Raw genomic sequence first — 119,329 nt, forward strand, 5'->3', positions numbered from 1 at the left:
GGCGGGAGGCCTCATTAGGGAAAGTGCGCCTCAGTTTAAGAACGGATTCGGTTTAAGAACAGACTTCCAGAACCAATTAAGTTCGTAAACCGAGGTACCACTGTACTATATCACACCCTCCAACCCCTTGAAGACAAAATCCAGGAAACCACCTTCCTGTTTTTTTATTATGAGAGGACAGTGGCCATTTGGGTTGCTGTGATCTCACATGATTTTGCACTGCAGTCCCCCCCCAAAAAAGTGCTTTCCCAGGCACCCCCAAAGTGCACACTTTGCAGCACTACGTGAGATCGCAGCCCCCTGAAAACATTTTTTTTCAAGTGCAAAATTGCACGAGATCATAGCAACCCAAATGGCTATTCTCTTGTGACAAAAAACAAGATGTCCCAGTTTTTCCAGGACACTTGCAGGGTATGCTATATCTGCCTCTGAGCAGATTAAGACGGGAAGTGTCTGGATCTCAATAGCACTGTGATAGATGTAGGGCCCAGCACAAAAGACCCAGGGCTCAGGCACCATGGGCTACCCTCTGACATTGCCCCTGAAGTTCAGCATCCTTAGCTATCCATCAAAATATCAGGCAATTTGGAGATGACACCTGCATTCAGATCTGCAGAGGCGAACAGGGGTTTCATTGCACAAACAATGTGTGACCATTCAGTTCTGAGACCTTCCAGCAACTCTAGGAATGTTCTGTTTTGTACACAGTGCCGTGTGTTCTCAATAATACGTATGAGAGTAAATGTGGTTAAAAACAAAATACTGTTGCAGTACATTCTGTCATCTTTCTTAATGCAGTTAGAGAAGGGCGCAGCTGGAAGGAAGCTTGACAGATTTCCAAGCTCCAGGGTTGCCAGGTCAAAATATCTAAGTTAAGGGAAACGGCAGTGCAGTTGTCTTTGTTCAGCACAGTTTTGCAGAGCCAGAATGTACTGAAACAAGAGTTGGCCATTCTGTCTGGTGCAAGGGATGTCTCTTGCAAATAGGCTCTTTTCTTGTGATCTCAAGCAGCCCCAGCTACAAAGTTGAAAGTAATGCTTCCTAACCATTTTGGTATGATGACTCACAAGTTTGTTGTCACATTGATTTTTATAAATTCAGTGACCCACTTGTGGGTTGCGACCTACAGATTGGGAACACACTGATCGGAAGCACAATTACTGCAGGATAAACAAAAGCTAACATATGAGGACCTACGTACACTCCCAAATTGCTCATGGAAACTCATACAATCTACCAATCACATGACACTCACTGAGAGTGACTTCACATGGAAAGCTTTCAGAGAACGACAGAAGCCAATGGCCAAAATCTCTGTGAACCCACCCACCCCACACCTTATTTGGAACACAATGTATACCTGTCACCCATTGCATCAAGGCTTTGTCGCTGAAATGTTATTGTTTGATTGCTGTTTTGTGGTTTGACATTTTAATGTATGTTTTATTAACTGCTTTGAGGGCCCGAGGTCAAAGATTTGGGATATAAATGAATCAATCAATCAATAGATAGATAAAATAACACTGTCGAGACACAGTGCATCACCTCCTTTGTTGCAATGTAAATAGCTAAATAACAATACCAAAGAGTAGCAAAGAGTAACATTCCAAAACCTAGAGAACTTTGCCCCCAATTTGACTTTTGTTATTCTTTCCTTCATGGCAGCTCCTACTTGTTTGGTAAATTATAGCTGAAAGCACTTTAGTAATTTATTAATTTTCATCTATTATTTATTGCTAGTGTTATTTTTCATTGGTGAGGAGAGATGCTCTTTCAGTAAAGATGTTTAGGTCAAGGCCCTTTAATTATTTCAAGATTAATGATGCTTTCTTATCCCAAACTGCCATTTGAATATTGGAGAAGAAGAAGAAGAAGAAGAAGAAGAAGAAGAAGAAGAAGAAGAAGAAGAAGAAGAAGAAGAAGAAGAAGAAGAAGAAGAAGAAGAAGAAGAAGAAGAGTCTCAAAGCGGCTAACAATCTCCTTTCCCCTCTCCCCCACAACAAACACTCTGTGAGAAGAGTGAGGCTGAGAGACTTCAGAGAAGTGTGACTAGCCCAAGGTCACCCAGCAGCTGCATGTGGAGGAGCGGAGACGCGAACCCGGTTCCCCAGATTACGAGTCTGCCGCTCTTATCCACTACACCACACTGGCTCTCTAGTGTGGCACATGCATCTGGAGAAGTAGTCTTTATTGCAAGCTAAAGTAAACAAAGCAGAATCCAGATAATCTGACTTGCAGTGAAAGTGTCTGACTGCTAGCTAAAGCCAGCACAGAATTATACTCACTAATTCTACATAGTCATGTGATGGTGGCATCTTAATCCTCTTCTCAGCTAAGAGGTTAACCTTCTTCAAACTCTTCTGAAAGTATTATAAGAAGCTAATTTATGTGATGTGCTTTCCGATCTTTGTGCCAAAGTATTATTGGGGAGAATGTTTTTTCCAGTCTGGAAGTGGGGCAAATTGTTATGTCTGTGAGAACTCATCATTGCATGTGAAAAGCCTGGTGTTGTGTGTGTGTGTGTGTGTGTGTGTGTGTGTGTGTGTGTGTGTGTAGGAAGGAAGGGTTACGTCAGCATGCCACTTCAACAACAACAACAACTAGACAACTAATCAACAACAACAACTAGTATTATACATGAAAGTACTTTAGGTTAGTCGAATAATCTACAATGAAGGATTAGAATTCAATTACTCTTCCCTTAATTTGGAATCCCACTGAACTGAAGGAAGGAGCCCTTGTACAGTTGAGAGCTCTGTGTGTACATTAGAATAATAACAACACCAAGTCAGAATAGCAAGATCTCAGCATCCCTGTTCTATAGCTTCCCATAATATCACAAATTCTGCCAGAAACTGGGGATGATGACAACAACAAACAACAACAGGGCAAAGTAAACCTTCAGTCACCTACCCATCTCCATTTCAGCCTGTCTAACCCATCTTAATTCTGTCACTGTAATCTGAGGTTCTGTGAGACGGTTTGGCAAAGTTTAGAAACTAAGATATTGTTTTAAACACAGTCATACGTAAGTAAGGCTGTGAGCTTACAATGTTGCTATCACATCTTTAAACTATTCCATTATCAGTACGATGCAAATGTTTTAAAATATCTTTGTTCATTAGCCAACCTGTTATTGTGCAATAAAAAAAAACCACATTCTGTAGCACCTTGAAGACATAAACAGATGAATGGATTTTTGTGGATCTAGAAACTGTGCTGGGAGAGAAAAAGAGAAAAGATAAGAAAAATAGAGAAGATGCAGTGCTCTGATCTAATCAGAGTTAGGTATGCCCCTAGACACTTGACATTGTGTAGGGTGCTCTTTCTGACGATATCTTAGAGATGCAGTGAAGGGGAAAGTGAATAATGTCAAAGCATTGCCATGCCCTTAAGTAAGCAAAAGAAGAAAAGAATCACATGACATGGTATCCTACCCTTCCTCTTGAAGGAGCCCAGGGTAGCTAACAATTACAACACAAACAAAATGAGCATAAAACAAAGATTTTCCTTTCCAAAATGCTAACATTTTTAGAATTTCAAAACTCAGTACATAATGACCTAGTTGCAAGGGATGGGGGTTGCTGGGGTATAAATAAATAAATAAATAAATAAATATTATTATTATTATTAACATATTTTAGCAGAGTGCAGCTGCCAGAGTGTGGTACTTGAGCATCCAACAGTGTTTTACATGAGTCAGTAGTGTCCTCAGCCTGTACCTATGCAGAGTACTACCAATAACTTTCCAAGTATCATATTGTTGTGGCTATATCCTGATGGTTTTGTGTCTACTGGTTTAAATGGATCACTACTGAGAATTAAAATACAGATTTTCAGCACTACTGAAGATGTTCACATGACACAATGAGAATTTTCAGCTCAGTCTTATTTAGAATTAATCATAGTATCTAAACTATGGAATTATGAATAGTAATATATGTAGGAATATGTACTGGAATTATAAGTAGCATATATAGTACCCTAGAAGAACTTGAAGTTCATTCTTTGCAGTATGCAAGAGAAATATTTATTAATATATGTTTCATAGCAGTTCTCCAAGTAAAGCATTCATTAGGTTAATGCTACATACTAGGAGCAGATTTCTTTCTTTCTTTTTGTAGGCTTAGTAATTACTAGGAGGGCTGCTATTTATGTTTGTATAGAAAACATGCCCTGACATCAGCTTCACTTGTTAGGAGAAAACACTGTTGGGACATATTAATGTGTTCCTTGCTTTGAATTATACATTTTAACAAAGAAACTTTCCTAAAATGAAAAATGGAAAGGTCACCCAAGAAGCCTATTCCTTTTCCTGATTTTGATCACAGGTTTGTGTTTGTATCTGTAGCTGGAAGCTATGATAGCTATTTGTAAGATGTAGGGATTTTCAGCAAGGGGTCAAAACACTGTGACACCAAGGAGCATGCTGATTTTAATTACCAGTGTTGGCTTTTTGTGGAATGATGTCAAATAAACTTGCAAGGTCATTGGCACTTCAGATATCCTTGCACAATTACTTCTAGATTAACCCTGTAACCTAAGCAAGCTAAATCTCTTCTACTGAGAACCAATGATACGACATGAATCGCATCAGCGTTTGATAACAGCTATATACCTTAGTGCCAGGTTTGTTCTAGGGTCATTGCTAGGTTCTTGAAAGTCTCTGGGCACAGGCGAATGGAGAAGCTGAAGGAAGAGGAGAGGACAGAGGGAGAAGAAAAGCTGTGAGTGGAGGGGAGCGCTTTCCCCATCCTTTGGACCTCCTGGGAAACTGAACAAACCTGCTATACCTGGAACTGGGCAAGGAAAGTGCAGCTGAATGGGACATAGCTATGGGCAGGCATCTAGGTCCCATCTACCTTGGGCCTGCCCATAAAAAGCAAGTCTAGAGTGAGAGACTAGGGTGATGTCCACTGTTTCCAGGAACTCTTCTTGTTGTGAGACTTTTATGAGTGAGCTGAGAGTTCGTTTGGACCCTGGGTGAGAACTCAGAAGCTAAGTGGGAAGGTGTGTCAGAAGGAAAATGAATTGAGAGTGATTTTTACATATTACCGGTAGTAACTTTGTATGTAACTGTGTGTTTTTGTAATATTTTGTTTAAGCTGTCTGTTGCTGCTTCAGTTTTTTGCATATTGCTTATTTTTAACATATTGAGTGGGATAGAAATTTAAATAATTACTGTAATCAGTAATCAACTAATGAACTTTGTGTATGCTAACTAATGTCTATAGATGACGCTGGGTCAAATCAAATCAAATCAAACTTTATTTGCCTAGCCGACAGGCCATAGCATCAATAGGACAAACACCAACAAAAATACATTACAAATATGGTTACCAATAAAACCTATTAAACCTATTTTAAAAACCCATGGTAAAAGCTGGGTTATCATTCAATCGATGTCCCTCTGTGATGACGCTGGGTAATTTAGATGGTGGCTTAATAAGATCTTATCAGCACTGTGTTTACAGTGCACCAGCCATTTAAAAAAGAGGGGAGGGGCAAGATATTTGTGGCTCACTACAACAGACCCAGGGCTCAGGTTCCCTGGGCAGGGATGAGGGATGGGGCGTAAACAGAACTATGTGTATGATGTAATACTGTAAAGCCCTGCAGTCCCTAAGCTGGTGCACTGGAGGTTGCTGTCTCAGAAAGAGTGTTGAAATAAGAATCAATTGCCAATCTGGTCAGATTTTGTACATGGAAAGGTACTTCAACCTGGGTGTCAAAGTGTCTTGGACTGGTTCTGCTCCTGGATCACTACCCAAAAATGCCCCAGGCTTTATTACCTTTGAACTAATCCTCCTTTCCACCATTGATCATTGCAGTGGCAAATGGAGATGAAATTCTCTCCACCATTTTGGCATGATGGTGTCATTGTGGTAGGGACACTGGAGAGGGTCTTCTCGGTGGCTGCTCCCAGACTTTGGAACTCCCTCCCTAGAGATGTTGAAGGTGAAGACCTTCTTGTTCCAACAGGGTCTCAGAAAGTCTCAAAAAGGCTATCACATTGAATTTTGGTAATGTGCAATTTATTTGAATATATCAAAAAATAATAATAATATCCTCCCTGGAAACTTCAATATTAATCTGCTTCCATTGACAGACCTGGTGCTCAGATGGGATTTTTAAGCAGACGACACTGGTCACTGAAACTGTGGACTGCCCCAATCTCATCCAATAAATGTATTCAATGTTTATACTGCATCACCTGTGTCTAGTCACCTCAGATTTATTCTAGCATTCAAAATCTCTGAACAGCTTCAGTGAAGATATCAAAGCCTTACATATTTTCTATATATCTTCCAAAAAGTATATTGATTTGATGCCAAGGAAGAATGAGATTGAATCTTGGGCAGCAACTATTTTGCAGCACATAAAATTGTTATGGCTTTGAACACAGGCACCTCACTGCTACAAACTGTTGTATTGCGACAAAACAAGTTTTCCTCGCCCCTTTTAGAACAGGAAACCGACAGTTTTTCTATAGAACCCATTTATCCCTTCTAACTTTGGGAATACTTTAGATAGCTCTACTTTAAAGAAGTTACAGGAAACCTTTTACAATATTTTCCAACTGGAGATATTCAAGTGTAGTACCGGTATTTCCTCCCCAAACCTGGCCAATATCCAAACAAAGAATTGCACAACTACTTTCATTCACCCAAAGTGGTCTGGACAACAGTTTCTACCATGTGGCAAACTGCTTTTTAACTTGAGGGGAACTTCACATATAAAAGGAGTTTATATATGAGGGTTTGATGCTGAAAGATATTTAAGGACACAGCTAAGTTAGTTGTTTAGGTCTGTAATAAAGCTACAAATTTACAGCATGAATCAGTTTCACCACCAAGACTATGCATTTCTATCAGGCTCAGTGGAGCATCTTTCTTCCTTCACCTTCCATATCAGGCCCTCATGTGATCAATGATCCTTATTCACAATAGGAGGAAATGTCTGTAATAGGGATCAATCCCTACTGCTCCTTCCCAGAGTTCCAATCTGAAAATCACTCCTGTCCTAAAATAATGTTTTCAATAAATATGATTAAACTGAGAGGTTGAGAGCCAGTGTGGTGTAGTGGTTAAGAGCGGTAGACTTGTAATCTGGTGAACTGGGTTCGCATCTCTGCCTCCTCCACATGCAGCTGCTGAGTGACCTTGGGCTAGTCACACTTCTTTGAAGTCTCTCAGCCCCACTCACCTCACAGAGTGTTTGTTGTGGGGGAGGAACGGAAAGGAGAATTTTAGCCGCTTTGAGACTCCTTCGGGTAGTGATAAAGCGGGATATCAAATCCAAACTCCTCCTCCTCCTCCTCTCCTCCTCCTCTTCCTCCTCCTCCTCGCCAACACATATGGGGGAAAAACCCCATTGACTTTCATGTTCTGCTGATAAACTTTATTTTTATTTATTGTATTTATTAATATAATTTCTAAACTGTTCTTCCTCAAAAGAGATCCTAGAAATTTCTGAAATAATAGGGGTACCAGGGCTTTTAGACCCCCAATTGTGTCTTGTATCAATTCTGGGAGTTGAATATGGACTTATTATGTAAACCACATATATGTTTTTTCTATTAGTAGCTACTCGTATAACCATATCACAGGACGGAATGAGTCATTGGGTTTTTCCTTAAACATTTGGTTCAATAAAATAAAGTTTATCCTTATTTCAGAAAAATTGTCACATAAATTAAGGTTATCTTGTGATGCAGCTAAATATGTCAAGTCGATCATAGAGATGACATGTCCCAATGGAATATGCTTTTATTCATAGCACTTGTTTTGTATTCTCTTTATATCAGATTGGTTTTTGTTGTAACATCTAATTTATTGTGTGGTCTCTTGAGAATGTACTTTATTTTATGTGGGAAAGGCATGTTTTTTGGTAGTTTTTCTTTCTTTTTTCATTCTCTCTCTCTATACTGTGTGTGTATGTATGTGTGTGTGTGTGTGTGTGTGTGTGTGTATATATATATATATATATATATATATATATATATATATATATATAGACACACACACACACACACCAAATTGTTATTTTAACTTTATAATAAAGTTTTTAAAAAGGAGATCTTATATTATATAATAAAATTAAAATAGCAAAATGTCATTCCATTTCAAGTAGTCCAATCATCTGAACAAAACTACAGCAGAAATCTTGCATCACAGAAAGTCAAGTAATGCCATTCTGACCTGGATGTCTGATTTAAAAGGTATGTCTTCACACCATACCAGAATCTCAAGAAGGAAGGAGAGACTGAATTGGGGTGGGAGGGAGCACCCCACAGATGGGGATCCACACTCAAGAAGCTCCAGTGTCATGAACAGCCACTGAGTTCATAATTGTTATGATGATAACTTGGACCATGGAGATCTGGGTTCAGGTCCTACCTGATCACAAGTGGCCTCTCCAGTTCCATTAGTAGCTAAGACTGATTTCCTTCAATAATTTAGAAAGTATGTGGTTAAACTATATCTGTTTCAGAGAATGAAAACACTGCATTTATCTGTTGCATTTATCCTTTATAAAAGGATAATATAGTTGCACTAAGCATAACACAATGCTCTCATCTCATGAAGCTACTTTGCTTGAAGCAACGATATTTATCAGAGAGAAGAAAGAAAAAAAAACTGGCAATTCATACTGTTCCATCACCTTAGAAGTATGTGAAGCCTAAAAGAACAAAATGTCTTCCCCAAGGCAAAATATTTACGCACACAGAAGAAAAAGAATTTTTAAGTTTACATGTCACTGTAACCAGATATAACACTATTATTTTAGCACCCACTTAAACAAGTTTATCCACAGGAGGGAATGTTTTAAGAGTTTGGGGTTTACAGGCCTCATATTAAATATAAGATGAAGGAAGATTAGAAAAAGAAATGAGAGATGAACCCACAAGGCTTGGTACTTAATGCAAAGCATGCACTTTATGGAAAAACTAAAATAAAGTAAAAAGAATGAATGAATGAAAGTTTACTTTTAAGATTGACTTACTGCATGCTGGAAATGTTATATGTTGTCTATTTGCTTCCTTAATATTTGTGCATTGAGCCTGAATGAGGAACAAGAGACATTGCTTCAAAATCTGATAACAAATATGCTGTAAGATATTTTCATAGTAATTTAATTACTGCGGAAAGTCTCTAGCCTAGTGGCAGACCATACATTTTGCATGTAGTGTAGAAGATTGCAAGTTGAATGGAAGGGCTTCAAAAGACTCCTGTCTGAAACTCTGAGGAGCTGCTGCCAAGTTAGCATAGACAGTGCTGAGCTAAATGGACCAGTGGAGTTATATAATATAAGAAAGCTTCCTATGATCATACCCCAAAATATTATTACAGGGCAACCCCCAGGGCTGGCCTGCCCACAAGGCACACTGAAGCAGCCACGTTGTGTGGCAGAATCCAATAGGGAGGTAGAAAAAAAGAAAATTAACTAACTACCGTATTTTTCCATGTATAACAGGCCCCCATGTATAAAACGCCTCCTATTTTTTGGGACTCCAAATAAAGAAATCCTCCATATGCACTATCCATGTATAAGATGACAACCCCCCCCCCATTTTAAACTTGAAAAAATTGGGGGGAAATATAGTCTTACACACGAAAAATACAGTCAATAAAATAAATAAAACAAACTTTCAGAGGAGTAACCTTATTAGTCTGTTTTAGCTTAGCAAAAATAGCAAAGTCTTATAACTTAGTTGCAGCATAAGCCTTTGTGCACTAGAGCAGAGGTCACTTGATATGTATAGTGTGTTTTATACACACACACACACACACACACACACACACACACACACACACAGAGAGAGAGAGAGAGAGAGAGAGAGACAAAGTTATACATTGTAAAGAGTTGGCCAAATAGCCATGAAATGCAAGATGTGCAGTCTGTGACAGTTTGATGTAAGATTAAGTGTATATCGGATTTTTAAGAAATGACTTTTCCTAACAGCAATAACAAATAATAATGTAATGTTCCTAACTTTGTCATGCTGTTTGAACACCTGCTACAAAAGAGGGGAAAAAAATAACTATCTCAATTAAGACCTAAGTAAAGTTGATCAAACATACTAATAAATTGTATTTCAGCAATTTCTAATTCAGAGAGTTAAGAGCTGGAGTTATAAAAGTAATTACAATGGCTTAAATCCGGCTGAAATGGTTGGAAAAAATATCCTTTTTTGTTTCATAAAATCACCTGAATGTGGGGTATAGGTTTTTAAAATTAGTAAAGCAGTTGAAACCTTTTTTTTTTTTTTGCATTTGGAGTAAACCAGTGACTATGCACAGGATTTTTTAAATGGAGAAATTACACAATCTGTAGAAAAGATAATTAGAAGTCGGTTACTGTATGACCCAGTTATCTTCATATTAACCTAAAGTGTACTATCATAGAAACAGGAATTAATTTCAGTATTATAACAGTTGCACAGCCTTGTAATGTTAGGTACATAAAAAAAACCCACCATCACTAGGTGAACGGAGCAACAAACTTTATAATGTTGCAGTAGCTGAACAATTTATAAGCTACACACAGTTACAGCAGGGCACCTTCCCCCAAGTGGTCAACATACATTAATTACTGAAGAGAGAAACCACATTCATCAAATATATTACTTATCTTTTTAATTTGTTGTGACGCTTACTAAGTGGGTAAGATATTTCTGTATTTGCTGGAAATTAGTTGGATTCAGGGCTGATAACGAGCTTAAATACAAGCTACTTTTTTACCCTGTATGTTTTTTATGTTTATATATATAAAAAATTAGCAAATGGAAAATGGATCACCATGGGAGCTGTCCTAGCTTGTACGGGAACTCATGGGATGGATAAACAGTGACGGACCAGACAAAACACCTTCAATGCCCCTTTGGTCCATGGGGGGGGGGGGGTAACAACTTTGGGAGGAGCTGCGTTTTAGTTTCTTGCAGAACAAATAACCCCAAGCAGCCTTGTGGCAGACCTTGTAGGCTGGCTCTTTGATTCATGAGCAGAGTCTACAAAAACGCAGCCTGGCTCCTGCCACACCAAGCGTGCGACGCCCTTTTCACATGCCACTGGACATCTTGTCTGTGTGCAATGTGCAGGGCCAGATTTAGGTTTGATGAGGCCCTAAGCTACTGAAGGTAATGGGGGCCTTTATATGTCCACCTGTCCTTTGTCAGCAACAAATTGTCGCTGTTTTTTGTGTTGAATATATGTTACATGGTAATTTATGGACCTAATAGGTATCTAAAGCCATATGCCACTGTTGCTGTATGTATAGGTTTTATTTTATTTGTTTTTTCTCTTATATTTTGGAAATGTACATCCAGGCTTTCCCCCCCCCCTCTTATTTTTTTGGGGGGGATCCCAAGAAAGTGGGGTCCTAAGCTTTAGCTTGTTTAGCTTATACATAAATCCAGCACTGTTTATGAGCAGTCTACAAAAACGCAGCCTGACTCCTGCCACACCAAGTGTGTGACGCCCTTTTCACATGCCACGGGACTTCTTGTCCGTGTGCACATGTGTGTGTGTGTGTGTGTGTGTGTGTGTGTGTGTGTGTTATGTGCGCACGCCCCCTCCTTTTCTCTTCGCGTAAACAGACTTGTGTCAAACCAAGTGATGTGTCCCTGCTCACTCACAAGTTCGAGACACGCATCGAGCTCCTCTGGAGGAGCTGGGTGGAGGGGAGGGGGCGGCGTTGTGTGAACCTGTAGGTGGGATATATGCACAATGTTGTTGGGGGGGGGGAGTAGAGAAAGAAAGAGTGTAATTGGGAGGTGCTGCTGAATGAGCTAAGTGAGCCCTGTGCTCCTGGTTGTGTGAGAGTCAGAAGGGGAGTGGGGCTCGTGGCAGAGATACTGGTACTGGACTGTGTGTGCATAGGAGGCAACTCCTAGGGACTGAGGGGGGATAATAAAATATTTGAGGGGGCTGGGTACCACCCCCACTCCCTTTTTTTTGATAGGCATTGCATTGTGTGTGCGCCCTGTCATGTGATCGATTAGGTAAGGCGGGGCTGCCCTGCCCTGCCCCCCCCAATATTTCATTCAAGTTGGAACCCCGTGTATGAGGGGAGAAGGGGTGTGTGTGCCGGGGTGTCAACTTGAGTGAAATATTGGGTGGGGAGGTAACCGCCACCTTACATACTGGATCACAATTAGGCGGCAATCAACTTTGAGGAGGTCAAAAGAAACCTCGGGCCCTAGGAGTTGGCACCTATGCCTCTGTGTGTGGGGGGGGGAGGGGAAGAAGATGCGTCGACTTAAATATATATATTTAAACACACCGGCGCCCCGCATTTGTTGACAGACGAAGAGGAGGAGGACGAGGACGAGGACCAGCTCCGGTTTGCAGGCAGGCTTCACCTCCTTCCACCAGGCCCAGCGGTTGCCATGGCGACGAGGCAAGCCCGCTCGAACGCCCTCCCTCGCTCCCTCCCTCCCTCGCCCGCCACCCCAACGGCTCTCGCTCCCCTCGCGCCGCCCAGTCAGCCGCAGACATGACAGCGGCCGCTCGGAGGTTCCGTGCTGCTGCTGCTGCTGCTGCTGCTGCAGCTGCGGTACTGGTGGCGGCCGGGACGGCCGCGAAGGAAGGTCACAGGTGAGGCGAGCGGGGCGGGGAAGAGAGGTGGCAAGGCAGCCCCGGCCAGGCCTTCTCCCCCTTCCTTCCTTCCCTCCCATCCTCTCCCCTCAACTCTCAAACAGCGGCGCCCTCTCAGGCTGAGGAGCTCCTACTACCGCCTCTCTTCCCCACCGGAGAGGAGGAAGGGGAGGCGTGGCCGTGGGGTTAGGACTCAGCGCCCCACACTCGGTGCCTCCTCCAAACCCCTCATTCCGGCATCGGGGCTCCCTCCGGACCTCGCCACGTAAAACGCGTTTTGTTTCGGGCTCTTTGGTTTCCCCCCCTGAGCACGTACAGAGTGCATCCCAATCCCCACCCCCACCCCCTGCCCACATCACAGACACATTGGAGAGGTTGCTGCACTTCTTGCTTGAGGGGATCAAACTTGGGCCCCCAGTATTTTTAAGGCAGGGGAAGTCTAATGGTGTGGGTGTTTTTTTAGTGGGGTGCATTGCCTGCACAGGGAAGGGGTTGTGTTCCCCCACTTTCTCGCACCTTGTAAGCCCGTTTGTTGCACCTGCCCATGTCTATCTCGCATTGGGATCCTCTTTCCTGGGCCATGTGTCTCTGTGAAAGCTCATTTTCTCTCAAGAAGGGCTTGTTGAGCTGAAGAGCAAAGTCATCTCCTTAAAAAAAAATAAGAAAAACAACCCTCTTTCTTTTCCTCTACTCTCTCAGGAATAAATAAGACCAGAGTCGCCTGTCCGCTACACCTCTTCCTCTTCCTCCTCCCCTCCCCTCCCCCTCCCCACACCCCTCTCTTCTTCTCGCCACCCTCTAATAATGTGGAAACTCAACAAGAGCGGCAAAGTTCTCCTGGATGATTCTCCGGAGGAAGAAGAGAGCCAGTCCCCACCTCCAGCGACACCAGCAGCTACCTTCTCAGCACAGGTAAAAGGCACCAGACTGCCGACTCTGTGCATCTTCGTATTTTTAGTACCTTTGCAGCCCTGGCGTCTGTCACCTTTCCTTCAGTTTTGTAGGACAGTCTATTATCTCTCCTCCTTCTGCCACCCCTTTTTACCCATGCCAGAATCTTGGCATTTTTATCTCTGATCTGGCATTATGAGTAATCACTTTCCATTCCCCTTGGATGCCTTAATAATGAGTCTTGTGGCCAGGAGGAACTGGTATGAACCACTGCTGTTTTGTACATACCCTCTGGGAAGCTGGTGTCAGTCTCTCCCTAAAACTTCATGCTCAGCAGTGTTAGGACTCCAGTGGCTTCATACTTCAGGCCACTCTCTTTCGTCTCTGTCTTCATCCTTAGGCATAGTCAGCGAAGGCACAAGCTCAGTTAAACATAGCAAAAAAGAGTAGTGCATTCTGGTCTGCTGAAAATTCTCATGATTCTGTTGAAAATCCTTATGATTATAACTAAAGCAAAGAGGCTTAAGATTTGAGATGGAATCTCCTTGCATTTTAACAGTTGTTTATGTTTGAAATATGTAAGTAGTTTTGTCTCAAGTTTCCTTTACGTTTAAAGTATCTTTTACCTTTTTGTAAAAATGCAAGTTCCGTATCAGCACTATAGTCTACTGAAAGCATTTATTGTTACAGTTTACCTTTTAAACAGAAGGGTGTGAAAGAGGAGGGAAATAAATTAAGAAATATGTAGAATTAAGAAATATTTATCCGACTCTGAATCCAACCATTTAGGTCTCAGTTCCAGCACTTCACATTTTGACCTGCTTTAAAAAGAAAAATCCTTGTAAAATACTCATACCGGTAATCAGGAAACAGGATAAAGACAAGTGAACAACTTGGAGACTGAATTGGTGGCCTGCACATTCTCACCCCAATTCAGATAAGAAGAGCCATCATGTGTAGACTTCTACTACATATCACTTGTTAGATCAGGAACTGTGGGTGCAAATAGGATATGAATCTAAATGCACATCCAAATTTAGATATTCTCTATCCAACTTCCACAATGTTTTACTTTTCCTCATATCTACAACTCCACCCACATTCTACATAGGACTAGAGGTGCGTCAGAATGCTTATTTGCTGCTGAGCAAATTCCCTTTACTAGGACTGCAGTCCTATGCACATTTACTTAGGAATTAGACTCACTGAACTCTGTGAGACTTATTTCTGAATAAACATGCAGAGGATCAACCTGCAGATAAACTGCAAAGAGAACTGCTGTCCTGGCTCTACAAGCCTGAGATGCCACAGAAGTTGTGAAATCAAGTACGCAAGGCATCCTAATGCACAGTTAGTTCACTAACAGCTAGTACTCGCTCTTTGTAATTCCAAGCTTCTTGTCTTAGACAGTTGTGACCACAATAATAATGTCCTGAATGTATGTTGTATGTAATTGTTCATGAAGAATATGATTTGGATTTGTTGATAAAAAGGTAATAAAGCAGCTTGCCTGTTTTGCTGGCTAATCCACAACTTGGTTACAGTAAAGTGCTTGGATTTAGGTTGATCAGAAGTTTATCTTAAATTGGGCTGTGTTGCAGTGTGGAGGAGGTAGAAATGGGAGAGTGCATGTTGCTCCCCTTCTCCTTGGATTCAGAGATGGGCAGAGTTGGGTGGGATTGGATTCTATTACAGTTGTACTTTCAAAATTGTTTGCTTTGGTCTGCTTCGGCATTTTTGTTAAAAAAGTTTTCCATTACTAGGTTCTATAATAAGTACATTTTTGAATAGCAGATTAATGTTCAAAACATTCAGTAACTAAGCCAGTAATAAGTGCTATAATAATGCCAATAACACGGAGAGCTGTCTGCTTGGCTTCCAAAGACCAACAGAGAGCTACTACTGTGAACGGTAACAAGGACTCAACCTGCCAACCTTAACCTCCTCATTGGATAGTAGGTACAAAAAAATGCAGCTTGAGACTCATTTGCTTCTGGAATCAATGGTTAACTGACTACTAGAAATGGCTGACTACTAATCCCAGCCAAAATATGTGGACCTTTCCCCTCTACTCAATCAGGAGATTTCTTCCTACCGTAATAGCAAACTAGCAACTAGTGAGACTCAGCTTTTTCATTTTTTGATGTGTAGCAGTCTTACTCCTCCAGCCCATGACATGGTTGCCATCTTCTATCACATGACATATCCTGATGCCAAACCTGACCAAATGTGTACAAACTTTGGACAAAGTTTACAGGTCACCCTAAAGCCTGTGTGAGACAAAGGAATGTCATGAAACCTACTGTGCATCGTAGCTCCAGAGGTCATCCTCTTTGCTAGTTGTGCATTAGTGAGCTATTTCTGAAAAAAATGGGAAAATGAAACTTTACCCAGTATCAATAACTTCTGTTTTATCAACTGATATTATGCTCTGCTTCCCCTCATAGGTGCTTGATGTGAAATCATACATGTTGCCAAATAATTTGAGGAAACATATTTCACAAACCTATCTAATATCTGGGATCTTGGGGTAGCAAGAAGGTTTTTAATGGTCTCCTCTACATCATGGCTGCACAGTTTTTCTTTTATGTATTCAGAATCTGCTTTACTCCATGATTTTCACCTGAAGCCATTGCCAAATCTTCTGTTACATAGAATCACAATCACTGGGGGATTTTGCCATATCATTTTAATATAACATCAACAATGAATGTCGTAGAAAAGCATTCTGATGGGGTAAAAGCAACTATTTACCGTGCCAAAATGGACACGTGAGGACTAAGGGTCAAACTAGTCAAGTTCCTGTCTCCTTAAATATGGTTAAAAAGCAGCTGAGAGTGTGTGTTGCAGGGGGGAAAGTGTAGTTAAAAGGCAGAGTTGATAAATTGGTATGGATTGTATTTTGGATTTGCAGTAGATCTCCTAATGCATCATTTTGGAGAGTATAAGCTGTTTTGATTGGTATAATAAAATAAAAAATGAAGGGTATACTCCTGCTGGCCCTGGATGCACAAAAGATCTTATGGAGACACCCCATAGAAGCTAATATAGCCTTCCTGGATCATTGCCAGTGCTGTTTCATATAGCATTGTAGCCACATTGTACTCCCCAAGTGAAGGTTTTTATCGCTTCTTCTGGGGCATTTTGAACTTCTTTGCTGTCCAGGCTACTCCTGGAAAAATGGGAACAGAGCCATATCTGGAGCCATGAAGAACATGATACTGGATATTCCCAAGGGAGGTGCATGATACCTTGTCCTGGAGTGTAGGAACTGGATGCTATATTGCATGCCCCAGTATTATGCTAGCTACTGGCTTCTATGGGGAAGCTCAGCACACTCTTCTGTGCATTCAGGGCCACAGGACTGCACCCTTCTTCTTTTCAGCTATTCACTTAATCAAAACAGTTAATGTTACAGACACAGCAATAAGAGAGCCAGCAGGATTGCAGCCCTTATTATTATGTTTGGTCCGAAATAAAACATCCCAGCTCCTTCATATTCAATCATATTAATGGAGTTCCTGTATAGTGTGTGTGTGTGTGTGTGTGTGTGTGTGTCTTCTAAAGCTGCTTATATATTACAGAGTGGGAGGCTGTGATTGTCCCTGCTAGTGTACTGCAGCCTGTGAAAGTTGTCAGTGATGTATCAAACTCTAATACTTGCATTGACAGGGTGTGTTTTTTAATTTAGTTAATATAATAAGTATTGAAAGTAGACTTTAATTTTGAACTTTGAGAATGAGCTGCCAGCTTGATTGTCCTACCCTGAAATTAAAGAAAGTGAAAAAGATAGAAAAAGAGTGAACTTTATTGATGTTTCCCTTTGACCTGTTTTCCTTTGATCTTGTATTATGTTGTACTTAAGCAGCAGAAGTGCAGAGACATGTTTCATATTAATTGCAGCTTATGGCTGCTCAGTGAATGTTTCATAAGTTGGCCATGCAATTTTATCTGTATATTAATTAATGACTTTAAAAGTCTTTTTTATACAATTTTGACAATTTATTTTAACTGAAGGAACTTCAAGAGGGTCCCTGAGGATATAGGAGGAGATCAGTAGCTTCTAGATGTACTTTAGAAAGATACATCAAATGAGAATAATGAAGTCAGATTTTTATACAGTATGCAACAAAGGAATATAGAGTAACTTGTTTGAACTGGGAAAGTAACATTTTGGGCAAAATCCAAATGAAATTACCAGTAAATAAATTCTCTTGAAATCAGAGAAACCCAAATGTGAACTACTGGTACATGCATTGGTAAAGGTAAAGGGGCCCCTGACCATCAGGTCCAGTCGTGTCCGACTCTGGGGTTGTGGCGCTCATCTCACTCTATAGGCCGAGGGAGCCAACGTTTGTCCGCAGACAGCTTCCGGGTCATGTGGCCAGCATGACAAACCTGCTTCTGGCGAACCCTATCTCAAGGCTGAATTCTGTCACTGTCATGTTTATCATAATCCTGAGGCTATGCCTTCTTAGTGTCCAAAATTCTAACTCTTAAGTGCATATCCCAAATTCTCCATCAGAATTAGCTATCCAAATACAATTCTTGACTTGATCTTTTTGCTTCATTTAATTCCTGTCAATCAGGCTTGTAATCTGAGAGTTGTTTTAATCTCTCAGACCTACACTTTTTTGTAAGCCCTCCCCTTTCTCCTGTCCCTATCAGTAAGTTTCTCATTTTTGCTGACCTTGTTGTTTCGTGAGCTGAAAGAATGAGATATTGTGCCCAAGATCAAATATTTCTGAGCACTGTGCTCTAGTAGTGGCCCATTGCTAAGATCTTAGGGAAGCCTGCATCTGGGAAGGAGATGCTTTATTAAGATGGATTAATTACTATCCCTTCCTCTTAACCACCCTTTTGTGAGTGGTAAAACTGTTTGTAAGAAATTTGTGGTCTAAGGCAGAGGCTTGTCCCTTAATATAGGCAATAAAAGATACTGTGGTCACATTTATTGACCAATGTGGCCACAGATCCCTTTTCAAGCTAGGGATGGTTGCTCAAAGATGGCTTTTGTTTTAAATACTTCCAGGCTGGGCAAAGCTTTCCTTGGAGACAGGAGCTCCAAAGTGTCATAAGCAAAAAATGGGAACTGATGCTGTATTCTTTCAGGAAATATACTTTATTCCTATGGCATGGCATAATATAAGGGTTTGAATTGCCTTACTCTTTTTCTTACAGATTCATAGTGTGACACTATATACTGGTATTACTTCAGCAAATACATTTGCTAGTACTGGGCCTGGGGTATCCAAAAGGAAGAATCAATGGTGGGAAAGGAGTATTTGAGTCTTCATTTGCCTGCATTTTTTCCCATGCAACTCCTACCACACAGGCTTTCTCTCTCTCTTAGAACTGGGGGGCAGGCGGGGGGGGGCAGTCCACTGGAGGGATTGCGGGTGAGAATTGTCAGGCGGAAACATGTTAAGTAATACTCTTCTGTCCACTGATTCTCCCCCTGCTAATAGGAATGCCCCTCCCCACTCCACTGTGCATAAGCATTATGAGACAGACATGGAGTTGTGAATTTTCTAAACCAAATTAAAAAAAATTAAAATGCTTAACCAGGTTTCCATTTATGATTATCCATTCTTTATTTTTACAACCAATAAATTTGTGCAAGAGAGAAAAGGTGCAGGAGAGAAACATACTGGAAAGGATATCAGTTATATCTTGATTAATGGTGTGCTTTTGAATTTTAACATCCAGACCTTGTTGTATGAGGGTCCACAGTTTGTTTTTCAGTGCAGACCCAACTATTAAAGTGAATGATCAAACAAGACTGGTTTATTATTTAACTACAAAAGAAGCAGAGGGAAAGTAGATCTAGAGTGTAATCTGTATACAAAAGAGATCTGTGTGCTTGTTGAATTAATCCCTCGAGCACCTTAGGGTTTGCAGAATACTCAAGAAAAGAGCATTTGCACATTCCTCTGGAAGCACGCTGAATGTGCTGGCACTATATTGCCAGAAGTGGAAGGTTGTTGCCAAGGCGTTAAATCAGGATTTCTTTACTGCATAGAAAGCAGCCATTAGTTACCTGTTCATTAACAAAAGAATGCTAAAATGTTCAGTACTGTAGTAAAAACACTGTTCAAAATAAAAGTAAGAGGCAATTTCAAGCTCTTGTCATAACCAAAACATACTAGCATAAGGGAAACTAAATCTTAGATACACAGATAAAAAACTAATATCTTCATAATATTTGGGGAAAGAAATACAACCTGTTAATAGATATGTGTTAACATTAGGGCACTAGCTAAAAATAGGCCATTGAAAACATAGCTGCAAAGCCCGAATGTTCCCCATCACATCCATTGGTGTGTGGGAGCTTTGTTGCATACCTGGGCCTTCCCTGTCTGCAATAATTTATAATGGAGGAATATACCATTTCTGTGGAAACACTGATCTGCTTCTTATGTTGGAAAGATTAGAATGGCTTCTGAGCAAGAGGCCCAAAAGTGCATCTGAGAATGCATGAATCTCTTGAATTGATGTAATTTGCAGAAAGTTCCTACAGGAAACATTCCATATTTAGCTGTGCTTGAAATTTCCTCACAGCCATTACATTTGCTACAGATTCATTACCCTGGTTTTCCTTCAAGGAAAGTAATATAGATTACTATTGCTCATAGGGAAGAACTCTGGGAACTTGGCTTGAATGCTGTGGACAGGATTGCTAATCGGTGGTAAGACTGTTCCCTAAACATAATGCCCCTGCCATTTTATTGTTGTCATATTCTGTGGCTTACCTCAGACTGAGATAAAGAATGCCACATATTGAATTGTTATTACTACTTCCTGCAGCGCTTTGTTTTTATTGGAAATATGCATTCAGTCTTAGAAGCAGGCACAGCCTGTTGAGCAGGCTTGATCCAGGCAACTAAATTTATGAGAGCTACATGGATTTTACTTGAGGAAATATACCCATTAGTGTGAAAAGGCAATCTGCAAAATATGGTGCTCAAAATAGTTACCCGTCCCCCGCCCTGAGGTAATTTATAACTACTTCTGTTGTAATTCTTAGAAAATATGTTACTATGCTTTACTTCTCAGCTAGGAACAAGAGAGAGAGAGAGAGAGAGAGAGAGAGAGAGAGAGAGAGAGAGAGAGAGAGAGAGAGGTCCTCCACCTTTTCCTTTCCTGGTAATTTTGCACTCAAAATCCCCAAGCTCCTCTTTCTGTCATCAATGGGAAAGATGCCCATGACCCCATGGAAAAGCCAGTAGCTTTGAGAGGGTTTTTGTTGTTTGCAGAAAAATAGTATTTGGGAGAAAGGGTTTAGGCAGCTTTTCTTCCCATAAAGGAGCAGTATAGGAAACAATATAGGGATGCTTAAATATATTCTCCTAAGCGCTGTGGTCTAAACCACTGAGCTTTGGGTTTGCCGATCAGAAGGTCGGTGGTTCGAATCCCCGCCGCGGGGTGAGTTCCCGTTGCTCAGTCCCAGCTCCTGCTAACCTAGCAGTTTGAAAGCACACCAAAAAGTGCAAATAGATTAAAAGGTACAGCTCTGGCAGGAAGGTAAACGGCGTTTCTGTGTGCTGCTCTGGTGTTGGTTTTCCGCTGCACCAGAAACGGCTTAGTCATGCTGGCCACATGACCCAGAAAAACTGTCTGTGGAGCAGACAAATGCCGGCTCCCTCGGCCTGTAAAACAAGATGAGCGCCGCAACCCCTGAGTCGTTTGCGACTGGACTTAACTGTCAAGGGTCCCTTTACCTTTACCAGTTTAAGCAATTAAAACATGCAATTCTCTATAGCTGCTTTACATTAAAAACAAAAACTGCCAGAAGACATGTCTCCTATACAGCATTTAGTTTTTTAACTGTGTTTATTTATCTGTGTTTATCCCAAAGTGAGGCTATAGAAAGGCACTGTAGATCAGAAGTATCCCTGAGATGTTTCTGCAAGCTTGGGAGGGTTTATCTGGATCAGTGGTAACAATTTGCTTTGTTTATTTTTTCTTAGGCATAATGTTGCTCTTCAGTAGTTCAACTGGGTGTGTACGGTGACTTTTTTTTTTGTTAAATAGCAGTCCTTCCAATGTTATTCAGAACATGAAGTTTACTGAGTGACTTTCAGCCTGTCATTTTCTCTCAGCCTAACCTGCCTCCCAGGATTGTTGTGAGCATGAGGTAGGAAAGGGAGATATTATTAAGCTCTGTAGTGAGTATATGTTTAGCAGTACGAGGTAAGCATGAGTGAAGGTTAGCACCTGAGATACCATCTACAACAACTGTAATTGGAGATGAAAAGTTTGATTTAGGAAATTTCCAAATTGCAAAAGAAAATGGATTGTTATCAGATCTGAACTGGATAAAAACATATGAGCAAGCTGCAGAAATGTTAGAGAAATCTACCCTTTTCAGTTTTTACAAATAGCCTCTTATTTAGATAAGATCAGGAAAAATGACCAGCTAGATAGAGAAAATACTTACATTGAAACTCTATTATAAAAATCTATCAAATGCTCATAAAAATATTGTTGGAGAACATTACAAAACATTTAACAGAAAAACCAATACAGTGAAGTGGAAAGCATTTTCTATTTTATGTACTATAACTGTCACTATATCTAAAGGCTGTCCAGCTTGTTTTGAAGGTTCATTTGGCTGCTCATATTTAGCTAATCAGCAAAATATCAAGGTATATTTTTATAGTGATATGAAGATACCAGTAGTTTTAAAAGGACTTGAAGTGCATTTCATGTTGTGCCAAGCCAGGAATAGAATGGAAAAGTTAGTTTTACAGTGCTGTACAATTTTGAGCCTCTGGCTACATTTTCTATGAATTACACACTTTTGTACCTGCATTAATTATAATAATGGGTTTAGCCAGAAAGGTGTGATGTTTCATCTTTGATACTGGATATGGTAGCATAAAGTTCATATACAAGGGAGTGTCTGCATTTTGTTTAAATCAGAATACTGCTCACTATTCCAAAGCTTGGTTCGTTAGTCTATAGATGTAGGGAGAAAGTGGTAGCTGATTGCAGCCCATTTATTACACATGTATTTAAACATGGATGAGATAATGAACAAGGAACAAATGGTACTACTTAAATGCCTACCAAAGGAGGCTGTGATCTGAAGCATATATATTTGGAAGCAACTTCCATCAATTATAATGCACTTCAAAACAGAAATGGTTAGAACTGGAATGCTAGTGTGTAATATATAGTGGTGCTTTAATTTAGCAGGTTAGGACTCCCCTAGGTGATTCAGAAAAGCTATGGCAGCATCTATTGCTTGCATACAAACTGTACTGACAGCAGACCTTTGTAAAACTGCTACCTGGGCATAGATCCACATATTTAGAAAACATTTTTCTTTGGCTCCTGTTCATATGCCAAATTTGGATAACAATTTTACAGTCGCCGTTTGCCTTGTACTCCTCAGTCACCATCTGGAGAGTATGCTGCTGTTTGATCCTCCATCTGCGCAACTATTAAGAGGTTGTCAATGAAAGGGAAAAATTGTTACTGATAACTGCTCTTTTAATGAGAGATACTCTGTATACCATTTCAGAACCTTCTAAGTTAAAGGTTGCTCAGTTTAAGACTGAGTTGAGATATGAAAGAACTGAGATACAGTGTAAGCACCCAACTCTTCCCTATATTTATTTGCTCTTACACATGTTTGAAGGTTCTAATGGATATTCTGAATTGGCTGTGGTTTCAATCTGCAGAAGAGTTGTTATGTTAGAAATTGTGATGACTATAAAGTCATTTTTGAAGACCAAGCATCATGTGGTAAGCACAATTGCTGCATAAACATCCAGAACTACTTATGGCTACTAGTCTTTACTTCACTGACCCTTCCCCATATTTCTTAGTGACCCACCCATTTAAAGTGATACATCCTGGCTGTCTGGATTATTGAATCTTAAGGGGAACTTCTGCTGGGGAATCTTTTTAGCATGTTAAGTGAAGGGGAATACTCCTTCATCACTTAACTATGGGACACTGGTGAACACAGATTTCGCTGGAAACTGGTTCCCCAGATGCTAGTGAGAAAGCTTTTGAGTTCCCCATAACTCTTTTTAAGTTGAATATTAAGCAAAACAGCAATAGTGGGGGGAGACGAGAACAGCTGGACGTGATGTAAATGATCCCAAGTCTGCAGTCTGTAACAGTCTTAGGACAAAGTGCAGGAAATGCTACAGAGACATAATAAGACCTAGGGGCAAAACAGATTTCAGGTTGCACCAAGGACAATTTTGATGAAGAAGCAACAATGGCTGTTCCACTATCTGTATGTGTAAAGACCAGCAGTTAGTTGGATCTAGTTCCAGCACCCAACTAGTTTTTGTGTGTATTGGAGAACACCGAAAATAGTTGACCAAAGCTACTACTTAAATATGGAATTTAGCTTTTGAGCGTTTAATGGCCTCTAACCATTAGATAGCACTACCCAATTTGGCTTGTAATGATTCTTTAGAAGGTACACTACCTAAAATTATTATCCAGCTCTACTGCTGCTTCAGAGAATCTCTGTATGCAGAAAAGGTGCCCAGCAAAGTGAAGTGTATGTTTAATTTAAATAGAAGAACAGGAGTTTCTAAGGAAGAAAGTAAACTATGGACATTTAATCTATGTATTTATAGAAATATCTGTGGTTCTAATTAGTGCTTAATCATCATAAAAGTTTCATGAACTCTCTGAAACTGAAAATTGATTAGAGTTTATAATTTTTATTTTTATTTTAACAATAAAGATCCATTTCTTCATAATGAAGTTACATCCTCTGTTTCACAACTTGCAACAAAGGTATAAGCTTAATATTGAGATATGAATTCATACTTGTTTCACACAGTAGTTCCTTTTCCTGGATATTTTACAGTGCACCAACTTTTTCTGGGTAGGCTGACAAACAACATTCCTTTATTACGTATTCATTGACTCCACTTAATTGTTTTGGTATTAGAGTCACAGGCATTTTGGTCTTTGGTATTTCATATGTTCATCACATGGTTTAACATTTGAAGAAAATATGAATAAATAAAGAATCCTAATAGGAGTTCATAAAAATAGTTGCAGCACTGATTTATTTTGCCCTTTGAATCTTAATTTTAATGCTTTGATGTTTAACCTTTGTGCTGAAAGAGCTAAGATTACTGTGACTAAAACTACATATGGATATGTAGTTAACAGGCTGATCTTAAACTTCGTATCCCAACTTCCAGCAGATTCGCATTTAGGAGGAAACACAACAGTAGCTATGATTTTACAAAACATTCTATTATGGCAGTAATAGATAAATATTTTGTTGGCACGGCAAGTCGACCTGCAAGATTGCAGGTACAAATATTTCAAGTCCATGTGTCAGTATAATTAAATAATACACAGTGAAAGGTCAAATTAAGTGTGTGCAAGTAAAAATTTGACATTTTCTAACTTTCAGAGATTAATCTTACAGTATATTTATTATTATTATTTTAAGTATAATTTTTCTTCTTTTCAAAATTAGAAATGATAGAATTGCAATGCTTTCTTTCCTCTCCACTCATGAGATTCATGAATCACCAGCTGGTCTCTTTTTTACAGTCTTAATTATAACATTTACTGCTTGAAAGTACTGAAATAATTAACACTCGGGACTGGGATTACATAACAAGGTTCTTATAATAATGTAACTTTTATATAATGTGTTGTTATATGAGCATGGCTACTGCCTTCCATTTCTGATTCTTCAAAGTGCTCTGTTCTAGTGTATCCCTCTGTGACACATCACCTGAACACCTGAATGCTCACTTTAGGCTGCAGATCATTTGCATGCCCAACAAAGTCTGACTGGGAGTGTATCTTTCCACCATAACCTCCCACTTCTGAAACCTTTACTTTTAAGCTTCCTCTTTTTTTCTTTTAAGTCATTTAGCATTTCACAATAAAAGTCACAAAAGGATATGGAATGTCTCCCATTCTTCCCTACTTCCTGTCTTCCATACGCATTCCTTTGAAATGGAACCAATTGTGTTATTCTTAGGTGTTCTCAAAGTAGTGCTTTTCCTTTTGTTCTGAAGTTTGAATGAGGCCTCTAGGTGTTTGTATTCTGTTATTATTCTGAAATGCTGCCAATTTCCCCCTTAGATTAAAACGACTCAGATTTTTATCAATTCATTATTCACAGGAATGTCTTGAGGACACATATTGTCATTTCCAGAGACCTTAAACCTAGCGAATTGTCAAACCTTCTCCTTGAAGCAGTTTTCTTAGGTGCCAGACATATGGACATGATTTTGTGAGAAGCATGATAGTCAGTGTGGAAACTGCAGTGTCAGAAATAGTCACCAAGGACCTTTAAAAAGAATATGTAAGTTCACGTTCTGTGCATGAGGATATGGGGCTCAGCAGCTATATCTGAGTCTCATTCTTACTCAAAAAAACCATGGTTTGTTTCTCTAGCACATGTTGTTTGCCTGTTCATTGTAAGAAGTGGTACTTGTGTGACTGAGATCTGACTAGAACATTTCTTAAGAAAAAAACTTTCTCAGAATCTCAAGGCAGACTTCAAAGCTATACATGAGCTGATCACTGTAAATCAAGTGTGACAATATGTTCAAACCCTGTCAAATGGTTTAATATTAATGAAGAGCTTAGGCCAATCAGTCTGATCTTGATGTCTGACACATAGGTGCTAGACCTCAGGACGCAGTCAGTGATCTAGAGTTTCCTCCATGAAGGACACCTCACTGCAAGGTGGAGTTCAAGTTGAGGTCTGAGATTCAGACACTGCAAGAATGAGCGAACAGGAGATATCTGGTCACATGTTACTCATTGGCTATCTGATGTAGGTGAATTAAGGTAGGCTAGCAATGGTTTTCAGTTGGTGGGTTGGGATTCATTCACAGCCTGATCTAAGGTGGGTCACAACAGCAGTACTGCCACCATACAAATAGATGGTAAATAAGAATAAGGATAATAATTTTACCCTGCCTATCTGACTGGGTTGCCCCAGCCACTTTGTGTGTCTTCCAACATATATAAAAACATAATAAAGCATTACACATTAAAAGTCCAAAAATGGGTCTATAAATATAAAAAAAATATAAATAAAAATGGGTCTATAAATATATGTTTAGGTTAGAGGCATAGCTGCCAAGTCTCCCATTTTTCGCGGGAAACCCCTGGATTTTAATCTGTTTCCCGCTGTTCTCCCGAATGGAAAAAAATCCCAGAAATCCCCCGGATTTCCTACCTGCCAGAGGCTCCATTTTGGGTGCTGGCGCCACCTGATTTCCGGTGCCCAGACATGGGTAGCGCGGCACCGGAAGTCGCTTCTATGCATGTCCGGACATGCGTAGAAGCGACCTCCGGTGCCGCGCTACCCATGTTTGGGCACTGGAAATCAGGTGGCGCCGGCACCGGAAGTCGCTTCTACGCATGTCCAGACATGTGTAGAAGCGACTTCCGGTGCTGCGCCGCTGCTGATCCCGCATTTTTCAGCGGGAGACTTGGCAGCTATGGTTAGAGGTGGGTCCCAGGTGAGGAAAGCTTGAATGGCTTATCCTAGTAAGAGCCCTTTCCCCCAGCCAGGAAGGCAATACTTTATCACCAGCAACATGTATGGAAGTCTGCCCATCCCCTTGTTTTGCATTACTTCTTTTTCCTTGTTGTTTTCTACAGAATGCTTTTGCTGGCATTTCAACATCAAATTCTACTAGCTTTCTTCTTGTTTTGCAGCTTGTAACTTATGACACTGAAAAAATATGACACCTTGTTGTGGCCCAGGACTTGTAAACATTTCCTCAGACAGGAAACAAGATAATCCACATACCTGCTCAATAGAAGAGGGCTTTTTTTGGGGGGGGGGGGTCACAGTAGGGATTGCTATAGAAGATATGCTAGACCCAAGGTAAAGAGTGTTGTAATTGAGGGGAGGAGTTTGTTAGTAACAGGTAAAACTACCTACAATAGAAGAGTTTTATATTCAGGAGAGAAATGAGCAGCATTGCAGTGCTTAGGCATCAGTGATTGCTGAATCCTAAGTATGCTGGTAAGAATTGATTTATTTAGGAATAGAACTTCAGTTGGAGACTAAGTATGAATGTCTCTCTGTCTCTGTCTCTGTCTCTGTCTCTGTCTCTGTCTCTGTCTCTGTCTGTCTGTCTGTCTGTCTGTCTGTCTCTCTCTCTCTCTCTCTCTTACTGGAATTCTACCAAAATAATGTATGCTTTCAAGGATCCTTGGGCTACAGTTCTATACTCACTTACCTGGGAGTGACCTCCATTGAACTCAGTGAGACTTACTTTTCTCTATGTGTGATTGCATTGTTAATCTGAGGTGAAATAGTTGAAATATCGGTTTCCTTTTGGGGCACAGAAAAAATGAATTCTGTATTTATCAGTGATGAAAGGAGGAAGGACAACTTCACTACACAAGAGTTTGGGAATCAGTTGAAAAGTAGAAGTTGCTTTTTCCATTCAGCCATTGCTAGGCTGATCCAGGTGCATAGTTGTGTTGAAAAGAAGGATTTGAGGCCAAAGCATTTTATGTTTGAGTATATCACTACTAGAATATATCTGGGAGAGCTACAACCCTAGGCAAAAAAGGGCACACATTCTATTATAAATCTGTGTGTTCCAGGGTCATACGAGTAACATCCTAAGACAGCAGAAGCACATCACAATTATAACACTTCAGAGCCTGTCCATATTGCATTTGTAGAGTTGACAGTCTTTAACTTCACTGTTACTAAGTCTTTGTTACCGTAGTTTGGTATTAAGGGAAAGAAATGCCTCTAGTTCCAGCTCTGCATTGTTATAGCCAAACTAAGCCTTGAAAAAAGAGGCCTAGTTCAATAATGACGGAGTCTCTTGTCAGCTGTGGTTTTTCTTTTCTCCATAGAACAAGATTCTTACTAGTATTTCCATAATTATTTATTTAATATTTGTTTTTCAAGTCCCAGGAACAATACTGAAAACTTATGCTCGAGTTACATAAAAGAATGGAGGCACGCTCTGGTACATGCCAAATGGCTATTGCAGAGGCAGTTCAGGATCCGTCCATTGTTTCCATTGGAGTTCTACCAAGCTAACCAAACATTAAACATTAGGCACTCCAACATGGCTATAGCACCCCTGGATAACACTAGCTTTTGTGGTCTTTATATTCACATGGCTTCAGTGAAGCTCCAATGGACATTGCTTGGGCTTGGAGGATAAATTTTTTTTAGAAATAGAGAGAGAATTGATCTAGGTTTCGTATGAACAAGAACTGTGCACAGCAGGGGCTCAAAACTGTTAAGGATTGTGAGGCCCATTGATTTCAATAGCAGTGACATAAGCATGCTTTAATTTTCTCATTAGCATCAGAGCAACTTAAAGCACTTCGGTTGAATCATGGAATAGAAGTTTTTGTATTAATAAACAACAATTTCACAGCATTATACTCACATTCATTAATCTGGAATAATTACGGTACCATATTATCTCTCCGTGGCAGAGAGTGCCTATCAGCAACTTCAGCTGGTACATCAACTGCACCCTTTCATAGACAGGGATAGCTAAGCCACGAGGATACCTGCATAATTAACCTCATGTTTCAACTAGTGTAACATGCTCTATGCAGGGCTTCCCTTAAAGTTAGTTTGGATGTTGCAGCTGGTTCAAAATGCCACAACCTGAGTGGTGGTTGGTATCCCTCTTGGGGCTCAGATCATACTCATAGGAAGGGATCTGCACAGGCTAATTTTAAGGTCTTGCTGCTTACATATAAATCCTTAAACAACTCTGGACTAGGTTACCTGAAAAACTAGTTCCCCTCCATTGCGCTATAGGGGCATTAATATAATTAAACAGAACCCAGTTTATCTTGCCTGATGATAACTGACTTGTGGTGATGTGGAGGCAACCTATTTGCTGGTGGTGCAAGTGTTATGGAATGCAGTCCCCACTGAAATATAGGAGGCCCCAAATGTATTTACATTCCACCAACTGTTAAAGATCCACCTGTTTAGATGGGCCTTCCCTTGATCTCCCAACTTGAGTCTTCCAATTTAATGACTAGGTTCTTTTAATGGGATTTTTATTGTGCATTTTAATTATGAATATTTATATGTTAATGCTTGCGTAATTGGTTTTTAAACAACTTTGAAGCCTATTTTGGCCCATGATGAGCAAAATTCATCTGTAAATACTTCCAAATATTGGTTATAAAGATGTTCATTCTTAACATACATAATCTGAAAGTGCTAGCTGGTCCATCTTTATAACGTCCATCTTTATAAGATAATCATTGCAGCATCACTGGCTGCATTGTTGCCCCTGTGTTTTGCAAGGCGACATTCCCAATTCTTGAAGAAAGGCAAGGCTCGGAGCAGCTCTGTACTAGGCTCACCTTGAAGTAATTGTGCCAGCCTCTCATGGCTGTCATATTGTATGGCTGCCACAAATCAGCTGTGTCAAGGGCAGAAGGGTGGGAGGGGGAAGCAGGCTTTCTAAATCAACACAGTTAAAACTTCTCTCCTTTTGCAAACTGAGGAGGGTAGGACAGGAGCAGGTGGCTCTTCCTTCAGCTGCTTCAACGCCAAGTGCAACAGTGTCCACCAAGCTCAGCTGGGAACTGCAGAGTAACTCTGCAAGAGATATGAGCCCTCTGCTAGACAACCTTTGAAAGAATGTCAGTGTGAAGCAATATTCTGGGAAGACAGTCATCTAACAGGTTCAGCCTATTCCCTACTTTGTTTGTTTCTACCCTCTCCTGGAAGCTGTAACCCTGGAAACTAGTAATTGTGAACTGGACTAAGTATTTTGTCATCCCTACCCAGAGGCTACGCTCAACCCAAGGACTAAACAAAAGCCTAATACCGCCCCTTTAAGGGGGGGGGCTTTGTAGAATCTAGTTCCAGGAGACTTTCTAGCTAATTTAAAACTGTAGTCAAGATTTTACCTAGGCCTGCAATGATAATAAATTAGCTGAAATCAATGGCAGTATATGATAATAAATCATTGAGAATTGTTACTTTTGCATTGTCTGTGATTTTACTATATTTACACAGTCAGGCCTATTAATTAACAGTATTTATAAACCATATTTCACCCAAAGGTCCCAGGGAAGTGTACACACACACATATTTATAGCCAAATAGTATGTCAGCTGAAATCAAAATAAACAAATCACTATACAATTTCAGAGAGAGAGAGAGTTAGTTAGTTGGCAGTAGGAACCAGAAACAACATATTTACAGGGATAACCATACTTCACCTTTCGTAAAGGCTGGGCAAAGAGATGCATCTTCATCTGATGCTGGAAGAATACTTTTAAAGCATGACACACCTCAGAGTGGCACATCTTAAAATATGATGAGGACAATAGGGGAAAAGGTGTTCATGCAGCTATTTGGGGCCTAAGATTTTTAGGATGTCATCATGAGTGCTTTGAATTCGGCCTGGCAACATGTTTAAAACAGCACAACCTATACACTAGAGTGAGGTATCAGCAAGCATGGGGGAACCTTGAAGTTTGCAGAAGTACAAAATATCTTTAGAACCCCCCCCCCCAAAAAAAATCAGACCAATAAAGGCTGACTGTACTTAGTGGACAAAGAATGCTGGTAGAATAGAGCTACTTAAATCCTGCACAGCAGCAATACCACACACAAGGTTTGGTTGCACACCCAATTGGTTGCCTCCTGTTAATAGTTCACAGCAAAGGAACCTCTTGGTATGCCCCATTTGCCTCAGTGTAGAAGGCAACCAAGCCTGAGGCAAATTTCAGTGTCCATTCAGTAACCGTAGCCGTAAAGGCAACAAATTGATATTTTATGTCATCAGCCAAGTAGGGGTGAACAGAACCAAGTGGTTCCCCTCCAGAAAATTCATGCCACAGCATGGAATGGGTTGCAGAATAGCTAGAATGGATTCTGTAGTTAATTTAAGGCATGCATCAAGAGGCCTAGCTGGCCTTGTTTTATATGAAATACTCTAGGTGGCTATGTTGCAAAGTAAGCCAAGTACGGTGAAAAGATGCTTTCATACTCCAGCCATAATCAGGGCAAGCAAGAAGGTCTCAGTGCTCCATACAGGATGGTAGCATTTTTGAAATGTACCACAATATTTCTCCAAATATCAGTGATTGCTGTGACTATTCATTGGCTATAAAGACTGAAATGTGGTAGCCAGCTGATTTCTTTCAAAATTCACGAGCATGTTAGGCCCATTTTGCTTTGTACCTTGGGTTCTACAAGGGCTGGAGACTTTCTATTTTTTTTAATTAAAAAAAAAGCTGGGAATCTGGAATGGCTATTCTCTCAGGCTCCTCTGTCATACTGTCTTCTAGACAAAACAAAAAAGGAACCTATCCCATTGTAAAAGCTTTCGTATTGTAAAATAACCTGGTAATTTCCACTACCTCAAGTGAGTACTCTTATCAGCAAAGGTGATCAGCTCTAAAGACAATTGAGAATTCCTTGGTTTCATTACAGTAGGCAGCAGTTTATAGCCTTCTTTTATAACAACACTTTCAACCTGATAATATTGGTGAACAGATTAGCAAATGAGTGGCAATAGGCTTTAACCCAGTAAGAAACTTTTAAACATTTGGTTAACAGGTGGATTTATTTATTTTTTTACTTTAAAAAATGGAGGAGCAGCTGATGTAATTTCTTCATTCCAGCAGTCATAGGTGCAACCTGAAACCTACATACCAACTAAAAAGGTAAAGGGACCCCTGACCATTAGGTCCAGTTGTGACCGACTCTGGGGTTGCGCGCTCATCTTGCATTATTGGCCGAGGGAGCCGGTGTACAGCTTCCAGGTCATGTGGCCAGCATGGCAAAGCCGCTTCTGGCAAACCAGAGCAGCACACGGAAACGGCGTTTACCTTCCTGCTGTAGCGGTGCCTATTCATCTACTTGCACTTTGATGTGCTTTTGAACTGCTAGGTTGGGAGGAGCTGGGACCGAGCAATGGGAGCTCACCCTGTCACAGGGATTCGAACCGCCGACCTTCTGATCAGCAAGCCCTAGGCTCTGTGGTTTAACCCACAGCTCCAACTGTGTCCCTACATACCAACTAGAAGAGCCTAATTTAAATGTCTCCTATCTCTCACCTTCAGGGCCGGCTCTAGGTAGACCCCCGGTGCTGCGCCCTGCGAGGGCGGGGGTGCCGGAGCGATCTCCGCCCCTCAGCGCCAGGGCGCACGACCTGCTCGAGACTGCCCTGCCCACCTTCCATTTTAAGATTGCAACTAAATGTAGCCTCCATGCTTTCAACACCAGAGGTTTTTTTCCTCCCCTGCCCTGCTTTATTTTGCCAGCTATCCTGATAAAGAGTTATCAAGAACTCATAAACTTCTACATTATTCTGTGACATTTTGGTTGGTCTGATGCATGTATTAACCTAATGTGGATTTTGGAACTGTGCATTTAAATATCCACTTTATGGATCAAAATAAAGGCATAATTCTTTAAGGCAAAGAAATGAATCAAAAATATTCATAGCTAACTCCTGATTAGTGTTAGAGGGTTAAACACGCATATTTAACATTTCAAACTCCCATCATTTGAGCTAGTAGCCAAGGCTCTCTTGCATTCTCCCTGGGTCACAATTGGCGGAGCAGAGAGAATAGACAAAAATCCCCTTTGAGAGCAGGAATCCTAATGATGGTTCATGTTTGGCAGTTGTTCAATTTTAATGCAAAGTTACTTTAGAGATCTAACATGCTGACATTATTGTTCTGCCAGGATTGTGGGAGAAACGAAGCAAAAACTTTTCAGCAGCACGTTCTAGTATACTGTACGTATGTATTAAACCATAATTTATTTTTAACTATGGTTTAATATGCCATTTTCTACAGCGGTGTTATATTTTGTAAATGGCATTTCCGTGCGCTCTGGCTTCCATCACAGTGTTCCATTGCGCCAGAAGTGGTTTAGTCATGCTGGCCACATAACCCAGAAAGCTGTCTGCAGACAAACGCCGGCTCCCTCAGCCTGAAGCAAGATCAGCACCACACCCCATAGTTGCCATTGACTGGACTTAACTGTCCAGGGGTCCTTTACCTACCTTATATTTTGCATACATTAAATGTTACCATTACCTACCTTATATTTTGCATACATTATATTAATTTGTAAAACTATCATTTTTAGGTTCAAGGAGCAGGTTTTCGAGGTTGGAAGGAAGTAACAACCATATTTAATAAGGATGATGAACAACAGTTACTAACAGGATGTAAATCTCCAAAATCTAAAGGGTATGTATATAGGGGAGTGGGAGGTGATATAAACATGGAGAAAATTATGCAAGTACCAAGGCTGCTAGAGGTGTTAAGGCTAGACTCAAGATAATCAGGTAAAAAAACAATTTAAATTCTAGAAGGCAAGACAGTTCTTACACCATATTTATATTATTTTTCAGCTTGTAAGATTCTGTTTTAAGTTAAGGATCCACATGGGGCAGAAAAAGCCGTTATTGTAGACAATCTACTGAAGTGCAGTGGGATTTTTTTAAAAATGGAAGCAAAGTACGTAATCTTCTTTGAGGGCCATTAGCACAGGTCAGCCTTTGTCTTTCAACCATCTGATACAAATTCTATAACTTTCAATTGAAACAATATGCTCATTATGGTATCAAATATTTAGATGAGCAGATAAGCCCCAAATTACAGACACATGTGCATTGCCTACCTTACCTTTCACACACAGATCATCGACGCTATTCCTTGTAAGACTTACGCTGGTTGCACATAGGAATCTATAGCTTCTCTTTCTCCTTTGGGAGAAAGGGTAGGATACAAGTTTAATACATAATAATTAATGTATTCCATTCTGATAAATTCTGTATTATTTTATTCTCTGTTTAGCCATTTTTCTAGAGTAGAAAAGTAAAATGTTTAAATAAAAATACATTTCTAGTGAGACTTGATCAGTTATACAAGGATAATGACAAAATTGTTCTGGTCTTCCTCTGTCTTAAAAGTAAACATGTCAAACTTTCTCCCTCCGAAATGTGTTCCGATAAGAAAATTTTTTTGTTGTTCCCTAGAACAAGCTTAAAATTAAAAGAGGATGTGAAATCTGAAAAGAAAGCTGGATTTTGGGACAGTTTGGTGATAAAACAGAACATCCAGTCCAGGAAGCCAGACGAAATTGAAGGATGGGAACCACCACAGATCCCTGCCAGTGATAACCTCAGCGACGCAGGAAGTACTCTGAGTGACTATCCATCTTGGTCAGGTTGGGAAGACGAAACCAAAGGCTCCACAAAATACACCAACCTGTCAAGCTCAGGAAATAGCTCAAGATGGAGCATCAGATCAGCTGGAAGGTTGGTTAGCATAAGGCGACAAAGCAAAGGCAACCTTACTGATAACTGGGAAGAACTAGAATGACATGCAAAATGTGAAATGTTCTATAAGTGATGATAAGTGACATGGCTATGTATATCTTCAAACCAAAATTGAAACTGCTTAATATTGCACCTTTACAGAAGAGTATTCAAATTGTCCAACCATCTGCTCACCTTATCCTAAGTTTCTTAGTTCTTCTGTTTCCCATATTGAATGAAGTCAAGCACCTACTTTGTGCCTATATTCCACACATATTCTATAGCACCTTGGCTCGCTTTTTAAATAAAAGAAAAACAAACCCCCCACAATTTTATGAATGTATACACTGGTTGAATATTTGACTGCCTTACATAAGAACTTCTCTAGTTTGAAGTTTTCTCTTTCTTAGTTTTCAGACATCAAAGATCTATATTTTGAATGCTGACCCTGTTGGACACTGCATTGTTTCAGCTTGATACATTGCTTTCCTTGTCCTGAACATGATCACATGATTCTCAGGCTGGAATGTCAAAGATCCTGCATTTCCCCTAAAGTCCTGAATTGCACATGACTTGTAGGAACCCCACACGTACGTGTTTCTTCTTCTGTTACAAAATCTTCGCTGATGAATTTCAGGCTCCCGTGTATTATGTTGATTAATCAATAGTACGGCTAAAACAGGTTTGCAATCACCCCAAACCACATAAACTCAGATGAATGTGCTGACTGCTAAGATCTGATTTATGTATTCCCTAAGTGCTGTAGCAGGCAACAAAAGTAGCTTTTATATGCTTGGGCTTCACATTGCAGTAACAACATACAAAAGGGCCCATTGCCTCAATAACCTGGGTCACACAGGAACTTTCTATACTAGTACAGTCTCAAATGGGTCTCTGTGTGCATTACCAATGCAGTAGGGAGCCTACCCTTATGACTATGAGTGTTGTCAGCAGCTACCTTGTCATTTAGGATATGTAGGAATCAGGCCCAATTGTCAGAAAACTATCTGTTTGAAGGGTTATCATTGCTTTTTTCCTTCTGTCCCCATTCCCTCAAACTACGATTCCATGTTGCTCTTTTGCAGGACGTGTTTGATGTTCTCTTGGCATTTATAGAATGACAGTAGTTAATGCTCTGTCTCTGCTATGTACAAGGGTTATTTAAGTACGGTATGTGTATTTGCTGTTGTGAGGTTTAGTCTTACTGGTTGCTGCTACTTTTTTTATTAATAACAAAGAGCTATGCATTATAGTGCACATGGGAAGTTGAAAATGTACTATAGATAAAGTTTAGGGTATCTCACCCCCCCCAAGAGTACTTTTACCTATCTTTTACCTATCCATTTTATTTAAAATTGTCCAATTTATGAGATTGGAGTGACATAAAGGCACTGTAATTCAGTGTACTCTCACCACTGTGACAAAAGAAGTCCAGTACATCAATTTAACATCTCCTTTCATTCATAACATAAGATATACACATATGTGTTACATGTGTGCCATTTTTGCATCTGTGTTAGCCAAATTCTAATATTTAGTTATATGATGCAAGTTAATCGTTGCAGCATAGAAGACAAATTGTTAATGGTCAGAATAACCGAGCACCACAACTTTAATTTCTTATGACTTGGCTCTGCGTACAACTTCCTTCAATGGCTGGAGATCTAACTGGCTCAGAATGATTTTGCCCAATTCTTCAGTTCTTGCAAAAGGAGGTCTTAACCCTGACACTACTTGGATGAAAGTAGCAAATTGTCATTAACAGAGGAAAAATAGTAGACAGGAGTCACCAGAGAGCCATCTGTTCGTCTAGCTGCCACTGTTACTGCTCTGAATATGAAAAAAACCATGTTAAAAGTGCCTTGTTCTATAATACTGCACCATAAATGCTCAGACCTTTTAATTACTTCCTTGTTCCTTGTGGACACTTGTTTAATACTGTGTAAAACGAATATCAATCCAAGATGCTAGACTTACTTATTTCTCCCAAATTATGAATCTTTACTTGACACTGATGCTGAGCCAATGTACCACAGTTTGTATAATACCTTATTCAGCAATATGGACACCTTTAAAAAAAAAAATCAAGATTTGCTTCCAGTGAGATCAGCAATTTTTAAACAAAATGAAATGTTTTAGAACTATGCAGACTATCCATTTTATGTTTTCATAATTTAATAGCCCATTCTACATAAAAAGTTGTCACCTAGTGACAACTGCTGATGGTAAAGTTTCTGTCAGCAGATGAAGGAGGGAAGGGATGGATTTTCAGCTATTCCCCGCCCCTATGCCACGCGTCTAAATCTGCTCTGGAGGGTGTCCCAAGCCTCTGAAACAGATTTAGGGTGTGGGGAAAGAGCTAGGGAAGAATTGCCATAATTGCTTCCTTCCCTATTGCACAGAAGGAATGTTTAATGGCAGGTGAGTGACACTGGTGGATACAACCCAAAGATTTTGCAGTACTCTTGTGCAGGTTGCAGGATTCTGTGGACTCGTCTGTCACAGCTAGAGAGTGTGTGTGGAACAAGAGCTATCCTCCTGTTCTGTTCAAGTAGCCTGCAGCTTGGAATTGCACTATTAGTCAAACTCTTCTTGCCCCCCCCCCCGCCCCGAAATGTATTTGAAGCCAATAGCATTTGTGCTATTTTGGCAGGAGGCCACAAACAGCTTGTATCTTTTCCAACACCAAAACTGTACCCGCTTGCTATGGCAACACAATATTGTACTTTGTAGGGTTGGGATTTTCAGCTGTCACACAACTGAACCTTTATTGAAAAATACAGATTTGTTTAGGCAAGTTAAAAGCAGACAATGCAAACCAGTCAAAGTTGATGCTTGTCTCATTCGGGTTGAATGGAAAAGTGAAATGCATGTTTAACTTTCACACGTAGAAATAAGTTAGACTTAACACTGCTTAACTTTGGCTAGACCATGTCCTGGATTTTATGTCTTAGATATAATTGCAGAATATAGCCATTTTCTTTATGCAAAGATTTATATAGTTTACAGTCCTTTGGAGGGCCTTCATACAGCAGGAGCTGAATTGTGGGACGTTGGCACTGAGCTCTGTCTTGCAAAACAACAACAACAACAACCAGGAACGATGGGGCAAAGGTGGCTCAATGTTCACCACCTGTGGAAGCTTCCTTATACTGTGATAGGTAGGGGTTATGCCTTGCACATTATACTGTCAAGTGCCTGTACTTTACCTTGATGACATGTCCGTGATGCTACGGCCTGATTCCACGTGAAAGAAATGTTCACACATTTGTGCTGCATTTAGATACCAATGAAGACAAAGAAGCATCCATCATTCTAGATCTTGTGTGTTGGCTTAAGCTGTTAAATAGTCTCATTTGTGCTGATGCAGTGCGAGCTTATGCACAGATTCTGACCCACTTCTCAGAAAACGGTTCCCATTGCTCCTCCTCAGTCACATGACAGGCAAGCCTTTGCTTTAGCGTCTACAAGGCCAGTGGACCGCAAGGTGTGCCTAGCCCTGCTTTTCTATTTTCCCTCCACAACCTATGCTGCCATGAACAGCAGGAGTTCTGAAGGAAGCACTAGTAGTCTGCTGCTGAGCTTGATCCTGTCCCAAGTACTGATGTGAGGGGAGATGTTTCCTTCTTCGTCTGTGTGCTCTGGAGGTGGGTGGCAGGCCCACAGGATCAGGCCTCAAGCGGGAATCTGAGATACATGAAGTATCGTCTGATTTTTAAGCTAGGGGAGAGGTTTGTAAAAATGGGACACAATCCAACAAAAGTTCTGCACTTTCATACCTCATTGATTTCCATGCTGTTTAATGTGTTTCTCTCTCATTGAAATCAGTGAGATGCAAGTGTCCTTCAGTTTGGCTGGATCATGCTCTTATTTTCCTAAAGCATCATTCTTTAATTTTAAGGGCAGTGGTTAATTTTAATGTAATTTATGGTTGTGCTTTTGTAGGATTATTTGTTTGAAATGAGATTACTCTTTTGTGGTATTTTACGCGTTGGGCAAATTTTTATTCTTTCAATTCTTTTAAAATACCCACAATGTAGATGTTTGTGGACCTTCCCTTTTTTAAAAAAGGCATATATCCTTCTTTGCTTTGTAAACATTTGATTTTACGTCCACTGGTTTTAAAGACACCATTACGATTGTATTCCAAGATTGCACATATGTAATGATTTAAATGTTTATATTGCCTTTTTGCTGCACATATGCATAAATCTTGGCTTGAACTCCATGAAGGTGAAAACGCTTTATGTGGCTGTAACAAGTCACAATGCTCACAGTTTCTCTGGTATTTTATTAGTTTCACTTCAAATATAGTATTTTCACAGATGAATTAAAAAAAATAGTTGAAACCAAGCTGTTGAATTATTTCATTTAAATCTATTTCTCATAAAACAGGAAAACCTGTCTGTATTAGTAACTGATGCTTCTAGCTTAAGATCCTGCCCACCCACCTGACTGCCATACTTCTCAAAGTGCCATTGGTCAATTTGTTTGATTTCACAGTAGAGCTATAGAAGTCAGTTTCATGGTCCTAGAGTTTCCATATCTGCAAAAAGAACAAAGGTCCAGGGTATTGCTTCCCCTGTGGTTACCATAGGTTTAGGTACTCCAATGTCAAATACTTGGCTGCAACAATGCGTAAGTGTTTGAGTAAGCCATAGGCTTTAAAATCACCTCTGGCAAATGCGGATTAGTTTAACAGAGCATTTTGGAAGAAAACTACAGATCACCTGCTGCTTATTTTCTACATTTATTCTTTGCCTTCAGCCTTTCAGTTACATGAAAAAAATGATACACATAACAAACACAATAAACCACACTAATTTGAAAATAGCTGTAAGACATGGTAGATAAAGACACAATAAAATACTCTACCCTCTTCCACTTACAAGATTAAAAAGACTGGGGGAAAAGGTATTTGTCTGATGTTGAAATCAGATCAAGAAAAGCACCGAACAAGGTCTCCCTAGCAAAAGCATTGCAGAAGGTGCCACCCTGAAAAATACTCTCTCCCCATTCACATTGGTACAAATAAGAGAACAGCCTCTGATTATGTGAACAGGAAGAGGTTCAGTACAAGGAGAAGTCCAACAGATACTGGGTTCCATAGCTGTACCCTGCTTATGACGCACAGTACTTTAAAAAGTCATGGCTCACAGCTCAAAAAAAATTGATTAAAAACATCAGTTCTGAAAGATGGCCTGCATAACTTTCTCTGGTATTGGTCTCTGTTCAAGAAGGGCGGAAAACCTTGCTGATGGTATTTCTTGTTTGGCTTTGATGGGAACTTACATAAATATTGGTCAAGGTGCAGTGTGGTTATGCCTCCTCTTTGCGCATAGCAGCAAGTGGCCATTTATCTCAGCCACCCATATTGTGAAGGGATTTGCTTCCCTTAGCGTTAGAAGTCAATAATCCCCACCAGGGAGCTGCGATGTTATCCCTGGCTACTTTGTTCTTTTGTACAATGCATTAGTTACCTGCTCTGGAGTCACCACTATGGGGGTTTGCATGAATATAGAAAATAAACCAGAGACTGATGGTTGCTTCATGACTATGTATGCAAATAGAGATCCGTGGCACCTTAAAGGTTGACAGATCCATTATCTCAAGGCAAGCATCTCCCAAACTTCCAGAGCAAATATTTGGGGACGGTGTACATGGGTTTGCAGATGAAGGAGAGAAAGGAAAAGTCCCATTGCCTCAATGGAACTCAAACATGGGCAGCAGTGAAATCCACCCAAAATGTTGACTCCCTGCCCATTCCAATATTTAATTAAAAGTTTAATGTTGTGCAGTTCCTGTCTGTTTTACTGCTTCCTTTTCGAGAAAAAGAGACTTTCCACAACAGACAAGCTGGTGCTACAATTGTTTGCAAAAGTATAATGTCCCGCCCGCCAAAAGAGTCAACATGAACAGGCCTGGAAAAAACACAGGATGACAAAAACACAGGACTGCGACAATTTCTTCATCGCCTGGACTTTATAAAAAAACAAGAAAATGAAAGACAGGTAGCTGGTGTGGCAGCCACTGAGGCCTTTACTAATAATGGAATTATTTGCCTTAAAATAAGCAATGCTGACTACTGCACCCATGTGCACAAAACTACAAACCAGAGCTGCATACACACATTCATAGCACATTCTTTCCCTCAAAGAGTTCTGGGCACTGTAGTTAACCCCTCAGAATTCCAATTCCAAGCAACCCTTAACAACCTACAAGACACAGATAATTATTTGAGGTGGGAAATGTCCTTCTAGCATACTTTAAAGGTATATCATGTGCACAACCTTTTGCCACCAGGTTTCTTTGCAGGAACATTCCCTTGGAGATGGCACTGAAGGAAGATGCCAATCACAAAGGTGCTACAATTGTTTCTGCTTGGGGTGTTGCTAAACCAAACAGCTCTTTGAACAACCATTATGGATTAAACTGCAGCCCTCGGCTATTCAGTGTATCTCAAGAGACACCAGAATGCCCTAAAAATGCTTCTTGAGAAAGAAACCCTCTTTAAATGATCTCCAGAAAGATTTCACAATGGTATTTTGTACTGTGTATGTTATAACCAACTTTATTTTTCCCTCCTTAGCGTGGAAAAACTCCTTTTTGAAACAAGTTGAAACAATTGGACCAGCACTTTTTAGAACTGTCTGATTCCCCCCCACAAAAAAACACAGCAGAATATAGCTTGGTGAGATGTGGGGAAATTCATTACATGATCATGTATACCCAGGGACAGTTTGCAGAGGGAAGGGAAATGACCATATAAACCCAGAGAGAAAACATTACCTTGTGACCCATTTTCTGTGAAGAACAACAAGAAAAGTTAAACAAAGACCATCTACTGATCTCTGATTTTCTTTACCGCCCCCCCGCCCCCCTCTGCTCAAGGACCTTGCCTGCTGTACACTCTGTTTAAGGTAAACAACAGACTCATGATAATGACTTGGCAGTACTGCATATGGCAGCTGTAAACAAAAAGGAAAACAAATCAGTTTTCGCTTCCCATTAGGAAGCAAGCTATTGTTTGATAAAGATCTATGGGTTGATTCCCTTCAGCTCGAAACAGCCCTACGGAAGATTTATTTTTTCCATTTCCCCACCCCAACAGCAGAGTTATTAGCATTCCTAATGTAAATAGATTTCATATAAAATAAATCAGTTGCCGCTCCTAAGAAATGTAAAAACTATTCAGATTCGCAGGATGACGTTATGGCATTGTCAAACATGCCCTGTTAAGGCTACTATTTTATTCTTACTGTTCCCAGCTGTGTATTGGGACTTGAGCCAGGGTCAATTCTAGGTGAGCATAAATACATCTTTTCCATTTGTTGGTGGGGTTTTTAAAAATGAGTTTGTCCTTGAGAACTTTGATTGGCTTCGCAGAGAGAAGAAATGCCAGGCTAGCCAGGCTGGCAGTCAACTGAGCTCAGCCTTCTGTTTCAGACTGAAGTCACCTCATTCAGATGCCCACAAGAAATTTCACCCACCTAAGGCCATCCTGTTTAACTAACCCCAGTCGTCTGACTCCTGCAGCACTGGGGTTTTCAGAAAAAGACTGAAGCCTAGTTCCCAGGACCAAAACGAGACAGTGGGTTGGCTCCAAGTAAGTCATTGTGCGAGTGGAATGATTTCTGTTTGTGCAGTGGAACATCCTCTCCTACGCCACCATGCATATGTGCCTGTGTGTGTGCGCGCACACACACACACACACACACACACACACACACACACAGAGCAAATATGCTCCAGAGTTTCCTTCACCACCCAAGAGCAAATTTGGGGGGCAGGGTGTTCAGGAGAAGTCATTCCACTCACATAATGACTTAAGAGTCAACCCTGTTAACTGAACTTAAGTCCAATTGATGTGAATGGCTCCCACTGATTTCAAAGACATGATATATTGGGACCCATTGAAATCAGTGGAACACATTTCAGCTAGGTTAATCTGCAGCCATTGGCTCATACATCCGAATCTGGTCTGCCAGAGAATCTCTATTTAAAGTGTGTTAGGTACTGATAGGAAGGTGCTCAAATCCCCCCTCCTTACCCAAACTGCTACTTTAAAATAGTTTACACCACCTTGTACACCACGTATGCAATCTTGAGATCATTGGAATATAAAGGTAGTATACAAATGTAGTAAATAATAAATGTAATAAATAATAAAAATAATGTAATAAATAAATTTTGTCTCCTGTGGGTGGTTCCAAGACTGGAATCAATCCCCATGTGAATAAGAGGGGCTTTAAAATAAAAGAAAAACTCAGGATGGAAGGGAGGTTTCAGCATCTTCCCATCTCATTGTAGGGAAATCTCCTTGGAAATGATGGAAATTCTCCAACATTAACTGATTGTGATCTGAGCAACTACAACATCCTACCAGAGCAGTTCAAGCCCAACTTTTAAGTGTTAATTACTCCCACACACTCCTCTGGTTAGTCCAAGGCCATTGGAAGAGCATCTCTTTCATTCTTTCTCTTCTTACCAAACATGGTAGGAAATGGACTTTATTGCTGCAGGAACTTTGGCACAATTGCTGGAAGTCATGTGCACATGAGACGTACAACTCTGCTCACTCATGCCTTCATTGTAGCAGGTCCAGAGGGCACACTTCTGAGGGCCTTTTTGTAATAATTTAAAAAAAAACACTAAGAAGGGTGCATTAATATCTTTACTGTGGAAAAAAATTGCTCCCATTTCTACCCTTCTCCACCCCACTGTCTTTCAACTACTGCTTCTACAAATGGTACAGACTAGCTGACTTCATGTGCAAGAAAAATGAGTATCACCCCTACTATTGGAAGGCCCACAGCTTTGTGATAGACCTAGCAGTTTGCATGCATATTATGTATACTGTAAGGTTCAAAACCGTCTGGCATATAGGAACCACAGCCAGTCTCAAGAAACAATACTGCACCAGATGCACCAATGTTCCAAGAGGTTAGATTTATATAGACACAACGTGACCACATTCATACACATTCATACATAGACACAACATGACCACATTCATACATCATGATAAACCATGGTTCTTAGCTTGTGCTTTACTTTTTGAGTGATACATGCTACCTGATCACTCTTACTATGCTCCTCCCCCTGGAACAATCAAGAGAAACAAACCAGGAAGGTGCAGTTAAGCTTTGCTTCCAGTTACAACCAAACTAGGGATCATGGTTTCTTGCTTCCCAATAAGCCATACTCCGTAAACCAACCATGGTTAAAAAAGGTGCCTAGCATTTGTGGCTCATTTCGGAGGAAAACCTATGTGACTTGTAAATGTGGCCACCAACTCAACAGCAGAAACACAGATGCAATGATGTAGGCTTTTGTTCCCATACCTTCAACATTCCACAGAAAGGAGGGAATATGCCATAAATAAATGAGCATCAAGAGGCTGCAAACAGTCACATGTACACTTTGTTGTCCAGGCTTGCCTTCTCTCAAGTTATCTTAAGCCATGCCAAAACTTTGCCCCAATGACCTTTTATTTTGTAAAGAGTACCTACACTCTAGGCTAACAAAGTAGTTTCTCCTAGATATATGAGAAACTATTGGTCCTCAGAGCCATTATTAGACACATCTCAACTTGGAGTTAATCAAAATCCATTTTTCAGGACCTTGCCAAAACAAGCAAGCAAACAAACAAACAAACAGGCAAGCAAGCAAGCAAACAAACAAACAAACAAACAAACAAGACTTTGCTGTGGTTAAGACCATGATAAGGCTTGCTTCTTCACTAGAGTATTCTCCAGATTTTGTTGGACAGCCATTCCCACCACCCATAGACACTGATTATGGAGATGCTGTCAAACTATGACTGCGGGTGGTGTGCACAGGCTTCCTATCCTAGCTCTATCTCAGGAGTAGCAAGCCTGTTGGCTTCTGGATGTTGTTGGGACTCCAGCTCCCATCATCCCTCACCACGGACAATGCTGGCTAGGACAGATGAGAGTTGGAGTTCAACAAAATCTGGACAGCACCACATAGACTCCCTTTGATTTAACTTCCACCTCCTTCCACTGCCCTTGATTGCTCCAGTTTGCAATCAGTTTGCACCTTGGATTATTCATATTTTAAGCCTGAAAATAAGACCAGCATTTTATACATTAAGGGATAGCACCTTGTTGATCTAAGGCAGTGTGGGTTGTGGGGAAACATCTTTTATTTCCTATCAGGCTGAAACCTAAAGACACTTCTTATGTGGGAAAGTTAAATCCACACATGGTAAAATTGCTTAGGCAATTGCTGTCATCACTTTTCTGTCACACAGGAAACTCAAGCTGTGCTTCGTTTCTTTATTCTGCTTCAAGCACTTCCCAGCATTCCCTACAGGCTTTTGTTTGCAGTTCACAAGATGGAGACATACATATAACTGTGACCAGAACATTAGAAACTGATTGCTCCAAAATACAATCTAATTGAACTCAAACACAATCCAAGTCAGCAGCACCCTTTGTGGCCTCCAGGGATAGGAAGACCATTAGCACGGAGGACAGATGACAACATTTTAGAAGATAAGCCCTAACACCACCTTCCAGGCATAACTGAAGGTTGCTATTTTTACTCTCAGCAGCACCCCAACTTTGGTATGTTTTCCCTTATGAGGGCAAACAAAGCCTGAATCCAGGTCTCTTGCAGGAATAATAAAATAACTCCTAAATCAGGCAAACAGCATTTATGTTGGGGATAAGCAACATGTTCACAGTACAAGTAGTTCCCGCTCGTCTTTAGACACTGGTAGGTCACACAACAGAATGCTAGATGCCCAGAGGCCTGGGTTAATATATACTTGTTTCCACCATCTTTTCCCTCAACCATACAGTCCTGCTCCCATGTTGCTATAGCCAAGTAGGACTGTAGTTGCTGGGAAACTGGAATGAGCCAGACAGAGGGGGCTAATGGGCAGTCAATCCCCTTCTTTCATCCTTTGAGAGATGTCAGCATTCATCAAGAAAAGTTGTATTAGGGTTGCCATTTTTTTTTTAGCTTTTTGAGTTCTGGAGCTTTTAAAGACATTTTTTGGCATGATTTAACCCCCGTTGCCAGTTTTCCAGGACATTTGCCCCACTTCTGAAAAATAATCCAGGACGCCATTTTCGGAGAGAAATCCAGGACATGTCCTGGAATATCAAGACATATGGCAGCCCTAGCTGTATGCTAGTATTACTGAGAAGAGATGCGTATTAGGGGGCACTCACAGGGTCTAACTACACAAATGCCTAACTACACAAATGCATACAGCAAGCATCCAAATACTGGTACTTTAAGATTGTTGTGAAAAAATGGGGAATCTAACTAGAGAAGCCGCCAGGGGTTTGGGGTTGGAGAGATAGGTTAAATCTCCCCCTGCCTGCTGCTTCTCCATTCTAAATCCACTTCTCTTTTGGCTATTAAAAAGCCAAAGACTTGTTTGAGCTCTTAGGCAAGCCACTCTCCTTCCACGCCTCATATGGGGATAATAGTGACATCTCACAAGTGAATGTGACATGCAATTATCAAGATGCAGAGGATTGTTATTACATGGCCAACTCAGCCACTTTCCTGTAGATCCAATAGCCACAATAAGCCAATATGATGATAGATGCATTTTTAAGCATTCGTGCTTGAAGAAAACCACATTGATCTCAATCAAATCAAATATCAAGAAGCACTGGGTGCCAAGACAAAGAATTCCAGACAGGAAATGATAGGCAAAAAACATGATTTATTTGTGTACAAAACTAGATTCAAAACACACTGTGGTATGCAATGTCAGGCCCGTACTCACATGTATACTACATTATATTGGAATGATTTTTTCAAGATTTTCAGAAGATGCTGCAAGTTGTTCTACATTTGCCCTTTCTGAACTACACTATTACATATCGAGGTGGGGTGGGGGAGTAGCATCCAAGAGAGTGCTAGCCAGTATTAGGCTATTTTCAGTTTCTCTGGAGTTAGCCAATATTTTCCACAGCAGTACCACGTAGCATTGCTGTATTTGTTACAAGAAAGCACCACCATATAAAAGGATGGGACTACCATCAGAAAACTTCATCGCGCTGCAGGAGCCAGCAATCAGCAGCTCACATTATTTAGGACACAATTAGGTTTGACATAATTAATAAAATATATTTTAAGAAAAATAAATATTCTGCATAATGTATTTACAAAATGGAGTTGGCTTCTTTCACAAGAGGATGCACAACAGGTACACAAAACTATGTTTTTTACTGATGTGCGGCACTCAATAGCTGACATGGTATGTACAAAGAAGCCTACAGAGAATCTCTTAACATTTATAGGATGTGCAAATTGTGTACAATTGAAATAGGATGTGAACGGGACGAAGACAAAGATCAAATAAGCAGGTTGTTTTTGGTCACCAAAAAGGAAACTGCCTACAGTTATCAACTAAAAAATTACTATAGACCAAACAAAAATGTTGTAAATCATCAATGTATTAAGAGTTCCAAAATTTGACTAAAACTCCAATGATTTCTTTTGTAGACACCTCCTCCTGCTTCCAGAGTACATCTTCCCTTGCAAAATGAAATATTCCTTCGGTTTGCCTACTACAAACTGAACATCTTACATGATGCTCTGGTCAATATTCTCTCCTTTTGACCCTATGACATCCCTTTATAACTACAAAGCACATGCCGGGAAATATTGCACAAAAAGCATTATACATATACTGCACGACTGTACAAAATATATATATATGAAGAAATCACCAAGAATTAATGGATTGCACTTAAAATTTGAAGAGGTCTATGAAGTGCTGAGGAGAAACTGGCATGAAGCAGCTGTTGGGATCATTGGCTGTGCAGGGATGTCCTGTATCCTAAAAAAAAAAAATGAAGGGCACAGTTATTCTCTTTTTGCATAGGCAGGTACACTATTACTGGCCGTGAAGCAGTATCTAAAGCCAACGGTATATACATAGTAGCTGCTACTATTTATAGATATCAAAATATTGCAAGAGCAGTGCTGTTTTGAGAGAAAGACACGTATCTTGTTCAAGGTCTCCTGCTTCTATCTTCAAATCATGTATGAGGAAAGGCCTGGAGCCTCTTGGGAGCTCCAACTGTACCCAGTGACCAATCCCATAGTTGCTCATGAAGGAAGTGCTTTTGTGACTGTAAGAACATAGTAAGCTGTCTCTTAAAGAGTCCAGACCCTTTAGGTCTGTCCAGTTTTGTATTGACTACATTGACTGGCAGGGTCTTGAAGCTTTGGGACATTAACATGCAAAGCACGAGCTCTTCCACTGAACTATGGTCTTCTTAAAGTGCACTTGTGCATTATACAGTACAGTGTAAAGAATCATGCATCCTTGCTTACTGAAGTATCATGATGAGGAAAAGGGTGCAAGTATAAAGGTAAAGGTAAAGGACCCCTGACAGTTAAGTCCAGTCACAGATGACACTGGGGTTGCGGTGCTCATCTCGCTTTACTGGCTGAGGGAGCCGGCGTTTTTCCACAGTCAGTTTTCCCGGGTCATGTGGCTAGCATGATTAAGCCGCTTCTGGTGCAACGGAACACTGAAACCAGAGCAGTGCACAGAAACGCCGTTTACCTTCCTGCCGGAGCGGTACCTATTTATCTACTTGCACTGGCGTGCTTTCGAACTGCTAGGTTGGCAGGAGCTGGGACTCAGCAACAGGAGCTCACCCCGTCGTGGGGATTCGAACTGCCGACCTTCTGATTGGCAAGCCCAAGAGGCTCAGTGGTTTAGACCACAGCGCCACCTGCATCCCGCGGTGCAAGTATAGGCAATGTATTTGCTCTACAGCTTGCTTGCTGGAGTGCAATGCACCCTGTTCTTCATCTGAAACACACAGTGGCTTTGACAGTGTAGGGTGAGGTGGAGGAGACCTGTGGTGGTAATGGTGGTCATCAAGATTAGCCCTTTTATGCAGGTGGTCATCAAGATTAGCCCTATTGTGCAGCAATCTGTCTTAAAACAGATGCAGAAAAAATTAAAGGGATTCCAGTAAAGGTTTGATAAGGTGTTACAATGTAATGCTTATATGTCCTTTTACTATTTATGCTGAACATTTCTTCTTCTTCATGTATTGTATCCACATTTGCTTTCTCTTGTATAGTACAGTGGTACCTCTACCTACGTTCACTTCTGGTTACGTATCCTTCAGGATACATGTGCGGCAAACCCGGAAGTATTTTTCTGGGTTACAGCGCATGGCAGAAATAGCACCTCCAAATAAGCACACATCAGGATCCGACCGGAGCTCCGGATTAGATTCCGTGCGCAACTGGAGGTACCACTGTAAATGCGCATGGATATAAACTTTGTAAATAAATATGAAACCATGCTAATTTTTGCATGTCTACTTAAACGTAAGACAGAATGAGTTCAATGGGACTTTCTTTCTCCTATATAAGTGCAATATGTAGGATTGCAGCCTAAATAAATGAAAGCATTCCTGGTCATTAAAGGTAAAGGGACCCCTGAACATTAGGTCCAGTCGTGACCGACTCTGGGGTTGCGGCACTCATCTCGCGTTATCGGCCGAAGGAGCCGGCGTACAGCTTCCAGGTCATGTGGCCAGCATGACAAAGCTGCTTCTGGCAAACCAGAACAGCACACGGAAGCGCCCTTTACCTTCCCACTGTAGCAGTACCTATTTATCTACTTGCACTTTGATGTGCAGGAGCTGGGACTGAGCAACGGGAGCTCACCCCGTTGCAGGGATTCAAACCACCGACCTTCTGATCAGCAAGCCCTAGGCTCTGTGGTTTAACCCACAGCACCACCCACGTCCCTATTAGCAACCTGAAAAACACGGCTTTTAAACATAATACAACTTCTCAGGAGAATTAGCTACATTCCTGTGGCAAAGTTTAAGAGAGGAGTTCATTGGAAGCTTCATTTGATTACATCAGACACTGAATCTTTTATATGTAAGATTTTAAAAGCAGCATTTTATAGCCAAGAAAAGAATTCTATAAATCTCAATTAAGTGAGAGAACAACATGTTCAGGGCTGTGGCATTACATTAACAAGGAAACATCTTATTTGCTTCAGCTATGTAACATGGATACAGAAGAAAGGCAGGATGAAAAGCACAGAAAGTACCTTGAGTAACAAAGCAAGGTGGTAGTCCTTTTGAGGAAGTCATGAAGGAAGAAACAGGTAGAGGGGCAGAGACGCAAAAGAGAGGAAGATTTTATTGGATAGAATGACAAGCAGTACAGTTCAGTACATGATATACAACATCTTTCCTATCTAGACAATTTTACTGGTTAGAAAAGTTACCCTGCTTATAAGAAATTAAAAATGGGGTGTGTGTGTGTCAGGAATTGGCATCAATCATGTGAAAGCAATTTTGTTGCACTGCATGTCTGTGATAATTAAAGTCCTTGATCAGGAAACTAAAAGGGAACATTTACTTTGCCACTCTGACCCCAGCAGATATTTAAAGAATTCAGCCACCTTCATTATCTCAAACACTAAAGATTTTCTCATGAGATGCCCATAGGCGGACATCATATCCTCAAAGCAGTACCTGGAAGCATGTTCTGCTGAAAGCAACAGAGCTTGAGTCCAAGAAAGCAGACATGAGATCTCATTGCAAGTATCTTAGAACACTATGAGTTAAACATCAGCAACTGCGAATGAATTATATCAAATACTTCTCCTCTCATATCTTTATCCTTTTCAGAGCTTGTATTGTATTATTTGTGTTAAAAGTCCAATAAGTGCCTGTGCAGATAGACGTAAGATTCTAGCAAATGCTCTTACTGCAAACATGATTCAAGCAAGAGCTGCTGTACGCCATATGTAAACACACTCTTTGGAGCAACTCCAGTTTCTAATGTAATGATTAAAGGGAAACTCACACTGGAGAAATCTATATGGTCCTGAGGCTTGTACAACTGGCACACCTTCCTTAAGAGTTTTAAAATTGCTATTTTGCTATTTGACACCTCTGAATAAGGATAGGTAAATGTCAATTTTTGTTTCTTGTTTTTCCAGTCTTAAGTTCTCCACATCAGGTTGTGATTTTTCTTTTTAAAAACTTCTGATGACAATCCACCTGCATTTTAGTGTTATTTTCTCCTAATATACATATTTTTTGCAAAATAAATTTCCTTGTTCTACTGCATTTTTTGTCTGTTACTTTCACTAATATATACTTTTCTATGCACTTTACCCTTGTATATGCATTTTTGTATAAATTACTTGGCTGGAGAACTGCATTGCACAATTCAGAAAAGTATAAATTTGGAAAATAGCCACATTTTTGTTTGTGTATTGTTTCATAACATTAAATAGATTTCCCTTCAAACTGAATTAAAATCTCTCCCTGCATCTCTTTATCTGACAAAAAAGAATCACAACCAGGCAACTGGAAACTTTTTGCAAATGCCCATTTGTCTTTTTAGACCACAAATTATTAAAAAGGAAGACATAGGAGCAGGCTGCCTAACAAGAGCTATGGAAAGACTAACTTTTTCAGACCTATCTATAAGTCAAGTTCCCCCACTGTAATCCCCCTTTTGGCTATTATGCACAAGCTCAGGAAGTGGAAGCTTCCATTTGCAAATATTTAAGTTGCTTTCAGTGTTGTCTTTGGCGAGCCCCTGATGTGCTCTCAAAATAAATTCCCCCAATACAGTATTTAATTGCTAAACATAGAACAAAGCTGAACTTTTACATTCTGAATTTGTTTTGAAAACTATTCATATTTCAGACCAGCAGACTATTCTAGTTTGTGAAACGGAAACACTATATATAAGACTGCTCCTCCCTCCGATTGTTTCCTCAGTTACTGAATAGTTTCCCACCTAATATTCTAGGTTTTTCATTTCTTACCTTCCAGAAGAGAATACTGCAATGGCGACAGAAATGCAAGGTATCTCCATATTGTTCCTTTATAGGGTAACATTTCTGAAGTGCAAAGTACATCAGCTTCCAGTCAATATGACCTTTTTCTGACAGAATAGGGTGCCTATAGAACTGAACAAAAAGGTAACATTTGAAGGCGATTGTACTGTTTTAATCAGCATCTGACTCAGATTTTTTTCAAAAAAACTATTTAGCTATGAAAAGTAATGGAAAGTCATATGTGAAATATTTAAAGAGACTGTGCAGATGTTGACCACTATTTCCCATCATTTTTGACCATTGCCCATGCCTGTTGGGGTGATGGGAGTTGTAGCTCAAATTCTGGAGGGCTATAGGCTATAGTTCCTGTGCTAAAAAAAAAAAAACCGTATCTTTCACTCCATAGGACACCCCTGACCATAGGATGCACCTAGTTTTTAGAGGAAAACAAGAATTTTTTTTTTGCTTTCTTGAATTGTCTGCCCACTCCTAGAGGCCTAGGTGCCTTTGCCCCCCCCATTAAATATTTGAGGAAGCTTCTTTTGCAAAGGGGGAAAGCCCCGTTTTGTGGGGGGGGGGGGAGGTCAGCTCAGAGTTGTGCATCTTTATTTGCAAAGGGGGAAAGCTCCATTTTTTAAGGATCAGCTCAAAGTTGCTGAGTTTCCTTGCAAAGGGAAAAAAATCCTGTTTTATGGGGTTCAACTCAAAGTTCTGCAGCTTCTCTAGAAAAGAAAGGGACCCATTTCTATAGTTTCCAGACATATAATCTAAATCAGCCAGTCACATGTCTCCCTCTGCAGACAACAATTGAGGCCTAGGCAAGGGGCTGGGAGGGGCTGGGAAGGGAGCTTGCTCTTTTATCTCCCTCCCCGATCTCTTGCAATCAGCTGCTGAGCAGTTCCTTTCAACATGCTCATTCCCTCTTGTAAGCCTTTAGCCCTTTCTTTTTTTTAAAAAAAAAAATCTGCCTTTGGCCCCTGGGCAATTTGGCTCCAGGGACCACACATTCACTCCATAAGGCGCACAGACATTTCCTCTTACTTTTTAGGAGGAAAAAAGTGTGTCTTATGGAACGAAAAATATGGTAGGTTATTATTTACAAATGGTTATACTCTATTTTATTTGATCAAAGCTTTGCCTATTACAGAGCAGGTCCAAATTTAGGAAGATTTACTGAGCAGTAAACATCAGACTGTGCCATGCATTTACACTCATATGCACTCTTAATTGGAAGCAGTTCCATTGAAACCAATGGGATTGATTTCCAAATTCATTTGCTTATAATGAACACATGAGAACATCCCCATGTGTTTTCTGTTGGTATACACATCCTCTCTCAACCCTAAAATAGCAAAGTTCCTCTAACCTGTTTTTCAGCAAAATGGTACAGGCAAAGCTTTTTCCATAACTGCCTGTCTTCACTGAGCATATACAATGTGGGAGACACTTGGCCCAAAGTGATAATGTCCCAGCAGTCTGAGAATCTATACAAAATGTTGTTCAGCATATGTAAAGGGAGATCGCAGAGTGTAAGTCCATTGGTGACTTGCTGAAAAACAAGTTAACTATAGTTAGTTATAAGTTCAAAAGTAAACTCACTATTTCAATTCGAACAGCCTTAGGTGTGTTCGTTTTCTCCCCACAAACACCCAAATCTAAACAGCTAAATTCATCTGAAGGTTAAAATCCTAATGCCACATAAAGGTAAGGTAAGGTAAGGTAAATGACCCCTGGACGGTTAAGTCCAGTCAAAGGCAACTATGGTGTGCGGTGCTCATCTCGCTTTCAGGCCGAGGGAGCCGGCGTTTGCCCACAGCTTTCCGGGTCATGTGGCCAGCATGACTAAACCACTTCTGGCGCAACAGGACAACATGACGAGTGCCAGAGTGCCTGGAAACATCATTTATCTTCCCGTCTCAGCTGTACCTATTTATCTACTTGCACTGGTATGCTTTCAAACTGCTAGGTTGGCAGAAGCTGGGACAGAGCAACGAGAGCCCAGTGTCATGAGGATTCAAACTGCTGACCTTCTGATCAGCAAGCCCAAGAGGCTCTGCACCACACGAGTCCCCTAATGCCACAAACCTGGAAACAAGCCCCATCAAACTCAATGGGACGTGCTTCTCAGTAGATATGGCTAGGATTGCACTGTAATTCATCATAAAACTTGCCGAGTATACGCTTTATTGTAAAAAATAAAGAAAGAAAAAGGCAACAGTTGTTAAAGCCGTCCCCAATTTTGGACCCATTTGCCTGGATCCAATGTAGTGCAGCTTCTCCTGCACCCACTCCGCTGCATCCAGATGTTGTGGAGGATGCTGTCCTGTCAACTGTCTGCCAGTCTGTGTGCAGAACGGGGAAGGGGCACCATATTGCACTTTGCCTCAGGTAGTTAAGTGTCTTTGGGGCTGGTCCTAAATGCCAACTATTAATGCATTTTTAATGGTTCTGACTTAACCTATGAAATATGAGGACCAAATGTATATTTTAATACAGCCACAGTACATTTTTGAAGGCTTAAATATCAGTAGATACCCAGTACTTTTTGGGAAGTAACTTGGTACAGGATGATGTCTTGAAATCAGCCACTGAAAACAAAATATTGCCTATTTCACCATCACAGTTAATTATCTTGTTGTTGGCTCTACTCAACAAATGTTTTTTTTAAAATAAAAAAACTGCTTTATGCCTTTTTATAATTCCATATCAGAGAGGAGGGGAAGGAGACAGAGAGGCAGACAGATGACACCCTGGTGACATCCACAGATAAAAGGATTTCACAGCTCAAACTTCACATTTAACACAGACATAAAAGCTGGGTATACCTTGGGTATCTGAAGATTATTGAGCTGCTGCTGCCACAGAAGGATGGTTTCCAACCGGCAAATCCAAATATTGATGTTTCCCACTAGCACCGATTTCCCCACGCCCCTTATTAATATGCACAGGGCAGAACTCAGCTCCTGAAGAAGGTCTTTGATTAGACGTGGGTTGTATTGGTCCTCCAGAACTTCAAGTGGGAATTTAGAAACACATGTGAGAATTCTTGCTTTCCTACTATACTTTACATTTATTTTAAAGAGCTGCAAAGCTGATCCACTGTTGTTTTATAATCTTAAAGGTAACAGCCAAAAACTGCTGCCCCAGCAAATAAATGCATATGGCAGGACCCAAGACCTGGGGTTTCCAGCATGATGGCCTTGTTCACACAACATGGCAAGCTGAACTATAGCTTAGCTGGACCAACTAGATGTGGGAGCTCTTGGAGAGGAGCATGCAAATGTGGTGATCTGCCGCTGTCTTTTTTATTCCCACACTGCACTAAACTAAGCTACTGCATTCCTCCTCCAACAACCCCGCTCACTGACTTGTATGCAGTTTCTTGTTATCCATGGCTACTAGGCAAGTGCTTTCTTAAAACCTAAACAGCAATTGATCAAAGTGTCATTTGCAGCTATGGAAATTTGCGTCCTTACCTTTTCGAACAATTTTGTCCAAGATATTGAAATAGTTCTTTTGAGCTGCACCGCTCAATGAAGTTAACTGGGATTTTGCTATTAATTGCAAAAGCTAAAAGATAATAATTGTGTATTAGAAGATGTGTAAAAAATATGCCACAATTAGTTATGTTCTTTAGATTCCTCAACATACAGCATTGGGGGGGGGTAGAGTCCCTTCCCTTACTCCATTTCTCCCATGTCAAGTTTTAGTTTGTTAGCTCCTTGGGGCAGGGAAATAGCAGCCAGGTGGCAGGGAGATGAGCTGCCCTCATGATATGGCAGGGTGGCAGCGAGATCAGTGCTGTGCAGATGTGACAGCATGTTTACTCATAAGTGAAGTATCACTGTGTTCAATGGGGCTTTTTATTACTCTTTCTAGGCTTCTATATTTAAGATAAACACATATAAACACACTTTCTCAGGCAACATTCACATTTAAGCATGAAGTTCAGAGTCAAAGTCATGCCAATGTCTTCTTATCCCTAACTATGATTACTGCCGCCGCCAGTGTAATAGTTGGCTTGTGGTCAAGCTCTAGAAGGGAGCTGCTTGAGTGGAGGAATGTACAACTTCTCTATTTGGCCTAGCTATGGTTGAGCAAATTATTATTATCAAATCTGTATACCACCCTTCATTCCAGGATCACAGGGTGGTTCACAACATACTTGTTCCTTAGCAGCAGTATGTCTGCATTAGCGTACAAATGTGAGCTAAGTTCAAAACAAAGCTGCTCCCAGGAGTCATCTTTGACAGGGAAATCTGACCACCACCATCCCCATGTCTATGGGAATATGAATAGACATTAAACAAAAAAAAATAAGATCACATTTGGTCACTTGAGGGCCCATTTTGTTTGTTGGCAGAAAGTGGCAGATAAATTATAGTAAAACAACATGAACAAAAATGCAGACCCCTAACCAAAGCTGTTTAATACATCAGTTTACAGAATGGAAATGAGTAAAATAAAGTCCAGTATCCAAAGAGATGCTTTAGGCAGGCTCAAAGGTTTGTGTACAACCGATTCTGGAAAAAAACCCATTTTTTAGATGTAGCTTGCCAGGTGACACATGGAGGATGTCACTGGAGAAACAAGTCTAAAGCCCTTGTAGGGAACACAGGTACAGCCAAGCAGTCCTTTGGTACTGGTCCATAATAGTTCAGAAGCACAAAGAGCATCATGGTAAGACTCTCAGAGATATCACACAAAGGACACCCGGAGAACTCTTTTCTGATTGCTTGAGACATTGTCACTTTACAATAAAACCCAATGTCAATTTTTAATCTGAGAAATGGAGGCAATTCCTTGGCTCTAGTTTAAGATGAACTCTCTAACGTTAGCAACCTTCTGGAATATATATATATATATATATATATATATATATATATATAGATAGATAGATAGATAGATATATATATATATATATATATATATATATATATAGATATATATATATTTACAGTAAGTTAAATTCAATCACAGAACTACATAGTACAAGAGCACCTTACTTTTACCACGTAATTGAACCTTCTGATGTCCTGAATTGCACTTGAAAAATCTAAGCGATTAAAAGCTTCTCCCAGCGTGCAATAGCCATGCCTCTTGAAAAGAAAAATGGGGGAGGGGGAGAAACATGTTAGAGTCACAAAAGAAGCCTTCCCGGAGAGGATAAATGTGCAAGCCTGGAATGTGCCACCCACACAAATCACATAGCTGCTAATGTCCCACAGTCACCCTAGCTACCCATTTCCCCAATACTCATGACATATGGGTTGGAAAGGAGAAGGCAAGAAATAAGTTGCTGCTTTGAGAGCCGTTGTTCATGCTGCCTCCTACATTCACCAGTGGCCATTCTCTCCATCTGTCTACATATGGAAAGTATTATGCAGTAGTATTGTGCTTTAGTATGTTCAAGCTAGCATATGGAAGGTATGAGGAAAAACCCACAACACTGAAGCCTTGAAATCTGAATTACTCTTCCCTATGCAACTGCTATCTGATGCTGACTCCCCTCCCAACCGACTAGCTAAATAAATAAGAGTGCAGCTAGCTAATAAATACATTAGCGTGTGTGGATTAATTACCGGTAAATGGATAATTACCAAAAGCACATAAATCATGCCCACCACTTACTTCTTTAGTACTTTCTTTATGAACATATATCCATTTTTCACGATAGAAGCCTGTAAGCAAGATAAGGAACACCTTTTTTAATATTCTGCTGCAGATGTATTGATTTATGAGTAAAGAAGACAAAGATTCCCCATCAAAAACTAGTAGGCAATCATATGCAAATTCTTTTGCAAAAAGGTTCTAACAATCTTTAATAATATGAGAGGGAAAGTTTTTTCACAAAATTTTTAAAAAACCAAAACTACTGTCCTTTCCACCTGTGGCACTATGCACATGAAAGCAGATTTCTCTGTGTGTCTCCCTGCCTAAAGCCATGGTTTAGACTGAGTTACAAAGACAAGTCAGTGATCTTTCTACCTCCTCTTCCAGTGCAGCTACAGAGGAGTTTGGAAGTTTCTACTTCTGACTACTTGCAGTTTGTCATGTAATAGACTTCACCTTAGCAGAAACAAGTCCATTTCAAACCAAAATTTTGATGCTAGTTGGTTTTCTTTAAGTATAGTTAAGATTAGCCACAATTTAGGGCTCAGACAAAACACTGAACTGTAGTTAATCAAGAATGGAAGTAAAAACATCCAATCTCAGCAATTTTGTGGGATAAGCATGGCCAACATCACATTAATAATCCCATCAGACACTGTTATGTGAATGATTGCTTAGAAGAATCATGAAAGCCACTGTGATACAAAGAATCATGGAAGAAATAAACCAAAATCTATCTGATTTAAGGGAAGCACACTTTCAAGTAAATTTCTGTAAGTCCTGGGTACATTTTAGAAATATTTGAAATGAGCTCGATTTTACCTCCCACCAGCAGGCTACATACACCCACAATCAAAATTGCACAGATGCTAAATTCCACTGTTGGGAAAAGTAAGTCTCCCTATTATTATGCTAAGAACAAAACCCTCAACCAAGATTATTTTTTCATTACCTTTCCTTGCCATTTTTACATGGAGTGTGTGCAAATGATTAGCATGTTACAGATATGTCGTTTCCACTCAAAAAATTCTTAGCTACTCTAGCATTCTCAAATTTATAAGTATTTGCATTATGTATACATAGCTGCCAAGTTATCCCTTTTTTAAAGGGATTTTCCCTCATGCTGAATAGGCTTCCTCGCGAGAAAAGGGAAAACTTGGCAGCTATGTGTATAGGTTCTGCTGAAATACACTGGAAAGCAAACTTACACTGTCAACTATTATCAGAACAAAAAAATAGTTTAGTCTTACACTGAGATTTTGCATTGTTCCTAAAATGATCCTTTTTCCTTTTCTTGCTTGCAAATTCACAATCATCAGCACAGTATATTTCTTCATCATTATCTAAGATGCTGAAAGAAAGAAAAAAAATCAATTTAAAGAATCAATCCCTCAGATACAATTGAACAAACCACAAGATGTGAAGGTAGAAATGGGTCATTTGCATTTCACTTTCATGCTGTTTCGATGGCTGTTGGTTTTACCAGTGCAACAACTCCATCCTATGCATGTATACTTCAAGGTAAATCCCACCATGTTTAGTTGTGCTTACTCTCAAGTGTTTGTGATTTCAGCCTAATGGTTTATGTACACTTATCTGAGCATAAGCCCCATTGAACATAGATGACACCTATGGGAAGCCTGCAAACAAGACATGAGCAAAATACCCTTGCCTCATTTCTGTTCCCAAGGAACTGGTACAGAGAATCATGCTGCCTCTGCAGGTACCACTGAAATCTGCCATCCTGAATAATTGCATGTCATCTGAAAACTGGACCACCACATACCAACTCCAGAAAAATAAAAATGAACACGTTAGGCAGTATAATATTAGTAGAGATTAAAATAGAGGAGAAAAGATGGGTAATCATAGGAAAAAATGCCCCAAATGAACAAAAATTATCTTTCTACAAAAAAAAAAAATTAGAAGAGAGTCTTTGAAGGCCCACACCATGTCTAGTCTATTGGAACTATTTTGATATCTTGAATGGAAAGTACAGACATGTTCTGTTAGGTTTTTTAATCTCCATAGATCTATTAACTCCATATTCCTTCCCTTCATTGGACCTTATCATTTGATTTGATTTATCTTATTCTGGGAATACTACCCCATTCAAGTCTCCAATTATTATTATTTTTCCATTGTACAATTCAAATAACCCCTCTTCTAACAAATTGGATGATTAAAAAGAGGTGGATCATGTGGAGTAGTAGAAAAGAAAAAGGAACCAGGGAAAGTGTGGAAGGACAGTCATATGGTATATGTAGAGATGGTGTATTTGGTATTGTGAGGGACAGGGGATATCGCGAAGTCCCTCCCCTCCTGAGTTCAAGCCCGTCCCCGAGCAAAGGGGAAAGCAGGGAGAGTTCCGATTCCAGTGGGGAAGCAGGAAGTCGTGTCCGAGGCTCAGGCAAGGTAGAGGAGCCAGGGTCCCAGGTGGGACAGGAAGGGGCAAGTAAGGGGGGAAGACCCATCCCCCCAACTCCAGAATTACGCAGGAAGAGGAGGGGCAAGAGGATGGGTCTGCCAAAGCTTTTGTGTTGGAGAAAGACGCGCCAAAAGCCATTAGGAGGTTCTGAAACCGACTGACAACATCGCTCCGTGTAAATAGCAATGACTTGAGCACTGTAAATACGCAGCACCAATAAAAGAATAAAATGCAGAGCTGCGTAGCGTCGTTACTCTGAAGTAGTCCACTCCGGCCACTGTGACAGCAACCTCCTAATCATTTTTGGGCTACTTTGGAGTTGCCGGGATGAGCGTGTCAGAGGCGGAGAAGTGGCGGCAGATCGCTGAGCAAGCCCAGCTAGAACTGCAACAGCTGTCGCTGCAGGCGCAGGGAGAATTGAAGGCAGCTAAAGAGGAGACTAAGAAGGTCCAGGACGACCGGCTACAACTTGCGGAACAGGTGAGAGAGCTCCAGGAAAAAGAGCAGCATTTAAGGGCGGTGGCGGTAGACCTCCAAAACAAGCTGGATGCAGAGAAAAACAAGGCGGGAGGGGCACCCCAAGTCCAAGTGCTGCCAGGAAGGAGAGCCGGGACCCTAGTAAGCAAGTTCAATGGAGACCCGAAGGAGTTTCAGGGCTTTGAGACTGAGATTGTGTATGCTCTTGAGCTGCACCACGATGAGTTCCCTGATGATGAGCACAGAGTAGCGTTTATTGTGGAGCACCTTACAGGGGCGGCCAGGGAGTGGCTAAGACCGTTAATTGCAACAAGGAATCCTTGCATGAAGAATGTCAAACTATTTCTAGAAGGTTTGAAAACGATGTATTCGTCCGATAGTCATATGGACCAGACTAAGGAGGAACTTCATAATTTACGCCAAGGAAATATGACAGTTCGCGCGTATTGGGCGAAATTCACCATGCTGGTGCACAGATTGGGGTGGGATCTGGAGTCTGCCCCAATGCAAGCGGCGTTTTACTTGGGGTTGCATGAGGAGGTGAAGGATGAGCTCTCGAGAGGTCCAAAGCCCAGTAATATGGATCAACTGAGCAAAGCGGCTCTGGCGGTGGGGGTGAGGCAGGAATCCAGATGGAGCGACAAGCAAGCAACGCGCGCAAAGCGGGCTTGGTTCCCACGGTCGCAGGAGAAGCCACTCCCTCAACAACCCTTTCAAGCCACGCCTGGGGCCAGTCAGGACCAGGAACCCATGCAGATTGATAGCGCGCGCGCGCGGGCTTTTCAAACCCCAGCGGCGCCAAGACGCAAGGAGGGAAGGGGTGGGAATTGCTTTCTCTGCAACTCCCCCCAGCATCTCGTCAGAGACTGCCCACATCGCAGGGAGTGGCAAGGAAAGGCGGGAACGGTTGTGCCCTCCCCCACTGACGCAGCACCACAGCAGGGAAACGGGAAAGCCTGGCTGCAGGAGACAAGGGGCGGCAGCCAGGCACAGTCAGCAGACAACAGCCCCAGCCCACCCACCCGCACAGAGAGGAGCAGAGCCAGCCCACCCCTCCCAGAGCAGGAGTGGTTCTAGAAGTGACGCTCACGCTCCCAAATGGCTATCCATTGACGGTCCTCGCCCTAATTGACAGTGGTGCCTCAGCCAACTTCTTCTCGAGAAACTTTGCAGAAGAGCACCAGATCCAGCTTCTGCAGCTGGATTTTCCTCTGCACGTGGCAACCATTGACGGCAGAGAGCTGCTGGGAGGGGCCATCACTCATCAAACCCCCCCCATGAGAATGACGGTTGGAAGGCACTCAGAGACACTGGCATTCAACGTCACCACCATCTCAGACCCCCCAATCGTTTTGGGCATGAGCTGGCTGGCGCGCCACGACCCCTCCATAAGTTGGCATCAGAGGTGCATCACTTTTGGATCGGACTTTTGCCTGGAACATTGCATGCAGCACCATCCAGGGGAGGGGCCTCCGATAGCCACGGTGGCCACCATGCACGTCAAAGGGGGTGAGGCGATACCCAAACCATACTGGGACCTGCAGGAGGTCTTCAGTGAAGCGGAGTCCGACCACCTGCCCCCACACAGGCCTTTTGACTGCCAGATCAACCTGGTGCCTGGGGCAACTATACCCCCAGCCAAGCTGTACGCCATGTCAGACCAGGAACTGGAGGATCTGCGCGCTTTTATCGACAAGAACCTCAAGCGGGGGTTCATCAGAGAAAGCAAGGCAGCAGGGGGCAGCCCGGTCTTCTGGGTGGACAAGAAAGACACGCAACAGCGCCGTCTTGTGGTGGATTTTAGACGGCTGAATTCGGTGACAGAGCCAGTGGCTTTCCCCATGCCCAGAGTGGATGATCTCCTGACAGCGGCACGCAGAGGCAAGATTTTCACCAAGCTAGACCTGAGGGGGGCGTACAACTTGATCAGGATCCGGGAAGGCGATGAGTGGAAAACCACGATGTTCACGCCTCTGGGCTCTTTTGAATATCTGGTGATGCCCTTCGGGTTGCAAGGGGGCTCAGCATGCTTCCAGGCCTTCATGCACCACGTCCTGGGGTCCCTACTCTTCAGGAAATGCTTGGTCTTTCTGGATGACATCCTTATTTACTCCAACGACCCAGTGCAGCACGTGAAGGACGTCAGGGAGGTGTTACAGCGCCTGAAGGAGAACCACCTGTATGTGAAGCTGGAGAAGTGCAAGTTTCACACCAAGGAGGTGGACTTCCTGGGCTACAAGCTGTCAGACAAGGGGCTGGCAATGGACAAGGACAAGGTGCAGACCATCCTGGACTGGCACAGCCCCAGGACGCGCAAAGATGCCCAACGCCTACTAGGCTTTGCCAACTTCTACAGGAAGTTCATCAAGAACTTCTCTCGAGTTACGGCTCCCATCACTGACTGCCTGAGAGGCAAGCAGAAGTTCAGGTGGACACCAGAGGCGCAAGCAGCGTTCGAAAGCCTCAAGAGGGTGTTCGCCTCAGACCAGAACCTGTTCCACGTGGTTCAGGACGCGCCCCTACGCATTGAAACCGATGCTTCTGATAAGGCTGTGGGCGCCATTTTGTTGCAACTGGACGCCAACAGAGAGTGGAGACCCTGTGCCTTCTTCTCCAGGAAGTTGACCCAGCCCGAGCGAAACTACACAGTTTTTGATCGGGAACTTCTTGCGATCCACGCGGCGTTCCAGCACTGGAGACACTTCCTGGTGGGCGCCAAGCACCCCATCCAGGTGTGCACAGACCACAAGAACCTGGAGTTCTGGAGAACTGCCAGGGTGCTCAACCAGCGGCAGATACGGTGGGCGGAGTTCTTCTCGAACTTCAACTTCTCCATACACTACATCCCAGGAGAGCAGAATGTCAGGGCGGATGCCCTCTCCCGCAAGCCAGAGTACATGGAGGAGGAGGCGCCACCAGCCCCAAGGCACATTTTCCCCCCGTCGGCATGGTCCTGCGGAGCAGCAGTGGTGAGCGAGGCAGAACTCACAGCACTGACGGCAGCGGATGAATTTGCCAACCGCATCTTCAGAGAACTGAGAGGGGGGAGGGAGCAGGCAAAAGACTTTGCAGAACGCAGAGGGCTGCTTTTCTACAAGGGTGCGCTGTACCTACCCACCACCCAGCTTCGACGTACGGTCCTCAAGCAGATGCACGACAACCCTACAGCGGGGCATTTTGGAAGGGACAAGACCACTCACCTAGTCATGAGACACTTCTGGTGGCCAGGGGTGAGGGAAGATGTTCGAGACTATGTAAGGGGCTGTACCACCTGCCAGCGGGCGAAGGTGGTCAGAGCAGCGCCACCAGGGTTGCTGGAGCCCTTAGCCACACCACACAGGCCGTGGGAAGTGGTGTCCATGGACTTCATCACAGATCTGCCTTCGTCCAGGGGTAAGACTGCAGTGTTGGTGGTGGTGGACCTCATGTCCAAAATGTGTCACTTTATACCGTGTGCCAGGGCAGTCTCGGCAGAAGAGACAGCCAAACTGTTTGTTGATCACATTTTCAGACTGCATGGATTACCTTTAAGGGTTATTTCGGATCGTGGCCGCCAATTTGTTTCCAGGTTCTGGCGGCGGCTCATGAACCTCCTGCAGGTGGAGGTCAGCTTGTCGACGGCTAGACACCCGCAGACCAACGGACAAGCGGAGAGGGTCAACGCCATTCTGCAGCAGTACCTGAGATGCTACGTCAGCCAGCGGCAAACGGACTGGGTGGATCGCTTGCCACTAGCAGAATTTGCCTACAACAATGCAGTGCACGTCTCCACAGGGGTGTCGCCCTTTAAGGCCAATTACGGGCGCGACCTCAGATCTTTCCCAGAGAGGGAGAGGGAGGAGGAGGAGGAGGGCCCACAGGCTGAGGATTGGGCAGAGGAACTGGAGACGGTGCACCAGCAGCTCAGAGAACACTTGGAGAGGGCCAAGGAAGCGTACAAAAAGGGGGCAGATCGCCACAGGCGACAAGGGGAGGTCATCAGGGTGGGGGACAAGGTGTGGTTGTCCTCGGAGGGCCTTCCCACCAGAGGGAGGTGCAAAAAGCTGGCACCCAAATGGCTGGGCCCCTTCACTGTCACGCAACAGGTCAACCCGGTGGCATACAGGCTGGCACTGCCAGAGGACATGAGGGTGCATCCAGTGTTTCATAGATCGCTGCTGTCGCCGTACAGGGAAAGCAGCAGGCTCAGAGACAGCGAACAAACCCCCGAGGGAGGGGGGGAGAGGGAAAGCAGGGAGCAACTCAATGAGGCCACGGCCATCCTGGATTCAAGGTGGGGGGTGGGGGGCCTGGAGTACCTCATGGCATGGGAGGATGCTCCACCGTCCCAGAATGAATGGGTTCCCGCCACTCAGATACAGGAGGAATTCTTGGTGGAAGAATTTCACGCCCTCTTTCCCCACAGACCCAAGCCCTGGCACATGGAAAGGGAGGGGGAGGAGGAGGAGGCACGGGAGAACAGCTCACCATGGCGCTGGGAAGCGGAGTTTGAGGAACCAGAGGATGAGGTATGGGTGTCGCCAAGATCCACCCAGTCAGAGGAAGGAGCAGATTGGCAAAACATTTTTACCCCCACCAGCTCTGACGCCACGGACTTTTTGGGATTCCCGTCCTCCCAGGCGGAAGGGGGGGGCTCGCAGGACTGGGGGGAGGTGTTCACACCAACGGGCTCGGAGAGCACCGAGTTTTTAGGCTTCCAGTCGTCACCGACACATGGGGGGGGCCTGGGGAGGGGTGAAGGAGAGCTTGGGAGGGGGGTGGATGTGAGGGACAGGGGATATCGCGAAGTCCCTCCCCTCCTGAGTTCAAGCCCGTCCCCGAGCAAAGGGGAAAGCAGGGAGAGTTCCGATTCCAGTGGGGAAGCAGGAAGTCGTGTCCGAGGCTCAGGCAAGGTAGAGGAGCCAGGGTCCCAGGTGGGACAGGAAGGGGCAAGTAAGGGGGGAAGACCCATCCCCCCAACTCCAGAATTACGCAGGAAGAGGAGGGGCAAGAGGATGGGTCTGCCAAAGCTTTTGTGTTGGAGAAAGACGCGCCAAAAGCCATTAGGAGGTTCTGAAACCGACTGACAACATCGCTCCGTGTAAATAGCAATGACTTGAGCACTGTAAATACGCAGCACCAATAAAAGAATAAAATGCAGAGCTGCGTAGCGTCGTTACTCTGAAGTAGTCCACTCCGGCCACTGTGACAGGTATGGTTGTAAGTGGGACAGGGAGAGGGTTAAATATGCTCTCTATTCCTGTTTTTGAAAATGCAAATAATTTTTTTTAAAAAAATGAACAAGTTAGAAAGCACCTGTCTCCATACAGATCCTGAAGAACCATACCTATTTACACGCCACAATTGTGAAATCTGCCTGTAGGTTTCTACTCTGCTTCCTTCTTCTTTAACCCAGTAGTCTTCAATCTTTTCAGACTCAGGACCCACTTTTAACCCGAACATGCATTGTGAGACCCTTTTCCTAACCTTTTACCATATATTTGCATGGTGGTAGTGCTCCTGTTGCGACCCACCTTGGATCAGGCCATGAAGACCAGTGCTTTAACCAATTACTATTCCAAAAGAGGACCCACCCTCTTATCCCATAATAGGATACTACCATGGAGTCTTGGGTGAGGAACTTGGTTTAAAAACATTGAAAGTCTAAGTACAGAAGGTCTCCTAGATCACCCTTGTCTACATGCTTGTGGACAAATGCATGTGTTTACTGTATTAACAAACTGCTTTTATGTAGCCTTGTGAATCAATTACCAAGGAAGCAATTTCATTTGTCATTCACATGCGTAAACCACAGAAAATATCTGTGGTAAATAATGCTAAAATAATTCATATTTTTCTGTTGTGAATTGTTTTGAATTATTTTAAGAGTGTTGTTATATTATTGTAAATCCTAGATATTCTTATAAATTCTACAACTACTCAGACTGATCCAGTCCTAGTGATCACTACTTTAAAAATCACCCACCACCCAAAAAATCCTCATATTCAATATGTTAGTTTTTTTGCAAGCTATGAAAGGGTTCCCTCCAGATGATCAGTATTTTGCCGGAGGGGTTCAAGGACATACCCACACCATGCTAAGCCTCTTCAGCACTCAAAATCAGGGGTTAGCATTACACTACCTGTAAAATGTCAAGTCCTCTGAAAGAGATGACAACCCAGGCATAATGTCCTAGAGGCTCAGTTTAAACAATCTTTTTGCAAGTTTAAAAAGAACCTAGGATATAAAAAATAAAATTGCTAAATATGAGTTTGATGTGGAAAGCGATTTAGAAGGTTTACAACAACCTGTAAATTACAACTTTTTATTTTCACACAGAAAACTGAAAGATGCAGTAGTTATATCAACACAAGACAAAGCACTCAGTTTTCCAAAACACTGATAACCCAAGATTGTTTCCTTTGCAAAGAAGTTAGCCTCACACAGATAAGCAAAACTGCTGAAGCTTTACAGCACAAAGTGTATAAAAGGAAAGTAAAATTACTTTATCTTCCCATCTTTACTCTGACAGGAAAATTGTATACATGCATTTTCCCCCCACTCACCAGTGTTCACTTTTATTAAAACAGCTGAGTTTGTCAAATGAAGGTATTTATCACTGTCATTTCAGAGTTCCAAAAAGCACCCACAGTATAGCCTGGATGTTGTAAAACACCAAGACAAGAAAAATAAAGATTGGGGGGGGGGGGAGAGAGACACAGGGCAGTCTCGAGCAGGTCGCACGCCCTGGCGCTGAGGGGCGGAGATCGCTCCAGCGCCCCCGCCCTCGCAGGGTGCAGCATGGCTTCGCCGCGCAGCGCCCTGCCTACCGGCCCAGCACCCTGGCGCCCCACGCCACCGGGACTCTACCTAGAGCCGGCCGTGGGGAGAGAGAAGGAGGAAAATCACACACTAATCTGGAGGATTAAACAGCAAATATTAAAATGGTATTGCACATCAAAGAATTTAACAAAGCATCTCACCAACTTTCCAAATGAATCAGAGTTCTACCATAGTACCCTGTTTCTCATATTTTAAGACATACCCATAAAATAAGCCATAGCAGGATTTTTAAGCATTCAAGGAATATAAGCCATACCCCGAAAATAAGACATAGTGATAGGCGCAGCAGCAATGCCGGCCGCAGCAGGAGGAGGAGGAAAAAAATAAGACATCCCTTGAAAATAAGCCATAGTGTGTTTTTTTGAGGAAAAAATAAATATAAGACATGTCTTATAATATGAGAAACACGGTATTGAATGACTTTTGAAGTCTCTTCTAGTTGGGCATGGGTCTTTCTTTACAGTGGACTAGCCACTATCTGATGAGCTGTCAGAGAACAGAGCTCAATTTAAAGGAGACCTCTATTTGAAAGACTGAATAATCAGAAGGGGGATTATGGTCCATGAAGTCAGCTACCAATAGTCAGCAGTTCCTGGACAGTAGACCGAGAAGGCACATAGGCCACCTGGTTCCCACAGACTTTCCAGTGATGGCGAGATGCATCTCCACTTATAAATTATGGGAAAAGTTTCTAAATCTGTATATTCTGTGCAATTTTTTCCAGCTAGAAGTAGCTACCCTTGTCCAATAGAAACAGCCTACAATCCACATCTGAACAAGTTTAACACAGCCTTGCACTGGCAAAAACTTGTATCAAAGTCAAATTTCCCTGATTTTCTAAGACAACTGAGGCAGAGCAATTCAATTCTACCCTGCTTGCCTTACACAAGTTATGTTGCCACAGCTGGAAGCTGTGAGCAGTATGCCTGTTCAAAAGTTGTTTCACTGCAAGTCACCCAGGCAAGAAACTGTTTCAGTGTAGGACCACAATCCCTTCTATAGGTCTAGGTCTGAGCAGCACCTGGCACACTGCTGACACCAAACAGATAAAAGGGCTTATCTTTTGGGGAAATAACAACACAAACTAAGGGGCAAGACAAAATACCAGCCCGTGATTAGAACTACCAGTTTATTATGAATACCACTTTACCATTAGAATTGTCTGACGGTTAACTATGTGGTTTATGTGAATGCATGAAGTGCTTGTTTAGATCATCAAATATCTGCATGCCACACAATATAAAAGCCATCCTAATATACACACTGCCTGATTTTTTTCCCTGAAAGAATGCTTGATTGGCCTGTTTGTTGCCACCAGCAAAACAGGTGCTTATGTTTTCAAACATCTGCATCCTTCATGCCCTTGTAGTGAAGATCACATAGCAAATCCCTCCAAGCCTGTAATTTCAAGCTTTTTACAATGACCTAGTTTTACCAAAATGGATCTAATAGCCCACCTTATATTTAAAACAGGCCAGTCTCCATGACAACACTGCATCAAATAATTAGGTTGTTATATTTCTTCTGAAAGCCATGATATTATTTTAAGTAACTAAAAAGCAGCTTTTAGTTACCCTGTTCTTAAATAAAAGGTGGTGTCCCTTCTCCACAGAATAATCAGTGCATGTACCACCACACACTATCCCTACTACATAGGCAAAAGAACAGGATATTATTTTGCAATATTCACAGCACTGTTACTTGTGTGATCCCACAAAATCTCACATAACCCAATGCAAAATCCAATAGCAAATTATTTTGTCAGTAACAGTAAGACACCTAGCACTCTTTGTAGCTAGATGTAAAATCCAAGTGATTTAACAATGCTGACAAATGTTTTACCTGGAAAAAAATTATACTGCCTACAGTCCTAAGGTTTGAAGTCCAAAAGCAACAGCTTTACTTCTAAAATGAATTTCATCTCAAATCCTTAAAACTATGCTTCGTTTCTAATTCTACAAACTACTGCATTTCAACTTTCTGGGCTTTATGTGGGCATAATAAGTTGTCTCTGCACTCTTCTCTTACCTCCCATTCCTTCAACAAAAGTTTTCAGTGCTACCGTATTTGTTTTGTATCCTGATGGCAATAATGGTTTTTGTTGTTGTTTTTTTGTAAATCTAGGTGCCAGCTATGCAACACTTTACATAAAGAGGGCATCAGAAACTGCACCTGCAGGCTGCATGGCTACTGTTCCTGACTGTACCTGTAACTTGAGCGTCAAACCACTACATGGATTTGAGGAAAAGGTTCCTGCCATGATTAAGGTAAGCAAATAAACAATCAAACAGACGGTTTCCTCTGTGTGCTAAATACAGCCCTGAGATACATGTCCACCTAGAGAAAAATAGGCATTGATTTATAGCAGTATTAAGATAATGAGAAGGGGGCTCTTCTTTTTCTTCTCTTACACATTATGACTGATGTTGTTAAGCTGATTGTTTTCATCCTCAAGTTCTGAGCTGCAGGGCTCACATCGCTTCCAACCATCTTCTGTCTTCATCCATCTCCACCCTGGAGATCGCCAATCCTGGCCCAGAAAAGGCATGGTTTCCTTAAAGGCAACAAATGATGAATGCAACTTTTAACAATGTTGTTATGTCAGCAGGGTGATATTTAGAAATTAACATCAAGAGAAACATTGTGGCAAAAGATGGCAACAAAATAAAAGACATAGCCATGAAGATGAGAATATAACCAATTTGGTCAGAGAATGCCTCCTTGTGTGCTGTATTACGCTAAACATTTCATTGCAAGAAGATGGGAGGCAACATGAAAGGAACAGAGGCCATGCCATTAATATCCTGAACTAGTGCACACTTTTACCAGCACTGATCTAAATGGGGCAATATGCTGAACACAGAATATTGTTATGTCAAAGTAATTTGTTTCACTTAACATTTTACTCAGTCACCTTGTAATACAGTTTTGCTAAATAAAACTGAATATAAATTTCATTAAATAAAACAAAACAAACAAATAATAGGCCGTTTCAGGAATTGCTGCATATGAGTAAAGCTGATATGAGTAATGCTATCTATTCTATGTTGTAACCCACCATGTCCATCACTCTGACATTCCTCTTCCACCACCTCACTTTTCTTTGAACATCAAAACACCTGCATATAGTCATAATAACTAGTAGCCATGGCGAGTCTTATCCTCCATGAAATCTCCTAAATAGCTTTTATAGCCATCTAAGTCAGTGGATTAGTGATCAGAATATTTTGCAATACTTACCAGCAAAATAAGTGTTGCAAAATATTTATTCTGACTAACCCCATACACATATTTAATGCCTTTCTTCCACCATGCTAAGTAATTTAATGATATTAATACACAGAGTCAATGGCACTGAACAGCAGAATATTCAGGCCGGTTGGATTTTACACAACACACATTTCATAAGATATAGAAATAAAATTCAACAATATTTTAGTTACACAAGCAACTACCTTGTCCTTAGTTCTGCCAACCACAACCGTGTTTTCCACACTTCTATAACCTCAGTGGATGCCAAAATAGATTCTTAGACTCACACCACTTCATTTCATCTCATATTCTTTATAGCTACTCCCTTCTCCTGACAACAAGCAAAGATGCAAAAACAATTCTGACAGTCCACACCCCTATCACCTGCTATCCAACTCTGGCCACAACTTGACAGCTTATTAACAGACACAGTCAATAAAATAAAAAAATTACTTCCAGTAGCACCTTAGAGACCAACTGTTTGTCATTGGTATGAGCTTTCGTGTGCATGCACACTTCTTCAGAAAGCTCATACCAATGACAAACTTAGTTGGTCTCTAATGTGCTACTGAAAGGAATTTTTTTATTTTGTTTCGACTACGGCAGACCAACATGGCTACCTACCTGTATTTGAAATGAGTTTAACTTATTTAAGATACGATGGGTTGTTTTTGTTTGCCTTCTAAAACTGAAGTAAATGAAAATGGCACTTTGGTTAAAGAAGGGAACTTAACACAGAACTCCATTAGAATCTCCTACATTTAGTTATTTGTGACTGGTAGGCCCTGGACTCCCAACACTGGGACCTACTTCCTCCCCTCTTACTCACCTTCATGGAAGAAGGGTTCCCAAACACCTGCTCCAGGCTTTTAAGGTACATATTTATTTTGCCAGGCCTTTTATGAACCATAAGACTGGATATCATTATTCGTATGAATGCTCTGAATCTGTTTCACTTGATTTTATATTTGTTCTTAGGTTATATTTCTGTTGATATTTTTATACTGAGCACAGTGTGCATCGCTTGGAGGCTTTTAAGAACATAAATCTGTTTAGAAATGTTCTTAAATAAATGAAGTTTCAATGACCTCTACTCCTGGCTATACACACACACCTATATACATTATATATACCGGTGTGTGTGTGTGTATACACACACACACACACACATTATACATATACACAGAAGAGAAGCAAGGAGAAGAGAAGGACTCTTAAGCTCTTAGGGGGGGAAAGTGGGAGAAACACTGTAAGGCAAAATACTCCATTCAAAACAGAATAAAAGGGAGAAGTGATGGGAGTTGCCGTGCACTTCGATGTCACCATTAAGGAAAACGCTACAGCCGCACACTTACACAAAAGTAAATGGGGTCCTGCTTCAGAGTAGAAACCCACCCCTAAGGACAGAACTGTAGAGGGGGACCCCCCACTGCTATGGGACATGTACCCTTACCCAAAACTTTTGAGGGGGCACCACATTAATTTGGGGGGGAGGGGGGCTATACTACAGGCAAGGGGCTTTGGGGGCCACTTAGTGGCAGTTTTTTTCCCTGAAGAGACCAGAGGATTTGTGTAAAACTTGGGGAGGGGAGGGAAGAGAGAGAGGAACAAACTGAAGCCCCCCACCCACTGGAAGGACTCTTGGCCAAAATAATGAAGACGCTAAAAGCAACAAACACACTCTCGGCAGCCCCTGCCAGACACAGCCTCCCCCCTGCCAGCCTCTTTCTCCCCTGACGGGACCCTCCTTTGACCGTTGGCCTTCCAAGGGCCGCCTCCCCTCCCCCTCCAAGGGCTCCCACACAACCTCCCTCCCCGCCCCCCACCTCGCCTTCCCGGCCTCCTCACCACAATCGCTCCCAGCCAAGGCTGATACTGTCGCTATTGACCGAAACGTCGACGACAACAAGGAACTTCGGTTTCTCCGCCCCACCCTTCTTCGCTTTTCCCCCATTGGTCCGCCTGAGCGGCGCTTGTTGCCACCCGGCATCCCGGCCGCCGGTTGGCTGCTTGGGGCGTTGTGACGTTCCAGGTTCCACCTCCCATACACGTCACGTGACGAGGAGAGACCGGAGCACGTGTCAATGTTTTGGTCAGGAGGAGGAGGCTGGGAGAAGGAGGCGTGTTGGGGGCGGGGTCAGGCTTTTCTCACCGCCCCCTGGGCGGGGCTAGGAGAACGCGACGTTCTGCCAAGAAGCAGGAGCGCGCGAGTCCAGTTGAACCGGCTCGGAGCGGCGCCGCTGCATTGCATCGGATTGCAATTCATACAACCCGCTTTAGGAACAACGTCCCGTAGAAGTAGCGCGTAGGATGGAGCTCCGCAGAACATTTGCACCAGCAAGTTCCAGAGGGTTGTGTGTGTGTTTCTCTGTAAGCCTACGTGTGTTTCTCTGTAACCTTTCAATATCCGGCCTTTCCCCCGGACAGGGACCATAGCTGCCAAGTTATCCCTTTTTTTAAGGGATTTTTCCTTACGCTGAATAGGCTTCCTCGTGAGAAAAGGGAAAACTTGGCAGCTATGACAGGGACTGAAGGCAGCTTGCGGATAAAATGTAGAGACAGAGAGAAAACAATCATTAAAAAGCAATTAAACATTAATAGAATATGTGTGTGTGTGTGTATACTGTATATACATACACATATATGTATGTTGTTGTTGTTCTTTAGTCGTTTAGTCGTGTCCGACTCTTTGTGACCCCATGGACCATAGCACGCCAGGCACTCCTGTCTTGCACTGCCTCCCGCAGTTTGGTCAAACTAATGTTCGTAGCTTCGAGAACACTGTCCAACCATCTTGTCCTCTGTCGTCCCCTTCTCCTAGTGCCCTCAATCTTTCCCAACATCAGGGTCTTTTCCAAGGATTCTTCTCTTCTCATGAGGTGGCCAAAGTATTGGAGCCTCAGCTTCACGATCTGTCCTTCCAGGGAGCACTCAGGGCTGATTTCCTTAAGAATGGATAGGTTTGATCTTCTTGCAGTCCATGGGACTCTCATATATGTATGCATATATGTGTAGGCCACCCACCCACCCACACACACAAAATCAGTTTTATCTTTTATGAACATATCAGAGTGCTCTGTAAATGATAGTCAAAGCCTTTATATATTTTGTGCTCTTCCACACCCACCCAGTGTTCCTGGCGCTTCATTTGGATTCTTTTAGGTAAAGGTAAGGTAAAGGGACCCCTGACCATTAGATCCAGTCGTGACCGACTCTGGGGTTGCGCGCTCATCTCGCATTATTGGCCGAGGGAGCCGGCGTATAGCTTCCAGGTCATGTGGCCAGCATGACAAAGCCGCTTCTGGTGAACCAGAGCAGCACACGGAAACACCATTTACCTTCCCGCTGTAGCGGTTCCTATTTATCTACTTGCATTTTGACGTGCTTTCAAACTGCTAGGTTGGCAGAAGCTGGGACCAAGCAACGGGAGCTCACCCCGTCACAGGGATTCGAACCGCCGACCTTCTGATCAGCAAGCCCTAGGCTCGGTGATTTAACCACAGCGCCACCTGGGTCCCTTTTAGCTTCTTTTAAATTCTTATAGGCTTTTATATTCACCTTGTGTTTTAATACCTTTTAGCTTTCTAAAGCACTTTTTAGATTTTAAATGCTGGTCTATGACCATAATAAAGATTTGTATTGTATATTGGGGGGGGGGGCGCGGCAGAACCAAGTTTTAGTTAAGTATTTTTTTATTTATTTACTTGATAGGGGGTGCAGCTGCCTCCCTGCACCCCCCCCCAGCTATGCATGTGTGTGTGTGTGTATCTATGTGGGAGCTTTTGTGTGCTTGTTTGATCATTTGTAAGTCACTTTGGGTCAAGACAAGGCAACTCACAAATTTAATAAATAAATAAAATAAATATATTAAAAACATACAGTAATAACAAAAACAGCACAGTGCCAGCCCCTCTCATTAAAATCTACATAGCAGGCAGGGATTCAGGAGCTATAGCACTTCTCATATTGAGGTGTGACAATAGGAAAATGAGCCTCATTGGCCATCATGCTGCAGTACAGAGTCTCTGGGTGTGTGTGTGGAAACATTGGCAATGCCAATATCCTGGCAAAGCGTAGTCAGATCCAGTTTGTATTTGGTCAGCAGTTTATTGGGATATATCCCTAATTTTGCAGCATCATATATCACCATGCCTGCCCACCTGTATAAACACAAGAAGCAATGTGAGAAGAGGGCACTATGCTTTGATTGGAATTCCAGGGAACTTTCAAACTGTCCCTTGCTTAAGGCTGCAGTTATTAATCCCTAACCATTGGTGGTGCTGGCTGGGGTTGATGGTACTTGGATTCCAACAACTTCTGAAGGGACTCAGGTTCCTCATCCTTACCATATTCACTTACATGGGAGTAAGCCCCATTGAATTCAAGAAGACTTCTGTGTACACATGGTTAGGATTACGCTGTTAGGCAATAATTTAATTCACAATTCTAAACTCATTTTACTTGGAAGTATATGATTTCCTTGGAAGATTCAGGGAAGCTTACCTCCAAATAGGTGTGATATCAGGATTTGCTTCCTGTTAATCCCCTTGCATTCCATTCTGCCCCAGAGAACCTTTGTTTTGGCAGAGAAATTTGCCCAGAGGACAACATGATTTATAAATGAACTTGAATGTCTTCTTTCTGTCGTGCATTTAAATCTCTGACTTTATAAAATGTATTATTCACTGACACTAGGTATTAATTATCACTGTTAACCTCTCCCATCAGATTAATTCTTTGGCTTTAGAAGGATGCTCCAATTACGTATTGATCGATAGATTCATCATGTCAGTGGACATCCACTCCAGGGATCAGTTTAAACAACACATAAGGCCAAGGATATTAAGCAAGGCAGCCAGATAGGTAACCCCTTTATTTACTGCTGCAGCAGGACAGCACCCCTAGAGTAAGGCTGAAGAAAACTGTCTCCAGAAAAGGGTTCTTACAGCCTTTATACATTTCCATAAATGGCAAAATAAATCAGAGCAAGGCACATCAGTTCCCTTTCCATTTGTTATAGGACATCTCTTTCCTGATGTTTGAGCTTCTCAACCTTTGTCATACGTCATCCTCAAGGCCTTCAGCTGGTACGTGGCACAAGGTACTTGACTGTGTACATGACAAGCAATAAACCTTCAGTCAGAAACGTTAAACAGAAAGTTAAAAATTAAACAGACAACCCCACAGGAAATTTTCTATTCTTCGCTTCACAATCACATCTTTTTGATTTGCACCTTGAAAAGATGTCATATGAATGAGCAGAAATGGGACAGAATGTCATATGAATGAGCAGAAATGGGACAGAATAGCTAATGCCAAATTAGAAACCAATGGCTTTCTTGAATTAATTCAAACACCAATGAAATATGCACCAGACCTGTTTAGTGTTTGATGTGTATTGTATGCATCTAATGCAGCTTTGCATCCCCACCAGCAACTGGCAGGACACTCGACCCTACTTGCAGCAGCCCTGCCCCCATGCCTCCCAAAAAACTGCTCCTGTGGGTTTGAGGATCTTGTGGAATAGTCAGGGATATGGCACAGAGAGTTGAAGAAGGTAGAATGGATTTGGGGGAAAACAGGTGCCCTCCGTATTGCAGTAGAAGCAGCTATAGAAAGGGAATAATAGTACCTGATTAAGCATTGTGCATGATATTATACATTAGTTTTTATATGCCTGACTGGATTGGTTTCTTGCCTTTCTTGTTTTATAGGCGTTAGGGGATCCAGGTGGCGCTGTGGTTAAACCACTGAGCCTAGGGCTTGCTGATCAGAAGGTCGGCAGTTCGAATCCCTGTGACGGGGTGAGCTCCCGTTGCTTGGTCCCAGCTCCTGCCAACCTAGCAGTTCGAAAGCACGTCAAAATGCAAGTAGATAAATAGGAACCGCTACAGCGGGAAGGTAAACGGCGTTTCCATGTGCTGCTCTGGTTTGCCAGAAGCAGCTTTGTCATGCTGGCCACATGACCTGGAAGCTATACGCCGGCTCCCTCGGCCAATAATGCGAGATGAGCGCGCAACCCCAGAGTCGGTCACGACTGGACCTAATGGTCAGGGGTCCCTTTACCTTTACCTTTAGTACCTTTGGTCGGGGACATATTGTGCTCCTTCTGGGGTAGTTTGCCCACCTTTGGTTCCCACCATGCACTCTGCTCTGACCTGTGGCTCCTAGAAGCTGTCAGCATGTGACAGCAGCCACACCCCAGGAATAATGGCTTCGACTGACCGGCTAAACCAGGTGAGGGTAGCCAATGGGTCTCAAACCCTCAGCAAATTATGGACTTCCCCTGCATGTAAAGACAGGCTCTGGTGGATTGAGTGGGTGAGACTAATAGTGGGTCCAATGGTCAAGAAGGAGGTTTCTGATTCTGCATGTGCTGTAGAGAGAAGTGAGGGACAGATGGAGCTCATCAACCTGGGAGGTAGTCCATCCAGGAGAAGGAAAACTCTGATCCTAAACCTCTGCTGCCTTGTGGGATATCTTTGGGAGGAGAAAAGACTAAGAAGTACACCTGGTTTGAGAGCAGTACATGTGAAAAGGATCTAGGAGTCTTGGTAGACCACAAACTTGACATGAGTCAGCAGTGTGATGCAGCAGCTAAAAAAGCCAATGCAATTCTGGGCTGCATCAATAGGAGTATAGCATCTAGATCAAGGGAAGTAATAGTACCACTGTATTCTGCTCTGGTCAGACCTCACCTGGAGTACTGTGTCCAGTTCTGGGCACCACAGTTCAAGAAGGATACTGACAAGCTGGAACGTGTCCAGAGGAGGGCAACCAAAATGGTCAAAGGCCTAGAAACGATGCCTTATGAGGAACGGCTTAGGGAGCTGGGCATGTTTAGCCTGGAGAATAGAAAATTAAGGGGTGATATGATAGCCATGTTCAAATATATTAAAGGATGCCATATAGAGGAGGGAGAAAGGTTGTTTTCTGCTGCTCCAGAGAAGCGGACAAGGAGCAATGGATTCAAACTACAAGAAAGAAGATTCCACCTAAACATTAGGAAGAACTTCCTGACAGTAAGAGCTGTTCGGCAGTGGAATTTGCTGCCAATGAGTGTGGTGGAGTCTCCTTCTTTGGAGGTCTTTAAGCAGAGGCTTGACAGGCATATGTCAAGAATGCTTTGATGGTGTTTCCTGCTTGGCAGGGGGTTGGACTGGATGGCCCTTGTGATCTCTTCCAACTCTATGATTCTATGAAGTAAAGCCTACAGAAAACTGGAGTGGAGTCCCTAAGATGGTTGGGTGGTGTCTTGTATGCCTCCTTCCAGTAACTCCTGCACCCAAGCTGGTGCCAAGCATATTGCTCTGCTTTCCTTTAGACCACACCAACAAAACCATGAGTGGGGTATTGTCGCTTGGGCAACCTAGAACCTCATACACTGCCCAGCCTTGCGCACCATGGAAAGTCACTTGATGTTGCTAAAGCAGCCCTTGATACTGGTCACTGACCGTAATAAAATGACTTGACTTGCTAAAGCAGCAGTTTGACTTCACTCCATTGTCTCTCAAGAAAGATGGATACCAGCAACATGCCCTGACCCTTAATAAAATTATCAGAGCAGCCTACAGAACACAAGAAAAAGAAACTAATATACAACCCCCCCCCCAGCAAAATCAGTAGGAGCTGTATAAAACATTTGAACCCTAACCAAGATCCTATGACTGGCTCAAGTGTTGTGTCTGTGTTTTGCATCTGTGTCCACTTAGCAGATCTTGGAGTTCTTAATAAAACACAAAGTGGATCTCACATGCTTGAAGTCAGCCCAACTGTGTCAAGGTTTTAAATGGGATGACAAGAACTGCCATGTTTGTTACAGCTGCAATGATGAGGAAATCCTCTTTCACTAAAGGCAAAAAAGCATTTTCATCCAAAGTAGTTAATAGGGGGAAATGTTTTCAGGTATATGACAGATTACTTCAAACAATAAAGCAGCAGAAACCAGACCAAGCTTGCATTGTAACCGCACAAGGCACCATTTTTTTACATAACAGTATCAACTGAGATCTTTCTTTGGTGTATTTAATGATGCATAATTTCAGCCAAACAAGTGTTCCACCAAGTGATTTACATTAATGCAGTATTCAGAAGCATGCTGTTAAGGGGGAGAGGGGAACCCGCAGAATCACATTGTACAACAATTGGAGACGGTTGTGAATTCTTCTGGCAGAAATGGGAAGTAGAGGTGGCAGCAATTTTGTGGATATAAATCTCTGAGACGGGAGGATGGATGAAAAGCATTACAAAAGTGGAACATGCAGTCATTCATTCATCCATCAATTGAGAATTGGCGTGGTACTTCTTTTCCTTTGACAAGACACTTTGCAAAACCACCAGCGTGGATTCTCTAGAAACAAGAGACTGAGATCAAGGTAGTGTTGTCCCATTTACAAATTGCATCAGTGAGAAGTGGACCTTCTCATTTGCTTTCTCAGCCAACGGGTTTTGTTTTGTTTATTTAAAAAAGGATTAATCATCAAGTAGGCACAACCGTTTTGCCATTGAGAAGTGCTACCTTAAAGAAATAAAAGCACATGGGAAAATCATAAGTTAATTGCCACCACTTTTGAGGAGTTCCATAAAGCACACATAGCTGAAGAAAGTTCGGTTGATGTTCATAATAGTGGGAGTATTAATGGAAGTGGGAGGAAGACCTTTCACTTCCTTCTATGACTGCCTGTCTTTGGACACCAGTTGTGCCCTAGGCTTTCAAGTGGGCAGCCAACACAGCTTTCATGTGCTGGAAACTGCAGGAGGGGAGAATGTTATTGTAATTGAATCCTGTTTACGTGCTTCACACTGGCATCTGATTGGTCGCTGTGAGAACAGGATCCTAGACTAGACTGGACATTAGCCTGATTCTGCAGGCTATTCTTACATTCTAACCCTGGACCAGGAGTGCTTTCTGGAAAGGAGAAGCAGGATTGGCATCTATTGTAGCTTACTTGTCCCTCTGCAGAGACCAAGCCAAACTTGCTTTTCTCAGTCTTAATACTGCCATGTAATTCTACTCAATAGTGATCCAGAGTAGATTTAAATGTATAATTAGCAGAACGAAAACTTAAACACGTTGTAGGATTCCCAAAAATTAGACCAGAGGCAATTGTATTTCATCCAGCAGAGCTTGTGGTCACAAATCCAATACATTCAGGTTTGGCACTGTCCATAAGAAATCCAGTTGCAGCAGACTTAACTTAAGCTTACAATACAGTAACTTATAATAAGTCTAAACCTTAATACTAAGCATTAATGTACAGAACACCATGCCAGAAGGGAAAGAGAAAGAGAAAGTGAAACCCAGGCTCCTTCTGGCCTTACTTTTATAGCCAGCATGACCTTGACAGAAGAGATAAGAGAACCAGGTTAAACCAGCTGTACTCAGCTTCTATGAAGGAATAACCCAAACATCACGAACCTTCTGCTTGTTTCTTTCACACAGAGAAGCTTCCAGAACCCTCTTGAATTAATTAGAATAGGAAAGATCTCTACACATCAGATCAATACTTTCTGCATTAAGAAATGCAAACTGACAACTACAACACTCAAACCACAACACTGTGCTGTAGTGGTGAGGGACCCTTTTAGCTCCACCAGCCAGATCCTCATCAGATCCTAGTCTTGTGGGCCAAATTTGAAAGGGGGGTGGAGTTGTCCACATGCCAGTTGCATGACGTCACACATGCCTTACTGGCTCACAAGTCTCTTCAGAATAATAATAATAATAATAATAATAATAATAATAATAATAATAATAATAATAAATTTATTATTTATACCCTGCCAATCTGGCTGGGTTCCCCAGCCACTCTGGGCAGCTTCCAGCAGAAAAATGAAATAAAATAATCTATTAAACATTAAAAGCCTCCCTAAACAGGGCTGCCTTCAGATGTCCTCTAAAAGTCTGGTAGTTGCTTTTGTCTTTGACATCTGGTGGGAGGGCGTTCCACAGGGCGGGTGCCACTATCGAGAAGGCCCTCTGCCTGGTTCCCTGCAACTTGGCTTCTCGCAGCGAGGGAACCGCCAGAAGGCCCTTGGCGCTGGACCTCAGTGTCTGGGTAGAACAATGGAGGTGGAGACATTCCTTCAGGTATACCGGTACTGGACCGAGGCCATTTAGGGCTTTAAAGGTCAGCACCAACACTTTGAATTGTGCTCGGAAACGTACTGGGAGCCAATGTAGGTCTTTCAAGACCGGTTTTATGTGGTCTCGGCAGCTGCCCCCAGTCACCAGTCTAGCTGCCACATTCTGGATTAATTGTAGTTTCTGGGTCACCTTCAAAGGTAGCCCCACATAGAGTGCATTGCAGTAGTCCAAGCGAGAGATAACTAGAGCATGCAGCACTCTGGCGAGACAGTCTGCAGGGAGGTAGGGTCTCAGCTTGCGTACCAGATGGGGCTGATAAACAGCTGCCCTGGATACAGAATTAACCTGTGCCTCCATGGACAGCTGTGAGTCCAAAATGACTCCCAGGCTGCACACCTGATCCTTCAGGGACACAGTTACCCCATTCAGGACCAGGGAGTCCTCACAGGTATCCTGCCTCGGTGTTCTGGACACACACAACAGGAACCTCAGCTCAACTCCTCTAACTGATGCTGCAGAAACAAAGCACACTGCACAGATAAGGGGAGGGGGGCCACGAGCCAGGTACGAAAAAGTAAATGACCAACGAGGAGCTGGCTGCAGTCATTGCATGAACAAAGAGGTTTATTACTGGACTCTTCTGTTATGCTAGCAGAAGAATGCAGCTAATACATTAGAAGAATGCAGCTAAATCTGTGACGATATAAACATACTATATAGAAATCATCTAATGTGCTAAGCACTGTACAGAAAATTGTGAGCAGGTGCACGATCTGTTACCCATGTCTCTGTGTCATTAATGATGCTCTTTTTGTGATCCGGCTTAACTCATTTGATGATAACCGTGGTGGGTAACCGTGGCTGTGCAGCTGCAGTTTTCTGTTACTAACTTGTCTTTCTTGAGCGATGGTGTGTTGGCACGGCCAACAGTGAGATCAGATTGCTGGTTGCGTAGTCTGAATTCGACCGCATCAAAACAATGGCTTTAAAAGGAGCGGTATGTACATAAAAGCGAGCAGAGTTAATGGAAGAAATGGAGAGTGCTAGCAAAGGTTTACAACCTCTCCTGACATAAGAAAGAAAGACAGAAAACCAGAAAGAAAGAACTGTTTCCAGAAGCATACAAAGTGTTCAACAGGCAGGTTTTCCACCCTAAAGAGATTGTATGCAGGCTTCAGTCAACAGTGCTAGGCCTTGAAAGAATTTCTGTTTTTGAAGTCATTTCGTGCCCCCTCAATTGTTCGTTGCAAAACAGAACTGCTCTGCATCTTATTGTAAAAACTAGAGAGAATCCATGAAATATTGGAAGGCTTCAGTCCATAAGTGCTTGTTCTGACAGAGGTTTTAGCACAGGTCACGGAAATACACTTTCCATTAGGGAAGGTAATAACTGCTAGGTCATTTTAAATTTGCAATGCAAGTACAGTGGTACCTCAGGTTACAAACGCTTCAGGTTTCAAACTCCACTAACCCAAAAATAGTACCTCAGGTTAAGAACTTTGCTTCAGGATGAGATCAGAAATCGTGCTCCGGCGGTGCGGCAGCAGCAGGAGGCCCCATTACCTAAAGTGGTGCTTCAGGTTAAGAACAGTTTCAGGTTAAGAATGGACATCCGGAATGAATTAAGTTCTTAACCAGAGGTACCACTGTATCACCAAATAGTGGTCATTGTTGCAACATACAGAAAACAAAACTTTAAGCAAATTGCATATACTTAACACTAGATGGCAACAGCACGCATTGAAAATAAGGGGTTATTTCCTTTGTTTGTTTGTTTTTAAGTATGCAAAAGATACCGGTAGGAGATACTATAAATCTTTTTATTGCTGGTTTGCGGTTGTTTTTCTCCAGGAATATGAAATCAAACCAAAGCCAAAGAAAATACATTTCTGCACTGCTCTTGTTGGGATTTCCAGTCAAACTTGTTAAAGCATATTTCTCAGCTATATTTATATTTCCCCTTGCTTCGACGCAACATCATCTAACCTCCCCACAAACAATTCAGAATGAACGCTAATAAAATATCCGGTGCCATCTGATCTCCCTTCAAACAAATCACAATGAATGTTCAATAAACCACTCATCTTGAAGCTACCCATGGAAGCTTGAAAGAGGGCGGGGGGCACAGGAACAAGAGCAGATTTGTGTGTGAGCTCCAGTTCTGGTATGGAAAATAAATTCCTGAGCTAAGCATGCATGCCTTCTTAAGTAGTTTTATCCCTACCTTCCTGAGATACTATTTTGCACCTTGCTCCAGATAGACTCCAGGTTTCTAGTGCAAAACAAAGTAGCATGTCTAAAATGTGTCCATTCCTGTGGTAACAAGTCCTTGAGGGCTACCTTTCATTTTATCATTTCTTGTTTTCTGTCTCCGTCGTCGTCGTCATCATCATATAACCCTTAAGATATATCCTAAGATCTTAATTCAACATTTACTTCCCTATCCAGGGCTGGCCTGCCCAGGAGGCAAGGTGGGGTGGTCACCTCTATGGCTGCCCACACCCACCTCCTCCTCACCCAGCCATACCCTTTGCCACCACTGCCACTTGCCTCCTCCTCTGCACATGCATGCCACCACAGCCACCTCTGCCACTGCAGTGCTCAGTGATAGAGGAGGCGGCGGGCACACATGGAGGATAAGGAGATGGCAAAGGGGGCAGCATTTTCAGTTTTGCCTGCCTGAAGTGGCAGGACATTCTGGGTCAGCCCTGTTCCCACTCCAAATACTTCTTTGTCTTGTCACAATGCCACCACATGTGAAGGAAATTTCCTTATTCTTTTTGGCACTTCCAGCATATATTTGGATAATTTTTATTCATTTATTATTTTTTTGTATCTGGGCTGAAGACCACTTGCTTGTCATCTTAAACCAATTCCCCTTTATTCCTGTATTGAAGGAAAACTTGTGAGCATCACCCCAAATATCTAAAGGCCTGTTTTCCCCCAATATTTTGATCCCATTTTATCATATAATTGCTTGCTTGCTCCAGTTCTTTATCATATTTGCTGAGCAACTGATATTGCTAGCACCTGTCTCTTGGTGTTTGCTATAAGATGCCATTTTTTAAAAAAAACATAAAGGATCACCAGTTCCTTCACAGCTAAAATATGCCAGTATCCAGTGGAAAGAAGGGTCAACGAGAAAAGAAAACTAACAATAATATTTAGCACTCATTTTGTAAATCCTTGAAAACCAAGTCTGATCAATTTGGGATCCCTTCGATTCTCCTCCAAGAGTTGCTGATGCATTAGATTCTGAAATCTGTTATTAAACCAAAGATTAGATTCCTGTAACTCTAATAATAATAATAATAATAATAATAATAATAATAATAATAATAATAATAATAATGTTATTGTAGGCCTGTCAGTAGTGGAGTTCTCCATCTGACACACAGAAATAAAATGTATTAGCAACATTCTCTTTATGCATCTTAGCAGGAGGCCCGTGGAAGTGCTACCAACAAATCACTAATGCAGATTCCTCTGCCACTCTCTGTTCATGCTTTCTTCTCAATCTGTCAGAGAGATAATAGCAGCTTTGCTCTGATGCTCCCCCAGATGTGCACAATGCGTAGTCCCTGAACGGCAAGTAACCAAAACGCACACATTCTCCACTTGCTTTCCTCCTGATTAAGAACCATAGCAGAAGATTCTGGGTGTGACTTGAGAGGTGGTACATTTCTCTGCACCAAGGCAGGCAAAGAATAAGCAGACTAGCATATAGAGATCCCTGTGATTACACAGAGCTGCGCACAGCAAGCCCCCTTTCTGTGCCAAACCAAAATCAAAAGGGGCGGGGGGGGGGGGAGGGAGCAGGGAGAAGGAAAGACTGGTTTCTGCCCACTCTAGCTATGATCCACAGCCGTTTCCAGCTTTCTGATGGGGATTCAGCTAAACATCCAGAATGCGCTAGGGAAACATTTAGGGAACGTGTCAGGGATGTGGTCTGTTGATTCAGCCACACAATTATCTGCATCTGATTGCACTGACGACCACTTGATAACCCATGAGAAGCCACATGTAACTAGACAAGCTGTACAATCATAGAATCAGAGAACTGTAGAATTGGAAAGGGACCCCAAGGGCCATCTAATCCAAACCGCTGCAATGCAGGAATGACAATCGGGAGTCCAACTAAACCTGCATCAAAGCCTGCACCCAATAGTTGATAACGACATAGAAAATTATTGGAATGTTGGTGCTGAAACTGAACCGGTATAAAGAAACCATGTGTCCTACTTTAAAGAGGACAGTCCTCTACTTGCAGGAATACTTACACCATGTGGTATGGCTTTAATCTTTCCCGAAATCATACTTGGGCCATCCTACATGGAAGCTCTTTTCCTGTCCACGGATGTGCAGAAAATGACTGATTTATTTTTTTTTATAAAAAAAGAGGACACAAAGGCATCCTGCACATGTTTCCTAAGTAAGTGCTGTACAAGTCCTATTTGCGATGAAAACAGGAAGGGTAGAAATTGCAGCCCTACCCTACCAAGTCAATATGTTACCAGCTGCCGTTGCAGGTGGGAAAAGCTTCCTAACTTTTGATGCATTGATAAGGGGAGATATGAAAGCAGCTCAGCCTATCAGAGGGGAGAAAAAGAAAGCGGAATTAATTTTTTTTAATGGTCAAAGATTCCAAGTCATATCTGTCAGACCAGAATTTTTGGCACGTGTTCTCATGATGTGGAGCAGGTGTGACATCTGATTGACTCTGGTTGTTTTGTGTATCTTGTACTGCAGAAAGCACTGAGGGCATAAAAACGATGGCCAATTGTACTACAGTGGTACCTCGGTTTATGAACACAATTGGTTCCGGAAGTCTGTTCATAAACTGAAGCGTTCATAAACTGAAGCGAACTTTCCCATTGAAAGTAATGGAAAGTGAATTAATCCGTTGCAGACGGTCCGCGGAGTAAGCGTTCATAAACTGAAACAAACTTTCCCATTGAAAGTAATGGAAAGTGGATTAATCCGTTCCAGACGGGTCCGTGGAGTACTTAAACTGAAGCGTTCATAAACTGAAGCATGGGTGTAATTGGTTCTGGAAGTCTGTTCATAAACTGAAGCGTTCATAAACTGAAGCAAACTTTCCCATTGAAAGTAATGGAAAATGAATTAATCTGTTCCAGATGGGTCCGCGGTGTTCATAAACCGAAAATTCATAAACCGAGGTGTTCATAAACCAGGGGTTCCCAAACTACGGCCCCCGGGCCGGATGCGGCCCAATCGGCCTCCCAATCCGGCCCGCGACGACTGCCGCCGCCCGCTCTTACGGCGCGCGGCGCGGCGACGATCAGAAAAATCGGCAAAAAATCGCCGAAAATCCTTTTTGTGCATGCGTATGGGCCTCTCCCGACCCAGAAGAGGTCATTTCCGATGCACTTCCGGGTCGGGGGAGGCCCATACGCATGCGCACAAGCGATTTTCGGCGATTTTTTCCCCGCCCGTGTGCGTGTGCGCATGCGCACGGGCGCGCACTCCCCCGCCCTCCGGCCCGCTGCGCGCGCACTCCCCTGCCCTCCGGCCCGCCGCGCGGTTGGCGCGGCAGGCACCGGCCCACTGCGCGGTAAGTCTGGGGACCCCTGTCATAAACCGAGGTTCCACTGTAAATATTTTAATATGCCTGGAGATTACATCAGCTGCTATTTAAAAAATTAATTTTAAGCATGCAATTTAGTTCATACCTCATTTCTTTCCAGTTTGGGAGATGCCATAGCCGATCTGAGGAGTTTCTTTGGATATTCATTATCTATAATGGGCAGCTCTGGATTGCAACAAAGAAAGTACCGTATTTTTCACTCAATAAGACACACTTTTTCTCTCCCAAAAAGGAAGGGGAAAAGTCTGTGTGTCCTATGGAGCGAATGTGAGAGCCAGAGCCCTACCAGAGCCAGAGCCCCGTGCAAAGCCAGAGCCCCCTGCAAAAGCCAGAGCCCTGCACAAAAGCAAGAGCCCGACCAGAGCCAGAGCCCCGTGCAAAAGCCAGAGCCCAACCAGAGCCAGAGCCTGTGCAAAGCCAGAGCCCGACCAGCGCCAGAGCCCATGTAAAGCCAGAGCCCGACCAGAGCCAGAGCCCCGTGCAAAAGCCAGAGCCAGAATTTGCCTAGGACAATTCAAGAAAGCAAAAAAAAAAAATAATTAAAAAAAATTCACCTCTGAAAACTAGGTGCGTCCTATGGTCAGGTGTGTCCTATGGAGCAAAAACTATGGTATACTAGAAAGAGCTGCAATCCCAGATATTGATTGGGGTGGACCTAAGTGTGCATGCCTGAGGTTATCTTGGAGTGCGGCCAGGGTGTTGCAAAAACAAGGAAGAGAATTTCTGGCTGGGATGTAACTTGCCTTTCAGGCTTGAACTAATGCAAACTTGTAGCCATAAAATATACAGTATAAAAATATGTTTGCCTGAAGACAGAACTGCTTAAATTGCATTATAAATGCAGTTGATTTGAACAAAAATGCCAACTCGGATTTTAACGAGTTTTTCAAATTGCTGGGCACAATATATCCCCCTTTGGTAAAATTGGCTAAACATAATTTAAGCAGCTCACAGCACAATCTAGTAGTATATGTCTGCTCAGAGAAAAGTCATTGTGCATTCAACAGAATACATATATTCACATAACTGGACGTCATGTTTGTAAATTCTCCATAACGTTAGGCAGGATGATACAGACAGACGGTTTGCAAATAGCAACATCCTATGCATCCCATGATTAGTTCATTAATTGGCAGTGACTGTATCAGTCTTTTGAGAACAGGTGTGCTACTTAGCAGTTTCTCCAGAAAAATGAAAGTTATGACTGGAGCCCACTGGATACAGAATGCAAAGAGGCTAACTTTGGGATAGATAGGTAATAGATAGCATGTTTCCTCTACTTATAGTTACATATGGGGAGGAGGGGATACCCTCAAATGTGTTTGTAGTGCTCTTGCCATTGGATTTCTCAAATACAGTCACTAAGGGATATTCACAGCCCCAGGACATCTGTTAGCAAGCAAGCACAACCTGTTATAAGCCTATAAGAGAGCCAATGGGGCCTAAAGTGTAGGCTTGTCATCTTTCCCAAAAAGATGAGCCAATGCTTATTTGTGAATCAGTTCATTTCACTGCTGATTGTAAATTGTCCATTGTCTAGCAGTGAGCCCAGTCTTTGGGGCTTTTTTTTAAAAAAGACATCCAGGCGATAACACTCCCTCCTGAGGCTGCTAAAATAGAACTGATCAGGTGGTGACCTTTGTAAAAAGAGGCCAGAATTTGTTTAAGCTAATGCTGGGAGGAGGGTAGTTGCCTGAAGCTGCTACAAATGTCAATGCGTCTCTCAGTCGATTGCAGGAAAGACCAGGGGATGGAGTAGCATAAGGCTATGTTGCAATGGTGAGAGGGTGACTGTGAGATTATGAAAATTGTTAAAAGTAAGAGGGATATAATGCATACTAATATTGAGATACAGGAGGTTTGCAATGAGAAACGATGGAGACTTTATAGAAAGATTCTGCAGAAAAATAGTGAGACATTTGCTGGGGCATTTCACAGCATGTGATAATGTATGGGACATTTAAAATGCTTTGTGATGTTGGCATTCTAAAAGTACACAATGGTTTGCCCCTTAAGTAGCTCAGGGCTTCTATTGGGTGTGGGTGAGGAGAATAATAATAAGAAAAATTAGCTGCATCGCATACTATGTGAGCACAGCAATCTGTAGCATAATTGACTGTGTGCGTGTATCTTCTCTGAGAATATGATTGATCTTGGTGCCATCTCAGCATTAGAACTTGAGTGGGCAGCCAGGGGGACGAGTACAGAAAAATGAGCTATTTAAAATTAAGCCATTTCAGAGATGGGACAACCAGAGGTGGCTGCTCTGTACATTTCAGTGGAGTAATGAAAAGTCTATCCTAGCTGTGCTTGGGAAGTTGATTAATCGATGCAGGTTTCTTTCAGTTTCTCAGTTTTCCAAACATAAATTCAGTTTTCCACATTTCCACAGCAATTTGTGATTTTAAAAAAAATTCTTGTGGGAATTAGTCAGGATTTGAGTGTGAAATCCTCCTAATATACACCTTCTGCATGCAGTTTTGATTAATATGCACATTTTCGAAAGCAATTTCCCCCAGTACAATGCATCTAGTTTTTCTGTAGTTTTTATGCATGCTTTGCCCTAACACATGCATTTTTGCACACAGTGGCTGGTTGAAGAACAGCACTGCAAAATTCAGGGGAGTGCGAGTTTCAAAGAACCATTGTGTTTTGGTTCACATATTGCTTCGAGAAGTGCAAATCAGGTCAGTTTCTCCCCCATCCCTAACTGCACAAGGCTGCTTTGGAAGGGTGTCCCAGTGCTGTGCAGAAATTCAAGCTGCTTTACTAGATTGTCCTCACATATTCTCTCCTCTGTATTCTCTGGGCATAGATTCCTTATCCCAAGAGAAGCTTGGGCCACCAAGTCAGTTGGAGACATTGACTGGCCTGGGGCAGTCACCCATTTTGAATCCTTGCTCCTCTGTTGCTGTGTGTTAGGAGGACTGATGTATGGTGGTTGTTTGCTGTTAAGTAGCTCACACATTGGTTTTCACTAGAAGATGGCAGACGGCTCACAGAAACAATTTGACTCGCCTCTTGCAAGATGAAAAGGTTCTGTCGAGTCCAAGAGACATTTATTATGATAGCTTGATGCTGAATGTGATGGAGAAATAGAGTTGAGATTGCGGCGATGAGGCAAAATAAAGACCCATTGAGATGTGGCATCTCCCCTGTGATTACATTGTCTCTGAAGCACCGTACACCAGGTGTTTCGGCCCGAGATGCCATCAAATGCTTAATACAAATTGGAGTTTTCATACACTTCACAGAAGACACCCTATATTTTTGGTTTAATACACCTATAATATTGTAAATTATCCAGGGCACTTCAGATACGCTGTAATGACAATCCACTTCAAACGCTCCTAATGGCATACTGTCATGTCATCTTTTTTTATTACAGGCACAATTTCACTGAATCAGAAAGACTAGGTGGCATGTCTGAGGAGGGAATGGGGGAAAAAACCACATGGTGCAAGCAGCTTATGTGGCAAAGCTTGCAGCTGCCCCTGGAGCGGCCGCTGTGTGGAATCCGTTTCAAGAAGCTTTCATGTTGGGGTTGCAACATGTAGATTGGGGGAGGAGACCTGCACTGCAAAATTAAGAGAAGTGTGGATTTCAAAGGATGTCTATGTCTTGGTTCACATATCATTTCTGCAATTAATCCAAAATGTGGCAGCCAGACTGGTGACTGGGAGCGGCCACCGGGACCACATAACACTGGTCCTGACAGATCTACATTGGCTCCCAGTACGTTTCCAAGCACAATTCAAAGTGTTGGTGCTGACCTTTAAAGCCCTAAACGGCCTTGGTCCTGTATACCTGAAGGAGCGACTCCACCCCCATCGTTCAGCCCAGACACTGAGATCCAGCACCGAGGGCCTTCTGGCGGTTCCCTCACTGCGAGGAGCAAAGCTACAGGGAACCAGGCAGAGGGCCTTCTCGGTAGTGCACCCTCCCTGTGGAACACCCTCCCATCAGAGGTCAGAGAGATAAACAACTACCTGACATTTAGAAAATACCTAAAGGCAGCCCTGTTTAGGGAAGTTTTTAGTCTGTGATATTTTAATGTATTTTGATGTATGTTGGAAGCCACCCAGAGTGGCGGGGGAGACCTGGCCAGATGGGCGGGGTATAAATAATAAATTATTATTATTATTATTATTATTATTATTATTATTATTATTATTTCAGAAAGCATGAGTTAATTATGCCCACCTTTAAATGCAAACTGAATCAACTTTCTTCCCCATCTCTATTCCCCACCTTGCAATTAAGTACTTGCCTGGTAGGCACAGGAAACAGGAAATTGCCTGCTGGTAAGAGGGCAAGTGGGCACTCCACCCCTCCTCAGCAGCCAGTATGAAAACCAAGGGGACAGCTAGGAGAAGGAAGCCTCTTCTTCCAGGCCAAGCACAGAAGGGCAGTAAGCAGGTTGCTGCTGCTGCTGCTGCTGGAGGAGGATTTGAGCTTTCAGTTCCTTCTCTGATTACCTCCAGACTGTCCGTATTTTGTGGGAGGGATATGATTGCAGGCTGGAAATGTTGGTTAGTGCAACTGAAGTGGATCACAGTTAGGAAAGTGAGGAGGGAAGGGACTATAAATGTGGGATAAACAATTGACAGGAAGGTGTATGACCACTTCTCAATAAATAAAGATGCATGTTTGCCTCCCTGCAAACAGATCAGAGCAAATGCTCAGTAAAGAATGAGCATCCTTTAACCTCAGTGAAAATTTTGTGCAAGCAAATTGGGATGAAAGACAGGTCGTCTGGAGGTAAGAAAGGTCAGCTTCCAGCATTCTACTTTTGTGGGGCGGGGGCAAGCTAGTGTGTTTTGCAGGCTTATTTGCTAAGCTGTGCAATCTTTCCAAAATATAGACAGGCACAGTACTCCTAAATCCACGGCATAAAAGTATCAAGAATAAAACAGCATACTACAACACAGAACCAATTTCAGAAAAGATATTCAGAAAACAGACATTGCGAAAGCTCGCTAGAATATCCAAGTCTTCACCGACTGGAAAACAAGCAGTGATGGAGCCAAGGGGCTCCCTGTGGTTCCAGATTTTTCACGATCCATGCATATTCTCTATTTTTTGGGTAATATTAAATAGATGAGTAAGCTCTGTGCTGAATGATTAGGTTGCAAGTGCAATCCTGTATGCCTTTTCTCAGAAGTAAATACTGTTGTGTTCTGTGAGGCTTCCTTACACAGAACGGTGGTTTTTCTAATCCTAATAGCCCCCTCAATCAGCTTTAACTTCAGCGGTGCAAGCAATCCATGGCAAAGTTAATATTTCATGAAACAACATTTTAATGTGGGTCTGGGGGACATATGATTGTGATGCTTGTGGTTCCTTTAGAGCTCAAGAATCAAGTCCATCATAGGTAAATTAAGACAGGTCTTATTTTTGTTACAGCTCTCACCTGCCAACTACCCTGCTGTTCTGAAGTCAGCAAAGGTAAGATTTGCCGGCTACACGCCGAATCAGATGCATATACTGTGGCATACGAGTGCTCCAGAGACATTTGCCAGCTGTTGCTGAATTGACCCCTGCAGGTAAATCCCGTACCAGGCACACACAATGAAAGCTATAAATTCAGAGAAGTATTTCATTCCTAAGAATGAGGAACACAGCATTACTGACTAGCTGAACAGCCCTGAAAATACAATGGATCCTGGAATTATTAGCCAGATGCAGATAGGTTCAGGCTTCCCATACCTTTGAAGTGCTGAGCAGTGGAATGAATATTGACACATGCAGGGATGGGAGAGGAACTAGACTTGCTGTTCTCCTTCATTTGAACAAGCACAGAATGAACAATCAGCACTGCAGTAGCATGACTAGCTGGGCAAATCATCACATTTTCCCAAGTGACAGAATATTGCAGACTGAACGTTTGGAAAATGCAATCTCCCTGCAATGCAAGCACCGAGTGTTGCCAATTAACAGCTCTCAGGTGGTGCTTGGTAAGAAGGACATGCTAATTCATGCTCAAGGTTATATTAAGTTGATTTTGCAGGCTTGGAAAGGTGCTGTTTTCACAGCTCTCTCCACCTGGGTGATGCAGGGCCGGCCCTACCCCTAAGCAGAGTCTGGTGGCTGTATTTGGGAGTCACTAAAGGGTTGCAAAGGTCTAATATTTTAATGTATTATCCTATCCTTGTATTTTTACTGGTGGGAATAGGGAGGGGTGTTTGTAGGATTTTCTGTTGCAATATACAGTTACTGACTTTCACTTGTGGACATGAAAGAGTTAACCTGAGCACCGAGCTCAGGTTGCAAGTGGGTGTGGCTTCATAGGCTCTCAGCAGCCTTTGTTCTCCTCTCCCCATTTCATCATACTTCCTGGAACAATTGAAGAAGGAGCCATATGGTTTGGCTCCCAACTCAGCAAATGGTGCAAGGGAACTGAATTTCTCCAAAAGGGAAATTTCAAAGCCTGCATCTATGCTAACCCAAAGATTGTATGTAGGTAAGGAAACAAGTACTTTTCTTTTAAAGTTGTTTGGAACCTTTTAAATTTTTGTTTTGGTACCAGTGGATGGAGACCTATTTGCTGTAATGTCTGGAAATTCTGTGAGTAAAACCATTTGTTTGCAAAGCTAAGTGTCTGTGATTTATTCTAGCCTAAGTATTTTGGTAGGGAACATTTGTTTAAAGGTGGGTAATAGCAGATGTAAATCTAACCAACTTTTAATGTGCTTGGAGCAATTGTCAGTGTGCTTGACTCTGCTATGAGAGAGTAGGAATATATTTTCCAAACTCCTCTCTCCTACAGTTTCTGCCTCTGATAGTAACATGGCTGGCCTTGGGCACCATGCAATTCAACTGTGTATCTGTGTGAGTGTGCCTGTGTGCACAAGGCTGGCCCAATGCATTTTGGCACTTGAGGCAAACCACAAAATGGCATCCTCTTCCCTTCCAGGGAAGAAGGGGGGCGGGAGTGAAGATCGACCCCAGGAACAAAGGGGGGAATAAAGATATACATCAGGATCCACTTCCCTGTGAATTTTGGCACCTGAAGTGGTCGTCTCACCTTGCCTCATGGGTGAGAAGGCCTAGTGTCTGCGCACGATTTGCTGTTCATGTATCTGGAGGATGTGACACTTTATCAAAAATGTGGTGGGGGAAGCTGGAAGCAAAGGGTAGGGGACAAGTTTGGTATCCAACACATTTTGGACCACTCAGGTTATTCATCAGGGAGTATAACATGGAGAAGTTAAATCTTTTCTTATCCTATCTGCTGGTAGAAGAAAGTACCCCATTACTTCCCAGTTTGCCTAGGGTTTCCTGCTTTTTCCTGCACTTTATCAAGAGCGGCCTGTTTCTTGGGTGTTTGGTATTATCCACTCCTTTCTCATTACAGCAGCAACCTACCTTAAGACTTTGAAGAAAGAGGATCAGCCTAAGAAAATGCATGAATCTGTGAAAAGGTGGGTGACTCATCAAGTGTTGCATGGTAGGCTAAACAGAAGCATGACATTTTATCAGGTTTGGTGACTAGACACCGATAGGCAGGCTGTGTTCTTCAATGACGTGAAATTATAGACCTTGTCTAGTAAAAATAGAAACTGAATGAATCAGTGACAGCTTTGGAGGGGAATTTCCTGTTCCAAATGTCAGTTAATAATACTTGATATGAAGTGTTTGATGGCAGCAGATTAAATGATTTCCAGAGTACTCTGTCGTTAGAAACCAGAAGGAGAAGGCCAACACTGAAATTGAGAACATAGAGGTAAAGAGTGATTTCTCTTAAAATGTATTCTTTCACTGACACTGGAAACAAGCAGCTATAAGTAAGTAAATAAGTAGTTGGGGCAGAAATGCAATTCATCTCACATCTGAAGGTGGATTTACTCAAATTGAAACAATATGAGAACCGAAACACAGCCATCTTTAGAAATTTGTTGTTCTCTAAATTTCAAAATGCCGTTTTCCAGCTGAGTAATATGCGTGGAAGTGCTTCTTTAGAGGAAAATGCATAAAAGGCACACATTCATAAAAGCAACACACACAAATGTGCCACATTGTGGAAAACTGCTTTGCAAAAATACTAGGAGAAATTTGCACTAATATGGTGGGTTTTCATATGGACTTTGAAAAAATAAAATAATAATACAAACTAATGTGGAAACATGGAGAACTGAACTTGAGACTGGAGAGAAACCCAAATCATAGAGCTTCTCCTTCTGCCAGCAGCAGCTGATGTTTGGAAAAGTAGACCCTAGTCTACCCTGGTGTGGTGAGTTTTGTGTACAGTTTTGGAAAGAGAGACATCCATGAAATGAATGTGTAATATGAGAATGTTTAATTTCTGTATGAATTATGTAAAACAATTATGTAATGAAAGCAAATAAGCAAGACTTGGGGGGGTTCTGCCTATAGAGTATGGCAGCCTTGGCCTGCATTTGCAGTAAAGAGACCAAAATAAATAAATAAAATGTGCTTTGGCTCCATTTGCTGCTTCTCGGCTCTATAATAATAACACAGGCGTGATTAGGGCCTGAGTTCTATGTTTACTTCTAGCAGGTTTACAGTAGGAAAGAGATGATTACGCCTCTTCAGGTTAATGTGGAAAATATTTACTTATGAATGTCCCCCCATGTAGGGATAGCTAACACTTGCCCTATAATAATAATAAGGCTTAGCGCTTTTTGAGAGCTCTGAACATGGTGCGTGCATTATCTCAATAACCCTGAGACTGGCATTACTATTATTACACCCATATTGCAAATGAGGAGCTGACTGGAAGCTTCCCTAAGGCTACTCAAGTGAGTTCATGCTGGAAGTGAAACTTGCATATCAAGGGTTCTGGCAATTCTCAAGTCTTTCCCCTGATGTGGTAAATGCTAGTTGAATTTCACCTCTTTCCCCCTGCCATTACCCTGCAAAAGATAGGAAAACTGTGGCAAGGTTCTGTTGTAGAGTAAATGTGAAGATTGGACCCGAGTCTTGATGCATATGGCCCTAGTCATGTTCCCTTGCAGTGCTTCAAATTGCTCTGCTTCTGCGTCTTGGCTTGTTACATGTAACATTTTATTGCTCTTTCACTACATTGTATGATATATGGTGTATTATATACAGTAGTGTATGGGGTGTTAGAGGACTGGATTGGTTTGTCTGCTTCCTTGTTTATTTTATGGGAGTCAGGGGAGGGGTAGTGCCTCTGGTGGGGGCAATGGTGTAGCATGGGGGCACAGGGACGGTTGCCCTGGGCGCAAAATTGTTAGGGGGCACAACATTTCAACACTGCCTCAATAAAGTGGGTGCTGCCTCAATAAAGTTGGGCGCTTCCGTTGTTGGGCTCTCCATACGAACCAGGAAGTGAGCTCTCCAGACAACAGAACAACTCTTCTTTTCTTATCTCTGTGGCTCCGATCTCCTGAGTGACATGGTCGCCATTAGGCAGTTGAATGTGCATGCTTACACAGTCCATTTCCCTCCTTTCCACCTCCTCTCTGTGCAGCCTCGGGCACTGGCAACCCATGCTACGCCATTGGGTGGGGGAAATGCTATGCTCCTTCTGGGGTAGTTTGCCCACCTTTGGTCCCCAACTTGCACTCGGCTCTCACCTGTGACTTCTAGACACTGCCAGCATATGACAGCAGCCACACCTTCAGAATGGCTTTGATGGGTTGACTAAACCAGGTGAGGGTAGCTGATGGGTCTCAAACCATCAGTGAGTTAGGGACTTCCCCTGCATGTGAAGACAGGCTCTGGCAGATTGAGCAGATGAGACCAATCGTGGTTCCAACGGTCAAGAAGGCGGTTTTTACACATGCTGTAGAGGGAAGAGGCATGTCAATAATTCATTTAGGAATGCTTCGTTGTTCTCATGTTTGTGATACATAGTCCAAGGCAACCCCACTTTTAAGTCTGAAATGGGCAATGGTGGTATATGCCAACTGAGAAGAGGAGGCTCAAATGAGCCTCAAGCTTCCAGGCTTCTCAGAGCTTTTGAAAAATCCCATTAGATCAGGAAACATGAATATGTATTCCTAATTGCAGAGTCAAGGTGGGTCTAATGGCTGGCCAATAGAGGAGTATCTTGTAAACCCAGATTTCAAGCTTGGTTCTCCACAAGGTCTCAAGATTCAGCATAGTCTTGGGACTCTGCCTACTGAATTAAACAAAAGATTGTTCAGGATTGGATTGAAACTCAGGGTGTTCAAGGCAAGTTTAGGGAGCAATAATTTAAAATCATGTGGCACCTTTCCCAGAGCTGTCTTGTAAGTTCAACAGTGAGGGACATTGAAAATATTCATTTCAAGATAACAGCTTGTGTCTTTTGAGAGCTTGGCTGGATGAAATAGCCACCAGCGCTTTCTGATCATGCAAATATGAGTACCGGTCACTGGAGGCAAAGTTTTTAAATGATGACTTTATCGTTCAATAATTCCCATCCCAGTTTTCTTAGCTACAGAGGCCCAAAGCACGAGAGTCCTTGCAAACCAGCAGCGTTGCAGACTTGTGTTTTCTGTGTTTCATGACTCCTTGAGATACGGTAATTCATTTGGGATTTAGACAGCAGGCAGGAGAATAATAGCTTTAGCTTTTCATTTAATGGGCTTCTTTTCCTTTTCATCATATCCAATGTCAGTAAAATTACATTCGAAGGAGCACATTTACATCAAACATGACTCACAATTTTTAATTAGAAATGCTGGCAAAAAATGATTGGGAACATGTCTTCTGGTAACGTTCATTTCACAAAGTACATTTCAATTGCTGCCTTTTTCTTTCTTTTTTATAGGTCACTCCAGTCAACTGCAAAGTCTCCTGTTGGAAATAGTCCTTTTGGTTTCCCACATGTTCAGGACCAGAGAGAAAGCCGAGACAGCAACACCTCATCCGTTAGCCTGGCTAGGACCATCTGCCATTCTGCTCCTTCCTCCCAAGAACAGCCATCATTGGCAGCCTTTGCACCTGGCTTCCTCAGAGGCCCCCTTCCATTGGCATCAGAAGATCAGGCATCAGAAGATCAAGAAATCCTCCACTGGTCTGTCTATGGCCAATGGCCATTTGGCTCTTTGTTGGTGGTTGAAGAAAGCCGTGCAGAGTCGAGTTGGATGTGACTTTGGTTTTAACAGCCACCTGTAGGGCCTTGGAGGTAGTGAGGCTATGTATATAATACTGAAAAAGAGGAAACGCTCCGCATACCCAGAAGGGACGCAGTTGGACACAGATTTCCATAAGATGTGCACACACTAATTTATATGTTTAGATGCAAATTCAGAAAGGATGCCACTCAGTTGGTTAGAACATGGTGCTTATAACACAAAGGTTGCAGGTTTGATCCCCATATGGGACAACTGCGTATCCTTGCGTTGCAGGGGGTTGAACTTAGATGTTCCTCAAGGTCCCTTCCAACTCTATGATTCTATGTATACTTAATTCAAATAGAAATACAATACGTACCACCACACTGGGGAAGACAATGATGACCTGTATGCCTGCTCAGTCTGCAATCCTGGTGTTGTTCACCATTAATGGGCAACTTTAAGGTCCCTCTTGCTGTTTCCCTTATCTTTTGGTAGACTTGGACGGGACAGACCTTCAAAGAGAGGTCTCTCTTCCATAAAGTTGGTCATATGGCCACCTTGTTTTAAAGTCAAAAAGTGGGGTAAATATTCTAAAAATGAATAATGTATGCATGCATCCCTTTGGGGGCTTATGACCTTTCCAATTGTATGATTCCATGGATCTTAACTACTGTCACCTGCTAAATGCAGGCTTTCGTAGATGTAAAGGACAGGGCAAAATGACAAATGGATTGAACCAGGAAGATGAATGCTTTGGCTGCAATATATTTGATGTGGAGTGGCATGGTACACAGGCCTGCAAAGGGAGAAAGCAATATGCTACATTAGTCAAAGCAGGATATAATGAAGACTATCAGCCTACAGGCTGGTAAGTAAAGGACAGGTATTGAACATGATGAAGAGTAAAAGACAGCAGAATTGGGCAACGTCCTCGATGTGTGAGTTATGGGCATGGGAAATGTCAAAATAACCTTGAGTCTGTGAGAATGATTGCTACAGAGGATGTCAATGGCATCAACAGATTTGTCAGAGGAAATTATGGAAATAAATTAAGATTGATGCAGGTATCAAATAAGCCATCAAGCCCCACTGTATTTAGTGTAGAAAATGACAGAAGCTAAATGAACGTTGTAGAAAGGTTTCTGAGGAGCTAGTGGCTCCAACAAATTCCAAGAAACCCTGCAAAAAAATGGAAAAAAGATTACAGCAATTAAAATTGCATGAGTCAATTTTTTTCATTATAACCTTAGAATAAATGAAGATTATACTCCTAAATGTAGTGGCAAAGAGCTATATATAGGCGAGGAGTATTAATTATATATCTCTTGGTTGGGGAGTAATAAATCTCAGTTGAGTTTATGTCATTAATTAACACAATTTGATAGGGGACGATATTGAGTTGTGCTGAAACCCTAGGAAAGGCCTTTAAATATCCTTTGCAATTCTGCATTTGCCTCTTTCAGTGATCGCTTTACCTTCAAATTGGGAAGCATGTTGATTCATTATGGTGTGAGGAAACTTTCAGAATCACAAGCAGTTGAGAGCATTTAGCAGAGGACTAGAATATATTTAACATTCTGCTATTGTGTACTGTATTCTATAATACTAGGGAGTTCCCCCTCTGTTTGCTCCACTTACCAACTCCATGGAGAAAGAAAAAGAGAAGTCCCTGGCGGGTCATGGTGGCACCTCCTCCTTCTCTTGAGGTGACCCATAGAGAAAAAGTCAATGAGTGACCATTAGTCATGATAGCCATTTGCAGGCCTCCAGTTGCTGGAGAAAAATAATGAGGGAGGATTATTGCCTCCATGCCTTGCTTTTGGGCTTCCAAGAGGCATGTGGTCAGATACTGTGGGAAACAGAATGTTGGACTTGGGCCCCTTCGCCTGATCTGAGACAGCTCTTCCGATGGTCTCACTTTCTAGGAAAACTAATTTAATGTAGATGAAGTATTTCTCAACTGGCCCAGTTGTCATAGATAGTTCTGTTCAGTGGTGGCTGGTGTCCATTAGCATACCCTCCAACATTTCTCTGATGGAAATAGGGATAACCTATTCAATAAAATAATAATAATAATAATAATAATAATATGCCACCTGAGCAGCTTCCAACATACAGTCACACCTCGGTTTAGGTACGCTTCGGTTTGAGTACTTTCAGTTTAAGTACTCCGTGGACCCGTCTGGAATGGATTAATCCACTTTCCATTACTTTCAATGGGAAAGTTTGCTTCAGGTTAAGTACGCTTCAGTTTAAGTACAGACTTCCGGGAACCAATTGTGTACTTAAACCAAGGTATCACTGTATATAAAAACATGAGAAAAATCAATTTATTTATTTTGCAAACTTCATTCTATAGGGCTGCCTGTCTTCTTAAAGTTGTATAGTTACTTATCTCCTTGGCTTGGGGGGGTTGCATAACTCCATACCCTCCAACATTTCTCTGATGAAAATAAGAGACACTTCCTGAGGAAGGGTGGGACATTCTGGGATCAAATCAGAAACCTGGGACAGCTTTTGTAAATCCAGGACTTTCCCAGGAAAATAGGGACACTTGGAGGGTGTGCATTGGGATTGGTAGGGCAGAATTCAGTGACATCAACAGTAGACAATGACAGAGCCAATGGCAGGCACTTCCTGCACCCTTCACTCCCTGACTTACTATAAGTAAGAAGCCTGGCAAGTAGGGGATTAGCGGAGGGCAGGCTGAGGTTGGTGGGTCAGTGAACCAGCCACCACTGGTTCCGTTCAGGAGGGTGCCTAAAGTGCAACAATACGAATCCCCCTCCCTCTCTCCCTCTCAGTTGTTCAGCACAACTTCCATTACTGATTCTGAGATACTGCTTCAAAGTTTGGAGAAAAGGCCACAGGGCATTTAAAGATACTGACACTCTTTGGATTTTATGATCCAATCTATTATTATATAAAAAGATAGTTTGTTCAGCTTTGTCTCCAATACTTCGCTGTGTCCTGGAGCAGGATATAATTCAGTTGTGGGAAAATGTCCTTATGATTCACTGACTGTTACTTTGCTCTGCACATATCTCGATAATTGCCATCTTCTGACCACACAGCTTTGGACAGAAAATATATCCCGTGCATTCATATTTCATTCACTTGAAGGCTGCAAGGGTTTCCCAAGCCTCACTCCCCACCCCACCCCCTTTGTGAAGAAAAGGAATACATGTCCTGATTAATTTTAATCTATCTGAAGCCTTTTGATTAGTAATTCTAATATCAATCAGAGTACAATTACCATCAGTTGAGAGTGTTAATATTGATCAAGCCATAACTTGTATCATCAAAAGCTTTCTTTATTTCAAACGGCAAACATGAAAAGTCACTGCCTTAGTCGATGTAAGCCATGTCGCTCCATTGTTGGTCGGAGATCAGTGCTTTGTGCTATTTGAACACATTTTAGACCATTGACTGAAAAGCCAGTCTAGACAAATTCTCCTGCAGACCAACGACCATCACCAACATTGGTAGATTCTGTTTCAGTGTATCTGACGAAGTGTGCATGCACACAAAAGCTCATACCAAAATAAAAACTTCGTTGGTCTTTAAGGTGCTACTGAAGGAATTTTTTTATTTTGTTTTGACTCAGACCAACACGGCTACCTACCTAAATATTATTATTTATTTAGAAAATTGCCTCTCAATTCTCTACCCATCAATGTTTGTATCCATAGGGGTGGGACCAGATCTGCACACACTGTGAACTCGTATGGTTGTAAGGTTCCTCTGGTGTTCATAGGGAAATCTAGGGCCATTTGAGCACCCAGGTTCGTACTTAACTAAATGCCAGTGTTTCCTAATAATAGCTCTGATCTGACTGGTATGGTCTTTGGCTGATTGACACCTGATGCCCTTTTAAAATGTCTTGTGGAAGCAGGGAATGTTGTGAGGTTTTTTTCTTATGTGTTTTCTGTTTTCTTATTGTGTTTTTATGTTGTGAATCACCCTGAGATCTATGGGTATAGGGCAGTGTACAAATTTAATAAACAAACAAATATGAAAAGTAAGATGGAGCCACCATTTTTTTGTTTTTTGTTTTCGTTTTTTATTTGCTGGTATTGTAATTATTTGTATGTTTTAAACCGATTTTTTATATGTGTATATAGTTCAAATTCTATTGATGTTTACTTATTTTTTAATGATGCTTTTTTCTGTGTTTTTAGTGATTCTTGTTTTTAATCTGTAAGCCGACTTGAGTCACGTCAGAGGAAAAGTAGGGTATAAAATCATCATCCATCCATCCATCCATCATCATCAACAACAGCAACAAGTTGTGTGTGCTATATCAGGTTTGGGTGGTTGATATTTTGTCAGTATACACTGTGTTTGTATTCTTTTGGTTTGGATATAAGTACATATATATTGCTTGTTTTTCATTGTTACTAGATTCCATCAAAAAATTATATACCATCATGCCAAGAAAGGTTGCCTGCAAACATATGCGGACCTTGGACAGAGAAAGGTTCCCCAGTGAAATTCATAGATTTTCTGGTGCATGAATTTGACTTTTCAAAATAAATTTGCTTCAACCTGTTTAAGGCACAATACTGTCTACTTAGATGGGAGAGACATGACATGTAAAGGTAACTGAGCAACACAGTCATGTGCTTCTTTAATGCTGACTCCAACCCAAAGTAACACATTGCTCTGTTTGCTTCTTTCCATCTTGGCTCTTGCCCCAAACAGCTTTCAAGCCAGGGTCAGAGCAGCAGTTCAGCATCACATTCCCAGGGGCACAACGCCATAGGAGAGAGCCTGGGTTATCTGAGCTTCATGATTAATGAGCATTGTAAAGACTGACAGGAGGGGTGGTAGGAGGTTGGATGTGGCTTAATTAACTCTGGCATTACCTGTAGAAATGCATACGGATGGAAGCAATGCTTGAAAATTACCACTTGGATTATGGGGTTGGATTGGGCCTGTGTCCTGGTTAGGATAACTAATGGTCAAGGCTGGGATGTGGGCAGAAGTTTGAGAGGTTCTTAGTGACCAGAACCAAATGCTGGGCAACAAAGCTAGAGTAAATCAAAACCAAAGGACAAGACATAGGAGGATGGATTGAGGAACAAACAAACAAGATTTTATGCCTTAAAAACCAGGACAGAAGGAGCAAACTGTAAGGCAGGATCATGAAGCAAGCTGGAAATCAGGACCAAAGAACAAAGGCTGCATAAGGGGTGAAGATTACCTCCAGTCCATGGACCTAATTTGGACCATTTTGGCCAAATCATGCCGGCATGCTGTATATGACATGTAAAAAAAGTACAACGGTGGCTGGACTGGGCCAAAAAGAGGCTTCTGAAGCACTGTTGATTGGCTGGTTGTCAGCACTTCATGTGCAGTGCTTCTGAAGCACCTTAGATCAGCTGATTGGTGGTGTTTCAGAACTGATGGTCTTCCGAAGTGCCGACGATCAACTGACTGACAGGACTTCAAAGCACCCTTTGCAAAGAACCTTGTGCTGTTCTTTGAAGTCCCCCTCACCAGCTGATAGTCAACACTTCACCTGATGGCATTGTGAAATCAGGTGATGGACTGGTAGGTGGTCAGATCCACTTCCCCACCCCTGGGCTACACAGTAAAGGAAGACCTTGTTGTTCAAGCAAGACCTATCTGAAATAGGAAGCCCTCTTTACTCTGTCCTGTCCAAGTGGATCAGTACAGTAGGTTGGTGGTGTCTGGCCAGGCATTGCAGATACAACTGCCAATAGTCCCAAAATGATTTGGATATAACAAAAAGAGGGCAACTGAAGAAGTGTAGAACCATTAAAACTATTAAGAGTGTGGAACCATTAAGTGTAGAGTCAGACCAATTAACCATGTCACAATGAGTCTCCGTGTCTATTGCCTGAAGATCCTGCAGGTGGGTGGCACTTTCCATGCTACAACCTCCACATGGAGCAATTGCCACATTAGGCAGCCAAATAGTGGCTGCCAACTTTAGATTATGTGCTACAAGGGTTAGATTGTTTGTGACCTGATAGTTTATGGATCCTCTCCCATCTACCTTTCTGTGATTTCCGCCACCTGCCGTTGCAATATAAGAAAATCACTTTTTCTTACATTAAGTTCAAGACTGTTTATATCATCCGTTGCTTCTCACAAACCACTGGAGAATGCCCTGCAAGGCTCAGCTGTCAAAAGGAAGTGGGCCCTAAAATGATAATCAGTTAATTGCTGCCAAAATGAAACCATTCCTATTCCCTTTGGGTGCTTTTTGATCGATTCACCAGTCACTTTTCAAAACATATGCAAAAAAGGAGAAAAGCGCCAGGAGAAAATAGAAACAATTCCCTTATGCCCTCTGATAAACGTGCCCCTCTGCCACCCCCAAAATCCATGCCAGATTCGCTTGGAAGGCTAAGGGGAAATGGGAATAGGCTGTTGTGTTGATTTTTGTTTCTGTGCACTGCTACTTCAGTTGCTTAATTAAGTCAGGCAGTGGAGGGCAAAGTTCAACTTTGTTCTTTTCTCTTTTCCTATTCCAGACTTTTTCTGGGATACGTTGCATTTTTATTTAGGATGCCATTGGGAAAAGCTGTTGCACAGCCATAACGATACTGAGTGTAATGAAAGGCAGAGTGACCCTTCTTTATTATAGCCATGTAGATCTTGAAAACCATTCTGGCAATATTAAATTATTGCATTTGTAGCCAGCGTGTCTTCTGTGAGGGAACTCAAGGTGGTTGGCAGGCAGCCTTCCACCCAGGCACTGAAGAGACCCAGACCTCCTTGACCACAGCAAGGTTGCCACATCATATGCCTTCAGATGATGTCCTGAGAATAACCCAATCTTCACCTTGAAGTTCTTGAGCACAGGATGTTGAAGGTCAGCATATATCAAGCTGCGGAGTTGCAACGGCATGTGTTTATGTGCAGAGCAGGACTGTAACCCAAGCCCTCTTTTCCTGCCAGTGGGGCTGCACAAAGTGATGTGCCCATTGCTACATCTACAGCCCTGCCACATCCCACAGCCTGGAGCTGGTGCAGCAGTTGGGCCCAGATCAAGCCCCATGCCATAACATGACAGTAGTGAAAGTGCTGTGGGGTACAATAGATTCGAGGCTAGCTCAGCCAATCCCTGCCCTCAGAATGCCCCATTTCATGGTGTTCCACTGGCTGCTGTGGAGATCCCTCAACATGCACATTCAGTGACTGACCGGAAGCCAGATTAGCCATGGGAGAGCTGGGTGGAGGGAAACCTAATGCAACACACCCACCCAGTCTGGTTTAGGAGGTTTCGATTGCTCCTGTTACCTATTTAGTAGATGAAGTTGAATAGTTGTGCATAGAAGACCAGAACCCTCCAAGTGTCCCTATTTTCCAGGGACAGTCCTGGATTTACAGAAGCTGCCCCAGTTTCTGATTTGATCCCAGAATATCCTGCTTTACTTAGGACAGCCCTATTTTCATCGGAGAAATGTTGGAGGATATGGAGTTATGCGACCCCTGAGCCAAAGAGATAAGTATACAATCTTTAGAAGACATCTGAAGGCAGCCCTGTATAGGGAAGGTTTTTTAATGTTCAATGTTTTATTATGTTTTTATATATGCTGGAAGCTGCTCAGAGTGGTTGCGGAAACCCAGACAGATGGGCAGGATGATGATGATGATGATGATAAATAATTGAATAAAGTAGGTCCAGTCATGACCGACTCTGGGGTTGCGGTGCTCATCTCACGTCATTGGCCGAGGAAGCCAGCATACAGCTTCCAGGTCATGTGGCCAGCATGACAAAGCCGCTTCTGGCGAACCAGAGCAGCACACGGAAACACAGTTTACCTTCCCGCTGTAGCGGTACCTATTTATCTACTTGCACTTTGACGTGCTTTTGAACTGCTAGGTTGGTAGGAGCTGGGACCGAGCAACGGGAGCTCACCCCGTCGCAGGGATTTGAACGGCCAACCTTCTGATCGGCAGGCCCTAGGCTCTGTGGTTTAACCCACAGCGCCAGCTGCATCCCTCTAAAATAATTGAATAGGGTCTCCCTATTTTCAGGGGAGAATTGTTGGAAGGTATGGAGGACTGCTTCAGTGGCTGGATCAGGGGGCATGTGTAGAGATAGGAAGACCCAGGAAAAAAAGCCAGGAAAACAGGGGGGGGGGAGGGATGGTTTTCCTCATGGCTTCAAAATTTCTGGAAATTTTACATCTCTAGGCATATGTGAAATTGTTCTCAAGCACTAGAATGATTTTTGCTTTGGGTTTTGGCACTCAAAGTTCCTTTCCATATAACCCTCATAAAATAAAAGTTTTGGTCACGTTCATGTTTTTCCGCTGTGCTCAGGGTGGAAGGAAACGATATTTCTACGTCCTATATCAAATTTCACCCTCAAGATAAGCGTAATGGCTGCGTCTTGCAGCCGGGCTACAGTACAAATGCCAATTCATTCACCACAGCGCTGATAAGGGCTGCAAGCTTTGCTGCTATTGACTGGCTTTCAAAAGTTCACTCATTTGTGGAATATCTTGAGGTGGCAAAGACATTCGGCAGAGATCTGAGGATCATTGCAGTAACAGGGCACTTCATTAAGAGAAGGTGTCACAAGAGTTCCCTTTCTGTGGGAGCAGAATACAAAGCGGGTTATCCCTTTGTTACAAGCACCAAACAGAAAATATTGGTTTGACATTTAAGATGTCCTCAGCAAGCTTCCATTGCTTTTTCTCTCCCTCACTTTTATCTATCTATCTATCTATCTATCTATCTATCTATCTATCTATCCTATCATCATCATTATTATTATCTATCTATCTATCTATCTATCTATCTATCATCTATCTCTATCATCTATCTATCTCTTCATAAACAGATATAAAACAACTGCAGGAATGGCCTTTCATGGTTTTTAGATAGATTTCACTTTCTCATTTGAAGTTTAGGAAGCTACACTTGCTTTCTTAATTTTAAAGCAGTGTGTTTTGAAATGAACATATATTGATTGTTCCATTTTCCGATTCTTATTTCTTGAGGGGTATGGAATTTCCAGGGGTCTCTCGGCTTCCCTTTGTGAGTGCCAGTTCTCCCATTGAGATGGGATGCTGGTTTCACCGATCCTCTCATTTTCGTAACAAGCCACCATTAAACTCATTCTGGGAGGCTGCCCTGAACTATTTGTAGCTGAGAAATGGAACAGGACAAATACTAGGAATTTGCTTTTATCATGGAACTAATGAAAGCAATGAACCTGAAGATGGGAGAGGAGGGACCTTGCAGCAGAGGGACCACAGCAGACCCAATCCAAGTCACCTGCACACTATGAGAGATGCGTTGCATTACTGCCCATAGACTTTTTTAAAAAAAATTGTCATTGGATGTACGGTTATTACCAGGTATGTTGAATTGTGCTCCATCACGCTCATCTGTATGATATCCTATGGTCAGCAGTCAAAATGAAGCAGGTATCTGAAGTTAGTGAAATTCAGGAACTGATATGATCATAGCATTAAATGGCTGTAGGCTGGATAGCAGAAGCAAAGGATGTAGGCTTTGATGTTCTGGAACACTCTGGGGTTGGCTTCTTTCCCTTTTCAAATGTGATGAAAGCTCAACTTCTGCTAAGAGATCCAATTTACTGAACGCTAAGAAGATAGATGGCTTCATTGAAACCAGGTTGACTAGGTGAGTTTTGAAATTGGTTTTTTCATGGGGGTTTTTTTATAAAAAAAAGTTGACAAAAGCTTATTTTCTTCCAGAAGTAACGGAGGAAGAAGAAAATCTCCCAAAGTGAAAATTGTGATGCACGGTTTCGCCGAAGAAAAATAAAATAAAAGAGCCTTATGTGTTCATTAAGTGTTAGTCATACTCATCCATTTATTAACATTTATCAGTTTCTGTAGCACTTTAAAAACAACAAAGGGAAATGATTTATGATATGTATACTGCTTGGCCTTCACCTTGATCCAGAGACAGTTATGCATGAACAGATCTAACAATTTTTTCCGCAGGGGGCGAGATTCTGCATTCTCACATAACCTGGTCACGATGCACAATCATATAGGTGTTTAGGCTTCTCCACATGACCACATGTTTATTCAGCACTCATCCTGAGTTACTTGTGCAAAGCTTAAATGCTGCATTTAAGCTTTGCACAAGTAACTCAGTGAGTACAAGTAACTTAGTGAGATTTTGTTCTGATTTGTTTGCTAGGCAATGAGCACTCATCCAGATTTGCTAGTGGGATGTTTAAACATCTTCCCATTAATCATTTCTCCATCCCACGCTTTTGGGTGCTTTTCTCTGCCGGTTTCTTAACTACACAAAGTCCATTTTGTTTTTGTTCTTAAAGCAGATTTGCTATGTTAGGACAACCAAGGCTACATTCACATGGCAGTTTATTCTCTTTTCACAGCTTTCCTCTAAGGCTGGATCTAGACACATAAAACACACAGTAAACTTCATTATAGGAAATCACGTTGGCGAAAGACGGGACTCCACAGCGCCATCTGTTGCCGCAGTGTTATAACGCATATAAAACGCTTTTTCTTTGCTAACATAGCCAAGTCCTAACTATTCTGCATTATATTTGAGCTTTCACACAGTTTAAAAGACACTTATGGAACTATAGTGGAATATAGTGCAAGGTGTGTGTTCATTTTCATGTTATTTGCTTCCAGAGCAGGGTGGGTAACGGTTTGCAAATAATATGAAAATGAGAGCAGGGGTGTAGCAAGGGAGGGTATATATTTGTTTTATTAATCATTCTAGTTTAGTTCAAGAGGAAGGGGATATGTTTGGTTCTAGAAAAATAGTGAGTGTGTCACATTGATTTCCATACTACAGCGTGGTTTCACTGAGCAACTTGGTTTTGTACTTAAATGACAAAAATTGTTTATTCTCCTCTTGGAGAGAGAGAGAGAAAATGGAGACACTGTTTGTCCTGGGTGACACAGCTGACAAAAGCCTAGAAAACAAGGTGTCAAAGGCACAAAAAAGTGTATAGTTAGATGCTTTTCGTATTTGAAGTGTTGTTAAGTCTAGGATTGGAATAGACCTTTGTTTACAGTTTCATACATCTCTTTGTCTTCCACTCAGATCAAAGGTTGTATTTTTTGATCCGAGAGAGGGGAAAGGTGTCTATGGTTTTTGATTTATTCTCTGTATGCTACAATCTGTATTTGGCCTTAAATGAAAACTTCACAACTCCCTGTTGTTTTCGAATCCCACCCCCCATCTGAAAGAACCTTGGCACCATAAATGGAGCTGAAATTTCACTAGACTGTGCTCTTTCCTAAAATTACGTAGGCTGGAAAGGGGGTTTGCAAATTCACTCTTACTGAATCTGTTCCTGATTCTGTTCTGAATGTACAAGGAGAGCCTCTCACAGATATCAAACTGTGAGTCCTTTGGAAAACATGGCTAGGACAGAGCTGCGTCAGGAGTCGGCAAACACTGCCAGCTCAAAATGTGAGAGTGTTACTTTTTGTGGCTGTGGTATTCCTCCTCCCAACAGAGGAGCAGAAGCTGTGACTTTCCAGATGTTACTAGACTACAAATCCCATCATCCCTAACCAACACATGAAGAGCCATAGGTTCCCCATCCTTACAATAAGGCCATTAGAGACTTGCTCTGATTTCTGACATTGTCTGATATTAGGCTGGCCGTTTGCATGGTGCCAGCCTTCTTATGGCTCTTTCCTCCCAAGGATGTTTGATGGGCCCCCTTCTGTCCCCCTTTTAAAGAAAACTGGTAAACATCATTTTATTCCATCCACCTCCGGGGCATCCTGTTTAGTTTTTCTTACTGTATCAAGAATATATGAAATCTGTTTGGTCATTTCATTGGCGTTGTTACTGGTTTTTAGCATTGCCATGTTCACCTCCCCCTGCCTTGCTTCCCTTGATTAATGTTATTACTTTTTAATGGGTTTTATGATTGCTCTATGGCATGTTGTTGGTCACCCTAAGGGATCCCTTGGAGCCATATGGAGTGCCATAAATGTCAACAAGCAAGCCAGCCAGCCAATTAATGCTGAAATGGAACACTCTATTTCAGCCTAATACCAACTCAAGTTCCTGATATGGGGAGGGCAGTTGCTTATGGAGGGACAGTTTGTATGTTGCAAATAGACACTGGCAATTTCAAGGTGTGTGTGTGTGTGTGTGTGTGTGTGTGTGTGTGTGTGTGTGTGCAGAGGTGAATTACATATCTCGCCAAGTCAGCTGAGGGTCGTTCCATTTGCAGGGCAGCTTTTGCGTTGCTGCAAAAGTGTCTCCAAGTACAGAGATATTTTTTCCCTGGAGGTAATAATGGCAACCATTCAGATATATGAGAGAAAGTGAAAGGATGCATTCAGCGACACCAATGATTTGGAGACCACATTGTGAGAGAATGGTTATAGAATGGTTTGTGCTGGCTTTCATATAGTATATGTGGGGCTGTTGTCTTTGTCCATGAGGAAGAATTGTCCTCCGAACAATTTTTCTCCTTTGTCCTCCGAAGAATTGATGCTTTTGAATTATGGTGCTGGAGGAGACTCTTGAGAGTCCCATGGACTGCAAGAAGATCAAACCTATCCATTCTGAAGGCAATATGCCCTGAGTGCTCACTGGAAGGACAGATCTTGAAGCTGAGGCTCCAATACTTTGGCCACCTCATGAGAAGAGAAGACTCCCTGGAAAAGACCCTGATGTTGGGAAAGATGGAGGGCACAAGGAGAAGGGGACAATGGAGGATGAGATTGTTGGACAGTGTTCATGAAGCTACGAACATGAGTTTGACCAAACTGTGGGAGGCAGTGGAAGACAGGAGTGCCTGGCGTGCTATGGTCCATGGGGTCATAAAGAGTCGGACACGACTAAACAACAACATGTGGGGCTACCTTTGAAGGGGACCTGGAAACTACAACTAATCCAGAATGTGGCAGCTAGACTGGTGACTGGGAGTGGCTGCTGAGACCATATAACACCGGTCCTGAAAGACCTACATTGGTTCCCAGTACATTTCCGAGCACAATTCAAAGTGCAGACCTTTAAAGCCCTAAACAGCTTCAGCCCAGGATACCTGAAGGAGCGTCTCCACCCCCATCGTTCAGCCCGGACACTGAGATCCAGCACCAAGGGCTTTCTGGAGGTTCCCTCACTGCAAGAAGTGAGGTTACAGGGAACCAGGCAGACGGCCTTCTTTGTAGTGGCACTCGCCCTGTGGAACGCCCTCCCGTTAGATGTCAAGGAAATAAACAACTACCTGACTTTTAGAGGACATCTGAAGGCAGCCCTGTTTAGGGAAGTTTTTAATGTTTGATGTTTTATCGTGTTTTTAATATTCTGTTGGGAGCTGCCAGAGTGGCTGGGGAAAAAATACTACTACTACTACTACTACTACTACTACTACTACTAATATTTATTATGCACTTTGCATCTAGAAGACACCCAACATTAATCTTTATTTAGAATAGGTGTGGATGGGTGTTAGAGGGATCTTTGCTGAGACCCTGGCTGTTGGCTAAGGCCTTTGGTACTTAGTTAAACTAAATATCAGTCTAATATGATTCAAGGCTTCTCTTTACTGTTTTTAATTGTGAGCGAGAAATCTAGCCATAGTGTTCAACAAGCACCTGACCTTTATAGCTTTGGATTGATTTAATGCCAGATGATCTGATGCTGTACAAATATTAATTTACATCATCTGCACTTTGTGTTCGCGATGATTGCCTAATTTTGGAGAAAAATGAGTTTCGGTCATGCATAGGAAGGAACAGAATTACAAATCTAAATGCTTAGAATAGTCTGAATGAAAAGATGTGTTGTCCAACTATCGTAGAGTGGCAAACCTTAATGATTGAATATCTACAATTTGGAAAACTAATGGGCTGGGTGCGGGACATAGGTAACCAAAAAATATGAAAAGAATGGATAATCTTCAGGGAGTATTTAAAAATATATAGTAACAACAACATTTTATTGGCAGAATTAGCACGATATCTGTAAAAAACAAAAAAGAAAAACAAAAAAGAAAATAGAGGAAAAACAAAAATTTAAGTTGATGTAAATAAACCTGTGAGAAACAACAACAAAAAAACGCAGATATAATGGAAAGGGTTGGAAGCATTGTTTATTAATGGAATTGGAACATACTCAGAGATATTGTTTTGATGTGTATGATTTTGGTTTTGTTTTGTTTTGTATTATATGTTTCGTTTATGTATGTGAAGATTCGATGTACTGTATTTAAATTTTTTTTTAAAATAAAAGTTTTTATAATTAAAAAGAAAAGAAAAGATGTGTTGTTGGGTATGTTGTTGCTGCTGTTAATAAAAATAAACGGCTCTAATACAGAGGTGCTCATTCACTGCCATGAGTTCCGGATCCTGTTACATGGGAACATCACCCAACCTCTCTCCCAGTCTGCTCCATTGGGGGGGGGGTCGTGTTTAGGAAATGCATGGATTCGAATTCCCTTTGAAGAGAAAAAAAGCACTGTAGGCTGCAGTCCTATGTATATGCAAATCTGAACTACTTCTGAGTTAACTTAAGTAGGATTTTGTGATGAGAGTAGCAATCACCCACTTGGCCTGTGCACCTTGCATTTATCAGGTGCAGGTCCAAAGCAGGGGATTTGCACAGAAAAAGTCAAACCTGTTTCTGCCCAACTTGCCCTTTTTAGATCAGGATTTTTGCCCAGCAACCTGATAAAAATTGAAATCAGTGCCCAGATGACCGTAAAGAACCTGTATTTGTGGGGAATTGTTATTTAAATGACACCTGTTTTTCAGTAAGGAAGCTACGATTGCATCAACAATAACCTGAACTTGGATCTTTATTTTGAAAAGAAATTGCAGGGATGGGGGAGTATGAGCAAAGGATCAAATCTGTTGGGAAAAAGCACAACTCTGCATTCGAAGCAGGCTGTGGTTTCTTGGTAGAGAAAGGGAAGTTTGCACATGCTCTCCTCTTCAATGACCATGCAACATTTGTAACAATAAATGAATGATGTATAAAATGGCAATCCTATACGTACTGAACAGAATGGGACACTTCTGAGTAGACGTGATTAGGATTGCACTGTAAGGCTATTGGGTGGGGACTCTACTTGGCCCCCCTTTCCCAGGCCACATCATTTGTTGACCGTGACCCTCATCCTCCTCAGATGTTTCAAGACATGAGTCTTAAATGCATTAAGTGTCATCACCAAAGTTTGGGTTTGTTTGTTTTCTAAAGTTCCCCCAACAATAGAACTTACCTTCAGTTCATGAGGCCAGTCTCATTAGACCTCTGAGAGGAGCATCAGCAAGTTTTGCAATCCTCTATGCCTTCACTGCAGGGCACGCAGGGAATACTAAGCAGGGGAAAGTCTAAACTTAGAAAGTGACTGGTTTCCTCTCCATGGAGATATGGATCACACATCTAAGTAGGAGGAAGAATGCCATGCGAGGAGATTTAAGCACCAGCTCCTAGAAAGGCTGCTACTGCACTCTGCTGGTCTGTTTCATGTTAGCCAGTAACTCCATAGAACAACACTGCCACAGGGACTTTGCTTTTCAATCACAAGGAAAGAGCAGTAAATATGGGACCTCTACACAAAGTTGCCAAAAAAGCGTCCACACAGTGTGCATATGGTTTACCTCAGCATGTTAAACCAGGAGCGGCAAGCCTGTGGCCCTCTAGAGCAGGCATCCCCAAACTGTGGCCCTCCAGATGTTTTGGCCTACAACTCCCATGATCCCTAGCTAACAGGACCAGTGGTCAGGGGTGATGGGAATTGCAGTCCAAAACATCTGGAGGACCGAAGGTTGGGGATGCCTGTTCTATAGGTTCCTAGATCACAGCTCCCATAATCCCTGCTGAGCTGGCTGGGGGTTCAACAGCATACAGAGGGCCACAGATTCTATTATTACCTCTGTGCCCTTCCCTCAGGCAGGAAGTTCGGGGCAGCTTTCCTGTTTGAGGGGAAAGGTTCCCCGCTTCAGATCTCAAGCCGAAAACTCACTTAGCTGCTCTTTGTGTTAATCACATTTGTGTTTCCTACCTCCTTGTGTTTCTTGAGGCAGCACGCATGGGATGCACCCACATTCTAGCCTCGCCCTGTGAGATGGGGTGGGCCGAAATATCACAGGAGGCCAAGGAATACCTGGTACATGTGCCAGGCCTTCAGGGCATATCTCACTGACAAGGATATCAGCAGCCTGTGGACTTGGGCCAGGGATTGCCAAGAGGCCACCTTGTCCCATATACCCCTGTCCAGCAAAGACATTCCTCAGATAAGGCATTCCTCAGGAGCACCGGCTACTAGGGGACAAGCATTTTTGGGGCCCCTATGTTTTTGGGGTAGGGGCCACCCCCCAGTGTCCCAAAAGTGCAGAGCCTCCAGTGGCCGGTTCCCCCTTCTCCTCCTCCTCCAGTCCTGGAGAGGAAAGAGGGTTGAAGCAGCCTCCTGCCAATCATTGAGTTGCATGGTTGCCGTGTTTGGCTCCACCCCCAGCTCTTCGCAACATCCTAATGTCACACGCATGGCATCAGGACATCACATGTGCGATGTCGGTCCCCCTAAACTAGGCAGCTGCCCTTAGGTTCACTGGACGATACTACCCTGTTGCTACTGACGAAGGAAAGAATCAACAGCAGAGGCGGTTTTAGGGTAGCGGAACTGGTTTTGCTCATACTGGGCCCTGCACTGCAGGGGGTGCCACAACAACACTGCAGAATGGAGTGTGAGAGGCAAATTTTGGCATTGCACAGGGTGCCACTGAGATTTGAGTGCCCGAAGTCTGCCATTGTCAACAGACTGTTTAGTCTACTTCTGTATATGGAATGAGGGACACCATCTTGTCCTTTGCCCTAAATGTATTGGGTTGGCCACGCCTCACAACCACTCTCTTGCACACACAACCTTCTCCACTCCTGCCCTCCATCTCTCTTTAATATACACACAAAGTTCTTCCATCTCTCTCCCTCTCCCTCTCTCCCTCTCTCTCTCTCACACACGTTTACCTTCTTCCTCCCAGTGCAACCACATTTCCTATCCTCACACAGCCAATAGCAGTGCAGGGACAGCAATCAGAAGTGCTGGAGGAGTTAGCCCGGCTCTCACAGTGTACAAAGGATTGCTGTCTCTGTGCCATTAGCAGTGCAATCTTTGCTGCATTAGAATTGCTGGGTGGGACAGGTTAAAAGCCACCACTCTCTTCTCGGGAAGAGGTGGGCTGGGCTGCCTGGCACGTGGTGGACCTCACTGAGAGTGGTCAAGAGTTGCCCATGGCCCATTGGCTGCCCATGTGTGCATTTCAGGACATTAAGAGGAAAAGCCTGCAATATTGTTGTGTGTTTAACCACAATGATAACCGCACATCCAGCTGATTATGGAAGAGCAATGCTTCAGCAATGCTAAATTCCCCAAGCATGGAGCCTCCTCCTAACCTCAGAAATTATCTCTCACTTTCAGACTAGTCCCCCCTGCTTGCTCTGCTTGGTTTTCAAAACCACCAGATTGTCGGAGCCAATTTAGTGGAAGCCGAGATACAAAATGAAGAAGACTAAGCTAATGAGGAGTGCAGGTGTCTGGGGGTGAGCGGGCAGCATAAAACATTTCTTCTTTAAATAAAGCTCAAATCCAGTGCATATAATATATGTTTGTAATTCATGAAGCCAATGTTTTCTGCAGAAGAAAAGAAAGAAAAGGCAAGAAAGTCACCTGGTTAAGGATGGAACTTTTAAAAAGCGCAATGTAAATAATGTGCTCTTTAACGAACGATTAAGCCTGTATTTATTCTAAAACATGGCACTGGATTTGAGCTCCCAAAGCAGCTTTCCCCCCGCCTTCCTGCTTTCACTCTACAGGAATTTTTCTAATCTCCCTACAGCACATGAGGTAATTACATCTAACCAGAATATATCAGCACAGACAGTTTTGATTTCAGGCTAATCTCTCATTCCAACCAAGTAGAAGTCACTGCATATCTCTTATTTATGCTCTCACATTATGAAGTGAAATGCCTTGGACATTTGCAAAACAGCATTATTTCAAGACCAGAAGAATATGGCAAGCACAATTCCCCTGGTATCTCATTTGCTCTTATCTGCAGGGAATTCTTGACAATGAGAATGTGCCTGTAGTAGGCACTGAAATTAGCATAGCACAGCACAGTTTCCCATCTCTGCTCCAAGGCTTCCAATTCCAGGAGGCAATCTAGGACTACAGTGCAACCATGTGGTCAAAGATATCTAAATCCTAGAATAAAACATGCTTCAGAAAGCTGCTAAGCCACTTGTTTTGTGAGCGAAGCTGCCCTTCAAAATGAAAAGAAGCATTTCTGGAAAAACCTGTTGCTCAACTTCTAGCAAGTTGGGCTGACTTTTTGCCCTTTCCAGAGATGCCACACATTGTTGGCATGTTTACTGGAAAAAGGGAGATTTCCCTCAGCATGTAAAACCAGGCATATACAAAATTATTAACCACAGTGGAAATCCGACAAAATAGATGGTGCTCTGGAAGCAGACTTCTGCTTGTGCATCCAGTAAAGATGCAGGTCGTCTGAATTGCAATGTTCATCTGGACCTGGCTAGAAGATGCAAGCATGTATGGACATTCATACAAGAGCCACTGGTTGTTGCTCTAGGTCAGAGTTTCCCAAGGGTCTCCAGCTGTTTTCGAACCACAATTCCCATTATCCATGACCACTGCTAGTGATAGCTAATGATGATGGGAGTTGTAAGACATAGGTTGAGATTCAGCTGAGATTTTTTTGCATTGCAGCAGATTGGACTAAATGACCCTACAATTCTGTGATATAATACTTGTAGAATATGATTACAGTCATACCTCAGTTTAGGTACGCTTCGGTTTGAGTACTTTCAGTTTAAGTAACCGCGGACCTGTCTGGAACAGATTAATCCACTTTCCATTACTTTCATTGGGAAAGTTCTCTTCAGGTTAAGTACGCTTCAGGTTAAGTACAGACTTCCGGAACCAATTGTGTATTTAAACCGAGGTACCACTCGAGGTACCCAGGTGGCGCTGTGGGTTAAACACAGAGTCTAGGGCTTGCTGATCAGAAGGTCGGCGGTTCGAATCCCTGCAACGGGGTGAGCTCCCGTTGCTCGGTCCCAGCTCCTGCCCACCTAGCAGTTCGAAAGCACATCACAGTGCAAGTAGATAAATAGGGACCGCTCCGGCGGGAAGGTAAACGGCTTTTCCGTGCGCTGCTCTGGTTCACCAGAAGCAGCTTTGTCATGCTGGCCACATGATCCAGAAGCTGTCTGCGGACAAACGCTGGCTCCCTCGGCCTATAGAGCGAGATGAGCGCCGCAGCCCCAGAGTTGGACACGACTGGACCTGATGGTCAGGGGCACCTTTACCTTTTACCACTGTATTGGGCAGCATAGGAATTTTTAAAAAATATAAGTGATAAAAGATAGCGCTCAGAAGAGCAGCCTCCTTGTCACAGCAGCTGGTGAAATTAAATAATGTTACATTACACACCATATTGTGAGCTTTTAGGTCCAACTGTGCTTAATGGTTACGCTGCCAATGTTAGCAGCAGGACCAGAACAGATTATGAGCAGCTGAAGAACTTGATGAACTTGCGAGATAATCTGAAAACAGTGATCCCAGAGGAGAGGACTTGGGAAATCAGGAGTCCGGCTATTCTATGAAGGAATGTTGTATAACATATGCCATTTTTTAAAAATGAAGCGCATATACTGAATTTTGTGGTTGCTGTTTCAACAACAAGAAAGAGAGGAAGATACTTCATGATGTCAATCTAACAGCACAGTCTTAAACCATGCCGAAGTTTGGCAATGTTATCTGGAGAGGTGTCTGAACTTATAGAGAACAAACGTAGAGAAAGATAAACTGTTCCCCCCCCAAAAAAAATATAATAGATGAACAATGTGTGACATTGCGTCTTCAGCCTATGTACCTCCCCACCCTTGCTTCGTGTCATTGGCTGGCTTGGGCAACAAAATGCCCTGCATGATGTTGACATAGAATCATAGAGTCAGAAGAGACTTCGTGGATCATCTGCTCCACCCTCTGCAATGGAAGCCAGTGTAGTTCTTTCAGGGAAGGAGTTATATGCCGGCAGTAGGCCACTCTGGTTGTTGGAATTTCATTCTCTCCACTGCTGATGGGCGATTGTTTTCATCACATGTCTGTGTTGACATTCCATACTATTGGAGTCATGAGAACAGAAGTTCAGTTAACACTGTTCTCTTATGAATTGTACTTTTGCTTTTTCTGTTCTCTCTCTCTGTTCTCTCGGAGAAGGAGATAGGAGCCATGTTGCCTTTGTTCTGTAACACTTCCTTATGATGGGTGTAGGAACTTGTTCTCCGTTGAACCTTGGCATTTCTCCTATGCCTCAGATTCCATCATATCTGTCCTCCCTTTCCGTTGCGTCACATAGATTTGCATTCACCAAAGCGAGGTTCAATGTGTTTCCATCTTATGTATTGAGCCACAGGTTCTCCAAAGGCCAAGTTTCCGTTTTATGTGCTTGCGATAATAAATCAATAGAATCCCTTTACCATGTAATGTTTAATTGCCCCCTGCACACTGTTGCTCGGACCAGCATTCTAAATCCAATAATTTTGGAGATAGTGGATAAACCATCTGAGTCCCATTTAGCATGCGTGCTTCAAGACAATGACCCACACAGAACATCACAGGTAGCAAGATTTCTGATTTCAGTTATTTCGCACAAAAGGCGAACTGGAATGCTCCACGATTTTTGAATTTTAACATATTATTTGATTTATTATCAGTAATCATATGTGATATTTAAAGATTGTGCCCCCTCTACGTGGTGGTGTAATCATTTTATAGTTACATTTTATTTATGTATCGGAAATGTGTATGTGTGTTTTATGTTTTTGATCTATTTTTATTTCTGTGGGCTTATAGCCGAAATAAAGATATCTATCTATCTATCTATCTATCTATCTATCTATCTATCTATCTATCTATCTATCTATCTATCTATCTATCTATCATCTATCTATCTATCTATCTATCTATCTATCTATCTATCTATCTATCTAAACACTTGATCCTGTATAATAAATTAGCTTAGATTCCACACCTCTATGCCTAGTATCTGCTTGGACTCTGCTACAGTATTGTGTGCACATATCTTCGGATATGTGTCGCAGGAGCACATCGGGACGGAGAAGTGATGGATCATCCCAAGGGGCGCTTGAGGGGGAAGAACACAGCTGCCTGGCATTCTCCCAAGTTGGTCATGAAGCCCAGTGCAGTACACCAACACTGGGTAGCGGCTTAGCTGCTAGATTCTGGACCTGCTACGCCTTCCAGATCAGCCTTAAGAGCAGTCCCACATAGAGTGCACTGCAGCGATCCACCCTTGTGGATATCTGTGCCTGAACCACTGTGGCTGAACTATTTATCACATGAATCAATGTATGAAAACAACTAAGCATTTGCTATAAAATCAAAGCGTCGGCATTTGCCACAGACTTAGACATTCTCTAAGCCCATGGATTTCAATGTGATATGCAGACCTAATTTTGTGTTGTATTGTGACCCAAAAGCCCAGTGTTCCTGCGCCAAACAAAGCACATGCATAAATACCTCTGTGGAGACAAATTTTTTAAAAAAGATTTTGAAAGCACGAAGAACAGAAGGGCATGCGGAGTAAGCAGGATGTGAATTTGGGTAGTGGATTTTCAAAGGGAATATCCTGTTGTGGCATGCACAATAACAATAGATTTTTTCCAATAGGAACATTTATACTACAAGCATACTTCCAAAAATGCCACGCGGACACCATTTAATTAGTGACAGAACTGTTGAAGAAGAGAGGCTGAGAAATATCTCCCATATATTATGCAAACACCATTTTAGACCATGGAAACCATTTTACTTCATATATTACAATTTGTCAAGGTGAAGAATAAAGTGACACATTGGAAGATGGTAACCAAAGTAGAAAAATGATGAAAGCTATAGAGCCATTGTATGAATAATGCATTCATTCAAAATATTACTCTTCATTAGAAAGGCAAGCTATTTCAGTGAAGGACATCACCGGCGCATAAACATTGTTATCCGAGATATCAGCTTCCTATAAAAAAAAGTAAATGCTCAATTTAACTTCAATGTTTATTGTACACAATGTTATGAGCTATGTCATGTGCATTATAATGAAAAGGAGAAGAGGTTTCTTCCCCTGCCCCATTTTCATAGATTCCCTTCATCAAGTTTTCCCCCACGTGTGTATATTGGCCTTGTAAATAAGCCCACAAACGTTTCTAGTCTGGAAACACTTTTATTAGTCCTGAACAAAATTGAAAATGCCTTGCGAAGAAGTTAGTCTCACTTTATTCACAGGCACTGATCCTATGCATGGTTTACTCAGAAGTATGTCTCACTTTATTGACTAGGGGTGCAGTCGGAATATTTTGTGGGGAATACTTTGTTAAGTTTTCCTGATTAT

The 119,329-nt window shown here is 42.3% G+C and overlaps 2 protein-coding genes across 5 annotated transcripts; one reads left to right on the forward strand and one right to left on the reverse strand.

The window, feature by feature from the left end:
• Positions 1-12,473: 12,473 nt before the first annotated feature.
• Positions 12,474-38,031, forward strand: TDRP (testis development related protein). Of its 2 annotated transcripts, none has more exons than XM_035109937.2 (4): positions 12,474-12,599; positions 13,299-13,511; positions 33,583-33,686; positions 34,478-38,031. In XM_035109937.2, exons 2-4 carry the CDS (start codon positions 13,404-13,406, stop codon positions 34,821-34,823), a joined length of 558 nt encoding a protein of 185 aa, XP_034965828.2. In that variant the 5' UTR covers positions 12,474-12,599; positions 13,299-13,403; the 3' UTR covers positions 34,824-38,031. The 2 variants fall into 2 exon arrangements, with proteins under 2 accessions (XP_034965828.2, XP_034965830.2); XM_035109939.2 differs by lacking the exon at positions 12,474-12,599 and adding an exon at positions 12,684-12,864.
• An 8,418-nt stretch (positions 38,032-46,449) lies between these two features.
• FBXO25 (F-box protein 25) lies at positions 46,450-72,177 on the reverse strand. Of its 3 annotated transcripts, XM_035109933.2 has the most exons (11): positions 72,041-72,177; positions 69,352-69,494; positions 58,463-58,563; positions 57,231-57,280; positions 56,606-56,698; positions 55,076-55,169; positions 54,425-54,609; positions 52,966-53,148; positions 51,588-51,731; positions 49,848-49,874; positions 46,450-47,591 (listed from the first exon to the last, which is right to left on the reverse strand). In XM_035109933.2, the coding sequence occupies exons 2-11, from the start codon at positions 69,486-69,488 to the stop codon at positions 47,502-47,504; spliced, it is 1,104 nt and encodes a 367-aa protein (XP_034965824.1). In that variant the 5' UTR covers positions 69,489-69,494; positions 72,041-72,177; the 3' UTR covers positions 46,450-47,501. The 3 variants fall into 3 exon arrangements, with proteins under 3 accessions (XP_034965824.1, XP_034965825.1, XP_060128442.1); XM_035109934.2 differs by lacking the exon at positions 49,848-49,874; XM_060272459.1 differs by lacking the exons at positions 49,848-49,874; positions 57,231-57,280; positions 69,352-69,494; positions 72,041-72,177 and having other exon boundaries at positions 58,463-58,549.
• Positions 72,178-119,329: the final 47,152 nt, after the last annotated feature.

This window comes from Zootoca vivipara, chromosome 3, assembly GCF_963506605.1.
Source record: "Zootoca vivipara chromosome 3, rZooViv1.1, whole genome shotgun sequence".
Lineage (NCBI taxonomy): Eukaryota > Metazoa > Chordata > Lepidosauria > Squamata > Lacertidae > Zootoca > Zootoca vivipara.

Excerpts from the sequence above, each read along its gene's own strand:
- TDRP (XM_035109937.2), top strand. The coding sequence starts at position 13,404 with ATGTGGAAACTCAACAAGAGCGGCAAAGTTCTCCTGGATGATTCTCCG. Across the intron at positions 13,512-33,582 it reads CAGCTACCTTCTCAGCACAG|GTTCAAGGAGCAGGTTTTCG; the intron begins GTAAAAGGCACC and ends TATCATTTTTAG. Across the intron at positions 33,687-34,477 it reads AAATCTCCAAAATCTAAAGG|AACAAGCTTAAAATTAAAAG; the intron begins GTATGTATATAG and ends GTTGTTCCCTAG.
- FBXO25 (XM_035109933.2), bottom strand. The coding sequence starts at position 69,488 with ATGCCTTTTCTGGGCCAGGATTGGCGATCTCCAGGGTGGAGATGGATG. Across the intron at positions 57,281-58,462 it reads GAACAATGCAAAATCTCAGT|GCTTCTATCGTGAAAAATGG; the intron begins GTAAGACTAAAC and ends TCTTGCTTACAG. Across the intron at positions 55,170-56,605 it reads GGTTCAATTACGTGGTAAAA|CTTTTGCAATTAATAGCAAA; the intron begins GTAAGGTGCTCT and ends ATTATCTTTTAG.